Source organism: Cibotium barometz, chromosome 62 (genome assembly GCF_041138505.1).
Source record: "Cibotium barometz isolate CiBa-2024 chromosome 62, ASM4113850v1, whole genome shotgun sequence".
NCBI lineage: Eukaryota > Viridiplantae > Streptophyta > Polypodiopsida > Cyatheales > Cibotiaceae > Cibotium > Cibotium barometz.
In genome coordinates this window covers 27,280,481-27,418,639 of record NC_141107.1, presented here as the reverse complement: position 1 = coordinate 27,418,639, position 138,159 = coordinate 27,280,481, and the positions used below count along the sequence as shown (strand labels likewise).

Below are 138,159 nucleotides of genomic sequence, written 5' to 3'. Positions count from 1 at the left end.
TCTCTCTCTGATGTGTTGCCCTTTCTCAAAGTAAGCTTAAATTTCCATTTCTCTCTCATTTAAAAAAATTTAGGCTTACTTTGAGAAAGGGCAACACATGAGAGAGAGAGAGAGAGAGAGAGAGAGAGAGACACCTTTCTCTCTCGCCTATGTTGCCCTTTCTCAAAGTAAGCTCAAAAACAAAGGAGAGAGAAAGGGCAACAGAGGCGAGAGAGAGAGAGAGAGAGAGAGGGGGGAGAGAGAGAGAGAGAGAGAGAGAGAGAGAGAGGTGAGCTTAGAAAAAAACCAAACCAAAAAAAAAACCATACCTCCCCCATCCCAAGTGGAGAGCTCTCCACTTGGGATTGGAAAGGTGGGGGTTTGTTTTTAAATTGTTTTGTTTTTCAATTTGCCTCTCTCTCTCTCTCTCTCTCTCTCTCTCTCTCTCTCTCTCTCTCTCTCTCTCTCTCTCTCAAAGTAAGCTGAAGAGTACAAAAATAAAAAATCATCCCACCTCCCCTATCCTAGGTGGCGAGCTCACACATGGGACGAGGGAGGCGGGGGGGTTTCTTCCTTGTTTTTTTCCCCAACTCATCTCTCTCTCTCTCTCTCTCTCTCTCTCTCTCTCTCTCTCTCTCTCTCTCTCTCTCTCTCTCAGTAAGGCGAGAGAGAGAGGAGCTTTTTTTTAAAATACAAAAAGTAAAAATTAAAATTAAAATATTTTTCTTTTGAAAAAAAACAGAGCTCTCTTTGAAAGTAACCTAAAAAATGGAAAAATTAAAGGAAGAGAGAAATGGCGATAAGAGAAAGGGAGGGGGGTGAGTTTTAAAAAAACCAAAAACAAAAAAGGGTGCTATCTTGAGAAGATGAGGTGTAGGGGCCGATCTCTTCCACTTCTCTCACCACTAGTAGCTGGTACACTTTTTGTGACTAGGTTACATGCTTAGAATAGGGTGTGAGAGATATTCTTCTCCCTATAATAGCCTTGCTTGCTCCATTTATGAGGACCTTATGGTGGCTACACTTTTTGTGACTAGGTTACATGCTTAGAATAGGGTGTGAGAGGTATTCTTCTCCCTATAATATCCTTGCTTGCTCCATCCTATGAGGACCTTATGGCTACGGCCTCTTTATGAGGACCTTATGGCTACTCTTGTGTCTAGGTTACATGCTTAGAATAGGGTGTGAGAGGTATTCTTCTCCCTATAATAACCTTGCACACTCCATCTATGAGGACTTTATAGCTACGGCCTCTTTATGTTCTTTGCAATAGACCTTCAAGAATGCCCTGTCGTCCTCAATGCCTTATGCTAACACATAGAGCTGCCTTAAAATGACCATGTTAAGTAGATCATGTACTTCACCTGTGTCAACAATGAGAAGAAAGCAAGGGAGAGGGAGAGCTTAATCTCCTTACAAGAAAACACACACACACACACACACACGAGTGGACAAGCACATAAGAGAGATGGATGGTTGAATTTTCTTCTATTCTCTTCTTTTCTCTACAGCCATGAAACTAAAGAGAGAAGAGTACACACTATAAGGGAAAGTACTCTCCTACAAATGGTATGTCCATAGTGTGAACCCAACTACACGAGCTGGTGCTATAACTATGTCATAAATCTAATACACCAAAGTGATTGTCACACAACCTGTAAACTAGTAGCAATATATCGCCCATAATCTCACCAACCATGCCAGTGTCGTGAGTGCAAAAGCTATCACCCAAGCACGTCATCAATGTCTACAATAGTAGTTGAGCTTAATATCTCAACACTCTCCTCTCTTAAGCTCAACTCCACATATTGCACTCCAAGTAAGCTCCTAAACTTGGAGAGCTTCTCTGTACCTAGTGCCCTCATGAAACACCTGATCCTCTGTGTTAACATATACCAAATCCACATCACCTTCTAAAACCTTCTGATACCAAAAGCTATCACCCAAGCAGGTCATCAATGTCTACAATAGTAGTTGAGCTTAATATCTCAACACTCTCCTCTCTTGAGCTCAACTCCACATATTGCACTCCAAGTAAGCTCCTAAACTTGGAGAGCTTCTCTGTACCTAGTGCCCTCATGAAACACCTGATCCTTTGTGTTAACATATACCAAATCCACATCACCTTCTAAAACCTTCTCTCTCACATAAAATAATAATGCACCTTAATCTAGTTTGATCTAGCATGATAGACTGGGCTAGTTGTATGCTATTGATGTCATAATAAATGAAAACGGCCCTATCCATAGGCTCACCCATATCACTAAGTAGTTTCTAAGGCCAAGCTACCATAGTAGCAACACTCCTATACTTTGCCTCTGTTAGTTTTTGCTTGCTATTCTAACTCATAGCAGCACTCCCAAAAGAAAACATAAAAGCTGGCTAATAGATCTCCTCCTGTCTTTGAGACACTATCAACCCAATCATGTATACCCATGTAGTTGTATCTCTGCCAACCTCATAGAAAAGTCCCATAATTATCAATGGACTTTATGTATTTGAGAATTCGTCTAGCCACATCCTAGTGTGGCTTCCTGGGGGCCTGCATAAATTGACTCACAAGTCCAATAGCATAGGTTAAATCTGGCCTAGTAATGGTCATGTAGATTAAGCTACCCACTATGTGCCTATACATAGTGGGGTTCTCTCTCTCCATGTTCAAACCATACTTTCTCTATAACAACAAAATGCCATCACGCGAACTCACCACCTCTATACCAAGGAAATACCATAGCTCGCCCAAATCATTCATCTCAAACTTCTTCAAAAGCATTATGGCATCGTGAATGTCAGCATCACTATCACTAGTGATAATCAACTCATCCATATAAATAACTAACAGCATCCCTCTATCTGTATTTTTCATATAAAGTAAAAATTTTGCATTGGATATCTGAAATTCAATGGTAGCAAGATACTCTCCTATCTTGTTTGACCATGCTCTGGGTGCTTGCTTCAAGCCATACAAGGCTTCATGTAACCTGCACACAAAATTTGAATGTTCTTATGGGTTTACTTCATGAAGGAGAAAAGTGAGGTGTTTGCTTACTTTTAAAGATGAGTCTTGGTTGAGAAGGAAAAAGTATACATATCAAATGTCTAAGCTTGGATCGTGGGGGATAATATTTCTCCAATGAGTTCAATGATTCTTGAGAAAACAAGCAACCAAGATGCGATTCACATGAAGGTACACTCAGCAAAACAAAATGGTGTTATAGAAAGGAAAAACATACACATTGCAGAAGTTGCTCGTGCCTTGATGTTTGAAAAGAATATATCATACTATTTTTAGGCTAATGCAATAACAACTAATGTTTACATTATGAACATGACACTAGCTATTCATGGCATAACACGTGAAGAGAAGTTTACTCGCATAAAACTAGATTTTCTAAGTGTTTGGATGTATTGAATATGTGCATGTTCCTACTGTGATGAAGTGAGAACTAAGTTAGAAAGTTGGATTTAAAGACAAAGAAAACGCATCTTCATTGGTTATACATTCGAGCGAAAAGGCTATAGAGATGCAATAACCCTATCACTTGTGAGATGCGAGTAAGAAAAGATGTTGTCTTTGATGAGATGAGTAGCTGGTATAAACCAATGAAGGTAACTAAAGATGCAATGATGTCCCACGTATAAACCATTAATCCCATGTGTTTAGTGGACCTAGAGAGTCCTTTAGTAGTGGATCTAGTGTTAGTCCATGGTCAAGTCCATGGTCAAGCAGGTTAAGGATAGATGCAAGGAATGTAGATGCATCATCTCGTGGTACTATAGGTGCTAGTACACATATAAATGGAAGGAAAAGGTAGATCAACCTTTTGTGCCTGCTCTGTCAGTAGGTCTGTAACGCCTCCGCTACGGCTACGTCTTCCTTAAGCCGCCATAGCCTAGGCGTGGAGAAGAAGAGAGGGTGGAAGTCGGTTCACCTCCCAACCATATAATGACGAGTTAGGGTTTCTCGTTGGGTTTTATACCAAAACCCTGGCCTGTGTCCACACCTCCTAGCCCGGCCGCCCATCTTACTTAAGAGCCATGCTAACTTAGATGTGTACACACATCGACCAAACCCTAACGCCCATTAACCCCTGAACCCCGCTAGCACTAATAATACTCTCGAGACTCCGAAAGCTATTAACTTATGCTAGGGTTCGACTTCCGTAGGACCATAGTCCTGACATTACTCCCCCCTTCGAAAAGAGTTTTCGTCCTCGAAAACAAAAGTGGGGAAACGTTTCCTCATCACACTAATGTTTTCCCAAGTGGAGCCTTCCTCTGGACGGTCCTTCCACTTGATAAGAGCTTGTTTCCGAACTTGGTGGCGAGTACGTAACATGTGATAATCCAATACTCTTTCTGGTTCATGAGGCAGTATTGGGGGTTCCACATATTCTACCAAGAAAGAATCATCCACCGGCCTTTCATGACCCATAAGGCGTTTCCTCAAACGGCTTACGTGAAAGATGGGATGAACCTTGGAATGTGCTGGTAACTCAAGTTTATAGGCTACTGGGCCCACCTTCTTGAGTATCTTAAACGGTCCACAAAATCGGGGCGACAATTTTGGTACGGGACCCGTTTTAAACTGGTGGAGTTTTCTGGTACCTTCAGAAACACCCAATCACCTTCTTGAAAGTGAAGTGGCCTACGTTTCTGGTCCGCAAACTTCTTGTAACGATCTTGCGCTTGACAAACATTTAATCATGCAAGGCGCAACATATCCATATGGTCTTGGATAAAATCCTTAACCTGACTGATTTTCTCATTCGCCAGTCCCACCGACACTGGTGAACGTGGCTGAAAACCATACATCAACATGAAAGGGCTAAAGCCTGTCGAGACATGCTTTGCACTATTGTAAGCAAACTCAAGAATAGGCAAATAAGACTCCCAATCAAATTGTTTTTTGCTGACATATGCCCGAAGCATATCTTCCAGCACTTGATTAACCCGTTCAGTCTGACCATCTGTCTGCGGATGATCAGCTGTACTAAGGTTTAACATAGTACTCAACTTACTGAATACTGCTCGCCAAAAATGGCTGTTAAACTTGCGATCGCGATCACTGACAATATTGGATGGTAAGCCATAAAGTCGGTAAACATTCTCCACGAAAAGGCGTCCCAATTCTGGGAGTTGTAACTGTTTTCTTAGTAGGCACAAACCGACAAAGCTTGGTTAATCGATCCATGATTACCCAAATGGCATCATGTCCACGATTCGTTGTGGGCAAGCCCGTTATAAAATCCATAGAGATACTTTCCCACTTTCCGTCAGGAATCTCTAATGGATGCAGTAACCCGCCAGCTTTAAGACGTTCTGCTTTGTTCACTTGACACTTCTGACACTGCAGAACATAGTGAGTAACATCCTTGTGAAGTCCAGGCCAATAGAAATGCTTTCTTACGAGAGCATACGTTTTGCGAATGCCCGCATGACCTGCACTTGGACTATCATGACACTCAAAAAGAATTTGGCGCCTAGTGTCTAAGTCCAATGGAACACAAACTCTCCCCTTGAAGAGTAAGTATCCATCATCGATGGAAAAGTTTTTCCATCGTTGTAGTTCATCTTGTGATAAAGAAGAACCATGTGTGGAAGAACTGGAAACACTACCGTTTGAGTGAGAGGGACCCCTCATTTGAACATGATTCCACACCTTTGAGTATGTTGAATCCTGCTTGCATTTGCCTCGTAAAGATTCTAACAATTCGCTTTTCAACTCTGTGAATAGCAGCGAATTAATACAATATTGTAACATCCTTTGCGATAGCGTAGCTTGCAATCATACTCCTGAAGGATCTCAGCCCATCTGGCCTTTCGACCCTGCAAATCTGTTTGGTTCATAAACCACTTTATGCTTTCGTGATCAAAAACAAGCTCGAATTGCGCACCATATAAGTAATGTCGCCATTTTCGTAAGGCATATATGATGGCAAAGAGCTCACGCTCGTAAGCTGAGTAGTTTTGTTGAGCACAATTGAGCTTCTTGCTCTCATAGGCAACAGGATGACCATCTTGAATGAGAACCGCACCCACTGCCTTAGCACTGGCATCCGTTTAAATCACAAATGGTTTTTGAGGATCCACAATTGCCAAGATGGGAGCTGTAGCCAAAGCAACTTTAAGCTTATCAAAGCTACGTTGTTGCTCCTCACGCTATTGAAAGGTAATTGCCGCACCTTTCAATTGATCAGTCATGGGAGCGGCAATCTTTGCATAACCGTTCACATATTTGCGATAAAATCCTGCCATTCCCAAGAAGATTTGAAGTTCTTCCTTACTTCGAGGTGTTGGCCATCGCATAATAGCATCAACCTTACTAGCATCCATAGCAATTCCGTCTGCAGAAATTACATGACCTAGGTATTGTATGCTATCCTTGAGAAATTCACACTTACTTTCTTTCGCGTAAAGTGCATTCTCGCGTAGTAACTGAAAAACTTTTCGTAAGTGTTCCAAATGCTCTTCTAAAGTCGAACTATAGACCAAAATGTCATCAAGAAAGACAATGACAAATTTGCCTAAGTACGGCCTTAGTACGCTATCCATAAGCGTCATAAACGTTGCCGGGGCATTAGTAAGCCAAAACGGCATAACCAAAAACTCAGTGTGTCCAAATCGAGTCCGGAACGCAGTCTTGGTTATATCATCAGCGTTAATACGCACTTGATGATATCCTGAACGTAAATCAATTTTAGAAAAATACTTCGCACCTTTGAGTTGATCAAACAACTCATCTATCTTAGGTAGCGGGTATTTGTTCTTAAGGGTTACCGCATTCAAGGAGCGATAATCCACACACATGCGCATGGATCCATCCTTTTTCTTCACCAAAAGAATGGGCGATGCCCATGGTGAAGCACTATGGCGAATGAAGCCCTTACTAAGGTAGTCAGCAAGCTGACGTTCCACCTCAGCTGCTTCAGTCGCACTAAGCCTGTACGACGGCTTACTAATTGGTTTGGTGCCCGGAACGACATCAATGCGATGAGGCAAAGCTCGTTCGGGTGGCAAACCCTCTGGTAATTCATTAGGAAAAATATCTTTAAATTCTTGTAACAGTTGTTGCAAAGACAAAGCATTAACTGGTTGCTTAAGATTATTTAAAGAGATTTTAGAAGAAGGTAAAGAGAAAGAAGGCATCGCTGAGGAAGATTCATTTGAAGAAGAAACATCATGCACATCAAACCCACTAGTTTGCGACACACAATAACAAAAATAGACTTCTTCTATTTGATTACTATGCTCCAAAAAAGAGAGTTCGGCATTACATATGAGTGGTGTTGGGGGTACATCACGTTCCCCAATAAGTAAAACATGCTTACCATTGGCCTCAAACGTAAACGTATTATGTTCATAACTCCTTTTGAGTGATGACCCTAACCCATACAACCACTCCCGTCCTAAGATGACATCCGCATGAGACATATTCATCACTTGGAAGTCAAGAACCATAGTGTGTTCTTGCACAAACACAGGCACTTGCCGTACTAGAGTATCCCACACATCGTGATCATCCCCCTGAATGGTGGACACCACATAACGATGAGAACTCTTTGTCTCCGGCAACTTTAATTTCTTAACTAATGCATAGTTCAAGAAATTGTGCGTGGCACCATCATCAATGAGAATACGTACTCGATGACCATAAATGGAGCCATGCATACGGACCAAATCATGTGGTCCAACTGTCTCTTGCCACATAGATGCAGTGAGATTACACTCATGCATCTCGGCAGTGTGCGAAACCTCTACCGCAGAATACTTAGGATTAGCATCCAAGGGAAGTGTTTGCACCATGTGTACAGCCTTCTCCTTGACCTTCTCCTTATCCTTATTCTTGCGAGGCAACTGTGGACAATTTTTCTTCTCATGATCACTACCTAAGCAATGATAACATAGTTTCTCCTTCTTGGCCCGTTCAAAGTCTTGTGGAGACAACGGACCACTTGACCCTTTAGACTTCTTTGTGTTTTCAGTAGAATTGCTGGCAAGTTTACGCTTATTAGCATTAAATTGCGAGCCATTGAATTTGGCCGGTCTATCCATGCCCTTCTTATCCATGGTGTCATCAAAGATAAGGGCACTTTGGATAGCCGCTTCCAAAGTTTTAGGATATTGGGTTTTAACCTTTTCCTGATATTCTTTATCAAGGCCTCTAACAAACCCACGAACCTTTTGAAAGTCGTCCAAACCATCTAGCTTGAGAATGACTTCACGGTATTTGGACACATACTGATTAAGTGTAAGACCTTCCATCTTGCACTTGTCCCAGGCTGTCCAACTCCGATTTTTCTCGTTTTGCGGTAAGAACTCCTTTTTAAATGCTGCCGCAAACTCCTCCCAAGTCTTAGGGCGAGTTTCAATAGGTAGACTCATCCACCACTTGTAGGCTTTACCTTCAAGTGTGAGACTCGTCTCAGTGACCATAACAGCAGCGGGAGTGCGGCGTAAGCGATGCAAGTCCGTCCACTTGTGTAAAAATGTATGGACCGCATCCTTGTTACGATCGCGCTCCTCTCCCTTAAACACACGCGGCTTCACGTTTTTCAACATAGCCCCTTCCTGCGTTGCAGATGGTGCAATAGATTCTACTATAGGATTTGGAACAAGAGGAGGCATAACTATCGGAATAGGCCCTCCACTTGCCGCCGATCCACTTGCAAAACGTGCCATAAATTCAGTAAAAAGCGTGCTCATGTTTGTGAGATTGGTATTGACATTTGTTATAGTGCGCTCAAGTGCAACTACCCTTGAAGTGAGACGCCCAAACTCTACCGTGTCTACCAAACCATAATAATCTATTGGACTCGCACCCCCTTCGGCATCGGTCATGTTGTCATCCCGATCAGGCGCAACGGCCTGTCGCGAATCACCCACACCACCACCCAAAGGGTGTGCCTCACTAACGTCATGCATATCATTCTCAAAATCGAAGTGAACATGAGACGGTTCCGCTGAGGCCATGGTATGCACGTGCTTACAAATAGAGAACGGATTACCTTCAAAAGCGAACTCCAATTGAAGCGTCGTAGAAGAATTCCTCTTGCATGCACGAAAATCGAGAAGAAATCACCACTTGAGTCGTCAATCAACACATGCATGCAAAAAAGTGTGTTGCATGTAGCATGTCGTTGAAGATCCGTCCACCAAAAACTTCCAAACTTGGAGCATAGAAAACTCCTCTCACAAATTGAAAGAAGGAAAGTTGAAGGTGAAAAGGTCACTTTCCTTGTAGTTTGTGTCACTTTCCTTGTAGTTTGTGTCCTCCCTTGAAAGAATAAGTAGAGCTCTTTTGAAGAGAAGAACAACACAAGTGAAAAGGTGAAGTGGCTAGCACACTTGCCTTGGAGCTTGAGGTGGTGGGTTCAAAACCCCACTCCTTGGATGGTGAAGCCTCCCCCTTGTGCCACTCAAGTAAGGGAGAATTCTCGCGCGCTCGCCAACGGCGCGCCAACGATCGCTCACCGATCGCCTTCGAGGACTGCCGGTCTACCTTGGTCGCCGCACGGACGACGGGTAGGCGGCGGAGACGCTCGCTGTGGGCTGTTCACGCAGGCGCGCGTAGGCTGCGGCTGCGCTCGTGTAGGTCGCCGTATGGGCGGCGGCTGCGTTCATTTCTTTTGCTGCGGCGTTGAGCTCTTTCTCGTGCAGGTCACGTCAGTCGCCGCCGCTGGCTCTGATACCAGTGTAACGCCTCCGCTACGGCTACGTCTTCCTCAAGCCGCCATAGCCTAGGCATGGAGAAGAAGAGAGGGTGGAAGTCGGTTCACCTCCCAACCATATAATGACGAGTTAGGGTTTCTCGTTGGGTTTTATACCAAAACCCTGGCCTGTGTCCACACCTCCTAGCCCGGCCGCCCATCTTACTTAAGAGCCGTGCTAACTTAGATGTGTACACACATCGACCAAACCCTAACGCCCATTAACCCTTGAACCCCACTAGCACTAATAATACTCTCGAGACTCCGAAAGCTATTAACTTATGCTAGGGTTCGACTTCCGTAGGACCATAGTCCTGACAAGGTCACTCTTATGCGAATGGTAATCTAGTGGCTTTGAGGTGAGCCTTGATGAGGAGCTTAGCATTCTGTGAGTGATTACTCCTTGTATACGGAGAACCAAGGTTGTTTTGAGTACACCCAGCAGGTGTACATAGGTCTACTTGGGCTAGATATCTCATACAAGTTGAGATATATGATGGATATATAACCCATCACTATACTCACATGATTAAAGCAATACAAGAGATAGAGCTCACTTGTTTTAAGTAGGCACTTGGAAATTAGAAATGGAAAAATGCAGTGGACGAGGAGATGGTAGCACTGGATACAAATATGACATGGAAATCAGTGCCTTTCTCTAAGGATAAGAAGAAAGATGGATATGCGTTGATGTACAAGGTCAAGCATAACTCAAATGGATCTATGAATATGTATAAGGCAAGATTAGTTGGCAAGGGTTATGCACATGCATGTGGCATTACCTACAATGAGACATTCCAAGGGTTATGCACATACATATGGCATTAACTATGAGGAGACATTCCACCCGATTGCAAGAATGGCAATCGTGAAAACTGTCATTGCTATGGCTGCACAACGAAGGGTTGGTCTTTACATCAGATGGATATAAAGAATGCATTCTTGTATGGTGATTTGCAAGAAGAAGTTTACATGATCCAGCTAGTGATTCATCAATGAATGTAATATACAACCTGCAATTGTTGCAATCTTGGTCGGTCCCCATCATACATCAGAATGTACAACATCCACCCCAATGGCCTTGCACTGATGTACTTTTCATGTAAGAAAGCATGTTTGGCCTGCTTACCAAGCTCTCATTCTTCACATAATTTGTGCATACCATCAACCTTAAACTTCTTCAAACCTACAAAAATATTTTGGGCATGTATAGACTTCAGTCTCGTGCCATACATTCACATGACTAATGCACTTGTGCCATATGTCAATATTTGCAATGACACATCCCATGTGCAAACATGGCTACCTTCACCTCCGGCATGTTAACATCTAAAGTAAACATCTTACCAATTTTTTTACCCTTTGTAAATAAGTAGCACTAAATTTTGAAGTCTTTCACAAAGCACCCATGAGGATTGAATCTCCCGTACAGACCATGCTCAACCATTTATCCAATAGAGGTTTTTTGTAATATTATGAACATGAAGTACATCTTCTTAGGTACTTCATTCTGTCATCCTACATAGAGACACTTTACCAACTATCGCAGTGGGGTCCACAGTATCATCACTCTTTCCAAATAGTCCGGTTTTTTCATTTTCTGCATATCCCTAAACCACTCCACCATGACTATGGCCATGTGATTAAAGGCACTAGAATCTATATACCTGATATCTCTCGATCCTGACACATCTTCTGTCGTGGAAGTGACACTAACATCTACTCGCTTATGTCATCACCCTGTTAACTTGATGATGCATAGTTGCCTTGCTATAACTTTCCACTTTTGATATCATTTTGCTTTTTATAGCAGTCATTTGCAATGTGCCTTAGTTTGCCAGAGTAATAGCACTCCATGTTATTTGCATTTTGATTTCTTTGCTGCCAACCACCTCAGCCTCTCTAGCACCACCTACCTCTAGAGTGGTCTCTTCCACCTATTTGTACATTAGATTCATGTTGTTTATTTCTATTTCCAAAATGACTTACATCTCAACCTCTAGATGATGATCTACCTCTATCTCTATCTGTATCTAAGTAGAAGGCCTACTTATGTGATTTTTTTAAAAAAAAAAGAACCTCCCCCAATATTTATCTCCTCTCGCGGATAAGGAGAGCAATCGGTTCCAAAAAATTAGAAAAATTCTCTTGAACTCTAATGGAAGTCTGAAACTCGTTGTATTCCTTGCTAAGACCATCCAAGGTCACCAACATCATATCATCATCATCTACTGGTGATCCAATAGAAGCAAGGGCATTTGTAAGCCGTTTAACCTTCATCGAGTAATCATTTATACTTAGCTTTCCTTTGGTCACATTATGCAGCTCCTACTTTAACTATATTTTTTGAGCTTGAGCGTTTGTACTGTATATCTTCACCAAGGTGTCCCAAGCCTTCTTAGGCATTTTTGCATCATGTATATGATAATCACAGAATCTGTCACACTAACAACTAGTACAACACCTTTTTGGCTCTTTCATGCCATGTTTTATATGCTTGGGGGTGGGGATTTCTTCAGTAATGTCTGGCTCCTTTTCATAACCTATAATGAACTCCCAATATCCTTTTCCCATAAGGAAATCAGACATCCTAAATATCCATGCTTGGAAGTTATTCTTGTCCAACTTCTCGTTCACAATCTAGGATAGACATGATTACTTGTAGAGCAACTTACCAAGTAGTGCTTGCAAATACTTCTGCACTTATAGAAAACTTTGTAATCTTTAACACAACGGTATTGTGCACCTGTTATATTACACATTAACATAAACATACATCCACCACCAACCTGCAGATCTCAAATTCCCCACACAAACTGTCCAACAAACAAATTTCTGCTGCAATTTTGCTCTGACCAGAAATTAGGCATACACAATCAAAATGGACATTTTCACAGAGTGCTCAAAAAACTTGGAAAGCTAAAACAAGGCTCGAAATGCCCAAAATGCATAAGATTTCAATTAACATAGTAGGATGCCTTAATGTCTTCCTTGTCTGCTTGTAGCTGTCACAACTACCCAAAGGCGCTGTTAGAAAATCAAAGAGGGAAAGAGATGGAACCAGCCTTACCCATGTATTGCTTCTCTTGCTTACCTTGTGAGCTCTTCACACACACCAACACTCTGAAACCATGAGAAGAATAGGGTGGAGACGGAGATCTTGAGCTCCTTACAAAACAAGGAAACACACACACACACATAAGACTAGATAAGTACACAAGAGAGATGGATGGTTCAATTCTTTTATATTCTTTTCTCTTCTTTACAACTATAAAAAACTAAAGAGATAAGAGTACATAAATACTCTCCTCTCAATAACTACAGTACACCAAAGTAGCTTCATGTAAACCAATGTGTTGACAGCATATCACCCACCATCTCACTAACCATGACAGTGGCATAAGTGCGGAAGCTATCACTCAGGCAGATCATCAATGTACACATCACTAGTTGAGCTCGATATCTCAATAAACATACATTTTGCTCTACTTTCTTTTTTGGTATCATTGGATCTGAAATATTATTGAAAAGCATACCCACATATACCCACACCTAATTTCTGCTTGTTCTTCACACACGAGCCCAAGTCTATGTCATCTAGAGACATCTTTTTGTGTTTATGTGCCACAAGGAGTCCCAATGCTTTAGTCATTATGTCCTTTGTCAAGGTTACCTCTACTATTTGTCATCTCCACTACTCATGTGCCATCGTCTAGGTCAAGAGAGTAGTTAGTGAAATAAGAGCTTGCATTGGAGTGATGATTAGTCCTTGGGGCAGGTATCCTAGAGAGAACCCCAACTCCCCCTCCTCTATCTCCTTCTTCTTTCTCAAGGGAAATTGCAAAAAAAAGCTATATAAAAAACAAATAAATTGCTAAACATGCTTCTTCCTTTGCAATGGTGAGGATGCCATCACCATGCGCTTGCACCATACAATAGAAGGCATATTAAAAATTTTGCTATGTTTAGTCTATTCTTTGGGGTTATTCATTTGATGTTAATGCTTTCCAACCATTGCTTTTGCTATGCTTTAAGAGAGATGTCGCTAAGATCAAACCCACCTCTCAAGGGGGGACACACATGAGAGTGTTGTGCCCACACAAATGGTCTATCATAACCAAGAGAAAATGGTGGGACACACATGAGAGTGTTATACCCACATAAATGGTCTATCATAACCAAGAGAAAATGGTGAGAAAGACTCTCTTATCGTTAGGGATTTGCTGTACAACGTGAATGAAGCTTCACTTCAACTATGTAGCTAACCTTTATTGGAACTCCCACTGTTGTCACCATGGTTTATTGATGCTCTTAAAGGTATAACCCACTCATAGCTTGTAGCTATGTTGTTGGAGATGAGAACCTAGAAGAAACATTACCACACTCTAGAGCAAAGGAGAAGAAGAAGAGAAGAGTCTCTAGACAAGAGCTCTCTATCTCACACAAGGGAAAGTCGATTTCTCTCAATTAGTTGAGATGTCAATCTTAAATTTAGAGCCTAATAATTTATCTTCGTCCTAATCATTGATTCTTGTTGGATGGATACAAGAGAGGTGCTACCCGTGGGGGATGGTCTACTACTCTCAATTTTACAAGCATTACATCTAGCTATTTAAAGTGTTGATTTTTGGTTGTATTGTCTTCTCAACATGCAAGGGGTCCCATAAAACAAGTTCCATAATCTGGACTTCTCAATGGCATAACCATTTTCATGGTATATCATCTTATGTTGACGAAGATGATGACTTGTATTGCATATCTTAACACACATTAGTGGCAAGTGTGGAGGAACTAAGTTCCATCAGTTTTCTTTCATCCATGGATATCAAAAAAGAAAATCTAGTATTACCTTGTTAATGCCTACTCTTTACAAATCTCTTGTGATACAATAAAAGCACCATGATCATGCTTTCTTATCTTCTCATATGAGAACAATAGTTCACACCATTATGACAATGTAAACACATTACCCTCTAAAAACATTGTGGACACCAAGGACCCACCCAGGGGGGCCTTGGTGCTCGGACCCACCCAATGATGGGGGGACCTTGGTGCTCCCTATCATCAAGCATACTACACACATATACATTGCATGATGTATCACTCCTATAAATAAATAAGAGTACATATACGTCTTTATATCTTCCCTTGAGCATGCTTAAGATCATGGGAAGTTACCCAACCTGTGTATTACGCATCACACCTAAAATGTCTAAGTCCATGGTTTCTATTGGAAAATTTGTAGCTTTTATTGTGTCTGTATATGGACCTTCCAAGCCAAGATCTATAATCTGCTAACAAAGCAATTTTGAAAATTGGGATTACCACTTCTAGGAAGTTTTCTAAAAGTATATACATGCTTACATCCTTGATGATCCTTACACAAGGCATTTGATGCAATGATCATGCTCCCTCTCATAACAATATCATCTTGCTACATAGAGAAACTTGTCCAATTTTATGATATCATAGAAGTTCTACTAGGAATATATTTTTATGTTCCTACAACATTACATTTTTATGATGAGACAAGTGAGCATAGAGCTCGCAATTAGTTCCTTTAGCACTTAATAAGTATTTCTTGAGAAAGCTATTTAGTGCTTTTTAATGGCATCCTACTCAATCTATTGCAAGTTAAGCTTATTGATTCCTCTTGAGACTAAGCTATGCTGCTTGCTTAACTACACTCCCCTGCTTCATTCAGCCAACTAAGAGGGAAGGCATAATCAACCCTCTCTCTCTCTCTCTCTCTCTCTCTCTCTCTCTCTCAGAGCATTTTTACAACCATCTCTTTGTTCCATTTTTTGCTTTTACTACAACCATAACCATTGCAGTTCTGGTTCTGGTAACCATAATGATCAGAGTATGGGTGACCATGACCACGATGATAACGATCACAGTTTGGATACATAATAAAGATGATGCAATGTGATGACTCTTTCAGTGAAAACAGACAGCGCTTGGAAAAGATTGGCACTATGCAAAGAGCAAACATCCACAGCAGATTGTGCTTAGGCTTTCCACATGAAATCTTAAAGTCTAGTGTAAGTACTTTTAGTGCTTCATGGAACCGATTTCTACCTCGCCGTGCACATAGGAATGCCCATACAAAGCTTTGACAGCCAAACAAGATTCTTAGATCGAATCATGAGTAGTATCACCCTCGTATACTTCAAACAAAAAACATTAGCACACGGATGGGACACTACATGATGGCAAAGAAACATAAAATGTGACTGCTGAGAAACTTGACATTGACCCAAAGATGAGATTATTATTGGTCACCAAGAATCAAGGACCTTGGACTAGTATAAAGGACACAGCAAGCTCTATGGATATTCAGATACTTTTCTCCTCCCCCATCACGCTGTCATACTACATAGAACAAGCTGACATCTTGTAATGCAGCACTAGCCAGTCACACATTTTCAAGCACTAAATTCACAAAACAGGTTCTGCACAAACCTAAACAAGCTTAAAACTAAGTAGCTCAACACAATTCTGCTGCTAGCTACCTTTCCCCATGGCACACCCTCCATTTATATTGTCCCGATCATGTAATGGGCGAGCAATTGCACAAAATGAACTACTTATGAAGCTGGCTTTTGTTGAGTTCTTTTAACACCTTAAAATGCAAGATGTCAGCACCAAGAACCACTATTGATTTCAAAAAGACTAAGGACCATTATAGCTTCAATGTTGCATGGGATGTAATCAGATATCAGCACTTGTATACAACACCTTACAACACAGTGCATCAAGTTACATGGACTTGCAAGCACGGGGATGAATGAGAATGAGAGAGAGAGAGAGAGAGAGAGAGAGAGGTCTATTTTCTTACGAAAGCAACCATAATGCCACAAGCTATACTCAAACTTTAATGGCTAAACAGCAGCTTGCAAAAAAGAGCTCCGTCCTCTTCCCTTAGGACCTACTCAGTATACAGATTTCCCACTTCCACAAAGAATACTATTGCAATCTCATGCACATAATAATGTGAAGAGCTTCAACCGCCCAAAATGAATCAATTACAGTGCAGTGCAGTGAGATACTCATCAAAATGCACAGCATAAGCACCGTTCAGCAAAGTGCACTCTGACCAGAATCAGCTTCAAGCAGCATCCAAGTTTCTTGAAGGAGCAGCTGGTTTGGCAACATATATTTGTTTCAGCTTTGAAGATGAGGCGGATCCCCTTTCCCCTACTGAAACCCTATCTACAGTTACTGTACGAGAAGCTCCTTTCCTTTGGTTGCTCCCCGCCCAGTCAGAACCCAAACTACCTCTAGCTGGAGCCTGTTGAGAAGCCCTTTTATCCATGAAGGGCGGAGAGCTTGGATGATGACCTGAAGCTCGTTGTTGGTGGTCAGGATTCCTAGTTTGGAGATGGGGAGCTTCAAGTCGACTTCCCCTTGCATCCTGTGTTCCTAAAAAGGGCTCATTTCTACTGCTAGCAGTTGCCAAGTTGGAGTTCCCGGGACTGCTCTGAGATATACGGCGACCCTGCTGTGACTTACTGGCAGAAACTTCTGCAGAAGCCGAGCTACTAGTGTGCCCTCTGGTTGATGATGCTTCCACATCATTGAGAAGGGGATTGCTCGATAAAACAGAATATCCAAGGCCCAATTCATCTGGAAACTGAACAGCAGGAGCAGCAGCAACATCACCAGACAAAAAGGAGCTGCTTGTTTCAGGCAGCTGATGAGTGCCATTATTCATATGCATTGGCTGAGATAAAAGCCCTAGATCACCAGGAACAGCACTTGAATTCCTGGGTTGCAGGTTGAGACCTGGAACTGGTCCTGAAAGCGTATAATTTGGAAAAGGAGGCGCAGGAGCTCTCGACCATTGTGCCTGCACAAACCCAATCATATTTAGAAACTCTCTCTCTCTCTCTCTCTCTCTCTCTCTCTCTCACACACACACACACACCTGTGCATCCCCTCCCACCTCTCTCTCTCCCCGCTGTCCACTCTCTATGTCTCTCCCGCCGCCTTTGCATCTCTCTCCCCGTCGTCTGCGCATCCGCCTGAGGATAAGCTGAACATCTCCATCAGAGAAAACAAGAAGACGGCGGACTCCGCCATCAACAACATCAACCGACTTTCCAAAGTCGAGAAGGAGATCGAAGCTTTACAAAAAGAGAAGGAAGCTTGGAAAAGGGAGAAGGAGACTTGGGAGGAGGGGGAGAAAGAGAAGGAAGGAGGGAAGAAGGAGAAAGAAGCATGGAAAGAGGAGAAACAGGGATGGAAGAAGGAACGGGACACTATGAAGGAGGAAATCGACATCCTCAAAGCGGAGGTGATCTCTCTAAGGGACCGACCACCACAGGAGGAGGGGGAGATTGTGGAAGTTGACAAAGAGACCATCAAAGAGGAACTCACCAAGGCAGTCACCAAGAGCCTAGAAGGTAAGATCGAGGCAACAAGGGAGGGTTGGGTAGAACTGGTAAAGAGGAACATCAAAAAGGAAGTGAAAGAGGATGCCCAAAAAGAGGGGCTCCAAATCGTCAACACCACCATTGAGGAGAAGCGGATGCGACATGCTCGTAGACTCAATGTGAGAGTCACGGGGATTCCCGAGGTAGCTGATTCTACCCCCGAGGGGGATGGGCGGACACTATGCACAAAACTTGGTTACTCACATGAGCGCCCCCCCCCCCCCCCCCCCCCCCCCCCTCTCCTCCTCAAAGCTTGGAGCGCGGAGAAAGACATGACAAAGAAAAGAGCTCTCATCATACAGTTTCGGGATGTGGGGACACGCACCATCTTCATGAGGAAGAGGGTCATACTACGAGGCTTAGAGGGAGCTCCTATTTTCTTGGATGATGATCTCACGAGGATGCAGCTAGAGCATAGGAGAGCTTGCATGCCACGACTCTTACACGCGAGGAGAGAAGGCAAGAAGGCCTTCTATCGAGATGGTCGGGTCATCATTGATGGCCGGCCCATGGATTAGCAGTTTGGGGCCTATGGGACACAGACCAAGCCACTGACAAAGCTACACATGGCAGTATGGAACTATAATGGTTCACTATGGGTGCAGCCTGGACGATTGGAGCATGTTATGGTGGGGAGAGACATCATACTTCTAACAGAGACACATCAGAGCCCAGAGAGAGGGCTACCTCGAGTAGAGGGATTCCAGTGGGAGTCAGCATATAGGAGGACCACACGCCAGGGTACCTCGAGAGGGTCGGGGGGAGTAACAGTTCTATTCAGACAGGAGCTACAGGAGAGACTGAGAGTGGTAGCACAGGATCAAAGAGGCTAAATAGATGTGGATCAGCTTACAGCTCTCACAGGACAGGGTTATATATGAAACCGATCCCGTCAAGTGGGAAAGACTCCGTTGGACACCCACACGCTTAATAGCACAACTTTAAAACCACAAATTTGAAATGGACAACTTAAAACAACTTGAAATTAAATGAAATGAAATGGAAAAATGGACACCAGCACTGGGGCCGGAACGGGCCGACCCCCCCCTCAATATATGATATATTTATTGAGAGTATTTAATAAATACAATGCTCCATGGGTTCCAAGAACCAGATAATGTCCATGTACATATGAAAACAGTACCAAACAAGTAGGCTCGAATTTCGATGTAGAAGCTCGAAGCAGAACGACCACTAGTGTGGTCCAATCTCTACGGTCCTGTGCTTTCACTGGACTCCGCGGAGAGCGCCTCACTGGTGTTCCGAGACCACACACAAACAGGCGCTCTCGTACTAACGCCTGGCTCTCCCGATCTCAGCACCTTTGGACCGAGGTTCGCCAATACAGCTTGGACAACCCGGCACCGAACGGGTGTGGCCGTAGAGGGATGAATCCCTTATAAGATTTAAACATTAAATGCTTTACTCAAATCTGAAAATCACTTACTTGTAGATGGTTGATAGGAGACCAAAACTTGTGGTGTTTGCATAGAATATGAAGCCACCCTTGTTGAGGAAAGAGTTGCCTCGTGTAGAACTAACAAGACAAGCACCACCACGAAGGGTACAGCCGCCTGCTGTGAGAGAAGAAGCATCCACTTGCAAGGGCGGAGAGGCCTGGCTGCAGCGTGGAGGAAGGAAGATGGCGTGGAGGTGCAGCCAATTGTATCCTTCTGTTGATAGTAGCTACTGTGCAGAGGAGGAAAAGGAGAGGTTGCACAACTTGCTTGTTATGGTCGCCTGCATAGGAAAAGGCAGCCGCCTCTGGCCTGTACAGCAACTCAACCTATTGGAGGTGACAGCTGATAGAAGATGGGTTATCTGCAGATATCTTCAACGTGGAGGTGAGGACAGCGCAGCCTGCTGTCTGTCAACCAGCCGCCTGTAGAAACTCATGCGCAGCCAGCAGTTACATAGACAGTAGAACAGCAAGAACAGTAGCCAGTCGCCTGTAGAGAAGCATGGGGAGCTGCTTTGGCTGCAGCCTGTAGTGCAGAGAATAGGGCAGCCAGCAGCAGAGGGTATTCAGCCACCTGTAGAGAGGTAGGCGCAGCCAGCAGCAAAAAGGCTCTGCAGCAGTCGTTGTGCAGGGAAAGGCAGCCGCCTATTGGAGGAGCAGCTGGCTGGAGGATATGGGTGGTGGAGCAGCTGATTCGATAGCAAACGTAGGTGATCACCAGGTGATGAATCAGCGCCAGAAAGATGCGATGGATCCTCACGCTTGAAGGAGGAAGTCTTTTTAATAAAATTATAGTGGAGTTAACTTTAGTGATACCCACGCATGCATGTGGGGGATTTGTGGGGGTAGGTGACCATGCCCACCCCCACACTCACTTAAAAGTGGGGCTCCCCACCTTGGCCCCAAAGTGGGTGCCCAAAGGGGGTGCCCACTTTTAAATAAGTGTGAACACCTAACCTTATAAAATAAAGGGTTAGAATAAAATATTAAAACAACATGTGTAACATACTTACCACCTGTTCACATGCACTAAAACTCGTCAGAATACAGAGCAGACTTCACGACTCACTGGCAGGCGTCCCCGCTCAGTAAGTAACACGTCAAGCAGGCAAATACACAAATACATGTCATGCGAAAACAGTTTCAAGCATACAAATCATGTGTGCATGTGCAAATAGTAACATGGACATATCTCCCGTTCATGGAACAAGTACAAAATATCTGTCGGCACAAAACTGGCACGACATAAAAACATAAAAAACCTGGTCTTCCTACCCATAGGTAAGACACAATTCCAGGCACGAGTCTCCCTATGGTGTGACAGTCCCATAGGCAAAACACGGCACGAATACTGGCTCTTCCATGGCGTGACAGTCCCATGGATCGAACACAGTCCAGGTCACGGGTGGCACTGATCTGGCTCCCCTCCATACGACACCATCCTGCTAACACACGGGTGGCACCAGTCTGGCTCCCGTCCATGTCAGCAAAATACTGGCCTCTTCACACGAGACACTGGCCTGGCCTCAAGTGAACGAGACACAAAAACTAGGAATGGACCAAATGGTCGGCCAATTGGTGACATCCCCCCGGGCTTCTAAAGAGTTGACCTCAACTGAAAAGCCTCAAGATATGCCTGCAACAATTGCGGATAATCTGCAAAATAATCCTCATTTACCCATTTGGCATCAATAGGCAAATAATTCTTAAACTTGACAAGGTATCTCCTGGAAAGCTTTCCTGCAGGTAGCTTTCTCTCCTTGTGAAAAACAATCTGTTCTGGCTGGAGGATCTCCTCAAGCTCTTCAATTTCTGGCGGATCTTCTGTGACAAGCTCATCAGGATCTGGCCCCACATATTTCCGAAATAGACTCACATGAAAAGCATTGTGAATCTTCCAATGACTAGGTAGAGCAAGCCTGTAGGACACTTCATTGATTTTGTGAATCACCTTGAAGGATCCATAATAGCGAGGAGAAAGCTTAGGATATGATCCGTCCCTTCTATGCTTGTCAGCAGCCATTTTATGCTTATCTTGAGATCTTGCAATGGCTGTCCGCACCAGACCAAAGGCAACATCCAAGTCACGAACATATTCATCAGCTGCAAAAATCTCATCCTTGGTACGAAGGATGGGTGGCAAGACCACTCTGCCATAAATAATCTCAAACGGAGCCTTTCCTGTGGAAGCATGGATTGTATTGTTGTAGGCAAACTCAACAAGTGGAAGATACTTCTCCCATGCACTCTTTTGATCTGCCACATAACACTTCAACAAATCCAATACGGCCGAATTTGCAGCTTCACTTTGGCCATCCGTTTGGGGATGATAAGCTGATGAAAACTCAAGCTTAGTACCCATATTATCAAATAAAGCCCTCCAAAATAGGCTTGTAGTCCTGGGATCTCTATCCCCAACAATGGATTTAGGCATACCATGATGCTTGAAAATATTACTAAGAAAAAGCTTTACCATATGATCAGCTTTAATGGTTTTCTTGACGGGCAAGAAGTGAGCTTGCTTGCTAAACCTGTCCACAATAGTCCAAATAGCATCATTCCCATGCTGGGATCTGGGCAAATCCATAATAAAATCCATCGTGATACTTTGCCAAGGTTGCGAGGGAATAGGCAATGGCTGAAGCAAACCTGGAGGCTTTTGCCTATCAAATTTCACCTTTTGGCAAGTAATACATGCACGCACATAAGCCTCAATGTCTTTACGCATGCTTGGCCAAAAGAAATACCTCTGAATCATGCGAGTAGTAGGCATAATACCTCTATGACCAGCATAAGGTGGAGCGTGACATTCGTCCATAACCTTTGGACGCAAATCCTTCACCACACATAGGCAATTATCCTTCATAAGATAACCCTCGTTGATAACATAAGAGGCATGTGAATGACCAGCCATCAAATCAGTCCATATATGGCAAAAATCAGCATCCAAATGATACAAATCTCTCATAGCAGATAGATCTCCATGAGAGGCCACTGAGATTGCAGCAACATAAGGCCTCCTAGATAGTGCATCGGCCACCACATTTTTCTTTCCTGGAGTATGCACAATCTGAAAATGAAACATGGAAAGAAAGTTTGCCATTCACATCTGCTTCTCTGAAAGCTTGGTTTGAGATAGAAAGTATCTCAAGCTTTGATGATCTGTCTTGACTACAAATTCAACCCCAAGAAGGTAGTGTTTCCAAATCTTTAAGGCGTGAATTACAGCCAAGAGCTCTTTCTCATAGATATCCATATGAAGCTCAGCATCATGCAAACGACGGCTCTCGTATGCAACTGCATGCCCTTCTTGATTTAGGACAGCTTCTATGCAATCACCACAAGCATCACATTCAACCACGAATGACTTGTGCAAGTCAGGAACAATCAATACTGGACCACATATGATCGCATGCTTGAGCTGCAAGAAAGCATCCTGTTCCTTTGAAGTCCATTTGAAAGCAGTTTTCTTCTTCGTGAGATCATGTAGAGGAGTGGCAATCATAGCAAAATGCCTTATGAAACGCCTGTAGTATGAACATAATCCCAGAAAACTACGTACTTGATGTACGTTTTGCAATTCGGGCCAATTCCGAATAGTCTCGATCTTTGCAGGATCCATTGCAACTCTATCCTTGGATACAATATGTCCCAGATAATGAATCTCTGAAAGGAAAAACTCACTTTTCTTGGCATTGACGAAAAGTTTATGCTTCCGCAACTCTTCGAACACTGTGACCAAATGAGTTCTGTGTTCCTGCTCATTCTTGGAGAAAACCAAGATATCATCAAAGAAGACTCCTGTAAACTTGCGATGGGATCGGAATATCCTATCCATCATACGATTAAAAGTAGCAGGAGCATTGGTGAGACCAAAAGGCATTACCAAGAATTCATATAATCCGAAGGCTGTCCTGAAAGCAGTCTTATGGACATCGTGTGGCACCACGCGTATCTGGTGATAACCACTCTTCAAATCAAGTCTGCTAAAGCAAGCTGAGCCATCAAGCTTATCCAAGATATCATCAATACGTGGAATTGGGAATCTGTTCTTGATGGTAAGCTTGTTCAAAGCTCTATAGTCCACACACATACGGAATGATCCGTTCTTCTTTTGAACAAGAAGCACAGGAGAGCAGTAAGGTGAGGAACTGGGCTGAACCAAACCTTTCTCTAAAAGCTCGTTTACCTGCTTCATAATTTTTTCTTCTTGTGCAGCACTCACTCGGTATGCGGGTTTGTTAGGTGGAGAACTACCTGGCACAAGATCTATACGGTGATCTTCGGGCCTTTGGGGAGGTAATTCACCTGGCAATGAGTCAGCAAAACAATCGTTGAATGCATTAAGAAAATTCAGCCTATCATTAGACATAGCATCCATATTTTGATGATTTGGCACAAGACTATCACGCACAAAAACCAAGTACGCTGAAAGACTCTTTTTCATTGCTTTATTAATTTGGATGTGTGATACAACTGGGATGGAATCCCCTTCTTTGCCAGCATCAATAAAATGCATGCGGCCTTTATGCATAAAAGAAATCATATTGGACTTGTAGTCTTTGCGGGGCTCAAGCCTATGATGCCACGGCTTGCCCAACAATACATCACATCCATTCAGTGGAGCAACTAAGAAATGCTCATTATCAAGGTAGCCCTGGATATGGATACGCAACTTCCCAATCAAAGGGGTAACCTGCACCTCTTTGCCAATAAATGCAGCTTCAGCTTCAATCTGAGGTCCCATATTTTCAACCTCGATACCCAATGCAGCTGCCATTTGCATAGAGATGAAATTGTCAGTTGCACAATCATCAAACATGAAGAGTGCGGGCTGATCCTTGATTTGCCCCCAAGCCTTGCAAACCATACGCTCTTTTGCATCATGACCTGTATTTCCTTGCACATCAGGAACTGCATGAACATTTGCTTTGTTGTGCTTGTCCTCGTGCTTTGGTTTGCGATCTGGGCATTGTCGGAACATGTGGTCTTTGCTACCACAAGAAAAGCATTTTCCATCCTTAGCATATTGCTCTCTTTGCTCCGGGGTTAATCCAAATTTGTTCTTCCTTGGGCCCTGTTCTTTTGATGAGTTATTTTCAGCTTTACCACCCTTGTAAGGCTCCCGGAAGTTCTTTTTAGGTGGCTGTCCACCCTTTTGCTGATTTGGGACAGCCTTGTCCTTCCCCTTGGAACCTCCTTGATCCTGCTTAATCTTGAGCACCAATTGCTCTGTAGCAAGGGCAGAAGCTGTGAGTTGTTGCAACGTATGTTTTGGGTGCAATTCAATACCCGATCTATATGCAGGTTGCAATCCAGAACGAAACTTCCTCTTTCTTTCATCCTCTGTGATTAGCATGAAGGGAGTCACTTCCAGCAACACTTTCCAGAATTTGTTAACATACTGTTGCACACTCTCGTTATCTTTTTATTCCAGCATGTCCCACTTTTGAGTGAGAGTTTGCTCTGCATTGGGTGGCAAGAACTGAGCATAAAATCTATCTTTGAATTCCTTCCAAGTAGAGATGGGATCCTTGGTGATCTTTTCAGTGATCCACCAATGGGCAGCAGTCCCTTTTAGAAACATGCTAGCATGGCGCACCTTTGATTTTTCTGTAAAATCCTCATCGCTAAAAGCAATGTCGAACTGTGCCACAAACGCTAACACCTTAGAGGCATCATGTTCACCATGAAAGACATCAAATTTGACAGATTTATCACATGCTTTGAATTCCTTGAGCTTCCTGGCATGAGGCTCATGGTCCTCTCTTTTTCGTTTCCCCTTATCCAACGGGGTAGCCCTATCTCCATGGGCTCCATGGGCCGTCATAGAAGCTTCATGGGGCACGGTGGCATGTGCTCCACGAACTCGAAACTCAGATGCATATGACTTACCTGCATATGGCATGGTCTCTCCATGAGACAACTCAGAAGGCAAAATTTTTTTGGAAGTAGACCTGTCACCATGAGATACATATCTTGCATGCATGTGACTTTCGTGCCCTCCATGAGCACTGGCATACATATATCTATCAGGCTTTGTGCCTTGTGGAGAGGATGCATGTCGAGAGGTGACACTCACCTCTTCCTTTTGCATAAAAGATTTCAGCCTTTGGGATGCGGGATCTCCATGCTTCAAACGAGGTGGATTTCTGAATTTTAGCTCTCCGTCATCCCCCTCTTTGATATCACCTTTGCGAAGGAGATAGGCAAGTGCCAACTCCCTTGGTTTCTTGCCCACTTCACGAGCCATTGATTCAAAAGTTACATCAACCATAGCATCAGCCTTCCTGGCTTCAATAGCACTTTGCAGATGTGGATCTTCATGCAAAAACTTTAATTCTTGCTCTTGAGCCTGCAAAAGTTTTCTCATATGTTCCATTTCAGCCCTCATAGCATCAGGCTCTTGTTCAAGCATAACTGTCTTTCCTGGAGACAGTTGACCCTTGGATTCACTATCAAGAACCCTTTCAAGGGGCTTGTGCCTACCACGCAGGGCATCAGACCTACGAGAAGCACTAGATGGACCCCTCGAATTTGGCACTTCCAAAGGGTTGCCTTGGCTGTCCATTGTGTTTTAAGTTTGCTAAAAGCGGGATGTCCAGTACACAAGTTCGTTTCCCCACTAGGAAGAGGGAAACTACCGTGCTCTGATACCAATGAAACCGATCCCGTCAAGTGGGAAAGACTCCGTTGGACACCCACACGCTTAATAGCACAACTTTAAAACCACAAATTTGAAATGGACAACTTAAAACAACTTGAAATTAAATGAAATGAAATGGAACAATGGACACCAACACTAAGGCCGGAACGGGCCGACCCCCCCCTCAATATATGATATATTTATTGGGAGTATTTAATAAATACAATGCTCCAAGAACCAGATAATGTCCATGTACATATGAAAACAGTACCAAACAAGTAGGCTCGAATTTCGATGTAGAAGCTCGAAGCAGAACGACCACTAGTGTGGACCAATCTCTACGGTCCTGTGCTTTCACTGGACTCCGCGGAGAGCGCCTCACTGGTGTTCCGAGACCACACACAAACAGGCGCTCTCGTACTAACGCCTGGCTCTCCCGATCTCAGCACCTTTGGACCGAGGTTCGCCAATACAGCTTGGACAACCCGGCACCGAACGGGTGTGGCCGTAGAGGGATGAATCCCTTATAAGATTTAAACATTAAATGCTTTACTCAAATCTGAAAATCACTTACTTGTAGATGGTTGATAGGAGACCAAAACTTGTGGTGTTTGCATAGAATATGAAGCCACCCTTGTTGAGGAAAGAGTTGCCTCGTGTAGAACTAACAAGACAAGCACCACCACGAAGGGTACAGCCGCTTGCTGTGAGAGAAGAAGCATCCACTTGCAAGGGCGGAGAGGCCTGGCTGCAGCGTGGAGGAAGGAAGATGGCGTGGAGGTGCAGCCAATTGTATCCTTCTGTTGATAGTAGCTACTGTGCAGAGGAGGAAAAGGAGAGGTTGCACAACTTGCTTGTTATGGTCGCCTGCATAGGAAAAGGCAGCCGCCTCTGGCCTGTACAGCAGCTCAACCTATTGGAGGTGACAGCTGATAGAAGATGGGTTATCTGCAGATATCTTCAACGTGGAGGTGAGGACAGCGCAGCCTGCTGTCTGTCAACCAGCCGCCTGTAGAAACTCATGCGCAGCCAGCAGTTACATAGACAGTAGAACAGCAAGAACAGTAGCCAGTCGCCTGTAGAGAAGCATGGGGAGCTGCTTTGGCTGCAGCCTGTAGTGCAGAGAATAGGGCAGCCAGCAGAAGAGGGTATTCAGCCACCTGTAGAGAGGTAGGCGCAGCCAGCAGCAAAAAGGCTCTGCAGCAGTCGTTGTGCAGGGAAAGGCAGCCGCCTATTGGAGGAGCAGCTGGCTGGAGGATATGGGTGGTGGAGCAGCTGATTCGATAGCAAACGTAGGTGATCACCAGGTGATGAATCAGCGCCAGAAAGATGCGATGGATCCTCACGCTTGAAGGAGGAAGTCTTTTTAATAAAATTATAGTGGAGTTAACTTTAGTGATACCCACGCATGCATGTGGGGGATTTGTGGGGGTAGGTGACCATGCCCACCCCCACACTCACTTAAAAGTGGGGCTCCCCACCTTGGCCCCAAAGTGGGTGCCCAAAGGGGGTGCCCACTTTTAAATAAGTGTGAACACCTAACCTTATAAAATAAAGGGTTAGAATAAAATATTAAAACAACATGTGTAACATACTTACCACCTGTTCACATGCACTAAAACTCGTCAGAATACAGAGCAGACTTCACGACTCACTGGCAGGCGTCCCCGCTCAGTAAGTAACACGTCAAGCAGGCAAATACACAAATACATGTCATGCGAAAACAGTTTCAAGCATACAAATCATGTGTGCATGTGCAAATAGTAACATGGACATATCTCCCGTTCATGGAACAAGTACAAAATATCTGTCGGCACAAAACTGGCACGACATAAAAACATAAAAAACCTGGTCTTCCTACCCATAGGTAAGACACAATTCCAGGCACGAGTCTCCCTATGGTGTGACAGTCCCATAGGCAAAACACGGCACGAATACTGGCTCTTCCATGGCGTGACAGTCCCATGGATCGAACACAGTCCAGGTCACGGGTGGCACTGATCTGGCTCCCCTCCATACGACACCATCCTGCTAACACACGGGTGGCACCAGTCTGGCTCCCGTCCATGTCAGCAAAATACTGGCCTCTTCACACGAGACACTGGCCTGGCCTCAAGTGAACGAGACGCAAAAACTAGGAATGGACCAAATGGTCGGCCAATTGGTGACAATATACATAGCCCTTTGTTACTTTCCTCCATCAGGATCCTCCTATGTCATTACAGAGGACATGCCACAGGAGGAGGAGATAGGAACCTCGCCATACACTTGTCTCTCAGAGGAGATTATGCATTATTCTACACTAGGGGAGGTATTTCTTACCGGTGACTTCAACGCCCACACAGAGCAGATAGTGTGAGGTGTATGACTATGATGACATGGAGATCCTCCACCCTGTGGATCTAGAGGAGATAGGGGCTAGTCGGGCATTAGAGGACACTAGACCAGAGGACAGAGGACATTATGGGGACCACTTACTAGAGTTGGGAGCCAGGCATCGTCTCGTTATTTATAACGGGATGCTACAGTGGCCGAGATCAAGAGGGCTGACATGCTTCCCACATGGGGGTCATACACGGACCGAAGACACGGTGGTAGACTACATTCTGGGGTCTTTGGAGGCATCACAGCTTGTCACCTCATTCTCCACCCCACCTCGTCCTATTGGGACAGATCATACATACTTGGCATTTTCACTAGCCGAATCACCAGTATCACCAGCCCCCCACATACCGACCGGCGACGCCACACACTACCATCTACTTCACACATGACATGGCAGACATATACACTGGCAGAGTAGAGGATGGGCTCCTACTCATAGATCCCCTGGCACCTATGGATACCATTACAGCCCTGCTGGCATCACTCCTACACACGGCTGCATTACAGAGCTTCCCACATCGTGTCCACTCAGAAGAGCCTGCGAGATCTGGGACTATGTCCCAGAACAGATGGTATGATGACGAGTCCAGAGCCCATACTCACGGCTCCACATACAGAGAGCCTTGGGAGCCATTACAGAGCAGGAGTCGAGGAGAGAGATGAGGAGACTTACTCGCCACAAAAGCAGGCCTTCGCACAGATATAGGAGCTAGAGATCTTCCATTTCTTCATGAGTAGAGATAGCCCTATCTCATGGCGGCACATCAGAGAGCCCCGGACAACGACACCCATTGCAGACCCACAGACATGGCACACATATGCAGAGGGCCTATACAACACCCCACAGCAGCCACCTATACCTCAGCCACAAGAGCCGCGACCTACCACAGCTAGCTTCTTTACCCACTCGATGGTAAAGGAAGCTATCCGCCGCCTACAGCATGGACAGGCCGCCGACCATATGGGCCTACAGGGTGAGTATCTCATATATGCAGTAGATTCTTTGGCTCCTTTTCTTGCACACCTGTTTAACAGGGCACTAGCAGAGGGTTTGCCTGCGAAGTGGACGATGCACACCATTGTGCCGATCCACAAAACAGGGGATATGCTCGATCCAAGCAACTACAGGACGGCTATGGTTGGCCACGTGTTGGCCAAACTCTATGGTGCAATGTTGGAGTAAGAGCTTAGCTTATATACTGAGCGAGCAGGTTTACGCTCATCAGGGCAGGCAAGCTTTTGGAGAGCTTTCTATACCACTGACCATGTATTCACTTTGAGATGTATGATTGATCAGGCCAGAGTGAGAAAGAGAAAGCTCTATTGTTGCTTTGTGGATTTCCGCAAGGCATTTGACACAGTACCACGAGAGAGGCTCTTTCAGCGCCTGCAGTCTCTTGGCATACCAGCAGATATGGCATGGGGCATCTACGCATTATACGAGCAAGTTTTTGGGCGAGTCAGATGCCTAGAAGGTATGTCCGAGACTATTGCTAGCACCATTCGTGTGAAGCAAGGATGCCCACTTTCCCCAACGCTATTTAAGTTATACATTGATGAGGTGGCTGACTTCATTACACGGGGAGGTGGAGATGGAGTTGATCTAGTAGGTACCTCAGTACATATTATGCTTTATGCTGATGATATTGTATAAGTGTCTGAGTCTCCAGGAGGTCTACAACAGCATCAACATGCACTCGATTTTTGCACACAGAGGGGTCTTACTGTGAACCTTGGGAAAACCAAGGTTATGGTCTTTCATACATCGAGACAGGGCAGGAGTCAGCTGACATTCACTCTCGCAGGATGCCAGGTGGAGGTGGTGACTAAAACTCGCAGCGGGTGCCCGGGGGACTAGGGCCTTTGACACACTTGTTGATACCATCAATGCATATTAAAACATTTAAACATGGCCACAGCCTTAACACATATCCATCATCACTTTGCATAAAACATAAAAGCTAGACAAAACATCCACAAATGCTGAAAATGGTGCTTGCACGTGTGACATCACATAAAGGTCGGAATGGGCCGACCCCCCCCCTTCCCCCTTGGAGTATTTTATTACCCAAGGAGAATAATATCATGTACAAGCTTTGAGGGCCTTACTCTCCCCACGGGAGATGCCGGATTATCCATATACAAATGCCATAACACAGCCCAACACAAGGCAACCAAGCCGGAACATAGGCTATAGAAATGCCAAGCCAACAATATAATCCATATACCTCCGTGTGGGTACTGATTCAACCACGGGTCTTCATGCAATATAGAGGGTACAGCAAGTACAACTCTCCATTCAGCCGGTACAACAGGTACAATGGCTGGTACAGCCGGTACGGTGGCTGGAACAGCAAGTAAACAAGTACAAAAACTAGTACAGCCGGTACAATGGGTGGTACAACAAGTATAGAAGCTGGTACAGCCAATACAAGGGCTGGTACAGTAAATACAGCCGGTACAATGGGTGGTATAGCAAGTAAAGAAGCTGGTACAGCCAGTACAATGGGTGGTACAACAAGTACAAAAGTTGGTACAGCCGGTACAATGGGTGGTACAACAGGTACAACAAGTACAAATGCTAGTACAACAAGTACAATGGCTAGAAATCATAATAAATGGTTAAATACCCTTGCCTTCAGTATTTCTTCGCGATGGAAGCCTCCAAAATAGTCCCCAACAGCCGGTATTCTTCATGGGCAGCCTTCAAGTGAGAGAGAAAGAGAGTAGCCATCATTAGGGCAACCTGTAATGGTGGTAGAGGAGCAAGAGAGCCTCCATTAATGAAGAGAGAGGGCTCCAATTTATAGATTTGGGCCTCCCATGAGCTAAAATGGCAAGAGAAGGCTACAATGACAAGTGGAGAGCCACACAACAGCTGAAGTGACAAGTGTGAGGCCACTTGTCTCACTTTGATCCATTTTCTAACAAGTGTCAGGCCACTTGTCTCACTTTGATCCACTTTCTTGCCACATGTCCCAATCTAAGAGATGGGTTCTCCCATAATCTTTAGCTCTAAAAATATCCCAACTAGTAGACATTCTATCTTAGGCACTTTGCCAACTCTTGGTATCTGCTCAATTCCAAATGTAATGACGCGAACAGAATTTCCATCGGAGTCAAGCCAAAAATAGCAACTCTCCTAAACTTTTGGAGTGTGGTCCTTTGTATTCTAGGATAATCCCCCATTCCCAAAGCTTGTACTTTCCAAATATTTAAACATCCTGAAGTCCACCAGACCCCTTTCAGACTGGGAAATGTCCAGGCTGGTGACAGTGACATCATATGTGTACCTAGGGGTTACCTTCTCTGCAGCAGCCACGCGCTTCACCATGGGTTCAGCAGCCAGAGCTAGATTGGCACGAGGATATGCAGCATTGGCTATGCTAGAGAGACAGTGCCACCAAGCGCATTTTCAGGAGCCCTGGACGAAGGGCTGGCTATTTGACACATTAGTCACACCGGCATTGATGTATGGAGCAGCGGTATGGGCGCCAGGCCTTGCTACCCATTGGTGGACATAGATAGAGAGACCACAGGCCCTCATGATGGCACGCATGATACGCAGCAAACCGTCAGTACCTCATGACATTATCCGAGCAGAGTTTGCTGCGCCTCCTATGATGGTAGAGGCCATATTCCAAACTATATGCCACAGGACAGATTGTCATACAGAGCTTTTGAGGCATCTAGACAGCTGGCTAAGGCAGGAGACAGAGGATCATGGTATGCACAGGTCACACATTGGTTCTCACAGCATGGCCTAGACATGGATCATCTACCACCATTCCAGTATGACAGGGATGCACCACATATCCGTCTCTCATAGTGAGAGGAACAGAGTATTGAGACAGGACCTATGGCAGCTCTATACACGAGAAACATGGATATCGCCTGCACAGCCTCTTCCACCGAAGATGCTATACTACAGAGATCACTTCATGAGTATCACTGATGATGGATTTATAGAGAGGCCTAGATACATGGAGGGCTTTTCACCACACGGCTCCCGAGTGGCTATTGGTGAGCTTAGAGTTTCATCACATCGATTGGAGATCGAGACTGGAAGAGTAGCACGGATTCCCCTAGAGGAGAGGGTATGCAGATTGTGCAGAGAGAAGGTGGAGAGTGAGGAGCATTATGTATGCAGATGCAGAGCATATACAGCCATCAGAGAGAGATATCCCATTTTATTCAGAGAGCCACATTCCCTACGCCAGATCTTTGAGGCAGCAGACCAGCGCATACTAGGGAGATTCATTCTAGACATATAGTGTCACAGAGAGACATCATTACAGGCTCAGACAGCTCCAGTGGGGGGACGACAGACACAGATTACTATATTTTTTCAAAGATCCATCCCACTCCCAATCCCTACACAGCAGGAAATTACTCTCCAGAGAGCAAAGACACTCAGAGCCCGCAGGAGACAGAGGACACCTGGCTTTCGGACACCACACCTATATCAGAGAGAGATGACAGAGATCAGAGCTCAGTTTCACAGAGAGGGTGCAGAGCAACTAGCTCGCTTCAGAGCACACCCAGGCATGTTCTTCAGAGAGCTGTGGACACCCCCTTCATTGATGTATACCATTTTATATCCCCAGTATGGTACAAGATGGAGCTAGCTAGGTTGCATATCATGATTGTATACTCCATGCATATAGCTTTGCATTCTCCTAGTAGTAGAGCTCCATCCCCTCCCCCACTCATTGTACTTATTGCACACCCAGATTCAGCTTTTTAGTTCAGTACTTTTTCATTTTGTTGGGATGACAGAGGATACCCCACACAGGTACACTAATTTGTCTCATAGGCCGAGTTCGGTCTTTTGGAAAACGTTAATAAAATCTTTCTTTCTTCTTTCTCTCTCTCTCTCTCACACACACACACGTGATGACAAAACACCTCAATGGACGACATGTCTTTTGCAAAAAAAAGGATCTACCTTTTAGGATGACACACGTGAATGTGAAAGCTTTTTACCTACTACCCACCATAGCTTGGTCTTTGCTACCCTAATACCACAAGTACACCTTAGTTCCTCACCTTTCTTCTCCCCCATATTACTTATTCAAAAGAAAGATGACCATCAAGAATCCATTCCCAGTTCCGAGAATTAATGATATCATGGATAAGTTAGACCGGTCTTCATGCTAAAGCCATATGGACTTCAAAAGCAATTCTTGTGATCCATTTGAGTCGATGCATTACTAGATGGAGTGTGGATAGCAAAGTTTTTCTAGGCCATTCTCTGGAGCGTCCCTCCAACAAGCTACAGGAGGATACTCAACAGTCTACTGTGTTTATTCATGGACAGTTGGACAAATGGAAAGTGCTACATCAGGCCAGAGTTAGCCCAAGTTTCTTAGCACAAAGATTTCTTTGCACATCTTAGTGCTCACGTTCACAATCATACGGCGGACGTGCTGACGGCTATCCCACAATCCATTTGTCATCTCCTTCCACGAAATCGGTGGAAACCTCTATTGGTGACGCATGGACATGGTCACCCTTCGAAAGGAGGGCATGTTAAACCATTCCAATTAACATGGCCTCGCATGTCCTACTTTTGTAAGGTGTTGCACCATCTTTTTGTAACGGAAGCTAAGATGGTGTTTTTGTTTCAAATATTGTTCATCCCCAAATGGACTCCCTGCATGCTTGTATTTGGCCCATTTATGAGGGCCCTCCACTGCATATTTTATCAGCTATTTTTGCACCATTTGTAGGTGCCTTTTTTAGCATTTTATGGATTTTCGTCTAGGTCCGCTTGTAGGACCTGGCCGACCAGCTCATGAGGACCTATATATATTATAAATAGGTGCCTCATTCCCACATCATTTCATCTCTGATTTCAGCCGCGACCTGTACATACTAGCACTCACGGGCCTCTCTCGTGCTGTACCTTCATTCATATTCAGGTTCTTGATCATTTGCAATCTACTGTCTACACATATATGCTGTTTTATTCTCTGTTTTCAGATTTACAGCAGTAGCACAGATTTCTCACATGGTATCACAACCTGGAACTGCTCTAGGACCTGCATTTTCTTTCAAGAACCTATTGTTTACAGATTTCAGCACATAAAGACCTGCGTTTTCAGATCTAGGAGCTGCATTTTCATATGGGAGCTGCGTTCTCAGTGGTGCTGCATTTTCTTCAATCAAGCTGTGTTTTTCTTCACATAGCTGTGTTTTCAGCATCTGTGGTGCCATTAAACCTTGGAGATCCATTTCTTTTCTCCTCTTCTGGTTTTTTCCCACGCTCCCACCTTGCATTCCTTCTTCTTCATCCTCGTACTAACCGTGCTCAGTTTTAGAGGAGGTCTCGATGCTTCAAGCCCTATTTGAAAAGGAGGATTCTGCGTTTAGAGGATATGGCTTCAAGAGATCAATACTCTTAACTTCTCTAGACTTCTTTTCTCTTCCTAGCGAATCCTATCCCCTACTTCTCAAGCTACCACTTCATCGGTACCCTCTCCCTCCACCCCTTTGGTGGTTCCCCCAACCACTTCTTCTCTTGTTTCTCTCTTGCCACAGAACCTCTCCCCATCTTTCTCTCATCGGTCGATGGCGGACATTGAGGATATCCGCCATCGACCGATGAGAGACATCTTTGGATAGTGATGTGTATGATGCTTACCTTTGTTGCTGGAGTTGTCATGTGCATCAGCAATGCCATGGACCTTCTCAAGACTAAATCCAGAAGGGGCAAGCAGATAAAGAACATGAACCAGTAGAAGATGGACATGGAGCAGGACTTGGAGCAAACCTTGATCCAGATAAGTGCAGTCGGCTGGCTGCAGAAGTGAGTCGGCTGGCTGTAGGAGGTGTCGGCTGAACCAGGGGACAAGGGCAGCAGGCTGCACAAGAAGACCAGTCGGCTGCGTTAAAAGGAAAAGCATTAAATGCTTTTAGAACTGGCCGACCAGTAGTTGGCCAGCTCCCACATTGTCCAAGAACCCTATAAAAGGCACCAAGTGCTCAATGTCTTATTCATTCAACCCACTAGGGGTATGAGTCATTAGGAGTCCTAGTCTAGGGCAGTTTTGGTGTGTTATCACCTTTTCAAGGAGACAGCCAAGGGCTGCAAAGATATGTACCTTTTTGTACCATAGTGTATACTGAAATTCCAGCACTTCTCACTCTCTCTCTCTACTCTCTCTCTACCTGCGTTTTTGCATCAGATGGTGCGTTTTTGCATCAGAAGGTTTTCAAGATTGTTTAGGGCTGAAAGAAGACTACCCAGAGCTTCCGCGTGTTACATTGGTATCAGAGCATCAGGCTCAGCCAAGCTAAACGCTGAATCAGTCCCAGATGATGGTGTACAGGTCCAAGGTACAGGAAAGTACACGGATTCGAAGCCCGAGGCAGGAACACAGATCGGGAAGAACTCCCAGGAGGTTTGTTGGTGGTGTTCCACAGTGCCAGATGGGGATGGCAGTTCCGTGAGCCAGATAGGTTCTCAGGTAACGGTCCCAAGGGAGGTTGATCCTCCAAGGGTGATGTGAGAGTGCCAGACTCAGTTCCAGGAATGAAGACCAAGACCATAGGTCATTTTGGCCTTTTGAAGACGTTAATATATCATTTCATTTCATTTCTCATGGTCCATCCCACACTCCTCCCCAAATCAGTGATTCCATGAAGCGCTTCCAGCCACCGATTATCATACTTGGTCTTTTTATACCCAATTGCTTCTTGAAGGTGCTGGTGTTTGGACATCGGTTATGACACTTGCTTTGGTGGATCCAGCTTTATGGGGAGTTTTGGATGCTCGTGCACGCCTCATCATCTTTCATTGCATGACTCCTACCATACAAGCACAGTTTATTTCTACGAGGAGTAATGCCCAACAGATGTGGCTTGAGATTCAGAGGAGGTTTGGTACTATTTGTTCCGTGAAAATTGCCAAGCTGGAGGCGGATCTTGAGAAGATTTCCATCAATGAACCTGACAATATCATTGATAAGATTGGGGACTTTACTCACATCAAGCAGCAACTTGAAGAATATGGGAGCGCAATCAACAACCCGATCCACAAGCTACTTGGTAAATTGCGTCCCTCTTTTGATTCCTTCAAAGATCATATCTACTTTCGCCAACCTCTTCCATCTTTTGAAGACGTTGTGAGTTATCTACATGACAAGTGTTTGATGAGAGGCAAAGGAAAGTTGGAATCGCCCAAGATAAGGGCAAGAACCAAGGAGGACGAGGAGGCAATAACAACAACAAAGCTGCCCAAGGCAAGGGCAAGAAGGATGCTACAGAGGCCAAAGGTGACAAAACCTTCGAGTGTTCTTTTTGTGGCAGATCAGGCCATACGGAGGAACGGTGCTTTGCTCGACGTGAAACTTCTCAGGCAACAAAAGCCAAATATAGAGCCAAAGATAACTCTCAAGATTTTGATAAGAACAAAGGCAATGAAAAGGTGAAGGACAAGGGAAATGCCAAAGTGGCACACATGGCAGTTACAAATTCTCCCACTGCCTCTCCACACGATATTTTCCTCGTGATCACACATATAACTTCGTCCATAGAGGTTAGTGACACACCAACAGAGGTTGAGTGGGTCAGTGACAATGGTGCTTCCACCCATATGACCAAACATTCTCATATTTTGGAGGATTACTAGCCACTCTCTTCTTCGGTTCGCACTGGAGATAACTCTTCCTTGCCAGTTCTTGGTATTGGTAATGTTTCTCTTGGTTCCTCTGCTACTCTCCATGAAGTTTTACATGTGCCTCAGCTTTCAAAGAACTTGTTTTCAGTTCACATGGCTGCTCGAAAGGGACTTGGAGTTTATTTTAATGATGAGGTGGTTGAGGTCATTGACAGAAAGACACTCTCGGTTGTGGCCAATGGAGTTCATAAAGGAGGCCTCTACTAAATCACCAATTTATCATCAGATTCCCTCATTCGACTCTCATATCCATCAGTTATTCTCTCCCTCTCATGCCTTAGTCTTCGTTGATGAGACTTCTTTGTGCCATTCACACTTTGGTCGTGTACCCATTTCTGCTTCTTGCATGATGAGCAAACATCACAAAGATGCTTTTCTAGAGGAGGCTACACGAAAGCTCGAGCTTATACATGCAGACTTGGTTGGACCTATGGGGGTTGAGTCCCTTCGAGGGGCTAAGTATTTCATACTTTTGGTGGATGATTATACTCGGAAAGTGTCGGCATGTTTTTTGGCTCGGAAGTCTCATGCTTTTGCCAGTTTTAGGACTTGGATAGCCACGTTTGAGAATCAGTCTCACTCTACAGTTTCATTCTTGCGGATTGACAATGGTGGTGAGTTTATACCCTTTGATGAGTATCTTGCATCGAAAGGTATTCAAAGGCAGACAACGGTTCCTTATACTCCTCAGCAGAATGGAGTGGTTGAGAGGAAATCCAGACCGTGAAGGAGATGGTGAGATCTTTATTGCATCATTCTAGTCTTCCTCCCGCGTTTTGGGGAGAAGCTATGGCTACTTCTATTTATCTCATCAACCGCTCACTCACAAAGGCAGTTGATGGGTTGACACTAGAGGAGGTATTTTCTGGACATAAGCTCACATTTTCGTGTCTTTGGTTGTGTTGCTATTGTACATGTCCCAGATAAGAAGCGGACTACACTTGCCCCTAAGTCCAAGAGGATGATTTTCACAGGCTATAGCTCGAGATCCAAAGGATACCGATTTTGGGATCTAGATGTGGAGGATATTATCATATCTCGAGATGCTCTGTTCAAAGAAACATTATTTGGACTTGATTCTTCTTCCATGTCTTCTTCTGAGCAGATTTTGGACCTATTTCCAGCCAATATTGGAGAGTTTTCTCATCTACCACAGCAAGCTTCTTCACCCGCAGTGACTCCCGTGTCTTTAGCACCAATTCAGCCCAATGTACCCTTTGTTTCAGCCCCTGTATCTGCTGTGTGCAGATCCAAAGGATACCGATTTTGGGATCCAGATGTGGAGGATATTATCATATCTCGAGATGCTCTGTTCAAGGAAACATTATTTGGACTTGATTCTTCTTTCATATCTTCTTCTGAGCAGATTTTGGACCTATTTCCAGCCAATATTGGAGAGTTTTCTCATCTACCACAGCAAGCTTCTTCACCCGCAGTGAGTCCGGTGTCTTTAGCACCAATTCAGCCCAATGTACCCTCTGTTTCAGCCCCTGCATCTGTTGTGTCCAGCCCCTTACATAGAGCTGGATTGCCTCATGCATCTTCTCCACCAGTATCTGCAGCCTCTCCATTATCTTCTCCACATTCGGTTGCTTCTTCTCCATCCATTGTTGTCCTAGATGCATCCATTTCTGCAACAATACCTTCTTCCTTCTTCTTTTAGATTTGAGAGGAGGTCTGGTCCATCCCAGTGGGTCCAGAAATTATCACAAGACTCTAGCCTTTCTGATAGCCAGTTGCTTTCTCAGGCATCTGCTTCGTCTTCCGATCCTTGGAGATCTTCTTGGCTTTGCTTCTTCCGGTCATACCATGAATTATGCTCTTATGAGTACCCTGCAGGACATTGATGAGCCCGAGTCTCCGAAGGAGGCCCTTGCTTTGCGGCAGTGGCGACAAGCTATGGAAGCCGAGATGTCTTCTATCGAGCAAAACAAAACTTGGGAGTTAGTTCCACACCCATTACATCAGAAGGTCATCGGTGTCAAATGGATTTTCAAATTCAAGTTTCATTCTAATGGTACTTTGGATAAGTACAAAGCTCGCCTTGTTGCTCGTGGTTATGCTCAAAAAGCTGGCGACGACTTTGATGAGACGTTTGCGCCTACCGCCAAGTATACCACCATTCAGATTGTTTTAGCCTTGGCTGCTCATTTTGGATGGATGTTAAATTTGCTTTTCTAAGCGGAAATTTAGAGGAGGAGGTATATGTTGAGCAACCTCCAGGATTTGAGATTCAAGGACACACAGATCATGTTTATTTATTTCAAAAGGCTCTACATGGTCTCAAACAGGCACCCCGTGCTTGGTATCAGAAGATTTGATGCCTTCTTGATTTCACTTGGCTTTGAGAGAGCTTATCCAGATTCAAACCTTTGTGTCTTTCTCTCTGATGGTGATATTTGTCACTGTGATATATGTGGATGATCTCATCCTTACAAGATTTGCTTCTCAATTGGTCACTCATGTTCAGTCTTAGCTGTCACAACAGTTTGAGATGACTGATCTTGGATTACTTCATTACTTTCTTGATCTTGAAGTACGGCAACGCAATAATTGCATTTTTATTTCTCAGGAGAAGTATGTGCACAAATTGCTCTCTCTTTATGGTTTGACAGATTATACTCCGCTCTCTTATCCCACGGATCCTAGTTCCAAGCTTTCAAAGCACGATGATTCTCCTTTCAAAGTGTTGGCAGTTGGTTGGTTCATTAATCAACCTCAACAACACTCATCCGGATATCTCTTATGCCTTCAGTATTCTCAATCAGTTCTCCTCTGCGGCTCGACAGTCTCGCTGGCAAGCTGCTTTGTGAGTTCTTCGGTATCTTCATGGCACATCCAATTATGGTATCACTTATTCCACTCATTTTGATTTTGGTGGGATTCAAGGATGCTGATTAGACTGGTTGTGTTGATTCTCAGCGATCTACTTCTAGATATTGTTTTCTACTTGGATCTGGAAGGTTTCTTTGAAGTCTTAGAAACAAAGGACTATTGCTACATCATCTACTACCTTCTCTCCACGACTGAAGCTTTGTGGATTCATCAGATTCTTGAACATTTATGTTGTAGCCTGTGCACAGGATTCTGTTGTCACAATTTTCTCGGACTCCTAGAATGCTATTGCTTTGGCACAAAACTCGGTGATTCGTGGTCGATCCACACATATCGAGTGCATTATCATTTTGTTCAAGATTGGATCGAACTTGGTCTTCTTTGCTTGGTGTATTGTTTTACAAAGGAGAACCTTGCCGACCTCTTTACCAAACCGCTCCCTCGTGCTTCTTTGGAGGTCTTACTTCAATGTGACGACGTTGGTCCACCCATCTGGCGCTGAAGAGGAGGTTTTGGAAATATTGTTCATCCCCAAATGGACTCTCTGCATGCTTGTATCTGGCCCAATTATAGGGCCGTGCACTACATGTTTTATCTGCTATATTTGCATCATTTTTAGGTGCCTTTTTTTAGCAATTTTCAGCATTTTATGGATTTTTTTCCAAGTCGGCTTGTAGGACCTGGCAGACCAGCTCATGAGGACCTATATAAATAGGTGCCTCATTCCCACATCATTTCATCTCTAATTTCAACCCCAACTTGTACATACCAGCACTCATGGGCCTCCCTCGTGCTGTGCCTTCATTCGTATTCAGGTTCTTGATCATTTGCAGTCTACTATCTACACATATATTCTAGTTTATTCTCTATTTGCAGATTTACAGCAGTAGCACAGATTTTTCAGCTTCATCAACCAATACAAGGAGCTTGTTCATTACTGGTAAGACTTTGAGGTACTGATTTTCGTTTTCTCTTCAAGATATTTTTTCGATTGGGCATCCATAGGCACTCTAGAACTCATTGCAAATCTACGCACTCTTGCATCAGTGCAATTAACTATCCAAAGCATTTTTTAAGCTCACTCAAATGTACTATGTTGTTTCTGATATACCTTGGCGATCGCATCTTACATGCAGTCAAATCTCGATGCACAAGCCAAATTTTTTCCCCGTACTTTCTCACAAGCCTATTAGTGGAAAAAAAAAGTTCCCATTCAAGGGAGACTTTCTTGTTTCTTGCACATATATCTGCTTGGGGAAATCTCTTACTATGAGGACGGCACAAAGAGGATCAGATGTCTTTGGGTGTATATATATATATATATATATATATATATATATATATATATATATATATATATATATATCTAGATGAATCCAAGTATTTCTTTGGGTATATGCCTACTGAGGAGGTCTAATTACTCTTTGTGGAGATCTATGTTGAAAATTTTGTTCATAGCCACACGCTTATTGGAGATTGTCACTAGGGAAGAACCTCGTCCTCCATCCCGTCCTCCTCCGGCAACAACTCCCCCACAAGCTCATACAGTTTCTGTCACATGCACTCTGCATTGTAGTGCATGGTGACAAGATGGCTCATCATCATCAGTGCAACATTGTACATTATTAGTACCTTTTAGGATGATATTTGTCGTACGCCGTGACCCCATTGTAATCCTCAGTCTAGGATTCATGCATGTAGAGTCAGTAGAAGCCTTAGGGTTTGCATTAGAAAGCACTCTGCATAATACATAACATTCATCCACTGCATGTAGTCCATGGCAGAAGCCTTCAGATACCATCTAGCATTCATTAGAATTTACCCAATATTATTCCCATAATTTACAACATTTTTGGGCATTTTTACATCATTTATTTATTTTATCCAAGACAGATGTAGTTGGCCAGCTCTGTAGCCAACCGACCAGCATCATCTATCCATATAAATAGCTGAGTATATAATCCATTCATTCATTCATATCATAATCAACATTGAAGACCTCCACGCCTGGCGCCTTCAGCACAAGGAGCATAAGCAATTGCAGAACTCAGCACATCAGCCTTCAGCATTTTCCTCATCAGCATATAGGAGCATCAACGCTTGAGCAATTCAGCCTTCCTTCAGTAAAACGCAGCATCTACAGCATTCAGCCTTCAATACCCCTTGCGTTTTCAGCATTCATACAGTTTTCAGCACCCTCATATGCATCGTTTTGCTACAGCCACTTGGTGAAGGTAAAACTCAGCATTCATACATAGCCTAGAACAATCCCAATCAGCCCCTTCTCTCAGCCTCAGATTTGCAGCCTTCCTACATCCATTGGGAAGAGTGCATAGGCTCGAGATTGGTCATCATTGGTGCTTCTACAACCGTGTACAGTTCAACCCAACTCTTGGTCCTCAGAGATCTTGCGTTTGGCTTATCGTCAGTCCACCATCAGTCTCTTCAAAGAAATAAAGCAAATACTATTCCGGTAACGGGATAGGAGGCCCTTCAGTGGGTAATTCCGGACCCCATACGGTGTACACTCTCTCTCTCTCTCTCTCTCTCTCTCTCTCTCTCTCTCTCTCTCTCTCTCTCTCTCTCTCTCTCTCTCTCTCTCTAATTTCTTAAAGTTCGAAGTCTTAAAGTGGATTGCTAAACTCGCAAAACTTAGGATACAGAAGACGGTGTGAGTATTTGTGTGACAGGATCCTCAAATTACGAATACTTCCACTGCATTTTACAGTTTCTCAGGTGGTGGCTAGAGTCTCAGAGGTTACTACTCCTATTGAAGAACGTCATTTCTATGAAGCGATCTATCATACCTCACATCCGATCTTACAACTCTACTAGGGCGGCATGGAAGGTCCTTGAAGCCATGTTCCACACCCACAATGAAGCTAGTCCTGTACCCAACGCGGGAGCTAGACAACCTTAATATGCAAGAAGGAGATTCTATGGCAAAGCATCTAAGCAAGGTAAAGGGCTTGAAAAAATAGCTGTTGAACATCAATGAGATAGTAGGAGACAGAAAGCTTGTCACCACTACTCTCACCTCCTTACCTCCTTCCGATCAAAGCTTTCACACTTCTTCAAATCTTTCCATGAGAGATAGAGACAACCCTATTACTCCTTCAGAAAGAGCATACAAGGAAGCATAGATCACGAGGAGATGCTAGTAGAGAAGACAAAGCCTACTTCTCCAGGGTCAAAGGCAAAGTGGATTGTCTTAGGGTGACGCCAAGAAGAAAGAAAAATGGCATTGTGCTACCACAAGCTTGGGCCACTACATCAATGAGTGCCGTAAACGACTTGCCAAGCTGAAGATTGAAGATGAATCAACAAACTCTGCTACCTCTACCTTCGACGAGACGAAGCAACAAGACGTTGCAACAAACCTAGTCCAGGACGACTAGGCTTTCTAGCCACATTATCACTATGGGGGGGAATATTAAATATTAATAGTGATGAATGTGGGAATAATAACTCTACCTCTTGCATGGCAGAAATAGAAGTAGCGGCCAAACATGCATCCTACGCTCTCTTCTCAAGTGAGTCCAAGTGATATAGACCTTGGTACAAAGTCTCTCTCTCTCTCTCTCTCTCTCTCTCTCTCTCTCTCTCTCTGCATCCGTCATCGTCAAAGTCAACCACATAACCTCTCTTGGCAAATTCTCCTTTATCCCTCGGACATAAAGTACATCTGAAATGTATAGGTCCGACCATATGCAGCTGTGAGTATGATCTCACCAATGTCTTTGACAGGATAAGAAGAATTATTTGCACATGTGACTTTCATGCCTTTTGGGGCAACCCTCAATGAATTAAACAAATCCTTCTTGGAGGTAATATGGCTGGAGGCTCCACTATCAAAATACCATATAACATGTTTCTCATTAACATTGAGAGACAAGTGCTCTTGGGATGCATCATAACTACAAACCAAAAAAGCCCAATCCTCCAAAGCGTAGTCCTAGCCACCACCATGAAAGGCAAGCTGAAGAAATCAAACCGGTTTCGAGTTGCGAAGACCTTGGAGGATGCCCCTTTGGCTTTTGGGAAGTTTTCTAAACGTCACACATTCAAGGTGGCACCTTTGGATAGGGTGAATAAAATCTAGGCCACCCATGGTTGTATGATCATGCATGCTACCACAACAAGACTTGGAAGTGGAGATCAAGAATGAAGGTGTTCAGGCAAAAATATCAGTCAAAGTCAGTAAGTAGAAGGCAAAGTCAATTGCAGTTCAAGGTCAGTAGAAGTCCAGGGAGGAAGGATGCACAGTGTCCACCTTGTCATCAAGTTTAGCAGAAGGGAATGTCACGTGCACGCCCGTGCCATGGCTAATCTTTGGCATGAACTAGCTTAATCCCTAATTACTGCAGTAGTAAAGATGAGCATTTAGATCATCGTCCGTATCAGTAGCATCAGAACCATCATCTTCATCAGGGTCAGAAGCATCTTCATTCATCATCAGATCAGCATGATGATCGTCATCATCATTAGCAACATCACATCAACATTAACATCAGCATTTACACCATGAAGGGCTCTAGGGACCTGTCGCGGTAGCCATCTAACATCAATCGACAACAACCAAGATCTAGGCAACAAGCGGCTAGTCACATGGGACAGCAATAGTTAATGCGCAACATTAAACGGCATTAGGCGCATCATTTTTTGGCATTTTTATGTCTATTTATTGTCCGGCAGTAGGACGACGGCCGCTCCTGCTTGCCGACCAGCAAACTCCACATATATACAAGCATAAGTCATATTCCAGCAAATCACAAGTCATTAGCTCATCATTCATCTAACCAGTAGTTAGTAGAAGATATATAGAAGGGGCCTAGGTCACCCCTATGGGGCTGACCATAGCCCTACATCATGTACAAGCATCAAGGTACCTTTTTGTACCATAGTAAAAACCTGACACCTAATCTCTCTCTTCTTCTCGCTCCTTTGTCTTTTTCATGTGTTAATTAGCATCAATGTTCTTAATCATGCTTAGGGCTGTGGATCAATACACCAAGGCTTTCACGCATGCAACATCAAGTGCATGCTTTTATAGGCTAAAAAGCCTTATCTTTGACACATCACATGGAAGGAGGCAATGACTCTTGGCTAGGCTAATGACATCACTGCTTATCACTCACACACAAAACACCTATAAGAGGTGGTTCACACATATACTCACTCACTTACTCATATAAGTGAGTGTTCACACACAAACATAAACAAGGGTACACGTAGATATTGGCCAGCTGCTTGGTCCGTCCGAGCTCCTCGCTATTTGGAGCTCCAGTCCTCTTGGTCAAGAGTTTTTCATCATCGCCTTTCACACGTGTGGCAGTCAATTGACTAGCCGCCTTGCCGACCTATTGTCCATGCCTTTTAGAAAGTTGCCGACCTGAATGTTCTTGTTTTTCTGCTGTCCTTCAAGGATTGGCAATGAGATTAGCATGTGCATGTGACATTTTCATGGTCAAAATTTCTTTTTTGGGACAGTCATTCTCCGAGGATGGAATCTCAATGGATCTAGAGAAGATTGAGGTATTGTTTTGTGGCCCATACCAAAAAACGTACACGAGCTCCATGCATTTCTCATCATTTATCAGCATTTTGCGGAGCATTATGCCCAAGATACCCATCCTCTGACAAATACCACAGAGGAGTATTGGTTATTTTATTGGACTCCAATTAAGCATGCATGTTTTAAGAAGCTCAAAGTTATTATTTCATCTGCTCCTGTTCTCGATTTTTGCCGAATTTGGAGCCCTTCACAGTTTTGTGTGACGCTAGTGGAGGCGGCCTTCGGGCTATGTTGCAGCATCATGGGCACCCACTTGCCTAGGAGAGCCGAAAGCTTCGTGGTGCTAAGTTGCGGTATTCCACATATGACCAAGAGCTGCTTGCAGTGGTGCCCTTCACAAGCGGCTCACCAGTCTCTCAGATGTTTATTGACACAATCACGACAAGACTTGTCTCCCCACCAGTTACGGTGGTGGAATCTCTCTCTCAATTTACCTTTCAAACGGATTTCAAGGAACCTTGCAACATATGAGTGCATAGCATTGCTTCAAAATACACCATTCGAGATGGGTGGTGGTACTACAAGGATCGACTGTGTGTCGTCAAGGGAAGTGATTTCCGCCAGGTGCTTCTACACGAGGCATATGATTTTCCTGTTTCAAGACACTGTGGTGGCAAGGACCCGACATTGGAGAAGTTATCTCGTCTTTTCTTTTGGCCTCGCATGAAGCAATATGTTCATCAGTATGTATGGTTCTGTCAAGTCTATCAAAAGTCAAAGCCACACCCCAAGAAAGCTACATGTGAGCTTCACCCATTGCCAGTTCTAGAGTTGCCATGGCAAAACATTTCTATAGACTTTGTGGTCAGATTACCGAAGAGTCGGAGGTTCCAAAATGATTGTATTCTTTCAATTGTTGATCGGTTCAGTAAGCATGCCCACTTTATTCCTTGCAAGTCAAATGTAGATGCTTAGAGGTGGCCAAGCTTGCATCCGAGAGGTATTCCGCTTACATGGACTTCCGAAGGGGATGATACAAAACAAGCATCGAGCCAGAAGACTCCCTTTGAGGTTATATGGTCGTCTAGTTATTAACCCGATGACCCAAGCTCACATCAATGATACAAAACAAGCATCGAGCCAGAAGACTCCCTTTGAGGTTATATGGTCGTCTAGTTATTAACCCGATGACCCAAGCTCCCAAAACTTCCACAAGAAACTATGTTGCAAACCAGGTGGTTCAAGTTTTGAACCAGCTCAAGTTCGAGAAGAAATTCGCAAGGCGCAGACAAAGCAAGTCCACAAGGATCCAGATAGTACCTTAAAAGAAGGAGATAGGGATCGTGAAGCAAAGGCTTAGACAGTTTGGGGAAGTTGCTTCCAAACTACCTCCGAAAAAGAAAGGTCGATTCAAGATTATCAAGAAGTAATGAAGTTTTCAAGCTAGAGTTACTGAGCCATTGGAGAATGCATTCGTTGTTTCATTTGAGCAACCTTGTAGAGTATCATGGGCCAGAGCTGCACGCTCCGCCAAATGAGGATGAACCCAAGTTGGTGGAGGACGTAGGATTACATGAGGTCTTAGTACCGAAGCAAGTTGTTTTGCACCAATCAAGGTTGCATCCAAACGACGTTTGGATTTAATCCGAACGTTTGGAATGTTCACTAACGTTTGGAAATGTTAGTGAACGTGACACTTGTGATTTTGTAGGTTTAAAAAATGGAAGCACGTCAATGTCGTTTTCTTTTTCTGCTTTTCCCTACGTGCGTGCGACAACCTCTGTGCGGCGCTCAAGGCTTCTCCTGCTGGTTTGTGTTGCGCTCATGTCTATTGCACACACTCAAGTCTCTCTCTCTCTCTCTCTCTCTCTCTCTCTCTCTCTCTCTCTCTCTCTCTCTCCCCCCCCCCGCAACTCTCTCTCTCTCTCTCTCTCTCTCTCTCTCTCTCTCTCTCTCTCTCACAAACTCTCTCTGCCGCACCTCCCCTACACAAGCTGAATCATTTGGGCAAAGCACACCATCATTCAAGGCACACCCAACACCCTAGGTGTCGGTCGCTCCAACACACGCATGTGGAAGTGCAAATATTGTGGAGGAATATTTACTAGTACATCCACTCGTGTTATTTATCATGTTGGCCAAGGTACGAGAGATGGCATTGGACCATGTGCAAATGCACCACAAGAGGTGGTTGATGAGATTCGGCGGGAAAACCCACGGATCTTCCTCGGATCACAGCTTGGTAGGGATAGTAGAGTCATCATTGAGGATGAGTGGCTAGATACACCTCCGCATATGGGCCCATCAGTTGTTGGGGGGCCAACATGTTCATATGTGGGTGGACAAATGCCACAGCCAAGCTCAGTGGAAGGGCCATCCACAGGTTCACGTGTAGATCCTAGCCGAAAGAAGGCTAGAGTAGATGATGGACAGTCTCATGTGGAGGATATTGCATGTGGTAGTGCAGGACGCCACCATCACGCCACTCTACGTGGTACATTGAACCAATCCTCATGGGTGAAGGAGAGGCAGCGAAAGGCAGAGAGAGAGAGAGCGCACTCTCATTGAGTGCAATATCTCTTTCAATGTCCTTCGCACGGATCAGTGGAAGAGAATGATTAAAGCCGTCTCCGATGTAGGTCCATGTGAGAACTGGTATGGATTAGACTACCAGAAGATGCGGACAACCATGCTAGAGGATGAGAAACATCGCATAGAGAATGCACTAGAACCAAAAAGAGATTCTTGGAAGAACCATGGTTGTAGTATCATTTCAAATGAATGGAGTGATGTGTAGAGAAGACATATCATCATCCTTGTTTCTAGTTGCATGGGCACATATTTCTTGCGTGCCATGGATGCAGGCAAGGCAGGCGAGAGGATCACTGCAGCATTCATCTTCCAACACATCAAGCAAGCTATTACCAATATTGGCCCAGAGAATGTGGTGCAGGTAATTATGGACAATGCGTCCAACTACAAGAGCATGGGAGAGATGATTGAGGCAGAGTTCCCATCCATTGTATGAACTCCATGTGCTGCACACTGCTTAGACCTCATGATGGAGGGCATAGGGAAGCTTCAATGGGTGAAGCCGGTTGTGGATGAGACCATACACATCACTACCTTCTTCAGGAATAAACACTAGGCATCATCTATCTTTCGATCCCACTCACACTTGGACATGGTGCGGTCATCCAAGACCCGATTTGCCTATATGTATCTTGTGCTTAGCAGGCTACCTGAGGTACAGGATGCACTTCGAACCTCAATGGTAGATGCGTGATTCGACCAGCGAGCCCACTCGATACATCCAACGCAAAGTGTTGGATGAGTCCGTTTGGTTTGATATTGAGCGCTTAGCGAAGCTCCTCAAACCCATGTATGTCTTCATCCAATTCAGCGACATGGAGGGCTCTACATTGGGGCTCCTATCATCATTTTCATCGAATGAGAGAGAAGGTGTCATTAGTCACCTCGCCGACTATCACTCTTACCAGGTATATCCAAGGACCAATATCTATAATGTAATATGGTTTATGGTGCGTGCTGTAATTTTGGTTATATCATATGCTTACTATTGGATATGTATTTTAGAATGTAAGACGTGGCGAGGTAATGGCCATTGTCACTCACGATGGACTTTCATGCGTCATTCCATTCATGGGATTGTAGCATTACTCCATCCGATGTTCAACAAGGTCGAGCTACAAACAGACACGCAACTCAATTTGCTCAAGGATGCTTACGTGTCTCAAGTGCTTAGCTATGATGACATGGTGACCTTCGATGAGGAGTTGGTCGTCTACTGCAATCGGATGGGAGTTTCCTTTGGCAAGTTGAGTGCCTCAGTAGTTTAAGGGTAGGCGAAACCACTTACGTGGTGGGATATCCATGGATACCAAGCCAAAACTATCCAAAAAGTGGCCTTTAGATCGCTATCTCAGTTTGTAACTTTGATGTTCTTTGTTTGTACAATGCAACCAATGTGTAATCTTGTCTTTTGACATTTGCGAGTGCTATGTGGCATGTGCAGAGTTGCTCTGCTCATGCATGCGAACGAAATTGGGGTGCATACTCTCTTGTACACACCAAGATCCGTAATCGCTTGAGTACTCAACAGTTAGAGAGGTTGGTGTTTTTTCGATCCAACCTTCGTCTTTTGCGCACACTCAAGACTAGCCACCGGTGTGAAGGAGGTAAATTACTTGCCAACTCGAAATGTTTATTATTAAACTTCATTATGTGTAACCTCATGAGCATTGACTCTTGAGTCCTAATGAATGCTCATGAGCATTGAGTATTGACTCTTGGTATGTGTTATGTGCTGAAACCGGCCTCTGATAGAAAACCAGAGTGCGGTAAGAGCTAAAACCCGTCCACTTGTAGTCTAGATGAAAAACCAAACACAGATTGGAGCTAGAGTGCCCAAATCTGAATACACAACGACACCTGTTGGCCCCAAAGCTTGGCGCCCCTTGCGGTATTTCTTTATTCCATTAAAATAATATGTATGGCTGAGTACAATACAAAAACCAGCCAAGAGTTTACACCTGTAGTCCAATCTGACTGCCCACAAATCCTTCTCAGCACAGAGGATCTATGCACACAGATCTGTGTCCTCAAGCAACACACTGTGTCTCCCTCTGATCAGCCAAGATCACAAAGCAGGCCAGCCATGGGCATACATCTGGCATAACTCATAAGCATGATACATCTTCTCAGCTCAACATACATGTGCTGTTCAATCCCTGTCTTAATCCCTTGTCAATCTGCTATACTCCTCCTCTCACAAGGAGCCAGATAACACATACCTGTAGCAGACATCAAGCAATAGAAAGAGAGATGGATGAACAGAGTCAAGGCTTACCAAGTTCAGCTCGTGAAACAACTCTGGAGGAAGCAACAGCACCAATCTGTGCCTGCAGGCACTTGAACCCACAATCCTGCTTCACACGTGTGCTTGCACTTGCCTGTATCTTCCTCCTGATGCTCACTCCTATGCTGTCCTTGAAAGTACAGATCTGAAAATCAGCACTGTACTAGATTGTACCGCCTCGGGATGCGTGCCAAGCGTTGTACTTGCAAAAACAGCCTGCTGTCCACTTCTGTACCAGCCTGAATCAGCATGCACAGGTCTGTCCAGCACCTGTAAACACTTCTGCAGCAGCTGTACCTTCTGTACCTGACTGCCCGTACACTGTACGGCAGTCGTACAGGGGTGTACTTGCTGAAAAACCAACTGTGCAGCCTGCACAGGCCTTCTGCGCAGCCCAACAGTAGCTGTCCTGTGCGCCGCCAGCAGCAGAGGAGAAAGAGAGAGAGAGAGAGAGAGAGTCCAGCACTGGCCGTACAGTGCTGTACGGCTGGTTTGCCTCAGAAAAACAGCAGCACACTTCTCTTCAGCAGTCGCCTCCCCTTCCTGTGCTTTTCCACGCTTGGATACATGCGCATGAAGGAAGCCTCTCCTTTTGCTACACGACTCCCCCAAAAAGAGAGGAGAGAGAGTGTAGAGAGAGAAAACCTCCTTCCCAAGTTAATCCCTAGGGCCCAACTTAATAAGTTCCCTAGGGCCACTAAGGCCTAGGGGCAACTTTTATAAACATTAAAAGTTAATGTTTTAATGTTCCCCCTTCACACCTAGGGTTGTCCACACATCTTTAAACACTGTCCGGGCACCCCCCATGTGAATCATAAAATATTCTGACCCTGCAACCACCATGCCCACACTTGTCCTGCTCCATTTTCACAGGGCCATGACATACCCCCCTCTTGAAAGATGGCAAGCGTCCTCGATTGCATTCTGGTGATGCATCAAAATATCGAAAGTGAAATATACAATATGGCAAGATCAGCGTCCCAATCTCTCTGAGCCATACACATGTATCAACATTCACTGCAAACCAATGGCATAGTAATAGTCCAAGTTGTATACCACTGTGAACCATACATATCCAGAAAAATCTCCATGTGACTAGTACACATATATCATAGAAGTCCCATAAACAGATGTACTGTCAGCCTCAGTACCTTCGGGTGAGAGAAGATCTGCACCAAGCGACCTCTAGATGTCATCTGAGCCTGTCTGTATCAAGGGAGTGGAGGTGCTACCCCCCTCTTGAGCATCAGGTAATGCTCCAGACCCATGCTCTGCTGAACCTGAATGAGCCACAATAAGAGTCGGCTCTAACTCAAAGGCATCAAGATAAAGCTGCAAAACCTGAGGTGAATCTGTTAAGTCACCTTCCTCCATCCACTTCGCATCCATCGGTGAATAGTTCTTGAACTTCACAAGATAGCGACGGGAAACTTTACCTCGTACCTTCCTTTCTTTATGTGCCAGTATCTGCTCTGGAATCAGAACCTCATCAAGTTCCTCAACTTCCGGCTGAGCCTCATCTGATACATCATCAGGCACATCCCCACGGAAAGGTCTAAGAAGACTCACGTGAAAAGCATTGTGAATCCTCCAGTGATCTGGTAACTTCAAACGATAGGTTACCTCACCAATCTTTTCCAAAACCTGAAAAGGCCCATAATATCGCATGCTCAACTTAGGGAATAAGCGCTCTTTACTCTTCATCTTCTTGAGTCTAGCCTTTTCAAAACGCAAAAGAACCCAATCACCCAATGCAAACTGTAAATCACGTCTGTGACGGTCTGCGGCTTTCTTTTGCTTCTGCTGAGTTTTCTGGAGGGCCAACTTAACTCTCCGATAAGCTTCATCCAAGCTCTCCACATACTGATCAGCCTCAAAGATCTTATCCTTTGTATGCAAAATGGGTGGTACCTTCTTCCCTCCTTCTACAATCTCAAAAGGCGCCTTGCCTGTCGAGCTATGTACAGTGTTGTTATATGCAAACTCCACCAAAGGAAGATACTTTTCCCATTGTTGCTTGTGCTCTGACACATAACACTTGAGAAGATCCAACACTGTAGAGTTAGCCTCTTCTGACTGACCATCTGTCTGTGGATGAAATGACGATGAAAACTTGAGAGTTGTACCCATGTTGTCAAACAACCCTCTCCAAAACAAACTCGTCATCCGTGGATCACGGTCACTAATGATAGACGTTGGCAAGCCATGATACTTGAAGATGTTCGCCATGAACAACTTCACCATATGATCCACTTTAATTGTCTTCCGCACGGGAATGAAATGTGCCTGCTTACTGAACCTGCATATGATAGTCCAGATGCCATCATTTCCCGTTTGTGTCCGTGGAAGGTCAAATACAAAATCCATGGCAATGCTCTCCCAAGGTCTATCCGGAATAGGTAAAGGCTGTAATAACCCTGGTGTCTTCTGACGGTCAAACTTTACCTTCTGACATACGATGCATTGCCTCACAAAGGCATCAACATCTCTTCTCAAGGTTGGCCAATAAAAGAAAGTCTCCACTGCTTTGACCGTGGCGTCAATTCCTCTATGACCTGCATACGGTGGAGCATGACTTTCAATCATAACCTTGAGTCGCAATGGCCTGGTAACACACAGTCTGCCATGCATCAATAAAAACCCATCTCTGAGAGTGTAATGCTCATGCCGCTGACCCTCAGACATCTGATCATACAACCTTTCAAAATCCTCATCATGGGCATACTGCTCTTTCATTTCATCAAGCTCATGATGATAAGCAAGAGAAACTGCAGAGACCTGTGGCTTGCGTGACAAAGCATCTGCCACTACATTCTTTTTGCCTTCCACATGCACAATCTGGAAGTGAAACATTGACAAAAAGTTTGCCCAACGCATATGCTTCTCTGAAAGCTTAGTCTGCGTGAGGAAGTAACGCAAGGTCTGATGATCTGTCTGTACAGTGAAATCAGCCCCAAGCAAGTAGTGTTTCCATGTAGAAAGAGCGTGAATTACAGCCAACATCTCTTTCTCATACACCTGTAAATGCTTCTCAGCATCTTGCAAAACTCTACTCTCATAGGCTATCACATGTCCCTCTTGCATGAGAACTGCACCAATGCTACTTCCACATGCATCACACTGGACAACAAAAGCCTTTCGGAGGTCCGGTAACACCAATACTGGGTCCGAAGTAAGCTTTTCTTTGAGCTTTTTGAATGCTGTAATTTCCCGATCAGCCCATCTAAACGGAGTTGCTTTCTTCGTCAAAGCATGAAGAGGCGAAGCAATTTCAGCAAAGTGCCGTATGTAACGCCTGTAATAGGAACACAATCCTAGAAAGCTGCGTACATCATGCACGGTCCTCAAAGCTGGCCAATTAAGTATTGCTTCCACCTTTGCTGGATCCATACGGACTCCATGACCAGACACAATATGCCCCAAGAAATGTATCTCCTGCAAAAAGAACTCACTCTTCTTGCCATTAACCACCAACCTATGGTTTCTGAGTTCTGCAAACACAATGGCCAAATGCCTTCTATGCTCTTCCTCAGTTCGTGAATGCACAATCATATCATCAAAGAATGTGCCCACAAACTCTCTATGAGGCCTGAAAATCCTGTCCATCATTCTATTAAATGTGGCAGGCGCATTCGTCAAACCAAAGGGCATAACCAAGAACTCATACAACCCAAATGTGGTTCGGAATGCTGTCTTATGCACATCCTCGGGTCTAATGCGTATCTGATGATACCCGCTTTTCAAGTCAATACGACTAAAAACTGTGGAGCCCTGTAAGCGGTCCAATATGTCATCGATCCTCGGTATGGGGAATCGATTCTTGATGGTATTCTTATTCAGCGCCCTGTAATCAATACACATGCGCCAAGAACCATCCTTCTTCTGCACTAAGAGCACAGGTGAGCAAAAGGGTGATGAGCTAGGCTGAATCAACCCCTTATTTAGAAGCTCCTGCACCTGACTCATAATCTCTTCCTGTTGGGCTGCACTAACACGATACGGCGGTCTATTCGGTGGAGTACTACCAGGAATCAGATCTATGGCATGATCTTCTGGCCTCTCAGGAGGTAATTCTCCTGGCAATGACTCGGAAAAACAATCTTGAAACCCACTTAAGAAATCAGCCCTGTCCTTATCTAACATTGACAAATTAGACTTAGACTCATCATCCTGTGCATCCTTTACATAAATCAAGTACGCGGAAAGATGCTTTTTCATTACTGATGAAATCGCCGAAGCGGATACAATAGGAACAGATTCCCCTTTGAGTTTTACATCCAATACATGCTCTTTTCCTCTATGAGTCAGAGTAATTTTCCTATTGTAAGTATCCACCACCGCATGTACCCTGTGACACCATGGCATCCCCAACAAAACATCACAGCCATCCAAAGGCATGATGAAGAACTCCTCGCTGTCCACATAACCCTGCAAATGAAGCCGAAGCTTCCCAATGATAGGAGTAACGGGTTCTGCATACCCTGGACAAGCCATATTTGCCTCATGTAACGGCCCCATCTCCTCTGCGCGAATCCCCAATCGGCCAGCCAAATCTGGTGAAATGAAGTTGGCTCTAGCACCTGTGTCAAAGAAGATCAAAGCATTCTGATCTCTCACTTTGCCCCATGCCCTGCACAACTCTGTAGCTTCACCACTTAGCTGCTCCCCCACAAGATCAGGAACTAAGCCTGCAGAAGGCTTTGGTTTCTTTGGCTTGGGCTCTCCTTTATTGTCAGGGTCCTTCTTGGACGTTCTTTTGGGACAATTGAATGACATATGCCCCTCTTCAGTACAGTAAAAACACTTTTGAGCATCTCTCAAAGCCTGTCTTTCCTCAGAAGTCCTTTTGGGCATTGGCAACTTCTTATACTTTGTCTCTGTAGACCCTTTAGCATCACGAGAAGCATGCCCAAATTTTTCAGCTTTCTTGCTCAATTTCTTACTGCCCTTAAACCCAGATGAACCACCTGTGAGTAACGCATTAGCTGTCATAGCATTTTCAATCATCTGTGACATGTTCGTTACTCTTGTCTTTATACAATAATCTCGTACCTCCTTGGGCAGCCCACAACAATACTTCTCTACCTGCTCAGATAATGGCACGGCACGATAAGAAGTCACTGGGAGTAGAGCTTCCCAAAACTTCTTGTTATAATCCTCCAAACTATCACACTTTGAAGCATCCAGCTTGTGCCATGCGGTCATAACATCCACCTCAAATGTAGATGTGAGCCATACAGAAGAGAAAACCTGTTTGAATTGAACCCATGTGGTGGGTGCTATGCCCTGCAAAAGAAGAGTAGACCACCACTGCAAAGCATTGCCCTTGAGAAAAGTGGCAGCTTTCCTCACCTTCGAGGACTCTGTGTAATTCCCACCAGAAAAAGCAGCATCAAACTGCTGTAAAAAGGTAAGTGCCTTCAATTTATCCTTGGCTCCACTGAAAGTGTCAAACTTCACTGCAGCTCCCCCTTCCTTGTAATCCTTCGCCTTGCCCATAGGCGTTAGATTATCATATGGAAGTGGTTTCGTAAGATTGCTGCCCCCAATATTCATACCCATCATTGGGTCAACATTTCCCATTCCAACACCAGGCATACCATACATCCCAGCCATGTTTCCATACATTCCATGCTGCATACCTGGCTGCATGCCACCAAACATATTGCCTTGCATCCCAGGTTGCATGCTTCCAAACACATTTCCTTGCATACCGGACTGCATACCACCATACATATTCCCTTGCATGCCAGGCTGAAAATTGGCTCCAAAAGGCCCATACATACCCATGCCTCCCTGAGGATAACCCCCAGTCATGGATTGGAACACTGAGCCACCACCAAAGTACCCTGGATGCATGTTCTGCTGAGGAATAGGTGGCTGTCCATAGAAGGAACTCTGTGGGTTAGCACCAAAAGCATGCTGCATGTTCGGAAACTGGGCAGGAGATGGATCCTGTGGAGTGGTACCACTATGACCATGAGAAAGATTCTTCGATCGAACCTTCTTCTTCTTTTTCTGGGGCTCTGTGCGGGGCTCTGTGCGAGATCTCATAAATTCAGCAAATCTCTCACTCTGTGTGAGCTGCATAAAAGTATCCATAACACCAGCCAAGCGATCTTTGAACCGAGCATCATCATCCTCTTTACCATGCACATCTTCTGGCTGTGTTACATCCTCATAAGGCTCAACATCTGCAGCCTGTTCTCCTGCAAAAATATCCTCAGATACATCTCTTTCAGGAGAAGACTCTTGCTCTTCTTCTTCGTGATAGAAGTACTCTTCCTCTGTATCAGACATGATTGCTGAATTTTCAGCGATGGCTTTCTCCAAAACAACCACGAGCTCACCCCCTTCAGAAAGTTGATGATTGGTCCCGGCAACGGAACCTTGAAACCGGCCTCTGATAGAAAACCAGAGTGCGGTAAGAGCTAAAACCCGTCCACTTGTAGTCTAGATGAAAAACCAAACACAGATTGGAGCTAGAGTGCCCAAATCTGAATACACAACGACACCTGTTGGCCCCAAAGCTTGGCGCCCCTTGCGGTATTTCTTTATTCCATTAAAATAATATGTATGGCTGAGTACAATACAAAAACCAGCCAAGAGTTTACACCTGTAGTCCAATCTGACTGCCCACAAATCCTTCTCAGCACAGAGGATCTATGCACACAGATCTGTGTCCTCAAGCAACACACTGTGCCTCCCTCTGATCAGCCAAGATCACAAAGCAGGCCAGCCATGGGCATACATCTGGCATAACTCATAAGCATGATACATCTTCTCAGCTCAACATACATGTGCTGTTCAATCCCTGTCTTAATCCCTTGTCAATCTGCTATACTCCTCCTCTCACAAGGAGCCAGATAACACATACCTGTAGCAGACATCAAGCAATAGAAAGAGAGATGGATGAACAGAGTCAAGGCTTACCAAGTTCAGCTCGTGAAACAACTCTGGAGGAAGCAACAGCACCAATCTGTGCCTGCAGGCACTTGAACCCACAATCCTGCTTCACACGTGTGCTTGCACTTGCCTGTATCTTCCTCCTGATGCTCACTCCTATGCTGTCCTTGAAAGTACAGATCTGAAAATCAGCACTGTACTAGATTGTACCGCCTCGGGATGCGTGCCAGGCGTTGTACTTGCAAAAACAGCCTGCTGTCCACTTCTGTACCAGCCTGAATCAGCATGCACAGGTCTGTCCAGCACCTGTAAACACTTCTGCAGCAGCTGTACCTTCTGTACCTGACTGCCCGTACACTGTACGGCAGTCGTACAGGGGTGTACTTGCTGAAAAACCAACTGTGCAGCCTGCACAGGCCTTCTGCGCAGCCCAACAGTAGCTGTCCTGTGCGCCGCCAGCAGCAGAGGAGAAAGAGAGAGAGAGAGAGAGAGAGTCCAGCACTGGCCGTACAGTGCTGTACGGCTGGTTTGCCTCAGAAAAACAGCAGCACACTTCTCTTCAGCAGTCGCCTCCCCTTCCTGTGCTTTTCCACGCTTGGATACATGCGCATGAAGGAAGCCTCTCCTTTTGCTACACGACTCCCCCAAAAAGAGAGGAGAGAGAGTGTAGAGAGAGAAAACCTCCTTCCCAAGTTAATCCCTAGGGCCCAACTTAATAAGTTCCCTAGGGCCACTAAGGCCTAGGGGCAACTTTTATAAACATTAAAAGTTAATGTTTTAATGTTCCCCCTTCACACCTAGGGTTGTCCACACATCTTTAAACACTGTCCGGGCACCCCCCATGTGAATCATAAAATATTCTGACCCTGCAACCACCATGCCCACACTTGTCCTGCTCCATTTTCACAGGGCCATGACATGTGCCATGTCACATGAGGCAGGTGTATCCCTTTATCTTCGATAGGCTCCTCGCTCATGCTAGTGATGCGGAGGCTGAGCTTCAAGAGAACCGGTTGCGAGACGAGCAAGAGGAGATATACCAAGAGCTCCACAAAGAGCTTGAGAGCATAGATCGTAGGGTTACACGTGCTCGATCACGAGCTATGAGTATTGTAGATGCTGATGCTCATGGAGCTTCTACTAGCAGTCATGGTGGTCAGGGCCGTCGTGGTGGGCGAGGCCGTGCTCAGATAGCTCAACAGCGTAAGTCTCTTGCACATTATGATGTTGTACCACTCTGTATGGAGCCCGTATGCAATCCAGTGCAGCAAACTGCTGTACCACTCTGTATGCAGTCCAATGCAGTATAGAGGTAGTGACCAGCTGTCTCCCCTCCTCTCGGGTACAGCCCTGTATGAAACAGAGAAAGATAGTACGATGGGGCCTGCCAGTTCAGTCCCAAGAGAAGGAAAGGAGTGATGCTTGTGGTTCAGTCTGTTAGAAGTCATCTCCTGTCTATACCTATACACCAAGGCCTCTGTTGTGGGTGTGCCCGCCCTTAGTAGTTGTTTTCTCATTTTTCCCCACTCTCCGTATTTTTCTCCATTTTTCCCTATTTTTTCTATGGCTTGGGTGGTTGCCCTCAACTGATCTATGAGCTGGCCGACTGTACCTCCAGGTCCCCGACCTCACATCTGTACTGGCCGACAAAGGACAACTGGCCAACTGGGTGTATTTTCTGGTCGTGGAGGTACAAGGCTTGTCGGCTACTCCTGATACAAGCCGACTGCTTCTTTGGGGCCATACAAAATGGCCCCATAGCCCCTTGCCATTTTCATCTTGTATTTCCAGGATGTTGTGTATATAGAGCAGAGTTACACGCCTCTCTCTCTCTCTCTCTCCTTCTCTTGTGCTGTTTATTTTCTGCACTGTTCTTGCTCTAGAGTTCTCAGATTTGGTTATCATCTCCGCTGCATATTCTGACATGGTATCACAGCCCTAGGCTCTTGATAGATCTTGGGAGTTGTGTGAGCAAGTGGGGGACTGTTGCGTTGCTGATTGGTGGACTGTTCGGGAAGAGGAGAAGCAAGAGGACAGCGGGCTGATTTGCTGGACAGCCACTTGCAGGTGTAAGTTTTTTTTCCCACCCACCCACACTTTTCAGTTACATCCCCGCAATGGCAGATTTATTACAGATGGCTGAGAAGCATGTTAAGATCCCAACACTCCCCACGTTCCCAGTGGACCGTCAGTTGGACGGAAACAACTACAGCATATGGAAGGTTATGATGGAATCTGTTCTGGAGTCATATGACCTTGCTGATTTCATCGTTGTTGGGGTTCCACGGCCGGAAGCAGAGGAAGGAGAGTTACCGTCAACCAGAAAGGACCGCAAGGCATACGCACAGTTGTGGGATCGTTTCAACGCCAGGGTCCGTTCATTTATCTTCCTCAATTGCACACCACAGGTAATCAATCATGTAAAGCATATGTCGCCGGCCAGAGGCATATGGCAGCACTTGGCTTCTCTTTATAACAGGGTATCGCCCATGAAGAGGATTTCCTTGGAAGTACAGATGCGGGTTATGAACCCTACAAAGTCGTCGACGATGCGGGAACATATTAACAAGCTACAAGCCCTTCAAGCTGGGAAGGAGATATCGTCAAAACATATGGCTATCACTTTGCTGCCCCACTTGCCTTCTTAGTATTCCGCTTTCTACTCTTCTTTGATTACCAGTGGCAAGCTCAGCACCATTACATGGGAGGAGCTTGTGCCCATGGTCTTGGATCAGGTTGAACGATTCACGAACCCTCCTCAGGGTGGAGAATCGGAGGCCTTAACTGGCCAACGGTCGAAAGGCCGTAACAAGAGCAAAGGAAGGCTTCACCGGAGAAGTCTTCTGAGAAGAAGTCCGACGCTGACCGCGAGAAACTAAAGGTAGAGAGGGCCTGTAATGATTGTGGCCAGAAAGGCCACTATTGGAGGCAATGTCCCAAGCGGAACACCGAGAAGGGTGAAGACTCCTCAGCAGCAATCATGAAGACTCCAGCTTTTGTGCACTTGGAGGTGATGGACACCGATGTTTCATTTTCTTCAGGCAAGGAGGAGGTTGGAGGACTCGCCGCTACGGATACTCATGAGTGGATTCTAGACAGTGGTGCTTCCAGGCACATGACTCCTCCTTGTTCAGATTTACAGGATCTTTGCAGGTATTCTGGTCACATTCTTACTGGGGATACATCCACTATCCCAGTTCACAGTGAGAGCAGGTTGGAGATAGTTCCCGATGGCAGAGGAGGGAAGCATTCCTCCCAGGTATTGTATGTTCCCGCACTTGGTTTTCATCTGTTGTCAGTGCATCAGGTTTGCAATACTGACGTACGAGTGGAGTTTGATGAGCATTTTGTTGCTCTCCGAGACAAGGCAACAGGCCAGGTAGTTTGGGAAGGCAGAATGGAGTTTACAAACTTTCAGCACTCTCTCTCCCAAGTCCTCAGTTTTGTGATGAGTGGCAGTCTGGTAATGGCCACTTAAGTGTAGATATGCTGCAAGTGCAAGCTTTCCGGGACCAAATGGAGGATAGCTTGCCAGTTGATGGCATCAGTTGGCAGGAGCTTTCCAGTACATATGTTGGTAGTTCTTGTGTTTGTCAATCAGAGGAAACTTTACAGGTAACTTATGCTCTGATGTCTCGTAGTAATCGGGACAAAGAAACTCCTATAGATGTGGAAGTTCTTTCCACGGGGACCTATTGGAAAGCCAGGCAGGTGGCAGTTGATTACTTGCAGAAGGAGGTGGATATTGCACATTCTCCAGGCTTTGTGGTTCCAGATTCAAAGGGGGTGGTTTACAAGTTTCCTAAGGCCTTGAGTGACCTTCAGTAGGTTTCCAAGACTTGGCATCCCACCGTAACAGGTGTTGATCCTTGTGAGCAGTATGATGCCTCTTTGACTCGGAAGCAGAATGGTTCATTGATTTGGTTGATGGATACCAGATTGGACGGGAGCTTCCTGATGAGGCTATTGAGCTCATGGTTGCAGATGACTCTTTGGGAGGCAAGATTGCGTATCTTGTGGTTTCTACAGATTGATGGATGGAGTCTGACTCTAAGGATGGAGTGACTCAAATAGGGGAGGAGATCCAGACACGAGGAGATCTACTTCAGGTCACACTTTTACCCCCTCGCTCAGGAGCAGTTTCTTGGAGCAGTAAGAGGCAATGAACTATTGCCTCATCTTCGACAAAGGCAGAGTACCAGGCTGCTTGTGGTGCTGCTTACGAGGTGGTGTGGCTGCGGAGGTTGCTTGGCGAGATTGGGTTTCCACAGAAGGAGCCCACAGTCATCCAGTGCGATAACCGAGTTGTATAGCTATTGCTCAGAACCCGGTCTTCGATATCTTTTATTTTTGCACACACATAAAATCGAATGCATATGCAAATATACTTTGAAAATCCCCTATTCTCAAGCCATAAATCTCACCCGTGGATCTAGTCATACTAGATGACCCCGAGCACCAGTGTTCCCAATCATACAGGTCACACCTCCAAACCTACTAGTCACACTAGCACTGCCAGAAGTGCTACTGATCATATCAGCAACGCTCCCATTCCTCTAGAAATACCAGTCTATACTGATCATATCAGCAAAGCCTAAATACTAAACATCCGGAGGGTGATTCACCAATCAAACTGTCACAATTGTGACTAACTCTCTTAATCTCTCCTTAATTACTCCTTAATCCCTTATTAACTGAAAGGACACCTATGAAGGATCACACCCTTACACATGGGTCACTATCATAGGACATGTCTATTCATTAAAAGACACCCCTAAGTCCAAAGGACATAACCGTTGATTCAAGAGCCACACCCCTTCCCAGGGATGTGTCTCTTCACTTGTACCCTTTCGGCCTCTATTTAAGAAAGGCCCTTGTCTCAATGCAAACAACTCAGTTTTCCGCTTTCTAATTATCTTTAGTTCTTGTATTCAATTTTAATCATGTTTTAATAGACTAGGAAGTCCTCACAGTGGTATCAAAGCAAACAAGCTCCAAACTATAGGATGCCCACATCCAAAAAAAATCCTAACCCTAACCCTAAAAATCAAAAACCCTAAATCAGCAAATTAACTTTAGAATTAGGGATAGCAAGAGTCGTATGGAGAACAGGAGAGAATGCCCCATTTAATTTTGCCCAATTCTACCAATTTTGCTTGATTAAGCATTTTTTCCCCAATTTTCTCAAACACAAAAAAAAAAATGGTGGGAAGCAGACTCACATCAGGGTTCCATCCAAATGCTTGAAGGCTGCCCTGTACTCTATTGGAGGTCTTGATAGCACTTTCTTGGGGCTGAATCGTTTCCACGCAAGGGGCGCCACCCAATCGTTTCCTGAAAGCCACAACCTTTCACGTTTTTCTTTTATGTGACGTTTCACATAATACATTAAGGTTTAATTAGCCTTATAAGTTAGGCTAAACCCACGTGGCTTTACCCAACGACCCACGCAGCCGGCAGCCAGCACGTTAACAGCAGCCGGCAGCCAGCACGTTAACAGCAGCCGGACCTACATGAAGACGCCCACGGCAGCGACCAGCGTAACGCACAAGGAAAAAAATTAAAAAAATAAGAAGACGAACCCACAGAAACGACCAACGCTAATTCAAAAAAAAAAAAGAGAGGGAGAGCCCACAGCCGTTTTTAGCCAACGCCCGCCGCCACCCTGCACACACCGTCAGCGTACTGGCCTCTTGCCACTTCTCTTCATCATATTCAGCCTCTGACGTCGGTCTTCATCATTTGTGCAACAACATTCATTATGGCAACTTCATTCAGGTGTGATTTTTCCATTTTCTTGGGCATAAAAATATCACATAATGTGGAGTATTAGAATATCAGAAACCCGCCATTTCATTCTTTTGCAAGCTCTTCTCTCATCCGGGGCCAATATCACTTTTTACGGGTTCAAGAGCACCTCTCAGATCACATAGACACACGTTACCCTCTTCTCCGACAGCATATGGTAGAGGAAACCTATGATTTCAGTTATTTACAGGATACACCCTCTCAATCCATAGTGCCTCTCCTACCCGTGTTTCTCCACCGATCTCAGCCCCTGTTCCAGTGAGTGTGTCCCCCTTTTCTAGCCCACTCATTACCGCATTCAGTTAGCCACACCGACTTCTCACCCCCGAGAATTCGACGTGTGGGTGATTCGTGTTCGTACTTCTGCACAGGATCTGGATCATTATTGTTTTATACTCAGGCGTCATCCTTATTTGGGCGCTATCCTCCCCGAGTGTAGCATCATTTTTCATGAATATTGCACCTATTCTGAGGACGTTAATCCATCTTCATTCACGGTGCGCCCCTCTACACTGGAGTATACACCCTTGACACCAGTAGCTGCCCCTACCCCTGTATCTTCTTCTCCAGTAGCAGACTCTCGTGCGAGCCCAGTCACAGAGGATCGCCCTTACTATATTGGATGGTCTATAGCCGCTTCACCAGTACGTAGCCTCTCCTCTCGGGATTTCGAGATGCCGCACCCTCAAGCGGATGGTTCTTACTAGAGCCCAACGGCCTCATCAACAGCAAAAACCCCCAGAGCCTCATCACCCAGAAGCCTCTACATCAACATCTTCTCTCATAGCAAAACCTGCTGACATACCAGCCCCTCCGGAATGGCAGCCAACTTTGCAGCAACTTCAACAGCAGTTCCAACAACAACTCCAGGAGTCTATGGCATCCTTGGCTTCTCAGATCCAGCAGCTCCACACGGATCGCCACTCCTACACGAGTTCCGTACCAGCAACAAATGTTTCAGCAACAGTACCAGAAGACACACACGTCATTCCTTCCGAGGTAGAAGCGACGACCTTAAAACTCTTTATCGTCTTTTACAAGCCAGTAAAACAAAGAAATTGGAAATTAAACCCCCTGACTCTTATGGTGGTCAGCGCAATAAGCGCATCTTAGACCAATGGCTCTACAAACTGCGGTTATACTTTGAAGCCATGACCCTTTCTGATTCCAAAAAGGTGATTTTTGCAATATCCCTCCTCAAAGACACTGCTTTATTGTGGTGGCAACGACGACAGCACGTCGAAAAATCGGTTAAAACGTGGGAAAAATTCGAGCGGGTCCTCCGTAAGCAGTTCATACTTGCCAATGCGGATTTCCAAGCCCGTACTCGCTTACGCCATTTGGACCAAACTGGTTCCTTAGCCTCTTATATCTCCCAGTTCACCAACTTGATACTGGAGATTAACTCTTTGTTCCCAACGGATGAACTTCATGCCTTCGCCGATGTTCAAAAATATAACCCTGTCGATCTTGCCAATGCCATACGGTACGCCGAGCGCGTTGCAGACATTAATTCTCGAAATTCGGCCTCTTCCAGTCGAGCTAATGACTTTTAGAAAGCCAATGGATCTTGTATGAGCCGAGATAGTCGCAGAGAGTCATCTGGCACTTCTACCTCCCGGCCTAATCCCCAATGGAATAATTCTCAACACCCTCGCCAACCAGAATGATCGTCCTCTTTTCGGTTCCGACGTTCTCAATCCTTCCAACCACACAGTTCGGATCGTGGATGGGACCAAACGTGACCAATCTCGCAATCCTTGTCCTTCTACTGTTCCTTCTGGACGGGATCAACAAAAGACGGGATTGTGCACAATTTGTAATGGACCTCGTCGTTAGTTTGAGTGCCCCAAAAGACCAACCTATCGACAGAATTCTAATGCTGAACCCTCCACCTCCGAGAGGAGAAACCCCTAGTTGCTGACAAAAGAAAGCGTGCAGTTAATCACCATGCTATTGCACATGCTTCAGTGATTACCGCTACTGCCACAGCACAAACTGCCTCTTCACCGTTGCTCCAACGGTCAGGTTTTGGTTCTTCAAGGCTCTATTTCCAGTCACCCTATTCATTTGCTCATTGACAGTGGGTGTTCTCATAACTTTGTGGGAACCACCTTGACTCAAAGATTGAAGATTCGAACTTCTCCAAGTGCTGTTGTTTATGAAGTAGAGCTTGCCGATGGTTCCACATCCTTGTGTAACACCGTTGCAAAACACCTCTCCTTTCGAATTCAGCACTATCGTGACAAATTCGATTTCCAAGTCATGAATTTGGCACATTATGATATGATCCTTGGTCAAGAATGGTTGTATCAATATGATCCCCTGGTCAGTTTCCGGAACCATTCTATACAATTTGCTCAAAATGATATGCTTGTGGCACTCGAAGGAATCAGAGACCAACCTTCTACACCAACCCTTTCAGCTCTTCAAGTGAAACGGTGGGTCCGCAAGAGTGGTTGTTCCTCAGCACTTTTAATAGTCTATTCAGCCAACGATTCTCCCGAGGACAGAGAGACAAAGGTGATGTATCTCAGGCAACCTTTCTTTGCTCCATACTTGGATCTTTTTCCTCAAGAACTTCTTGCGGTTCTCCCACCTCGGCAACGCGACCAGTCGAGCATGCTATTGATATCCTTCCTGGCAGTGCTCCACCTACTCGTGCTCCATATCGAGTTTCTTTTACGGAATCTCAAGAGATACAGCAACAACTCAACTTTTGGAGAAAGGACATATTCGACCAGGCAAAAGCCCTTTTGGAGCTCCAGTACTTTTGGTGAAAAAGAAGGATAAGTCTATGCGCCTTTGCATCGACTATCGTGCCCTTAATAAGTTGACTATCAAGAATAAGTATCCTCTTCCGCGCATTGATGAATTGTTTGATCAATTACTCCATGCAAAGGTCTTCTCCAAAATTGATCTTAAGTCTGGATATCATCAAATTCGCATTCGCGAAGATGATGAATATAAGACAGCTTTTCGCGTAAAATATGGTCATTACGAGTACTTGGTCATGCCATTCAGGTTAACCAATGCCCCTGCAACGCTTATGAGTCTCATGAATGATCTTTTTCGTCCTTTTTTGGACAAGTTCGTCATTATCTATCTTGACGACATCCTGGTGTTCAGTCGTAATATGGAAGAACACAAGGCACATCTTTAGATCGTTTTCCAAGTGCTTCGTGACAATGCTCTTTATATTAATCCAGGCAAAAGTGAATTCTTCAAGACATCCTTGGAATACCTTGGACATGAGATGGAGCATACATAGTACACCTGATTGGGTCCCAATTACCCACTGAAGGTCCCCCCCTCCGAAGAGAGTATTTGCTTATATTACTGCAAGAGAACGAACACAAGTAAATACTGATTTTCTCTCCCAACAGAGACTGACCTGATTTCCTGATTTTCCAAATTCCCACAGGGATTTCCCCTTCTTCTGGACGCCTAAGGCTTCCTGGGCTGAGTACACCACTCCTGCAAGATTGGCAGCCTGTAGAAGCTGGCAATGACTTGTGTTTTCGCCAACACGGTTTGCTGAATATTGCTGCTGTCCTCGTCATGCCTTGCATTTTGCTTCATTGGCTTGAAACTTGTGCAGATGCCTGTGAGGGTTGCAGACAGGAATGATGCGCAGTAAGGTGCCTTCTTACCTGGTCAGCTCTTCTAAAGGCTGACAGGCTTTTTGAACAAATAATTCTTTTTATTGCCCCTTTTTCCGTTTAGCATGGGTGCCCTTTTGTGACGAGCCCTTGTCTCCTCAAATTTGGGTATTGGGCACCTATGGGCTGCCCTCTAGCCTTGCCCATGATCCCATAATTGCATAAATTGCCATCTGGTTGACCTTGCTAGTGACCTTGGATGGAAAAGGCTTTCGCATGAGTAGACGTATGTGTAACTTATTCATACGTATGTGTGAGAGAACACTTGCTTAGGTGTGAAAACCCCGTTATATCTGGATTATGATAAGTGTGACATGTGTCATGTGTGTTTGTGAGTGTGGTTTGTCTGGATCAAAAGATTAAGGTTGTAAACCTACAAAAAGGCATTGTACTTGGTGATTAACATATCAATCAAATCATGAGCATTGGGTCGTGCAAATACTTTCTCTTACACCTTTGGTCTCTCTTCTCTCCCCCAGGGCTCTCCATTTTCAACATTTGGTATCAGAGCCACTTTGAACTGGGCGCCTCTGCCTCGCGCCACCACTTGAGCCGTTGCCGCCCGTTTGCGCTGTCTATTCGGCGGAGCTTGTGATAGCATGTCGGCAGGGCTGAGCTGAGTTGGCTAGGCGGACTGGGGGAGCAGGGACCTTGGCTGAGCTGCTCGTTGCTGGGTGGCGCTAGGCGCCCGTGGCCCCTACTCGCCTTATGTCCATTTTGGTGGGTCTACAGCATCTTTTCGTCCCTGCGCCATCGTCCGCCTGCTCGCAGTTTTTGTTTGTTAGCCCACGTGTGCAGTCCATGCCGCCTTCTTTGTAGCCATTGTGGCCTGTGCCTGCATGTGCAGTTTCTTCACCTGCGTGTTGACTTGCCTCTTCGCATGTGCTGCACCGATGCCTGCTTACCTCCCCAACTGGCTCCACCTATCTTGCTGTGTGTGCCAATGAATCTCTGCTCACACCCTTGCCTACTCTTCATCGAGCATCTCTTCTTCACTTCTCTCAGCTCCTCTCACTATGTAGTCTCCACCTCACGTATGCCATGGTCTTGACAGAATTTATTGAGCTTCTCATGTGTTATCATGGTAGCATTTCATTTTTGACTGTGCACTACTCATTGGACCCGCGTTTGCTTCATTATTATGGCGCTTTCGACAGCTACCATATCCCCGCTAGTTGAAAAGTTATCAGGTCCAATCACCTACAAACTTGTTGCCAAAGGCAGCAAGTGCCATCTTGGTTACTACGAATCGTTCTTATAAAAAGGGTATCGTGAAAGACCTGGGTTCGATTCGCCCACTGGCCTAAAGAGATGAGAGGTGTAGTCAATCACCCGCAAACTTGTTGCCAAAGGCAGTAAGTGCCATCTCAATTACTACGAATCGTTCTTATAAAAAGGGTATCGTGAAAAGTTCTCAGGCAGACAAAGATGTAGTTGCTGATGATGCGGGAGGGGCTATTGGAGGTCATCTCTGAGAAAGAAAAATGCCTTGAAACTTTAAGCCATGAGTTGAAGCTGTGGCAACAACACAACCAAAGGGCCATTATAGTCATAGGACTGGAACTTGTTGACTCACTAGTGCATCATATCGATTTCAAGTCTACGACCAAGCAGATTTAGGCCAAACTAGAAGGTATTTGAAGAAAAGTGACTATGCTCATCAAGAGCATGCGAGGAATAACATGTTTTGGAGATCTTTTGTGTAGCAACTACAAAGTTTGAAGATCTAGTGGCATGGCTCCTTGAAAAGGATAGAAGAATCGAAGAAGATCTTCAATCCAACAATAGTATTGACCACGACAAAGTCTTTGTGGGAGAACATAATTGGAAGAATAACAAGAAGATTCAGTGCAGATACTGCAAAAGGATGGGGCACAAGGAGTCCAACTGCATCAAGAAGTTGGAAAAAGAGTAAGAAAAGCGTCATCTAATCTCGCAGCTGATGATGAGGAGCTGCTAGTTGAAGGTGAAGAAATAACCGCTGCAAAAGTCCAAGTCTCCCTCAATGAGGATGATTGGGTATTCTAGCTATTTGTGTGTGTGAGAGTCAATAAGGGTTCTTTGCCTTGGGTAGTCCTCTTAAAATCTGATTGTACTTACGTCTGTGTGTGCACCTGAAGTTATAAAAAGCTGTGTATCCTTATCCCAGTTAGGAGCGAGTGTCACCATTTCGGTCCTTGAACAACTAGGTATCCTTAAATAAATGCAAAGATAGATTCTCATTGGATCTTTCTATGTATTTGGACACTAGTTTGTGTGAGGACTTCCCAGTCTATTAAGACATGTTTAAAATTGAATACAAGAACTAAAGATAATTAGAGAGCGAAAAACTGAGTTGTTTGCATTGAGACAAGAGCCTTTCTTAAATAGAGGCCGAAAGGGTACAAGTGAAGAGACACATCCCTGGGAAGGGGTGTGGCTCTTGAATCAACGGTTAAGTCCTTTGGACTTAGGGGTGTGTCTTTTAATGAATAGACATGTTCTTTGATAGTGACCCATGTGTAAGGGTGTGACCCTTCATAGGTGTCCTTTTAGTTAATAAGAGATTAAGGAGTAATTAAGGAGAGATTAAGAGAGTTAGTCACAATCGTGACATTCCCTCCCACTTAAAATAAGACTCTAGCTAAGAAGAGATGGTTGTCTTTGAAAGAATTCCCGAAGAAGTTCTGGATATTCCTGTAAGTCTTCATTACTTTGCCAAGTAGAGTCGGAATCATCAAGATCTCTCCATTTAACCAAAAATTCTGTAGTGAGTTTATGTCGTATTTCTTTCTGTCAGACATCAAGAATTGTCTCTGGAATTAAGAGTATGTGTTCATCTTCGATTTCTGGAACATAATCCAAAATATCTAAAACTGAAAAATCACGGTCTACAAACTTCTTGAGCCAAGAAATATGGAAAGTTGGATGAATTCTACCCCACGAAGGTTGTAACTCCAACTTATAACTGAGAGATGAGTTCTTCTTAATAATACAAAAGGGTCCATAATATCTTGGGCAAAGCTTTGGAAAGACTGATTTCACTGTCTTGTATCGATGAGAGGCAATATATAATAATACCAAGTCTCCTTCTTGAAATTCAATGTGACGATGACGCTTATTAGCTGTGCGTTGATATTGCTCTTGGATGCTGACTATCTTATCCTTAATTTGTAATAGAATATCTTGCATTTCGTGAATAAGTTAGTCTGCTGAAGCCACTTTATGCTGAAGAACAAAGTTGGTAGGAATAAGAGGAGTATGGCCATAAGCTGCTTGAAAAGGTGTCATTCCAATAGCTGAATGATAAGAATTATTATAAGCAAATTTCACCAAAGGTAAATATTCTTTCCATGAAGCTAATCGAGACTGAACATAATGACGCAGCATTTCTTCTAGAATCTGATTAACTCGTTCCGTTTGTCCATCTGTCTGTGGATGATAAGCAGAGCTAAAGAGTAAATTTGTACCAAGAGACTTGAATATGGAAGTCCAAAAATGTCCTGTAAACTTTGGATCTCGATCAGAAACTATAGATTTTGGCAATCCATGAAGTTTGAAGATATACTATATAAACAGTACTACAATATCTGAAGCCTGGGCTGCTTTCTTGCACGGAATGAAATGTGCCATTTTAGAAAATCTGTCAACCACCACAAGAATCTGTGTATTGCCTTTAGAAGAACGTATCAATGAAGTAATAAAATCCAAACTAATACTTTCCTAGCGTTCATTTGAAATTGGAAGTGATTGAAGAAGACCAACTGGAACTTGTCTGCTAGCTTTTATACGTTGGCACGAGAGACATGCTGTAACAAACTTAATAACATCTTGCTTCATTTGAGGCCAATAGTATGTAGCTGTGAAAGATATGTCTTGTTGATGCCTGGGTGTGCAGCATAAGTAACCTCGTGATGTTCTTTCACCAATACTCTTCGAGCACAAGTATCATGAGGTACACAAATATGGTCCTGACAATATAATAAACCATCCACTATTGTATATGCTCCATAAATCTTCAAGTCGGAAGGAGTTGCATTCTGAGAATTGAGAATTCGAAATGCATTTCCAAAATCACGATCTTTTGAATAACGGTCCTTGAAACTTTGAGGTATATCCATTTCAACTGTAGAAATAGCCAAGACCGAAGCTGGCGGCATACGACTGAGGGCATCCGCAACCACATTGGTAAGACCAGGAACATACTCAATTGTCATATGAAAATTGGCTAGGAATTCGACCCAACGCGCTTACCTAGCATTCATAACTAGCTGCGTGAAGATATATTTTAAAGAATGATGATTTGTTTTCACCACTGAATCCGCACCAAGGAGAGGAGATAATGTTTCCATGCACGATAGGCATGAACAATAGCCAAAAATTCCTTGTCATATACTGGGTATCTTCCTTGAATTGCAGAGTACTTATGACTATCAAACGCAATAGCACGTCCTTGTTGCATTAAGACGGCACCAGTGGCAATATCAGAAGCATCTGTGTAAACATCTAAGGGGAGAGTAGGGTCAAGAATAGCCACGACAGGAGTTGTTGTCAAAGTTGTCTTTAAATTTCCAAAAGCTTGTGTTGCGGCTTTAGTCCATTTGAATGGACGAGCGGACTTTAGAACTTTGTGACAGGAGCAGCTATTTCGGAAAATCGATGAACCTTTGTGTGATAGAAGTTGGCAAGTCCCAAAAAAGAACGAACATCATGGATGTTTGTGGGAGTTGGCCAATTGACAATAACCTGTATTTTCTTTGGATCCACCGAAATACCGTCTGCTGAAACACTCTCCTATTTGGTCTTTCCATAATCAGCAATTAATGCACACCTAACCACAATTAAGAAGCTTCCGCTACGCCGCATGTAACAAGATACATTGTATCTAGTCATGCATAGTTGGCATGGTTGGCCACACCAGCCAACCCTACCAACCGACTAGGTTGGCCAACTATGCCAACTGGGCCAACTGTACATGACTAGATAATGTATCTAAAACCTGTCCACGTTAGATGAACCTGGGCGCCTTGTTGTGGAGCACGTGTCTGGCTGTCCCAAAACTGCCCCAATCTGCTCAAATCTTGCCCTTGAGGCGCTTGCAAGTATGAAGCATGTCCACGTGGCAGGGCAGTGGATTTAATTATTAAACTGGAAGATACTGCAGACACCGTGCACACACTCTATGACTTCTGCTGTCTGTATCAGCTACTTGCTGAGCCTCGTCCTTTTCTCTCTACGTTTACAACTTCCACTTTTCTTTTATTTGGGTGTTGTTGAGTTTTATTAGATGCCATTGTGCATGTTTAGCTACACAAACTAATGAAGGAGCCCCTTTAATCTAACTATCTTACTATAAATAGCAAGATTTTTTAGATGGTGATAACTATTTTGATGACTTGTTCAAACTTTCTAGAGAAAGTAATATGCTGAAAATTACTACCTGGAAAGGAGCAGGCAAATTTGGATCAAAAAGACTTATTGGAGCTGCAACTGGCATCATGGAGCATCCTGCAACTGAAATTGCTTGGACAGAATTTGGAGCACCACTGCTGTGCTGAGTATCCATCATCATCCCAGGTAGCCCAGCATTCATATCCCCGCCATTTTGATTCAATGTTCCTGACGATGAAGTGAAGGGTGTATGTGTCCAATCAGGCTGCTTTCCAGATGGATGATATGCAGTTCCCATAAAGCTCACTCCAAGTTGCCCAAATTGTCCAACTGGTGTAAAAGGATTGGTGTAGACCAGCATGTGAGGGTGCCCTTGAATGCTAGGCAGTCCTGCTGGACCCATAAAAGGTGGTGGAGCACCATAGAATGAATCTGATGTACTTGAGTGCCTGTGCTGCCATCCTGGAACACCACCTGCTCCTAGAGCTGCAAGACCAGGCTCAAATGGAGCCAACAGGGCATCTTCACGGGGACCAAAAGCAAAGATTGGTCCTCCCAAGATAGTTCCCATCTCCAGACAAGGGAAGGGTGAAGCCCTGCTTGGTAAAGACTGTAGCATGAGTCCTGAAGTGGCCGGAACACTGGGTAAAGAGGCTTGCAGTAAAGGTGCAGGAGTCTCGACTGAGAGATCAGCAGGAAGAGCTACAGCCATGGAATCATCAAGCCCCAAGGAAATACTTGGGGCCTGGATGATTACAGGTCTTGTTACTTCAACTCCTGCACACCATGAAAGCAAGACAATGCCAAGCTTTAGAAATGAAAATCAGGTATATATTGACACCTAAGGTCCTATCCTCCCGTGCTCAAAAACATGCATAGCTACAAAGATACTAAACTAGACCACTGCATCACAATGCAGGTACTGCTCACCAGAGGAATTAGCAAAGGAAGAAAAACTGCCAACTGGGGCTCCACCACCTAGAGCAGTGCCTGCATCAGAATGATTCCCTACTGTTTCATCATTACTTATGGCAGCTACTGCAACAGCAGACGCAGCAGCCTCTGCTTCTGCCTCAGGATCAACAAGTTGTCCATGTAAATCATGCTCCCCTGTTGTACTAATCTTATTGGATGTGAACACTCCATTATTGTCTGGTCCCAAAAAATTCCTCGTATGACTTAAGTGATGGGTTGGAATGTTAGCCATGTCTGCTCCGAAGCCCAATGGTGAACCTATTGCTCCAATAAAAGATGGTGATGGAGGATGACTGCCAGAGGAGATGACTGTTGGAGAGGTAACGGCACCTGCATGCAAAAGACGTGTCAAAAATGAGGTTAGTTTTGGCAAGACACTTCTTGGAAGCAAATCAAAATATGCTAATGAGACCAACATCGCCTCCAGACCCACCAAACTGAATCTTCTCTCCAGCCAAAAGTGAGCTTATGGGGCCTGGCACTGAAACAGAAGCTTTAACTGGTGCAGGCGCCTTCTCAAGTGCCAAGGCAGAGGTAAGTGAGATTCCCGGTTCCAAAACCGTGGAGATGGGTGCCATCTGTGATGCCATACCTTCAAATCGGAAGGGATTCATGGCCTCTTCTATTTGAATCTGTGTTAGGCTGACAACCTGCTTAGAACAAACACTTGTGTCAGTCACTTTTGAACTACATTACAGCCACCTTGTAGAAAACTGGATTTCAAAGTGGAAAGCTGGGTGTCAAAAACAAACATCATAATTAAATGTGTTCTCACTTCTTGAGGAGACCGTTGCACACCCCAAGCAGCATTTATTATACTCGGTGTGCTATCAGGAGCATTGCTGCGGTATCGATGTCCATATGCATGCACTTTTCCAGAATCGATGTGGGTAGCAATGGACATTGATTGACCCTGCCCAGACCTACACATAAACAGCAGAAAAAATCCATTTAAAAGGTACAAGAACTTTTAACTCAAGTAAAATGCATGGATCAAAGAGGAAATTGCTGGCCTTACTTGGAAACCTTGGAGATTTTCTGACTATCATCACATGACTCACTTGCTGATGTGCCGATTGACGTTGAGATGACACAGAATTGTGGCACAGTAGAGCCAAATTCAGCAGTCGGACTCTGCTTACTGTGCCTACCCTCACTATTAACCATCTCAGCACTGGACATAGGCCACCTTTCAATGCCATGCTTGCTTAAACTGGCTACAGCAGCTTCCTCATGTTGCACAGCCTTTCCAGATAACTTCTGCTGCTTCCTTGCCACCTGCTCTTTTACCTTCATTTTGAGAAACATGTACCTTCAGCAATTCTAGCATTTGATGTGAAAAGGCAAATAAGTCTCACGAAAACAATTACCTTAAACTCCTTCAATTTTGCCTTGTCACGCAGTTCGCGTTGTTCTCTAAGCATCTGGCGCTTTGATCTGACCTCGATAAAGTCATCTTTATCATTCTGTATTTCAATCCCTGGCTGCTCAAAAACAAAAACTACTCCAGTCTGCAGAGGTGCATCCCCCACGTCATCAGATTTGTACTTCTTTAAAATGCCTTTAGTTTGAGAGGTGCTTGTGAGCCCATTCCTCACTGTCTCTGTTTGACCACCACTAGCTTGGTTACTTTTGGATCCAGCCTGCATAGGATGTGAGCCAGGAACTGCCTCAACATTTTGAGTGTTGGCTCCACCAAAACTCCTTGAGTACAGATAGCTCCTCGACTCCCTTTGTGCATCCTCATTTGACCTTCTGTCTGTGCTTTCAAGCCTACTGGACACATTGAGATCTGTGGCATAAGAGGACAGATGCTTTCCTTCACTCATACCAACCTCAGGGCCCCCCTCAAAGGCACCCAAAGGTTTACGTACTTTGTACTCAGCTCGACGGAAATTTTGTCGAAACATCCTGCTTCGGCTTACTTCTTTGGTTCCAGTTTCCGGCCATGTCTCCGCTACAGAATATGGACCCTTGAAGCCATGGTTCTTCCCAGCACGTAACCTCCCTCGGCCCCTCCCCAAAATGCCATAGCTCCAAGGACCATTGTTCCTCCTCCTGCCACCTGATATCCTACCAGCTGAAGTGCCCTGGTCAGCCTCAGTATTTACATCAGCTCCTGCAAGAGAAGAGCCTATCTCAACAACGGGCAAAGGAGTCTGAATAACAGCCGGCACAACGACAGGATTATGGTCATTTTGTTCTCCAGAGCTCAAACCACTTCCCAAAGTCATATCAGTCTCAATAGGTTTGTCCGCCGAAGCATTGAAACCTGCAGACAGACCAATGTAGCTTTGTGGTGCCATCTCATTTACTCCCTTGAAAATTTGATCAACCTTTGGCAACCCATGTGAGCCATCCACTGGAGTGAGAGATTCAGCTTGGTGGTGCTGAGGTAAGAAAGGCTGCCCTATTGCATGGTGTATTTGGACAGCTGGTTGCATAGGAGGTAAAGGCTGGCTGAATGGAACAGAATGACATATCTGCCCAAACTGGAAGACAGGAGGCTGTTGATGATGCAAATGAGCAAGCTGAGGCATCTGCGGGTGCACATGAAGCGGCATCTGTATGGAGCCTATTTGAATTGCATTAGGCAGGAGAGGCGTGCCAGGAAGTAGACCCATCTGGAGGTGATATGGTAGCTCCTGCTGAGTTTGAAGGCCGTGCATAGATGGTAACACAGTATTCGAGGTGGTTGACTGTGGAAGTGGTACCGCCATGAAGGAGAAAGGCTGTTGAAACTGCTGCAGTAAAGATTGACCATGGCTTAGGCCTTCTGATTGCCCCACCTGCACAGAATCAAATGCATTTGGCAATGAATGCTGCTGAGTGAGAGGCTGGACAACATAATCTTCTACTGCATCCTGTGCAGCTGAATCCTTCACTTCTGTTTCTGCTTGCTGTTCACATTCTGGCGTGTATACATCGCTCTCCCATTGTGAGTCAACAGGATTGTCAGGATCATCTATGACACCATCTCCAACCTCCTCCATTTGCTGGCTTTCCCAATTAGCCTCTTCCACTTCTGTTGCATTTACATGCTCTTGGCCATCCCCCTCATCTTCATGGACCTTTGCACTCTCCCACTCTTGATCCTCCAACTCATCAATAGCTACCTCATTCTGCAAATGAAGACAATCATGCACATGTACTTCTTTTCCCATATCCTCTGCCCTTGCTTGCACAAGCCAATCTTCATCATCACCTATAGGATCTTCTGTCCTGGTCTCTTGCATGTCAACTGCCGCCTGAGTCTTATCCTCTTCCAGCCTTTCTTCACAATTTGTCAGTTCAGAAACCGCATCAATCTCATTTGGATGCAACTCTTGTTCATGGCATGTTTGAGAGCCATCAGTTGACCCATCTTCAGCTGTATCATCCAAAACTTGCAACTTGCCATTAAGCAGCACAGAAACCTCAGTAGAGGCAGCAGACTCCAGGTTCTCCGACACCCGTGCATCACTTGGCAGCCTGGCCGCAGTATCCACTTTCTCAGCTACAGCTATGTCAGCTTCAAAAGCTGCCACTTGACTACTAGAATTAGTACTTTCTTTATGTGAACCTTCAGAATTATCATTGCAGTCAGCAGAAGGTACAGCCTGTGTATCCTCAGGATAGACAGTCTGCCTATGTGAGGTTGCCCGTCCAAAAATGGGAGGTGGCACCCGGGGTTGTTTAGGTAAAGACTGCCTAAGACGACCAAATGACGGATAATCAGTCTCTCCACCATTCAAGTAAAATGGAAGTGGGGGTGAAGTCAACCGCTGTCCTTCCTGTGACCTGCGCCGGTTATCCCTACTCCACCAACCATCAGCATCTCTTTCATTCCCATTGTCCATGTAACCAGCATTGATATCTGAAGAGAAATGCCTTCCAGAAAAACCTTCATTTTGACCAGATATCCAGTGCTGCTCCTTTCTTGTTGACCATTCTGCTTGTACCCTTTCTTGTGTGTATGTTGATGACGAGCTCCCCAGTGCTCCTGATGGTGAACTCCTTCGAGCCCCAAGGTTTGAACCCCTGAAGGAGATTCCTCTGTATTCCAGTTCATGCTCCAGCTGAGGAAGGTCATCTCGGGGATGAGGCTGTGTTGGTACTAAAGAAAGTCCTGGCCCATCATCCGAAGTCTCTCTTCTCCTCAACTGAACAACTCTATTCCTTTCCACTGAGGCCATCTCCCCTCCTCTCGTATCCGGTGACCATCGTAAAGCACTCCCTGACAGCCTTGGCCGGGAATTTGGAGTTTCCACAGGCTCTCTCCTTGCAGGTGATTGTAAAGGCAATGCTACCCTAAAGGATGCACGCTCATCACTTTGTTCAGCCTTACCAAAGCTCGGACTAAGTCTATCTTCATCTTCCACATCCACTTCTTCAGTCGTCCTTGCTCTCTCGAAGGACCCCATGCTAACCTCTCTCACTGAATAACCTCTTTGCTGCTGTGTAGACTCCCGCTTTGCTATGCGCTCTTCAAGCTCTACAAGCTTCCTTCTCGCAGCCTCTTTCCTTCTTTCCTCTTCCAATATTACCATGCGCTTCTCCTCCTCCCTAGCCCTACGCAATTCCTCAGCTTTCCTGGCAGCCTCTTCCACCTCTCTCTGTGCTTGGGCAGCAGCCTCTCGCGCCTCTTCCTCTATCTTGAGGCGCAACAGCTCCTCTTCTCTGGCAAGCCTTTCCCGCTCTTCCTCTTCCTTCCTTGCAAGCTCAATAGCCCTTTCTCGTTCTTCAACCATTCTCTGGCGTTCCTGCTCCTGCATCTTTTGGACCCTCTCCAACTCCGCTTCAAATAACTCCCTTGCAGGATCACGGTAATTTTGCAGTTCATCCTTCTTTCTCCTTGGAATCTTGGCTTCCAGACCAGATATGCCCACAAAGGCTTCTAAACCGAAAACTGAACTTGCTTTTGAGCCCATTGGATCTTCCAAGAAAGGATCCTGTCCATAGACATTTGCTCTTTTCTCCCTTCCATACTCTAGTCCAGATAAATCACTTCTCACACCATTATGACTGCGGCCAGTACTAGTAGCATCAGATCTGCCAAACTGATGACCACCAGCACTCTTTCGAGGCCTATCCCCTTGCCAATCATCCAGCCCGTGCTTGCTAAAAAAGGTGCCCTTCCTGAAACTACCATCTCGAGAATGCACTTCTCTCATAGACATATCCCGGCGAAGGCTATCACCTCTAAGTGTGGGATCAGCATCTCTAAATGTGCTGGCATTCATCTCTCTCTCAAGCCCATTGTTCCTGTTGCTGAATGACCTACTGGAATTCCCAGACCTTGTGTCCCTGTTATGGTTAGATTCCTTTGCAGTGGAGCTCCATTCTTGCTTTGGAAAATCATTCCTACCAACCCCCTTACCCCAATGGCCAATATCATCCCGCGAACCCACTTCAAATTGATCACTGTGAAACCCTTTAACAATGCCATTGCTAAAGCCTCCATCTTTACTGAATCGTCCTTCAAAACCATAACTACCATTCTTTTCATAAAGTGGATCCCTAGGATTTCTGCCAAATCCAGACAAAGACCCATTTCTTGACGTAGGACGACCCGAATCTGCAGCGCCACTATGATCCAGAGCCCAACTATCTGAAAATTGGTATCCATTTCGTGGTCGACCTGAATCCAACGGGTCAGACTGAGCCGTTCCCTGCGGGCGAACACTTTGTAGGGTTTCTCTCTCATCATCAGCCCAGTTGGAAGTGTGAGTCAACCTTATCAAGGGGGATGGTCCAAAAAAATGACTACCCACTTTCTCAGTAACACCCTGAGTTCCGTAAGAGCGCCCTTCAACACTAGAAGGCTGCTTGGACCTCACTTGTAGCCGCACAGGTTGTGCTAGTTGAAGCTGTGGACCAGAATGATGCTCCAAGTGCAAAACATCTTCTGTACTATTCTGCTGCTGTGAGAGTTGCTGCAGCTTCATGTGCTGATCTTTGAGCTCATGCTGCTTATCCCGTTGCTTCTGTTGCATATCCCTCTGCCGCTGCGGAGCAGGTACAGAAGTGGGGCGGGCAGCTGCCTGGAGAGTAGGGAAGTCTTCTCCTCTAACTATAACTGCTTTCTCAGATGGTGGATATTGCACTGGCACCGGGTTGATTGCACTGGCATTTCGTGAACCAGGGGGGGTGTACACAGCTGGTCTTCCAGTGGATGCTTGGTACGATGGCAACCTTCGCTCCATATTTGCAATGTCTGCCAACGAAGGGGTGATCCTTCCCTGCAAAACAGGGGGACCCCAGCTTGATTCTGGAGTCATTGATGCAGATCTTACAGCAGCTGAATCAACGGGAGCACCAGGCTGTGCCACAAGACTATCCCCAGGAAGAGCCGATACCTGCTGTTTAGTCCAACCAGACGATCCAGAGGCGCCTACAAGTGCAATGGTGGGATCGTTTCCTGCGTGCTCCCTTCGCAAGGAGGGCAGGTTCACAGGGCGAGGGACTGCTAGCTTGGAGGCTCTAGAGGAAGCAGAAGCAACGGACGACACAGAAGGCTGAGATCTACCAGATGAGCGTGAAAGCAAGACCATACCGCCATGGCTGTTCGGCAAGCGAGGTCGACTCAATCCAGAAGAAGACGATGCAGATGCAGAAGAGACACCGTGGCCAGTTGATAGAGAGGGAGGCTGGCCGTACGATTTGTTCAGATTTACAGAAACAAACCTGGATGAGCTACCGGACCTCGCCATGGCCAGTTGGGGTTTTGAAGCGGCGATGGCGACCTGCTTGCCGGGTCTGATTAGGGTTTAGAACTGCTTGATGATGCTGTGATTGCTGCTATAATTTTCCGTGTTCTCTACGCTTGGCTAGGGTTTATGGCGATGAAGAGCTGCTGCGTCCGATGATGATGGCAATGATCGCCAGTGAAGAGGACGACCTTCCCACAGCTGATGTGCGACAGGAGAGTGAAGATGAAGGGCGGCCACGCCCAAAGTTTTGTTTCTGAGGAGATGAAGAAGAAGCCCCTTGGAGGGTTCCCCTGAAACGCACACTGAACGGAGGCACTCCCCTTTAATTTTTGAAAGGGTTTGAAAAAATAAATTTAAATCAAAAATGTTCAATGTAGATGAAAATGTTTCGTTTAACCGAACCACCCATACCTTGCTGACGTGGATCGAGATTGAGATGCTGCGTCCCCCCAAGAGGAAACAGGGCTTGTGGGGGGTCCATAATCCATTAACAAAGCAAATGAAAAGGGTTTCCACCAAGCTCAAATGGAGGGGTGTGGAGGGGTACTGGTTTTCCAAAACCCCTACCCCCCCCACTATCACCTTCGATTAGAAAAAAAAAACGAGGCTCGTATCACGAAAAGAGGAAGATTAGCAAATCCCATTTCTTGGTTTTTCGTGCACGCCAATGGAATTTCATTCGCATCTTGACATTTTTTTCACAGTTCTTACGCATCTTGCAAATGCGGGTCATGTGGAATAATAGCAATCCCATATAATCATGTCATCCCCCATCACCCTAGTGGGACAGGCTCCTTAAAGACCACAACTCAAGCCCTCTTCAAGAACCCCTATGTGCCACTATTAATAGTCCTAGTCTCTGCTAACATTAGTCTCCTATGTGCCACTATTATCCTAGTCCCTGCTAACATTAGTCCCCTATGTGCCACTATATGGGTGCCAAATTTTTTTGGGCCATTGAGTTAAAAAAATGGATTCGTCTGGAAGGTGATTTGTCTAGAAGCAATCTTGTTGGAATCGGCATAATGATTTATGTGAACACTCTCAACCATGAAGATTTTTGTAGGCACCCTATATTCATGTATGGCCATGCACTATTATGTGCACACTATTTGTATACACACACTCTTCATGTGAGAACACCCTCTTGTATCAAAAGTCCTAAATTGGGCGAAAAAAGCTTTGTAATTGGCTTTTGCCAAATTTATCTTAATAAAAACTATAAATACCCACTGAGGGGACCATTCATGGGGCCAATTGAGCCAATGCTTCTCTCTCTCTCCCTCTCCCTATGTGTTGGAGCTTTCATGGTATTCTTGGTATGTATGTTTCCATGCTTTATGTGGTTTTATATGTCTCATCTTGCTTCCGTTTGCAACAATTTTGGACACTACGAATGCGGGCTATAATAGTTGGTCGCGTTGCATTTTCAAGCTGGGCAATAGCCCCATGCATACGAGAGAGAGAGAGAGAGAGAGAGAGAGAGAGAGAGAGGGGGGGGGAGAGAGAGAGAGAGAGAGAGGGCAACCTGATATGCAGGCTATCTGATCAAGTGTACCATATGATGGTGGAAGATAAGCGCTCGATCACTTAGAAGGCTAATAGGGTTTGGAACATCATAAACAATAGGGCCTGGTGGAAGAAAGTAATATTACAAGGCTGGTGGTCTAAGATTCCATATGAAGGGAAAGTGTTCCTATGGCACATGCTAGTTGGAGGCCTACCCTTGGGGGACCACTCGTGAAAGTGGCGGATTGCTTCTGGTAATTGTATATTTTGTACTACATGTTTAGAAACACGCCCACATCTTTTTATTTCATGATGTTTGGTGGCAATTTCTCGTCTATGGATGACAAATACACCCATAAAGGTTAAATACTGGATTTTTGGCAAGATTCTAAATGGGCCGAATAACCCAGAACATTTAGTTTTCTTTCAATTTTTCAGGTGGAAAGGTTTGTGGCATATCTGGTTAACTAGGAATGCCTTCATATTTAATGCAAAAGTTAGTATTACAGCTCACATAGGTCGTATAAAAAGGCTACTATTGTGGCAAGTCTCTTCCTTGCGGTCAGCTCATTTGGTGGAGAATGACACGACTATATATTGGATGAGGGTACTCCGAGCTACGCTTGTGGTTCTGAGTAATTAGTGAGGGAAAGCTAGTACAGCGGCCATGTGGCCATTTGTAAAGTAAAATTTGGTAATATATCTTCTATCTAGAGAGAGAGAGATAGAGAGAGAGAGAGAGAGAGAGAGAGAGAGAGAGAGAGAGAGAGATATGAAGGAATGCATTGTAATCCCCACAGACCCCTTGGGATCGAGAGAGAAATGCTGAGAGAGACAGTCGTGACAACTAAAAATGATGCAAGAGTGAGGAAATTAATTTTTTAAATGTGCAGGGTTTCAACTTTAGTATGTAAGTCTTAAACTTTAATGTTTTCATGAAGGTTTAAACTTTAGTGTGTAAGGCTTAAACCTTAATGTATTCATTAATTAGTGCCTACAAGCGCACACTAATTAATGAATATGTCTATGGACTAAATATGTCCCTGTTAACATTAGTCTCCCTTATCACCTTTATTGATTGCCTTTACCAACCTTGGCACACCAATGCCACATAGGAGAGAAGCTTTGTGACACTTTGGGTAGTGTATAACGTACTCGCAGCCATGGCAAAGATCTAATGACTCATATTGCATGTTGCGAAGATATTGGTGTGTTTTGTGGGAAATGTGTAATTATGTTCGCAAGCATAAGCCCCTCAAATTCACATGCATATGCCCCCCATCATGGCACATGTGGTAGCAGCTTGCCAACATGAGACGGTACTGCATAGGTTTAGTGGACTCATAACAACACGATGAACCACACTGCAACAAGAAACTAATTGTGCTAACCTAGCTATAAAAGGATCAGGGTCTGTCCAACTCCCAGTAAAACACGAAACACTAGAATCAAAAGCTTGGACTCTACTTAAGACTTTCTCCATTTGATTCACGTTCTTGAATCATGGCTTTCGATGGCCCAAACCCTATCCATCTCCCAACAAAAATGAGAAATACTGGAGTTAAAGGTCTATCCAACTCCCAGCAAAATGAGAAATACTATCTCTACATGGTTAATCTACACAAAGTATAAAACAATATTGCCCCTTAAGAGCTAGGTTTAAGGCATGCAATGGCCCTATCAAGGTTTTTGCACTTTCTAAGAGGCGAGTCCTCTAGTTCATTGCCCTTTAAATAAGGCCATATCTAGAATTAAGTCTAGCTCAATAAATTATCAAATCTCTCTTTAAATGCTCCTTGAGGCAATGTTTTGTACATGGCAAAGTGGCTCACATGTAGCATTCTTTATATGTAATATCTTACAAAGGTCAAGCTTATAAGCTACATTGTTTTATTTCTTTGATCATCTAGAAAAATCATAAAACTACTCAATGCTCAATGAACCTCACATCCTACCGATGCTCTAAAATAAACCCTCCAGAATTATGCTTTTAATACACATCTAGCAATGTTCTCTCTTATTAGAGCGTATCTAGATTTATTATATGTGTGACCTCAAAAGCTTAATACATCAATAAATGAAAAGTCAATTAAGTAATTTCATTCATTGTATCCCTCTCACTTCTATTCAATATCAATGTGTGATAGTTCAAATTGTTTCACTTAGTCTTCTTTGTTTTAATCATTCTCATTGAGAATCCACTCTTGAAATGAAAAATAAGTGGGCTATCACAATCACTCACATAAGGTTTCCATCTTGCCTAAATTAATTCTCACGTCAACTTTATTCAAAGCTTTTATCAATAAAAGGAGGTCTTAAGTCCCCCAAATTGTTAAATCTTGATCCTTTTTCATCCTTCAAACTAGCTATGAACAAATGTTGAGTTGTCCTAAACAATATGTGCTTAGTGTCATAAAAATTAGTTGAGTTATCATAAATAATATGGTGTGTTGTCATCAACGATATGTTTTAGTGTCAAAGTTATACTCTTGAATATACTCTCGTTTATAAGGTTATTTGGTATGAAAAACTCATTCTAATAGAGTTGTGTCATATAGATTTCTATTCCATTGAGACCCTAACCAACTTTCATACATCGAGACGCTAACCAACTTTTATACAATTAAAGCATCCCAACACCAAATGCATGAAAACTAACGTAAAGTTTCATATGCACTGAGTAATATCTCAAGTAACATCACTACAGAGGTCTCTGTATTGCTCGTGTTATTGTCTAATCTACTATGAGTTACACTTAATAATTGTAGTTGCACCCTCTTCTTTCAGAAGATGACTCAAACACTTAAAAAAATGTAGTTGCACCCTCTTTCAGAAGATGACTCAGCTACTCACATCCATCCATCCATGCATGCATACAAAGCATGTATATGTATGCATCACTACTACATGTTAGCCATTGAAGCAATGTTCAACGATGCATTTAAAACTTAATACCGTGTCCACTTCTTGGCTTCTGAAGTGACCATTGCATAAATTGTTGGCAAGAGGGATGCTTTGAGTGACACAAATCACCTATATTACAAGTAGTGTCGTTTGAGAATATGCATTTTGTCATTTTGAATCTTTTAACCTTATTGTTTCATTCTCCTCTTCATCAGACTATGCAATAAAGGTAATTCCTATTGTATTTTATTTCCTTAACTAACTTTCTTTGCATTCCTTTTGAGTGACTGGTTCATTTTCATTGTTCTATCTTCTATATTATTCTACTTTTTTTCTCTTTAAAATTTGTATTTGTGTTTATTGTTTTGTAAGGATCTCTAAAACAACTTTGTCTATTTGGTAATTTGATCTATACTTTTTCTTCCCAAATGTTATGGTTATTATTGTTTTTGAGAGGTTGAGTATCAAACTCATAACTCCAATAGGGTGGAGAGAAGTGAGCTACCACTTTAGCAAGAGCCCATCTGCAAATTTATATTACTGTCTAAACTTCTTTTTTTTTAAATGAAATGTATGGGTAAATATTAAAGATTTGATATTATTATTCTTTGTTTTGGACTCATTTTTGCTAAAATGTGTGAGTGAATATTTGAAGAGTATTTTTTTGTTGTTACGCTTCATCTAAATTTATATATTTTATAATTCATCCATTTTATGTGTTTTTTTTCTCCTTCTCGTAGAAAAAAAACAAGAAGGAAAAAAAGAAGAATAACTACATGCTTTTTAACATTTTTTTATTCATCTCTTTCACGTGCTTTTTATTCTCCTTCTTGTAGAAAAAAGAATGGGGGGGAAACATAATAGCTACATGTTTTACATGTACTTTTTCTATTAATAGTGCTTACATAAAAGAAAAGATCATATAGTTTTTCTCCTTTAAATCTTCGCAAGGTAAGCTCACTGAGCCCCTATATGCTTCCATTATTTGGGATTTATTTGTGAGATGTGAAAGGAAGAAGCAAGATGAGAGGGAAGAAGAAAATGCATGCCTTCTTCTTCTTCTTTTTGATCATCATCGTATACTTATGGAACGCAAGTTGAAGGGGAAGCATGCCTTCTTCTTCTTCGTCACATGTGTGTATGAAGAAGAAGACCTTCTTCTTGCATTTTCATTTACATCTTCTTTTGCTCTTATTCTTCCTCAGATGCATGTGAAGAAGAAGAACAAGTGAAGTAAAAAGCATGCCTCCTTCTTATTCCTCTTCACATGCGAAGAAGAAGGAGAGAAAGAAGTAGGAACTATCATCATTTTTGTCTTCTTCTTATTTGCATTCATGAATAAGAGGAAGAAGAAGCAATGCTCCTCTTATTCTTCACATGAATGTGTAGAAGAAGATGACAACGACAATGATAAATAAGAAACTATGCCTTCTCTTTTTCTTTTTTTGGGAATATGTCTTCTTGCTACTTTTCTTCTTCTTTTTTGGTATGTCTTCTTGCTACTTCTTATGCCCTTGCCTCTCCTTTTTCTTCATGTGCACACATGAAGAAGAAGAACAAAAAGAGGAAGAGGAAGAGGAATTTATTTTTATTACTCTTCTTCAATACACACACATAGCACGAAGGTTTAGCATGTTAGCTTACGAACTTACAATGTTAAAAAGTTAGTTCATCATCTCATACTTTTTTTCCGTTTGTCACAAATCGTGACAATGACACTAAAGAGGAATGTAGATCCAGCTCATGGAGTTAACTTTTATTGCATAGAGCTTCAAAAATATCCTTAAGTTACACCAATGAAGTGAGAGACGAGCATCATTAAATGGAGCTTACGTGGTTTGATCTCCTTCTTCTCTTGCCAAGTGAGTAAAGGGTCCACAATCACTTAATTAGGCGCCCCTTAATTCCAATCTTGTCTAACTATAAACAAGTGTCTGTAGTACTCTTTCTCCTCTCCAAACTCCTAAAATACAATGAAATTTGTTTCCAAATGGTGGCACTTTTGAATCTACTTATTAGATTATGTGGTTAAAATGTTAGAGGCCTTTGCTAGGCTTCTTGATGGGTTGGAGAGAGGTCTTTGAAAACTACAAATTACCTATGTATCTTAGGGAGTTTGGTGAGGAGAAAGAATATTGTGGGGGATTTGTTAAAGGTTGCACAAGATCAAGGAGAGTGGGTAATTGAAGTGATGGACGGAGGGAGTGCGTGAGCCTTATAATGTGTACACATGTGAAGGTCTAAATGATCTTAGGAATTTGGCATGGTGTGTGTTTAAAGGTTGATTTTATTTATTTGAGGGAGTGCGTGAGCCTTATAATGTGTACACATGTGAAGGTCTAAATGACCTTAGGAATTTGGCACGGTGTGTGTTCGAAGCTTGATTTGGTTGTGACAATTGGGAAAATCAAGGGGAGATGGAATGATTTATGCGTATTTGATGGAGAAAATTTGAGAAAAGCACAGTGCACTTGTAGCACCAAACCAAATATCGAGGAATTCTTAGGCGATGCTAATAGTCCCAACAAGTCACCTTTATAAATGGCCAACTAGCTCCTTTCTCTCCATCGACAAGGGTGGTAGTGTCTATTATGCTTTTTTATAATCGGTGCACTAGTATATGAGACTATTAAGGTCTAATGAGGTAGACAACCTTAATATTGGCTATTGCACTTTGTATTTAATAAAAAATCACTCTTAAATCTAATGTTCAGTGCAAAAGCCCTAAAAAACTAGGGGATGTTCACATTTTGAAGGTACACACATGAGAAAAATCAAAGAGTTTTCCACCACGTCCACTCAATATTCATTGACATGAATTCATCATTAGTAAAAATATCATCAATTGTGATACCATTTTATGTAGCTCATTTTTTACAACATGTGGCAGCTGTATCCACACTTTGATGGGTCTCTCGAGCATTGATGTGTTCTTTGAAAATCTTTGTAGGCTCTAATTATGGCTATATCAACACTAATTTATTTGATCAAGGGAGAGTACACAGCTCCTATGTTTCAATTGTATGTGGGTCTCTTGCCCCAACCACGAGTCAAAATTGTTTGTAATCATGTGCATTGGTGTGTGTGTGAAGAGATATTGGGGCTCTTAGACTCTCTAAAAGTAAGTAGGTTATAAGGGCATGGCTCCTACCTATGTGTTGTGTATGTCTTGCTCCCACCAAAAATGTAAGATTATCTTGTTATCACATGAGGGTGGACAACGTTTTATGAGAGGTTGGAACTAGAGTAAACTTGCCTAGTCTATTCAAGCCACAATGTGACTCAAAGTATAGGGGCACACACAAGTGCCATAAAGAATCCATCACTGAGGGATAGTGTTGATGGACGGTGTGTATTTGAGGGGAGTGCATGAGCCTTGTAATTTGTGTACATGTGAAGGTCTTTGAACCTCAAAAATTTGGGATAGTGTGTCTAAAGGTTGATTTAGTTATGACAACCGAAAAAATTAAAGAAGCATGTAGGTAAAGAGATAGAGGGAACCTTGGAAATTTGGGATAGTTTGTTAAAGGTTGATTTAGTTTTGACAACCAAAAAAGTTAACGACACATGTAGGTAAAGGGATACATGGAATCTAGGTGATTGATATATTTCAAGAGAGACTCATGTGATTAAGAGAATTGAGGGAAAATGGAGCAAGTAAAGGAGATTTGATAGAGATATTCATGGAGATGATTTTGGACCTAGATTATTCTCACTTGAGAGCTATAAAAAGATGTAATCACTTGCTCACTATAGGGTGAATTATGTGATAAGATTAGACTTATGCTTGTTCTTGTGCCCACTCAAGTGTTAGATCGCTGTAACACCGCTACTACGGGCGCTACCACAGGAGGGGACGGCCTCTGGCTCACCACCCAGCCATAGAGGAAGAATGAGGATTGCCCCTCATCCCCCAGGCTATATATTGTGTGGCCTGCTGTCCACACTAGCCTGGCCGCCCATGACTCCGCATGGGCATCCTCTCCCACTGAACCCCGGATGGCCACGTCCTTGGCCATCCGGTCTGCCCCGCCCCGTCGGTCACAGGCGTTCAGGCCACACAATATATAGCCTGGGGGATGAGGGGCAATCCTCATTCTTCCTCTATGGCTGGGTGGTGAGCTAGAGGCCGTCCCCTCCTATGGTAGCGCCCGTAGCAGTGTTACAGCGATCTAACACTGGTATCAGAGCGCCAGCACAGGAGGGGATGGCCTCTGGCTCACCACCCAGCCATAGAGGAAGAATGAGGATTGCCCCTCATCCCCCAGGCTATATATTGTGTGGCCTGACGTGACATTATTCCCCCCTTAAGAAGAGTTTTCGTCCTCGAAAACAAACTGGGGAAACCTCTTGGAAATTGCACTACGGCATTCCCAGGTAGCTACCTCCTCATCCCTATCTGTCCATTTAACAAGTACCTCCTGGTACACTTTATGTCGGGTTTGTCCGTCACGATACTCTAGAATCTTTTCAGGTTCATGTGGTATCTTTGGTGGCTCTATCAAGTCCACCAAAATCTCTGGAGAAACTGCGTTCTCTAACCCGTGAACTGATTTCTTCAGTTTACTGACATGGAAGACAGGATGGACTTGTGAACTCTCCGGTAACTCAAGTTTATATGCTACGTCCCCAATCTTCTTAAGGATTTTAAAAGGACCACAATATCTCCGAGAAAGTTTATCACACTTTCCCGTTTTCATGGTTTTTGATTGCGCAGGAACCTTAAGGAATACAAAGTCACCTTCTGCAAAGGTCACCTTTCTACGTCCTTTATCCGCATAAGTTTTAGCGTGATCCTGAGCGCTACGAATGCTCTCACGTGCGGCTCTGAGCATATCATTCATATCTTCAAGGAAATCCTTGACAGATTGAATCTTCTCCTTTTTTAGGCCTACAGCCATCGGAGATCTCGGTTGGAATCCATACATTAACATGAATGGTGTAAATCCAGTCGTCGCTGAGTGTTTGGAGCTGTTATAGGCAAACTCCAATAAGGGCAAGTACTCTTCCCAATTAGATTGCTTCTTACTAACATAAGAACGCAACATATCCTCTAGAATTTGGTTGACTCTTTCAGTTTGACCATCAGACTCCGGATGATCCGCCGTACTCATACTCAGAGTAGTATCCAACTTTTTGAAGACTTCCCTCCAAAAATGACTGTTGAACTTTCTATCTCTATCTGACACTATATCTGCGGGCAGGCCATATAGCTTGTAGAGATGTTCAATAAAGAGTTTTGCCAACTTTGACGTTTTAACAGTTTTCTTCGTGGCGATAAACTTTGCCATTTTAGTTAACCTGTCCACTACCACCCACACCGAGTCATTTCCTCGACTCGTCTTGGGTAATCCGGTAATAAAATCCATGGAAATGCTTTCCCATTTCCCTTGAGGAATCTCCAGCGGATGGAGTAGTCCTCCAACCTTAAGACATTTATGTTTATTGACCTGGCACTTATTGCATTTCAGCACATAAGTCTGGACGTCCTTAAACAAACTAGGCCAATAAAACTGTCTTTTTACTAGTGCATAGGTCTTTTGAATCCCGGGATGACCCGCACTTAGACTATCATGACTTTCTTTAAGAATTTGGGCTCGAAAGTCACCAATAGTTGGCACACATACTCTACCCTTGTAGAGTAAGTACCCGTTGTCAATGGAGTAATTAGCATATTTCTCCCCCCGACGAAGTTTATCAGTCCCCTTTGAAGCCGTGGCAGTCAAAGGTGATGAAGGGCCTACGTCAGAGCTCTCCTGCTCTAAACTATACCCAGAAGACACAGCTAGTCTCTTCGGACTAACTCTCGCTTCCCTTCCCGTTGCACCTTCGACCAGTCTCTCCGGACTAGCAATATGTGCCAACGAGGGAGGTGGTCGTGTCTATGAAGAAGTGCGTACGCGTACAGCACGCCAGACCTCTGTAAAAGATGGATCGTGCTCACATAAACCACGTAGTGACTCCAAGAAATCCTTCTTGAAGACTGTGAAACTAAGTTCATTAATCTGTGGCATGCGGGTAAGTGCATCTGCCACCACGTTATACTTACCTTTCTGGTAACGTATCTGAAGGTCAAACTCCTGTAGAATCTCCGCCCACCGAGCTTTTCTACCCTTTAGTTCATTTTGACTTGAAAGCCATTTCAGACTTTCATGGTCCATCCGGACCTCAAAAGTAGCACCATATAAATAGTGTCTCCACTTTTTCAGTGCATGAACTATTGCTAGTAACTCTCGCTCGTAAGCCGAGTAGTTACGCTACGCACGATCTAACTTTTTACTCTCAAATGCAATTGGGCATCCCCTTTGCATAAGTACGGCCCCAATGGCCTCATTCCTAGCGTCTGTTTCCAAAACAAACGGCTCATTTGGATCAACAATAGTCAAAACAGGTGCAGCTGCTGCTACGGTCACCTTGAGCTTATCAAAGCTTTTTTGTTGGGCGTCCCCCCAACTAATGTTTTTAGTTTTTGACCGTAACTGGTCAGTCAACGGGACTACGATCTTCGCGTAGTCCTTCACATACTGTCGGTAGAACCCCGACATGCCAAGAAAAATCTGCAGTTCCTTGAGATTCTTCGGCGCTGGCCATTTAAGAATAGCCTCTACTTTTTCTGGCTCCATCCGCGTACCATCGGCGGATATAATATGGCCAAGATAGTGAATTTCTGTTTCCGAAAATTCACATTTGCTCTTCTTTGCAAATAGTTTGTGCTCTCGCAACAACTCAAACACTAGACGCAAATGCTCTATGTGTTCTTTCTGTGTCTTACTGTACACAAGAATATCATCTAGGAAAACTACTACAAATTTTCCGAGATATGGACGTAAAATGCTATCCATCAGCGTCATAAACGTCGCTGGAGCATTGGTTAGCCCAAATGGCATAACCAAAAACTCAAAATGCCCGAAACGGGTCCTAAATGCTGTCTTCGCAACATCTTCTTGTTTAATTCTATCCTGATGATATCCTGATCTCAGGTCTATTTTTGTAAAGTATCTCGATCCATAGAGTTGATCAAACAACACATCCATGCGTGGCATTGGATACTTGTTCTTAATCGTTATCTGATTAAGAGCCCTATAATCTATGCACATTTGCATAGATCCGTCTTTCTTCTTTACCAGAAGAATAGGTGATGCCGACGACGGACTTGAACTAGGCCGAAGTCGAATAAAGCCTTTGTTCAAATATTCCGTTAATTGTTTTTCCACCTCTTGTGCCTTGGAGTGGCTTAATCTATAAGCAGGTTTGCTTATAGGTTTTGATCCTGGCATAACTTCGATGCCATGGTCTACTTCTCTAGATGGTGGTAAACCATCTAGTAAATCATCAAGAAAAACATCCTGAAATTCCTCTAATAAATTCATTAAAGTATCTACATACTTTTTCTTTAATGTCTCATTCACCTTGGATTTTTTCTTGTTTGAATCACATGCATACCAAACAAGGTTTTCAAACAGTGGGTCTCGTCCAAGGCTATCTTGTTTTCCTTGTTTGTCTACGAAAACGTCATTTATCGTTTCATCTACGGAAACAAAATTCAAAAGAGAGTATCAAGCATATACCTCTGCTATCTGGTCTCTGTGGACTGCTGTTACACAGCTCCATGGAGGAAATAAGTGGTGTGGCGGGGACAGTACGGTCGCCCTGTAGGGTAATGACTCTACCTCCATGCTCAAAACATAGCGTATTATGTAAGTAATTCCGAGCTAGACTAGGGCCCAAGCCATACAGCCACTCCCTGCCTAGATATACGTCTGCTCTGGCTAAGTGCATGACCTGAAAGTCAAGCGGAGCCTCGTAGTCCTGCATAGATAATGGGACCCCTACTACGGTATTCCATACCGTTTTGTCATATCCTTTGGCTAGGCCAACAGTATACTCATGATCACTCCGGGTCTCAGTCAACCCCAACTTCTTGACTAACGAGTAGTTCAAGAAGTTGTGGCTAGCTCTAATAAAAACTGTGACTCTACGGCCACCTATGGTGCCATACATGCGCACCATGTCATGCGGACCTACAGTAGGCTGCCACATCGCTGGTGTCACTGAACAAGCATGATGCTCATCACAATAACACACTGTCACCTCTCTGAACTCTGCGGAACTGAGAGGGAGTCTGCACTGTATGCAACTGCCTCGAGGATTTACCATCTTTTTTGGGCTCGTTGCCACTCGTGCTGGGTTAGGCTTTGGACACAGCCTTCGTGTTCCCTACATCATTGCAATTAAAGCAGCGATTTTCCTTTCGCGCTTTAATATACTGCTCTTTCTTTTGGATTTCGCTGTCTCTTTTCTTCCTGGATGGTCACGGTTTTTTAGACCAATGACCACCCTGTCCTTCCTGGTCCATCCTATCCCCTTGTTTATCACTGCGGAACCCTTTTCTTTTAAGGCCTGACCTCCTCTTTTCACTACCCTCGGCCCTGCTAGAACCACCACGCGCACTACGGCGCTTGATGTCATCGAATATCTGCGCATACTTAATTGCCTTTGGTAAGTCTTTAGGCTGTAAGGGCTCTACGTACTCAAGGTAATCATCTTTGAGGCCTCTCTTAAAGCCTCGCAATGTCTGGAATGCATCGATTCCCTTTAGCTTGAGTACTATCTCCCTATAGTCTGAGATGTACTGAGTTAGGGATTTGTTTTCCATCGAGCACTTGTCCCATAACTCCCAGCTTCTCTCTGCCTCATTAACAGGCAAAAATTCTTTTTGAAATATCGTTTCAAACTCCGTCCAAGTGGTAGGACGAGTTGTCAAACTCATCCACCACTTGTACGCTTTGCCGGTTAATGAGTGGCTAGCCTCTACGGGCTATATACGGTTAGGCTGCTGTCGCAGCGCGTGCAAATCTGACCACTTCGCTAGAAACATATTGACCGAGTCTTTGTTTCTCTCCTTCTCCTCGCCACCAAAACTAGGCGGCTTTAAGTCTTTTAATAACAACGAAGCTGTCGCTATACGGACGGTCCCGCAGGCGCATCGGCCTGTACTCCTACAACCACTGGCGAGGCTACGCTCACCCATGCCGTAGGAGCTCGGCTACCACGAGGAGTCGGAGTACTAGCCGAGGCGGCTGTCAGTGCATCTAACCGTGTGGAGATGCTCTGTAACATCGTGACTAAATCAGCCTGGACTTTATCCATATTGTTTAGTTTGGCATTAAGATATTTGAACAGTCCACTAGAGAGCTCCGTCTCTGTCAGGACATCGGCAGTGTCCAATAGGTCATAATCATCGTCGTCGTACTCCAAGAGGTCCTCCTCGGTCTCCTCGGCGACGTCGGTGTTCATGTCCTCTGGCTCATCGGCCAGAAAGGAGTCATCTGCTAATGCGGCCGCTGGGGCTCGCGGGGTCCTAAGGCGGGGTCAATAGACGAGGAGGGCGCTGGTGGATCACGCGTGATCGACGAGCGCACTCCGGACCGGACAACGGTCGGGCGTGTACGGCCTGACAATTCGATCGGGGTCAAACCCGCGAAGACCGAGGACAAGAGACCTGAAAAACCTAGAGAAGTAGAAGGCGATGGGGATACACTACGCCTAGCAGACATCTTTAATTCTTGCAACAAACAATGCGAGAACTCCGAAATTTAAAAAAAAAACGCTAATAAAATGAGCAATGGTGGAGAGAGAATAGTCACCCCCCTTTACGATCGCATGTCGATTTGTGTTGCGCTACGAACCTCCAGACAGCGTCGCTTCTCCAAGATGCTCCGATCTGAGAGAAAAATGCCTGCAACTCATAAGAAAAATAAATTTGCTGCCTGAAACAGTCGGTTATCCCTTGCCAGGATTATCCCTCCCCAGCCGAGCCGAGAGAGAGGATCCGTTTGAATTTAGTTTCATTTTTAATTTTATTAAAAATGAATAATTAAAATATATAAAAAAATAAATGATTTTTTTCCTTCTTCTTCTTCTTTGGTGGCCGCTTTGCTGCGCTGGCCTGGCTGGCCACGCTGGCTGTGCTGGCTGCCGCCTGGCTGGCCTGGCTACGCTGGTTGGCCGCCTAAGGACTGGCCACCTAGTTGGCCGCCCTTTACACAACAACGCACGCAACGACTAGCTGGTCTTCGCCCCCCACACAGAATCAATATGGCGTTTCAGCAATGGGTCCTGGGGCTGGTCTTCGCCCCCCCATGTAGAATCAATATGGTGTTTCAACAACGGGTCCTGGGGCTGGTCTTCGCCCCCCCTCAAACGGCGCACACAATGCTACGGGTGGTCTTCGCCCCCCTCAAACGATGCACACGCATTGCTTTTAGCAGGTTGTGGGGCTGGCCGCCGCAGGCTCTTCGCCCTACCCCCCCCACACAGTAGAGAGACAGAGCTTACATTAAACGAAAATTCGCTTCGCAGACAAGCTTCCTCTCTCTACCAAATGAAAATTTGCTTCGCAGACAAGCTTCAACGAAAAAAAAACGAGATGCTTACCTGCAATTCGCTTTGTTGTGTGTGACGGGGGGGGGGGGGGGGGAGAGAGAGAGAGAGAGAGAGAGAGAGAGAGAGAGAGAGAGAGAGAGAGAGAGAGAGAGAGAGAGAGAGAGAGAGTTCTTCCCTTCAAAAACGTCTTCCTTTCAATTCTGGCCGCCTCCCTCCACACACTCCATTGTGGAGATAAGGATGAGATTTTGAATGGTTGAAAACCATTGAGTGGGCTCCAGTCCCCCGATCACGCGCATAGACCTTGACGACCCAATCGAACCGATGATATAACACTGGTATCAGAGCGCTACCACAGGAGGGGACGGCCTCTGGCTCACCACCCAGCCATAGAGGAAGAATGAGGATTGCCCCTCATCCCCCAGGCTATATATTGTGTGGCCCGACGTGACATCAAGGGTGATCATAGTGTCGTTATGTTTGTTTAAACATTTGCTATGAATCACCATAGCTCTTGTAATTTTTTAGTTAATCCCTCTCCACTCCCTTAGCAAGAGAAGGAGTAGAATGTAGAGAGGCTGAGTAATTACTGCCTAAAAGATACTCATCCTTTACTCCGTTGTTGCTATCACAACATGAGGCATAGAGCCTTAACAACCTCCTCGAGTAAGTCTATGAATCCCTCTATCCTTTCAGATTTCTTTTAAGATGGTGAAGAATGAGGAGGCATGCCTTCTTCTTCATCATATGTTTGTGAAGAATAAGGGAAAAAAGAAGAAGGGGAAGCATGAGGCTTGTATTCTTCTTCTTCCTCTTTTTTATTTGATCAACCCTTGTACATTGGTAAGATTATAGATATATACCTCCAATCCTCCATTATAACACCCTTGATAACTTTTAAGTTAATCGTATCTCTTCAACATCTACCACTTTGAGAATTGGCCCTTGATTACTTATTACTATCCAAAGAGTTATAGGGTTATGATACATGAAAATACCTTCTCAATATATTGGAGGGTGGGAAATAGAAGAAAATAGACAAGGAGGATTTTGTAGTGATGGTTAAAGGTGAAATTTTTTATTATGAATAGGAGCCTTCTCCTCACTACAAGAGCATAAAAGGCCTAAAAGAATAAAAATTCTTCCAAGGATTTCCTTTGGAATTAGTAGCACTTTCTTTGACCAACCCTTGCCCACTAATGCACTATATTTACCTTAGCTCCTCCATCATAACATCCTTAGTATTGGGAATATTGAAAATTATTGACATGCACAAATGTATTTTTTACATCTCTCACTTGATGATTGGGGAACAATTGACCTCCATTGAGCCTTAGTTGACCTACGGCTTGTTATGATACACAAAAGCATCTTCTCAATGTACTAGAGGACGTGACATGGAAGAAAATATATAAGATTGAATTTTGAAGTGATGGTTAAAAATGACATTAAGACCCTTCTTCCCACTACAAGAGAATAGATAGAAGGCCTATAAGAAGAAAGGATATCATAAAGATCCAGCAACTTGTTTAAAGATGTGCTTTCATGTTATCATATACTGAATTCATATTCTCCTTATATAAGAGGGCAGGAAATACAAGAAAATAAACACTCATTACAAGGTTCTTAAGTGGATGGATCAACCGTGTTAACACCCTTTTGGGGTTAGCACATTTTGTACATACATAGTTTATTATTATTATTATATAGAGGTAAAGAATCTTAGCCCCATGAGTGGTACCTTTTGAGGTGTTAACACCCTTTTGGGGTTAACACATTTTGTACATATATAGTTTTTCTATTGTTATGATATAGAGGTAAACAATCTGAGCCTTTGTGTTTGTTTTTTTTAAAGAGTTGATTAGCCAAGTGGGAACTTGATGTGGCATGGGATAAAAGTGACTTTTCACTATTGTATAGACACACTCCTATGCATAATTTAAAAAAACTTGGTTACCTCCAAGTCAACCTATGACATGAGTAGTAAGACTCATGGTATAATATCTCCACAAGGAACAACACTGGCTAGCATTGGCCTCGTCTAAAAAGGGTAGCTAGTAGAGGCAATATTCAAACAATCCAGTTTTGAAAGCATATAAGCTACAAAAAATAGTTCAGCACTCTGATCTTGCAATTCAAAAAGTATGCATGCCAAAGCAACAGACAAGACCTTCTATAATCATAGCAAGAGGATGTGTGAAACTGCACTAGTAGCAGCTTATCATAATATGTGCATCATAGTATGTGAATCATACTGAATATCTCAGAATGTGTGAAGCAACATATCAAAACCTTCTACATGCAATCAAGAGAATCCTCTACACACAGCAACCTACAAATGCCCAAACCCCATCCAATATGCAGGGTACCCTCACATCAACAAAAGAAATAAGACTCATCCAATATGCAGGGTACCCTCACATCAACAAAAGAAATAAGACTCATGGTAAAAATACTTCTGCAGGATTTTGCTACGCAATATCTAGGTCCATGTCTTGTGGACATGTATTACCCATTAATCATTAGAAGTGAAAGTCCAGAGGACATCTATCCCAAAGAGATGAAAGCAAATAAAGTCCCTAATATAGAGATCCTATGTTAACAGTACCTACAGCATACTAGTATTCAGACCCTATTTGCCCAAGTAGTAAGCCAGGGTTTACCATACATCATGAAGCCAAGCATATTATTTAGTACATAAGCCACAGGTTCAGATGTGGAACCATTCTGATGAGATTAGATAATGGCATGTATTGTGTACAAGTAATGCATTCCACCAACAATTATCTCTTATGTGCTATGTAATCATTAGTGAAAAGCAAAGGGTTTTAGAATAGAGCTCCATTATCCAAATTAAAGACATTGTGCAACCATATTAGGTAAAAACAAAAATTCAAATATACATTGCACCTGTGAAGAAGGCCCATCGATCATAGTAAGCAATAGAGCCATGATCACAAAACATACCCAAAGGGCTAAGTGAGGGACCTGAGTAAGCAAATACACAAGCAAACTAGTGAGTGTGTGCCACTCACCCCAAATTTGTCTTTATTTATAGCAAATCCTCAGTCGAGGCATCTTCATGCATCAGCAGCCCATGTGGCCTCTCATCATTGAAGGCATATAGTGGAGCCTTAAATAGAGCAGGCCAAAAGTAGAAACGGTGCCATCATCTTCTCTGTCTAGTGTTACCCGTCTCCTCATTGTAGAGCCAGAGTGTAGAGCCAGAGTTAGGTATAATATGATAACAATAAAGTTACTCAAATTGTGTTAACCAATAAGTTATATTTTGGGACTCCTCCAAGTTAAAGTATATAGCCTAGTGCCCACATTAAAGTAAATAGGTTATCCCAAGCAATAAATAAAAAAGAGTTGACATTATGAGAGGTATGATGTGTGTATATTGTGTGTGTGTGTGTGTGTGTGTGTGTGTGTGTTCTATAGCAATAAAAAAGCCAAATTCATTTATGGTCTCCAAATGAAAATCCAAGAGAAGTTAAAAAGAAATCTCAGCTCACCAGAAAATAAATGAAACATAAATTCTAGCCTTTAGTCATTAAGTGACCCAATATTGGGTTAACGAACATGTTTAACACTGCCCACAAGTTCCCTAAATTCTCAGAAAAATAGGTTAGAAAATTCAAGGGTCCAATAAAAACCCTTAGTTTAGAAAAATTAGGTAGCAAATTTGTATAAGTTAAGAAAGATGTGCGCGTGTGTGTCTGTGTGTTTGGTGAGAGAGAGAGAGAGAGAGAGAGAGAGAGAGGATTAGATTGTGCATTGTTACAAATGTCATGAGAATATATTTTAAGTCCTCTTTAAGAATATTATTTTTCCCTCTTGAGTAATTTGGGGACGCCTAGGTTACTCTTGCGTCATGCCGGCTAGGTTAATATCGTGGGTGACACCACTATAAATATTAATACGTGCGGTATATGACGTATGCTTGGGGCCGTCTATGATTATTTCAGTTAGGTTTGTATGGCATGGGTGATTCCTGGGGTACTTACGCCTGGTAGTCATGAGTTGGTGATGGTTTGTGCCTGTTTAATATTTGTGGGATTAATTTAATTATTACTTGGGCTTATATTTTCAGGTGATGAAGATTACGAGGATTGATGAATAATGTCGAGGAGAATGTTTCTTATGCGCATCATATTTATTTTTTTACAAGCTAACCTTAGTAGTTGATTTTTCCATTTTGATACATTGGAAAAAATACATTTATAATGTTGAATTTATTAAAGCCTAAAGGCTTTACCCTAGCCCCAATTTTTGGGACACTCTATTTTTGTTGTGGAAGAGTGTCGTGCTCTCTAAAAGCACACTTTGTATATTTTTGGGGGCTATGGCCTATTTTTGGTGGAAAGCTAATAAAAATACTCTTGTGTGGGGAAGGCGTACGCACAAGGGGGGGAAAGATTGCACCTAGCATGTTTGTCTTGGAGCTAAGTATTATGTTTGCTATGCTTTTGTTCAATTTATTTGATTTTGTTGAAACCTGCAAAGCATGTGTTTTCATGGTTGAGTTTATGTGTTGAATTTCTCAAGTGTTCCACAAGCTATCCTAGAGAACGATTCCGTTTTCAGTGGTATCAGAGCTTGGGCTAGGAGATTTGTGGAAAGGTGGGAAAGGTCTTCATCAACACAACTCTCAAGAAAGTTGCAGGCTTTTAACCGGTGGGCAAAAGAAGGGTTTGTGGTCTTTAACCAAAAATTCAAATTCTCAAAACTAGCTCTACTTCTCAAACCCACTTACCTCTTTCCAAAACCATTCTTCTTCATCAAAAAGTAGTTTTGCTCAAAGCTTCATGAATTTCAAATCCAACCATATAGATGGATTCCCCATAGCCAAAAACCTCATGTGATTTGCTCAGTTTTTGCAAAGGTTCAAGGTAGAAGCAATCTATAATGGACGGACTGCATGTTGTGTGAGTTTTAAGCTATGAAAAATAAATAAAATCAAGCAAATTGAGGCGCCGATTTGCAGCCTCACGGGTGAAAAAACGTGAAGAAGCTACTAATTACTTAATCTCCATTAAGCCAAATCCTCAACTTAATCCAATTCTACTTTTCCCAAGCCCAATGCATGTCACATCAACTTTTGGAGCTTTCACACTACCTATTTTCCTATTTCAAGAGAAATTCCAAAGAATTTCAATTTTCAGATTTTTTGGGTGCAGAAAATTGATTTTTCAGGGCTCAAAGAGGCTTAAAAAGGCCAAATAAATGCTAAAAAATTCTAAAATAATTTTTGAAAAAATTCTAAAAATTCTCAAAAATTATTATAGAGGTTTGGCCAAGTTTTTAGAATTGTTTGAGCAGTGTTCAAGGTGCAAAAAATTATTTCTTCAGCATTTTGACTAGCCCAAGTCTCCTAAATCACTCGAAATTGCTCGGGACTTGTGCGAAACGAAGGGAATTCGACCCAACCAAAGATAAGTACAGTCTTTTGCTTTATTTACATACATCAAATAATATCAATTTTACTTATTTACATTGTTTGCATGAGCACTATGGTAAATTTTTTCATTTTACCTTCAATTCAAGAGCAACTCCAATCTCTACAACAATAAATTGTAGAAGAGAGAGAGATGCGAATTGAATTGGAGCGACAGCTCACGAGTCGAAGGCATAAGCGTGACTCTTTGCCATTATGACAAAGAGGACATCATCCAAAGAGCTGTCAATGCTACACTTCAAGCACAAAATTCACGGAAAGATTCTAAAATCAGTCATAAATCTTTTTCATTTCAGAATTATGATGGCAAGAAAGATGCTCGAGTCCTTTTGGCATGGCTTAGTCAATTGGATGACTACTTTTCGGGGGATAAATTTTCTGAGAAGGACAAGATCAAATATGCAGCTAATCACATGGTGGATAGCATGGTGGATAGCGCAGCTTTATGGTGGAGCGTCATCAAGCAAGGACGTGACAAACCAAATTCATGGAAAAGGTTTCAAAGGCTAATGAAAAAGCATTTCTTACCTTCACAATTTAAATCTAAAACTAGGCATCAATGGGATACATTGCATCAACTTGAAAAAGAAAGCATGTCTCAGTATGTGGAGAAGCTTTGGAATACATTACTACAGGTACAGGTTGTGGAGAAAGTCAATGAGAAGGACCAAAAGAGGAAATTCATTTCGGGCCTTAAGTCTACAATTAGGGCCGATGTGAATATGTTTAGACCTCATTCACTTTTTACAGCTATATCTTTGGCAACAAATTCCGAACGCAAAAATGGTTTTCCTAGAGAGGCCAAGTCATTTGAGAGTAACCACTCTAAACCTTTTTCTAAACCTTTTCATGCTTTAAGAAATTTTCATAAGCCAGGGTTTGACAAAGGCAACGAGATGGTCAAAGTCGAATCAAATTCAAAAAAAGTCAACGTTGGCAAGCCCAAAGGTCCTCCAATCAAATGTTTTTGATGTCATAAAGAAGGACATATAGCACCAAATTGCCCAGAACGTGCAAAGAATCCGACACCTACAGATACCCTATCCCTAGGGTAGATGACTTACTTGATAAGCTTAGAGGTTCAAAGGTCTTTAGCAAGATTGACTTAAAGTCTGGTTATCATCAAGTACGATTTTTAGCATGACTGAGTCAGACATATTCAAGACTGCATTTAGAACCCAGACTGGACATTATGAGTTTTTGGTTATGCCATTTAGTTTGACCAATGCTCCAGCTATATTCAGTCGTATGATGAATCGCATTTTCTTAAAGTTCCAAAGCTTTGTTGTGGTGTTCTTTGATGATATTCTTGTTTTCAGCGAGAATCGTCAAGAGCATGAGCAACACTTGGAGCAAGTGTTTAACCTTTTGAGAGAAAATGAATTGTATGTCAATCTTGAAAAGAGTTCTTTCTTTCAAAAAGAGATTGAATACTTAGGCCATATAGTGTCAGCTGAAGGAATCTATGTGGATCCTAAGAAGATTAAGTGTATAGCCTCTTGGCCTACACCTCGAGACATTCATGACCTTAGATCTTTTCTAGGTCTATGTAGTTACTATAGGAAGTTTGTCAAGAATTTCGCTTATATTGCACATCCTTTGACGGAACTTCTCAAGAAAACTACATTTTTCCATTGGACCAAAAGTCAAGATAAATCTTTTCTAGTACTCAAGGCATTAACTCATGCACCAGTTCTTACACTACCTGACTTTCAAAGACCATTCTTTGTGGTAGTAACTGATGCTAGTGTTGGCAAAGGTTTTGGTGTTGTGCTTATGCAAGACAACCATCCTATTGCCTATGAAAGTCGAAAGCTAAAACCTGTTGAAACAAATTATAGTACATATGAAAAGGAATTAGCAGCAGTTGTGCATGCCTTGAAGATTTGGAAGCATTACCTAATGGGTTCAGAATTTCTTATCAAGACTGATCAACAAAGCATTAGGCATTTGCTTTCGCAACCCCTTATTTTTCAGATAGGCATATCAAATGGGCATCTTTCATACAAAGTTTCCAACCCATGATTCAATACCAACTTGGAAAGGAAAATGTTGTTGCCGATGCTTTAAGTAGAAGATCTCATATCAACAACATTTTCGCTATTGAAAGTGAACCATTTGTACTTATGAAAGAAACTTATGAAGTAGATCCAGATTTTTCTGAGATATGGATCAAATTGCGTGAAAACAATTGGACACCTCAAGGAAATTATTCTCATAATGATGGCTATCTTGTCTTTGAGAAAAGATTATGTGTTACTCAACCCTATAAACAACTTGTCTTGGAAGAGATGCACCAACCACCATTCATGGGACATAGAGGAGTTTCCGCAACACTTCAAGTAGTTTCTCGAGAATTCTTTTGGCCTCATTTAAAAAATGATGTAGTAAAATTTGTAGCTAAGTGTAACATTTGTCAAGCAATTAAAAGCTACAAAGGCAAAGCTTTGGGATTGCTTATGCCTTTACCCATTCCAGACCGACCATGGGAACAAGTGTCTATGGACTTCATTACAGGCTTTCCTACTACTTCCAGTCATCATGACATGATTTGCACAATAGTGGACAGGTTTAGTAAGCAAGCCTATTTTATTCCATGTAAAAAGACACTAACTTCTCAGCAAGCTGCGATCATATTTGTCAAGCAAATCTTTGTTCATCATGGTCTACCCAAAGTGATAGTTTCTGATAGAGATTCCAAATTTTGTAGTCACTTTTGGATTACTCTTTTCTCAAACTTAGGCACTAAGTTAGATTTTTCTACGGCTTTTCATCCTGAATCAAATGGACAGACCAAAGTCACGAATAGCACTATCTTGGATATGCTTAGAGCCTATGTTTCCCAGCAACCTAGTTCATGGGATAAGTATATACATCTACTCCAATTTGCTTATAATAATACTCCTCATTCTGCTCTACTGGTCGAGCACCATTTGAGATTATCTATGGTAGAGCTTTGCCTATTCCGGCTACTAGACTCTCCCATAAGATTGAAGCTACTGACCAATATACTCGAGACTTTGATCGCATTTTATCTGAACTGCGTGATTGTATTGCAAGAGCTCAAGAGAAGTATACATTTCAAGCAAATAGGAAGCATAAAGATTTTTCATTCCAAGAAGGTGATTATGTACTTTTGAGAATTGAGAAGAGATGATTGAAGAGTGTGGAAAAATTCCCTGCAGTTAAACTTACACCTAGATAGTATGGACTATTTAAAATTATTGAAAAGATTAACGATGTGGCCTATAGAGTAGAGTTGCCATCTAATTGGAATATCCACAACTCTTTCCATATTCATCTCTTGAAACCCTTTCGAGGAACACTTCCTTCTCACCCAATTTATGAGGAACCACTTATTGTTGAAGGAGAGGAAGAAGTCTTAGTTCCTGATGCTATTGATCAAGAGACAACAACAACAAGAACTGGAAACCAATACATCAAATATCTTTTGACATTCAAAAACCATCCTCAAGAAGATGCAAAATGGATGCCCGAGAAATTTTTTCGAGCTTATCCTGAGATCCTTCGTTCTTTTCAAACCCAGCAAACCTGCAATTGAGGGCAATTGCAAACTCAAGCAAGAGGGATGTCATGAGAATATATTTTAAGTCCTCTTTAAGAATATTATTTTCCCCTCTTGAGTAATTTGGGGACGCCTAGGTTACTCTTACGTCATGCCGGCTAGGTTAATATCGTGGGTGACACTACTATAAATATTAATACGTGCGGTATATGATGTATGCTTGGGGCCGTCTATGATTATTTCAGTTAGGTTTGTATGGCAGGGTGATTCCTGGGGTACTTACGCCTAGTAGTCATGAGTTGGTGATGGTTTGTGCCTGTTTAATATTTGTGGGATTAATTTAATTATTACTTAGGCTTATATTTTCAGGTGATGAAGATTACGAGGATTGATGAATAATGTCAAGGAGAATGTTTCTTATGCGCATCATATTTATTTTTTTACAAGCTAACCTTAGTAGTTGATTTTTCCATTTTGATACATTGGGAAAAATACATTTATAATGTTGAATTTATTAAAGCCTAAAGGCTTTACCCTAGCCCCAATTTTTGGGACACTCTATTTTTGTTGTGGAAGAGTGTCGTGCTCTCTAAAAGCACACTTTGTATATTTTTGGGGGCTATGGCCTATTTTTGGTGGAAAGCTAATAAAAATACTCTTGTGTGGGGAAGGCCACGCACAAGGGGGGGGAAGATTGCACCCAGCATGTTTGTCTTGGAGCTAAGTATTATGTTTGCTATACTTTTGTTCAATTTATTTGATTTTGTTGAAATGTGCAGAGTATGTGTTTTCATGGTTGAATTTATGTGTTGAATTTCTCAAGTGTTTCACAAGCTATCCTAGAGAACGATTCCGTTTTCAACAAAACATTAGAACGAGTGGCAAAACTTTGGAGTAAGCGAAGGAGAGGAGCGACCAAATAGAAGTCGTGCTTTAGAGCTTGGCTTGGCAATGTTAAAAGTAAGTTCCTACTAATAGACTCATTCTCGTTCTAGCCTAAGTGAAGGTGGGAAAAAATGTCTTTGGTGTCGCTGATGGGGAATGGCTTGTTTCCTTCCCTCTTTTGAATTACTAGCTTATCTCATTAGATGTGTAAAATTTTCCCATGGCTCTTATGCGTTGGGTGGTGCCTCTACCTTGTGGGTTTCCTTGGTACCAACAACAAGATGTATTCTAGTTCCATGACACTAGAAATGAACACAAAATAGTTGTAGCCTTAGTCTTATAATCAAACATTCCATGCTTGTATGGTTTTGATCACAAACTTCACACTAAACCATATCTCTCCAAGGAAATAGATGAGACTGTCTGGCTTGCAATCGATTGGGGTTGCCCTTAGGCCCAATGCTAGCCTTGTAATTTGGGTACATTTTATGTTAACTTATCTATAATCATGTCCTTGACTAGAGCCCTTTATGATGGTCAGGCTCCCTTAGATGTAGAGGCTTTGGATGATGTGTCTCCTATCTCTTAGTTCGGGTGGATAAATTCTACAACCCTATGTCGTAGATTGTCTACTAGGTCAAAGGTATAGTTCCTAGACCTATGTAGATGGCTTTCTAGATTGATCATGAATCGGTCCATGAGCGGCAAGTCATCTAGTCTTTTTAGGGGGTTGCATCTCATATTGAGATATTTGGATTCCCCTTCATCTTGAGTTTATAGATTTAAGTGATGGGACTCCATCTCGCTCTGCTTACTAAGAATCTACCAACTATGAAAGTATGCCTTGGGAACTCATATGTGGCCTTTTCAAATTGGATTTAGTGACCTAAACTACCAAAAAGGAAAAGTCCGAATGAGCAGGTCTTACTGGGATCATCAATCCTTTCCATAGCTTCTAGAGTTATTACAACTTTTCCAAATATTGAATGAGATCTTTCATTTCCATCAAATCTGGTCATCAGCTTTGAGATATGAATTGATTTAGTCCAAATATGGGTTTGAGGTATGCTAGGTTCAAACACATTTGGTGATATAGGCTCTTGTGGTTTTAACTTACACAAATTTGGTGATATAGGCTCGCACAAGTTTGGTGATATAGGCTCGCACAAGTTTGGTGAGCTTGGCTCATGTCACATCTGGTTTGGCTTACATCATGTCTAGATAGGCTCATGTCACATTTTGCAGGGCCTCAATTCATGTCCAATAGTGACATTGTGTGGCTCACACAGGTGGTGGGTGGTGAGCTAGGCTTGCATGTTTTTGGATTCCACGTGGCAAGTTAGGCCCCATACATTTGACAAAGTTTGTGAGTACTTTATTAGTGCTCATAGTTGGGAAGGATAATAATTTTCCTTGGGAATGGTGCTAGTACATATTTTCTAACATGACAATATTTTCATGATATGGATCAGCAAGTCCTTACAAGCTTTCAAGGTGATGTTAAGTGCCTAGTACAATAATAGGTGCACAACTACCACCATGCTCTCATCGGGTTTCGGGAGGCTCATGTCACATCTATTTAGACCTAATACCATTACCACCACTAGGCTCTCATTTGGTTTTAGGAGGCTCAAATCACATCTATTTTAGGCTTTCATCATGTATGTTCAGGCTCATATCATATCTTGTTTTCATGGGACTATGGGCTCACATGGCTAACTTTGCACAATTTTGGGCCTAATTTTACTTTGTATCCCTTGGTCTTTTGGGCTTGTTGGGGGTGTTAAGTGCCCAATACAATATTAAGTGCAAGTACCACAAGGTGGTTATTAAGTTTCAAGCCAGGCTTATGCTACATCTGTTTAAACTCACGTCACATATGTTTAGGCTCATGTCATGTCTGTTTAGGCTCACGTCACATCCTTATGGGCTCACGTCACGTTTAGTTTACATGGGATTGTGGCTCACATTTGGTTTTCATGGAATTGTGCGCTCACGTGGCTAACCTTGTACACTTTTGAGCTTGGTTTTTCTTGTTTTCGTTGGTCTCTTGAACTTGTTTGGGGGTATTTAATGTTTCTATTCCTTATAAAGGGGTTTGTGTAGGTAATGAAATACAATGGTTGTTTTTTTATTGATTTTTATATTTTCTACCAAATGCACATAATGCATGAACAAGAAAATAAACAAAACTTTTCACGTTTTGATCGACAAGATTGGAGGTTCTTGCCAAGGTTTTTGAGTGGGTCTCACCCCTAATCACGAAGGCTAAGCAATCCCTTGACTGACTCAACGTTTTCAAGTCTAATCATGAAGGCTAAGCAATCCCTTTACTCAGTGCAATGAAATCCAAGCCTTTTGGGACTAAAAATCATGTAAATAGCCAAGAAACAATAGGGTTCTCCTTCCAAAATTAAACAGCCAATAAAAATTAGGGTTTCCTCCTAAAACTTGAAAACTAAATATCATAAAACCTAATGCAAACAAGATTGAAACCAAGATTTAAAACGACAAAACAAGCCCATTCGAGGCTCCAAAATCATATGCCTTTTAGAATGTGACCTCTTAATTGACACAAGGTAATATTAGGTGATCCTTATAGCTTAGAATGGATTGGATTTGGATCTAATCCCTTAGGTTACTCCTTAGGGGGTGGCACCATATAAAAAGCTTACGTAGCCTAGTTGAAACACGTGTCATAAAGTGCTTTGCCTTAGAACCACAAAATGCAGCTTCCCATCGGTTCTAGTTGTGCTAGCCCATCATTTGGATCCTCACTTTATTGTTACATTAGAGAGCTTCATAGCCATGGGTGTGGAGGAAGAGCTTGAATCACCTTGCAGGAGGTGAGAAGAAGATACCTACATTCTGGATCTTACTCACAAGAGTGAAAGAAGAGGGAAAGCTCATGCAAGAGAGACCTACAACCACTCCTATCTAATCAAGCAAGCATTAATCCATTAGAACACAAGTAAGAGAGTAGGGAGAAGAGGGAATAGATCTCAAAAGTAGGGAGAATAGGGAAGAGAGTTCACAAGTATTCTATTGGCAAAAAGGGGAATGATTGTGTATCTCTGAAAATTACCTAATATACAAATGGATGGTGTTTACTATTAGTCTGCCATAAATTAAAATATTCTATGGCCACTATGTCTAGCCTTAAGCAAATATATCATAAAGTCATAGATTTCCCCATTTGGCATTAAGTAGAGAGTAAGGTTGCTACATTTATTCTAGAGTAATCTAATAAAAGATAGGTTTCCGATACAAAAGGGTAAGATGGCAAAGTGCATGTGAGTCTTACCCTTTTTCCGTACACCATAGCTTAGTCCTACCTACATTCTTCACATATGATGGTGCATACACACATGTACATGTATATCTTTTGGTACACAAATCCTATGTTGTTTACCTTAGGGTATGGGGAGATGTTGAGCTTATTGCGTATATTTCTGAGAACTCACCTATGCTTGCCATGTGGTATTGTGCATATTGGATGGCTCATATAGAGAGCATGGATTGAGGGAGATCGCATTACCCTCTAGCCCAAGTTGTGGAGTCCATCCTTGTGTTTCTTCTTAGATTAGTAAGTTGAGTGAGTTCATCTCCTCCTTGCTATCTTAGGAGTGGAGTTAAGGGTATTTGCTTGAGCTTAGGCGACTTGTGAGTGACAGGTGAGTGTGGTGTGGAGGTGAGTGTTATGGTGTTGCTTGCTTTTCCTTTTAGATTAGGTTTCCTTTCCTCTTGTTACCCTCTTTCTCTCTCCTCTCGTTTCCATGAAATTATATTCATTATTCATTTGCTCAAGGGTTTGGGTGACAGACAAGCTCTTGGGTGGCTCCCTTGGGCATTTTATTGACCCGCAAATGCCAAAACTAGAGCACCCCTTGGAGCTTGAAGGTCCCTCTTGTTTGGTTATTTCACATGCCTATTATAAGTTAAATACACTAGTAGCTAATAAATAGGACACCTTCTATAAAAGTAAACACAATGGACCTTCTTTATAAATAGAGTCTCCATATTATATCATTCATTTTTTTCATTAAAACCCATGGGATGCTCCCGATTATTGCTGTTCCATTGATCTAAATTAAAAAACAAAAAGAAAAAACAAGAACTTAATCAACATAAATAGCCAATGGATTCAATTGGGCGGTGCCTTTTGACTCTTCAAGATAAACTGTCTAATTCCCATGTGACACCTTTATCATTGCTTACATCTTTGGATTCATTTTCAACTTTATCCTCTTACCTTTACCATTTTGAAACTGACACAAAGAAAACCATATAAATGCGCATATTTAGGAGAACCCTTGCCTCCCTTAAATCTTCAAATGTGAAAGGAAAACTTGCCTTCCCTCAAACATAAACTATAGACCCATTATTTCTAACACCTCCTCTTAGGGATCTTCTAAAATCCACTGTTTCTAAGACCCTACCCCTCAAGGTCCAAACACGATCAGCCAAGATGGTCTAGTTTGGGGTCACAATTGCCATCAAAACCCTTGGTGGTGGATCATGTTACTCATTTAACCACATGTAGTGGCTATAGGAAAAATTACACCAAGGTAAAGGTAACGCTTCACATCACTTATACTCTATCAAGTTGAGTCCCGAGAGTAGAATCGTGCTCTCATCATATGTGAGTAAGTGGTTTATATTTTTAGGCATGTCTTGGCCATTTACAAAAGTTACAACATAACATTTTGCAAAGGAATATGGCAATGAGGAATTATATGCCGATGATGCCCATATATGATGAGAGGAATATATATCAATGATGCCCATACTATGAGAGAAAATATATCCCAATGTGATGCCCATTTATATGTTGATGTCAAGCCTATTGTTGATGATGAGATGCATGTTGGAGAAGTTACTGAGATGATGAAACATTGATGAGTGAATAAGAACTCGTTGAGGTCGAGGATTTGACTTGGGAGTCAGTTGAGAATATTCAACGCAAGTTTCCTTTTTTTTTTTTCCTGAAAAAATGATCCTTCTATTAGTTAAAGAGAAAACGCCATAAGGCTACAAAGCTCACCTCACAAGGAGGGATAAAAAACACACAGTGAACACCTGAGCTCCACCCCCGTGGTGGCTGGCCGCTCTCTGGGGGGGGCTACCTAGTAGTACATGTGGGAGGTGAGAAAAACCAAACTGGAGGCCTATAGTGCCAAGTGACATCCTCGCCCCTCGCGATGAGGAAAGGGCCAGGCTGCCAAGTGCGAAGGAAAGCCTTGCGGCGACCTCTCATGCGATCCGAGTCGCCCTGACCCCCAGTGTCCTCTCAAGGTGTGAATGATGTCCACCCAGAGGGCCTGTATGACCTCCGCCGGTGGAGTCGCATGGCGGTCAATGGCCTCCCTGCATCGGGCTCTTCATATGTGCCAAGCCATCATGCTGCTCATCATCTCCCATCTGTGCCTGTCCCCCTCCTGAGGGACTGCCAAAGAGAAGTCTGGCGTCGGAACCACCGCCATCGCCCTGTCAGAGACCTGGATGGTCGCACTGCCAGGGACGTCCTCATATCCAAGGGCCAGGCCGCTGTCCGTGGCCCAAGCCACCGCACCCCACATCACCAGCATCTCACCTGGCGAGCCTGCAAAAACCATCCTGAGAGCGCGCTGCCAGACCTACTGTGCCTGTGGGCAATCCCATAAGCAGTGCCACTGCGACTCCTGTGCATGGCCGCATTGGGGCAAGACGCTGGGTGTCTGCCAAAAGCTAGCCAAGCCCCCACAGCCAGTCCTCTATGCGCTGTGAGCCAGAGAGAAAGCGTCACCTTCCTCTGGGGCCGGAAGCTCGCCCAAAGGCGCTGCCAGAAGTCCCTAAGAAAGGCAGGGGAGAGCCTTGCCGCCAATGCTCAGCCGCCCCCGCCCCGGGGTGCTCGCTATCCTGTGCCTCTGAATCCGCCGCCCCAGCCTCGCTGTGTACTGAAAAAAGGGGATGCCTGGGCTGGTAGGGGCCGAGTAGGGATCTCGCCAAAACCACTCACCTGGATCCCACTGATGAAGGCGAATAAGAGGCTTGCTGTCCCAAGCCCATAATCTCCAAGAACAGTCCTCCCCTATCAAGGTCGGTGAGGGGTCTACATGCCACTGTCTCTGATGAAAGCCGACCACCCGCACCCTCTGAAAAATACAACCTTGGAGCTCATCCAAATCTAGTCGTGTCCTCTGAAGCTGGCCACCCTCTCCCACCTCGAAAGTGAGTGGGGCGGCTCTCTCCGTTGTGCCGCAGACCGCTAGAAGGATCTCATGCCGAGTGAAGATGCCCATCCACTGTGGAGGTGGAGGGTCCTGTACTGGGGTTCGCCACTCTCGGGGGATGGCCGCCTCAATGTCCTGTCTCATCAACTCTCTGCCCCTCATCCCACTGAGTCTCCTCTCCTGAGCCTCTAGAGGCAGCTACTAAAAACAAATCCAGTCGTCTAAGGACTGGGCTGGGCCGGAGTTCAACGGGCCCCACGACACGTGAGACCGCGATCCAACCATATGGCCACCGCGAAGTCGGATCAAGGGGTTCCAGATCAATGGCTGCCTCAGGCGCTCCTCGGTGCCCGGGGGAGTCTGGAAGAGTGACGGCCTCAGATGCGCCCAGGCCCTCAGAAGGCTAGCTGCAAAATGCTCCTCGAAGCCAAGGCCCACTCCTCTGGATCGCTGCTCTGTAAAGATCCACCTGATGCTGGGGGTCCAGGGGCCGCTAAGAGAAGGAGTGCGGCTGAGCATCCTGGAAACAAGAAACTCCTTCCACGGCTCAGCACCTGGTAGGAGGCCACGAACCACCAACTTGCCAAGCAAAGCTCGGCTTTGGCAAATAGGATCAACAATGCCCAGGCTGCCTCTCTCCCTCGGCTGAGTGATCATAGCCCATGCCACCTTGGCCCTGGCAGGCCGCCCGTCTCGCCACCGGACCAAAGAAAGTTCCTGATGAGCCTCTGCACCTAGCCAATGCACGCCCGAGAGAAGGCCCAGCAAGAAGTGATGTACCACATGGTAGCAAGTAGAACCTGGTTGGCCAGAACTACTCGGCCAGCCAGAGATAAACGAGCGGTACTCCAATACAGAAGCTTCTTCCGAATGCTCAGAAGAAGGGGGGCTATCTGCTGCTCCGGAGATATGTCAATGCCCACATAGCATCCCAAGTAGCGCACTGTAGTGCCGGGGGGCAGCCACTGAAAACCATCAACTGGCCTCCAGGTCGGAGGGGGCATAGAACTGACCCACAACCCACACGACTTGTGCCAGTTGATCAAAGCGCCCGAAGCTCTGCAAAACCTGTCCATGGCTGAGACGAAGCGGCGGAGGTTCTCCTCTCCTCCCTGAAGATAGACAGCAGTGTCATCCGCAAACTCTGAGTCTAGGAACTCTGTTACCATATTATAGTAGTGATGTGTGTGAACACACTTAGGACCGCCGGGGCACTTTTTCCCTCACTAGGAGGTTTTTTCCCCTTGCATTGTATATACGCCTATTATCTTCTAGGGCTTGTTATCTTTCATTTTTGGCACTCATAATACACTACTGTGTTGTGCTCAAGCTTCCTCATCTTCTTGAAGTTGTGTGTGCATTCCTGCAACCCTAATTCCAACAATTGGTATCAGAGCAGGCTTCCTCCTCCCGGGCAGCATCACCGGCACCTGCCGCTTCATCTCCTCCGATTGCGACGAGGTTTCACGAGCGTCTGCAGGTTAGTATATGCCGTGGGAAAAGCCCGTAGGGCTTGTTTGTTTCAGAATTTTGATCTGAAGTCATTTCGCCCTCCGTTTTTGCATTCCAAGTACTGCGCAGGCAAAATCGTCCTACTGTGCAGATTTTCTGTCAAGATTAAAATCTGCAGGACAGGTGCCCATTCGTCTGTTTTGGGCTGTGCTACATAGCACAGGTCGATTTTATACAGGTTTACCTCTTACAGACAGCATTTACATCTAGTAGTACAGTCATTGGCCATGGCTGACAACAACGATGTATTCCGCATGTTGGCTGCTGAGGATAAGTTGGATGGCACCAACTATCCATTGTGGGCATATATGATGCGACATGTATTGGTAGCAAAGGGGTTATGGAACATTGTGCAGGGTATTGATGCACGTCCTATTGTGGCTGGGAATGCTGCAAACACATCAGAAACAGGTACTGTTGATGATGGTGCAGGCACAAGTGCTGTAGCAGCTGTTCGAGAACCACCACTTTCAGCAGAGCAGATTCGTTGGGATGGTAGAGATGCGCAGGCTCATGCCTTGATTGCGCTGTCTGTCAAACGTACCATTATCCCACATATTCGCTCCTGCAGGACTTCTAAGGATGCTTGGGATGTACTTGCCACATTGTATCAGGCAAGAAATGAGGCTCGTGTTGCTTACCTCCGAAAACAGTTGGAGAGTGAGCATATGAACGAAGGTGATTCTATGGATAGCTTTTTGACAAAGATCAAGGATTTCAAAGAGCAGCTCATTTCTGCAGATGAAATCCTGTCAGACAGTTCACTTGTGCAGACTGTTTTGAATGGTCTACCAGATTCTTATCAGGGTTTTGCTTCCACTCTTCGCTTGATGATGAAAGGCAATCCCAATGCCTTATCATTTGAGGAGTTAGTTTCTGTTTTGCTGCAAGAAGACCAGTCAAGGCAAAACAGGAATATTATGCGTGTCGCAGATCAAGCTTTCGTTGCTAGTCAGAGAAGCGGAAAAGGTAAAGCTGGCTTTTCTTCTAGTAAGCAGAAATCTGCAAATGCTGCGCAACCAAAGAAGGAAGACAAAGATGAGAAGAAGGGTGACAAACAGAAGACATTTTGCAAGTACTGTAAGGGAAATGATCATGTCATCAAAGCGTGTCCTAAGCTGGCTGCGAAAGAGGCTAAGAAGAAAGAGGCTGGTATGGCTGTTGCAGATGCCTCTCCTTCTAACAATGAATCTGCTAATGTTGTTCAAGATACAGAATGGGCATTCAATGCGCAGTGCAGTTATGACCCATCTTTGCATGACACATGTATGTCTGCAGTAGATTCAGATGTATGGTACTTTGACAGTGGTGCCACTAAGCATATCACCTCGCAGCGCAGTTTATTCACTTTCCTTGAGTCTGCTCCCACAGGGAATACTGTCACTTGTGCCAATAACTCCTCTTATCCCGTTAAAGGAGTTGGACAGATTGTGCTGAATGTTGCAAATTGCAACACCTTTACACTTTTTGATGCATTGTATGTGCCAGGGATCAAAAAGAATCTGCTGTCAGTCTCCGCATTTGCCAAAACAGGTTTGGTTGTAAAATTTATGGATGACAGATGTACTGTTCATGATCTCTCTTGTGGTGACATCATTGTAGCATCTGGTTCACTATGTCGAGGGCTGTATAAGCTCAATATGGATGGCAAATGTGTAGAGGATTCAGCATGTGCTATTATGGATACGCAGGCTATTTCAAATGCAAAACTGTGGCATGCACGTTTTGGTCATCTGAATTTTGCAAGTTTGCTGCGCCTGCAGAAATCTGAAATGGTGTCTTCTTTGCCTAAGCTTGAGGCACCTGTCAAGCATGTTTGTGAGGGCTGCATATTGGGTAAAATGTAGCGTGCCTCCTTTCCCAAAGATGGATCAGTGAGAGCTGAACGCAGATTGCAGCTTGTTCACAATGATGTTTGTGGTCCCATGCAAACTCCATCATTTGGAAACTACCTTTACTTCGTGACTTTCATTGATGATTTTACCAGGCATGCATGGGTATATCCTTTGAAGGCAAAGTCCGAAGTGTTTTTGTGCTTCAAACAGTTTTTGGTTATGGCTGAAAATGTGTCAGAAAGTAAGATGGGCACCCTCCGTTCAGATCGAGGGGGGGAGTATATGTCTTCAGAATTTAATGCATTTCTGGCTGAGCGTGGGATAAAACACCAATGTACAGTGCCGTATACACCACAGCAAAATGGTGTGGCTGAGAGAAAAAACAGGTCTCTCATGGAAATGGCAAGATGTATGGTTAAGAGTCAAAGTCTACCACATGGTTTTTGGCTTGAGGCTGTCATGTGTGCCACTTATGTACTAAACAGGTGTCCCACCAAAGCATTACAGGTTGTCACTCCATATGAGGCTTGGCATAGCCGCAAGCCATCTGTTGGCCATTTACGTGTTTTTGGTTGCCTGGCATATGCATTAGTGCCTGTGCAACATCGCAGAAAATTGGATGACAAAGCTGTCAAATGTATTTTTGTTGGATATAGTGCTGAGAGCAAAGGCTATCGTTTGTATCATCCACAGACAAAGCGCATTTTGGTTAGCCGTGATGTTGTATTTGTGGAAGATGCAGTTCAGCCCTTGGTTTCATGTACTAAGGAGACAGATATCAGCTCACGTGATGTCTATGATACATTGTTGCCTCTTTTCAGTGGTGCACAGTCAAGTGCAATACCTCATGAGGCAGTTTTTCAGCCTATGCAGGTTTTAAATGATGGCACAGATCAGCCTATATCTGATGCAGATGTGCATGATGCACTTGAGGATGAGAGACAAGAGATTGAGGGCTCTAGGAACATGCCTAGATGGCTGGTGCAGACTTTGCGTGATAGCAAGTTGGATGCCCCTTTGTCTAGTCGCACTCGTTCTGGCTCTCATGGTGCCTCTTACGCGTCAGATTGTTATGCATTGGCTGTTTCTAGTATGTGCGATGAAAGTGAGCCTGTTTCATTTGATGAGGCACAAAGTTCAGAAAATTGGATGGCTGCTATGCAAGCAGAATACGATGCTATTATGAAGAATAGTACATGGTCTTTATGTGACTTGCCCCCTGGCAAGAAGGCCATTGGCACTAAGTGGGTATACAAATTGAAGCGTAAGCCTGATGGCACAGTGGATCGCCATAAGGCTAGGCTTGTTGCAAAAGGTTATGCTCAAGAGAAGGGCATTGATTTTGATGAGACTTTTGCTCCCACATGTCGTATGACCACTGTTCGTAGCATCTGTGCATTAGCAGCTCATAATGGTTGGAATGTACATCAGCTGGACATAAAGACTGCGTTCTTAAATGGAGATTTGCATGAGGAGGTGTATGTATCGCAGCCTCGTGGTTTTGTTCAAAGAGGGCAGGAAAACAAAGTGTGCAGGTTAAAAAAGGCTTTATATGGTTTAAAGCAAGCTCCACGAGCTTGGTATGAAAAAATACATGCATATTTGACTGCACATGGGTTTCAGAATAGTCCAACAGAAAGCACTTTGTATGTTAAACGTGTGGATGGTGTACATCTAATCATTGCTCTCTATGTCGATGACATGCTGCTCACAGGACCAAATGAGAGTCATATTGCTGATTTTAAGGCTGATTTGAATGCCTCTTTTGAGATGTCAGATTTGGGGCATTTGCATCATTATTTGGGGATACAATTTAAGCAGTGTGATGGAGGTATTGCTTTGTGTCAGACAAAGTATATTGAAACATTGTTGCGGAGATTTGGCCTTGAAGACTGCAAGCCTATTGCTACTCCAATGGAGACAGGTTTGAAGTTGAGTCTTCATGATGCTGGAGATCACTTTGATGTCACACTCTATCAGACAGCTATTGGTTGCCTCATTTATGTATGCATTACGAGGCCAGACATTCAGTTTGCAGTCTCACAGGTGAGCAGATTTATGCATAGCCCAGGCATTAAGCATTGGCAGGCAGTGAAGCGTATCTTTCGCTATTTGAGTGGTACTCGGCATCTTGGGTTGTTTTATCCCAAGGGGGGATCATTGCCGCCAGATTTACATGTTTTTTCAGATTCTGACTGGGCTGGTTGTTATGACACACGCGTGTCCACGAGTGGTTTTTGCTTCATGCTTGGAAGCTCATGCATATCATGGTTGAGCAAGAAGCAGCCTACTGTGGCCACTTCTAGTTGTGAAGCTGAGTACAGGGCAGCTTTCACAGCTACGGTTGAGTGTGTGTGGCTCAGACGCCTTATGGCTGATTTGGGTGTTGGGCAGCCATCTGCCACCACCATCTTCACTGACAGTCAGAGCGCATTGGCAGTTGCGCGGAACCCAGTGTTCCATGCTCGTACGAAGCACATTGAGGTGCACTACCATTATGTCAGGGAGAGACTCTCTGCAGGAGAGATCAGTTTGGCTTATGTGCCAACACAGGATAACCTTGCAGACCTTTTCACAAAGGCTCTGCCTCGTGAGAAGTTCGAAGCTTTTCGCAAAGCTTTGGGCTTACTCCCTTTTGTGGATTCGTCCACATAGCTAGACACTTCCCTATACATGAGTGCTAGCTCTTGTTCACCGCATCACTCCAGGGGGGATTTGTTACCATATTATAGTAGTGATGTGTGTGAACACACTTAGGACCGCCGGGGCACTTTTTCCCTCACTAGGAGGTTTTTTCCCCTTGCATTGTATATACGCCTATTATCTTCTAGGGCTTGTTATCTTTCATTTTTGGCACTCATAATACACTACTGTGTTGTGCTCAAGCTTCCTCATCTTCTTGAAGTTGTGTGTGCATTCCTGCAACCCTAATTCCAACAAACTCCTCCGCCGAGGTGCGGATGGGGAGCTGGGAAGGCCCCGCAAACCTGTATCCTGTGCCATCAAAAAAGTGCTCATGGCCTCCGCCACAAAAAGAAAAAGAAAGGGCGCCAAGGGGCACCCCTGCCGCACCGAGCGCAAGAGCTGGAACCTCTCTCTGTGCACGCCCTGTATCAGCACCTGGCTATGAGCCGATGTGTAGAGTGCAGAGACCCCACGGATCCACTGAGGGGGGAAGCCCATCCTCTCCATAGTGCCTTCCAAGAAGGCCCAGTCCACTCGATCATATGCCTTCTCGAAGTCGAGAAGGAGACTGCCAGATCCTCCTGCCGAAATCTAGCCAAAGCCGTAGCCTCCCAGAAAGAGATGTTATCCAGGATGCTCCTATCCTGGATGAAGCCTGTCTGCATGGAGTGGATGATGTCCGGAAGGTGAGGCTGAAGCCGCCTGCTGATCACCTTAGCTAGGACCTTGTAGGCCGTGCCTAGCAAGGTGATCGGTCTCCACTGTCTAATCTCCAGTCTGTCTCCTCCCTCTTTGGGGATCAAGTGAATCAACCCCTCTGCCATGCTGTCCGGCATGACTCCCGACTCCATAATCTCCTGGAATGCCAATCTGAAACCCCTATGTAATAGACCCCAGTACCTCTGAAAGAAAGCCACTGAGAGACCGTCCTCTCTTGGGCATTTGCCCCGAGGAAGTGCCTGAAGAGCCTCCTCCAATTCCGTATCCGAGAAGGGGGAGAGAAGGGAGTGCTGCAAATGGGCCGGCACAACCGGTCTCATGAAGCTCCAGACTGCCTCCCGAGCCTCTCTCACCCTGTCATCTGCTGGCTCAGCAGAGAGCAGATCCCTGTAAAAATCTATGGCTATCACCCGAACCCTGGGGGGATCCACCACAACCTGGCCATCAGCCTGCCGAAGACGCCTGAGACCCTCTCGTTCTGAAGCGAGGCCCTGTCGCCTCAAAGAAATCTCGAGTCACTCTGTCTCCAGCCCGTGTCCAAAAAGAAGCCCGAGCATGGAATCGAAACTCCACCCTCCTCTCCTCGAGCGATGGATCTGATCTCTGTGCGAGCTGACTCCATCTGCTTTGAGATCCAAGGGCTCGTAGGATCCCTCTCCTGGAGTCTCTGAAGGGACGCTAGACTCCTCCCGCAGGCTCCTCTCCTGCTCTTTGAAGGCCTCCAGACGGTCCAGGGCAGCCTGTCTGAGCATCCGACTGATCTCCTGCAAGCCCCTGGCAAGATCGCTGGCTGTCGATCCTCTCCTGAACTGCAGCTCCTGCCAGACCTGCTCAACTCTGGTCGCAATCTCGGGCTCCTCTATGAGACAATCTGGAATCCGGATGCTCTGGCCTCGCTCTCCTCTCGTAGGGTCCTCGATCTGGAGAAGCACTGGAAAGTCGTCTAAAAACGAGGAGCCTGCAAGTATGCCCACAGTGCCACCTCTATCACAAGCCCACTCATCAATGTAAAACGTGTCGATGCGAGAAAGGTTAACTCCTATGGCCCGTCTATCCGAGCGCGAGAAAGATAAACTCCCCTGCAACCTGCCAAACTCTAGGAGAGTCCACGGATCCTGGCCTCTCACCTGCAGCACTAGTTCCTCCCAGGCAGCGAGCTCCGGCCCATGAATGGTCTCCTGGCTGCCCCCAATCCTGTCCTCTGCATCCTCCAGCATGTTGCAATCCCCCCTAGGCACCAGTGGTCTGTGCCCCCCATCCTGTCCTCTGCATCCTCCAGCATGTTGCAATCCCCCCTAGGCACCAGCAGTGGTCTGCCAAGGGGAGGGACTGCCTAATGGTGCTCCAGAACTCGGCTCTCCCGGTCGCCCCATTAGGGGTGTAGAAGTTGAGGAAGCCAATGCGGTCTTCCCCAACCCGAAGGATGATCCACTGCGCTCGACCCTGGACCAGAGTGCCAGAATCCACAACCTCGGATAGAAGCTGCTCGTCGCTGACTAAGATGCATACTCCACCCTGGTTCCCCTGGGAGCCATATGCCGGTGACCAAAAAGTGTGACTCCTGCCTGGCAAGATCTTCCCGCAGGTGCAGGTACGCCCGGCAGAAAGGTGGTGCTCCCGGATGAAAAGGATATCTATGGGTCCTCCAACGAGAGCCCTCTGGATCTCCTGGCGAAGTCTGCCCCGACCAATGTAGCAGCGATGTCCACCGAGACCCTGGATGTTCTATGAGAGGATCCTCTCATGGATGAGCTATGGCAAGAGAAGCAGCCGCCACCCACTGGCTCACCCCTCTCAGCCGGCCCGGATGATCTGCCCTCCACTCTGTGAGTCTTGGGTGCCGGCTTGGAGGGAGAATAGTCACTGTCTCCGGGTGCGGAGTCTCTCCAAAAAGAGGGTGACCTGTCTCTGTGTCCAGCCCCACTCCGCCTTCGCCCTGTCCAAGGCATAGGCGTGAGACCAATCCTCTGCATATATGTATCTAAAGGTAGGCTGCACCCTCGGGGCGGCATGGAGGAGAATCAGTAGCACCGCCTCAACTGAGGTGTGGACCGAATCTGCCCGCCAATCTCCTATGCCAAACAAGCTCATGCGGGCTGAGTGTAATCGGGTCTGCAATAGGTCCGTGTGAGCCCCAAGTCACTAAAGTGGTGAGAAAACTCCAGTATCTGATCACGCAAAACTTCCTCTACAGAGTTGCAATCCCATGCTATGTCTGGGGCAACACTGAGAGGAAAGGAGAAGGCCACCATGCTGCTCACCACTGAAGGAGAATGAGAGGGATGGCACACCACGCAAACTCGCAAGGGCGCGACCAGTGTCTCGAATGGGCCAGCATCCAGCTGGAGACACCTGAAAAAACCGTAATCCACTGGGAGCCCCATCACTCGCGGGGCCCCCCCAGGGGAGAGAACTCTGTGTGGCGGGAAGCTAGGATCGCCATCTCCACCGGCCCGGAGTGGCGGTGCAACAGCCGCGCTGGACTGAACTCTGGCCTACCCAGCTGCGCTGCCCCGGGGCAGTGGGTGGTCTGGCGAAGTATCCTGGAGAGGCCGAGGGAGGGATGGGGGCTCGCGGAGAGGAGGGGGGAGAGCGAGGAGAGGATGGAGAGGCATCTGCCAGAGGATAGGTGTCAGGGGGGGCCGCCGGGGGAGGCGGGAGGAGGGGGGATAGGGGGGGGAGAGGGGGGGTGGAAGGAGTGCTCTCCGGGTGAGGGGAAGAGGAGCCGGGGGTCGCAGAGTGCGGCCCAAGATCCTCAGGAATCTGCTCCATGGAGGGGGCGGCGGGGCCCCCCGCGGGGGGAGGCGGGAGCGGGGTCTCCACGTGGGAGGCTTCACCGGCGACCTCAACGGGCACTGAGTCTGAATCCTCGTCCATCAGGGTGGGACCTGCTGGTCGCCTATCCCTGACTGGAGCATAAGTGCGGGTAGGTGCCTGGACGCCAGCCGGAGTCGCCTGTCCACCAGCCTGTGCTGCCTGTTCTGGCGTCTGGCGTCTGGCGACGATCCCTGCGGGCCGGGCGTTTCCGTCGGCGAACCTCCTGCCATCCGCCAGCCTCCTGGGTCTGCGCGGCATCCTCCGTCGGGGCCTGCTCATTAGAAGATGGCACCTGCTGAGGCAAGCCAGGGATGTCCGGTCTCTGAGGTGGATGGCCACCCCTCGGGTCTCCTGCAGGGGGTCCAGAGGCGGCATAGCATGAAGGATGAACCCCCTTGCGGGGACAGGCGCGTGCGAGATGGCCCATCTCTCGACCACCTGCCCGAACGCCTTGCCAATGGATGACAAGAGGGGCAAGTACCCCCTACGGAGTCCAGGAAAGCAGATAGTGATGGGGAAGCCTATCGCGCCTGCTATAGCGGGTCAGAAGCGGGGTCGAAACCGGGAGTCCATCGCGCCAGGAACGCCCGGGAAGAGCGGAGGGCAATGGGGCTCCGGCGAGCCAGCACCATCTGAGCTGCCTGGGGGGACTCGAAATCCACCTGGTAGTAGCCACGTCCCAAAAAATGTACGCTGACGATCTTGGCAGGCACGCCAACAAGGCTGCCTTGCAGAAGGTCACGAAGCTCTCTCCGCATCGGACGGCTACCCACTATCTTGCAGACCAAGGAGGAGGCCTCAAGAGCGGATACTGTGGAAATAAACAACTGATGATCTTCAGCTGTGAACTCCAGACGGAGACCGGAATCGGTAGGGGTAGTCGGAGCGGCTTCCATGGAGTCCTCCAGAGGGAAAAGGCCAGAAACCGGGGTCACCAACGGGAGGGACACAGCCTTGCGAGGAAAAGGAGAGGCGGAAGGTTACAGGATAGCGGGGGCGGGGCCGGGGCCGGGGGGGAGGGGGGGCTGAGGTGGGGGAGCTAGCGGTGGGGGGAGGGGCGAGACGGAAGGGAGGAGAGGGAGAAGGCGGGGGGGAAGAGCCGCGCAGCAGAGGAGAAGGCAGAGGAGAAGGAGGCGTGGGGGGTAGAGAGGCGGGGGAAGAGATGGCGGGGGAAGGAAGCGAGGAAGAAGGCGGGGGAGGGAACGTGGAAGGAGGTGGAGGAGGAGAAGGCGGGGGGGGGAAGAAGGCGGGGGAGGATGCGAGGAAGGAGGCGGGGGAGGATGTGAGGAGGAAGGCAGGGGAGCGATGGCGGGGGAGGATGCGAGGCAGAAGGCAGGGGATAGATGGCGAGGAAGGGTGCAAGGAAGGAGGCGGGGGAGAGGACGGAGGAGAAGGCGGGGGGGAGAGGGGGGCGCGACGGCGAGAAGCAGCGGGAGGGGGGGAGGCGGAGCTCGTAGGCAAAGATCACAGTCATTAAAATTGAATTTATGCCAAGATAGCTCTATCAACGCAAGTTTCCTTCTTTTCATGCAAAAGAGCAATGTTTTGAGAGAGGGGAAGTATGTTATATGAACATTATATGTGCATATAGTAGGAGACTAACCCACCCTAGGCACGTGAGCATGGGAACATGCTCTAGTGGGGCAAGGGTTAGACTAACCTTGGGTTGAGGTTACGGTCAAGCAACCAAGGGTCACACATGGAAATGGAAGGCCGAGAGTCACTTTGGAAATGGAAGGCCAAGAGTCACTTTGGAAATGGAAGGTCAAGAGTCACTTCAGTGCTCTTCTATATAATAGGGGCATGGGTCACTCTTAAGGGATGTTCTCTTGTGTAGAGCATAGTATCTACTCTGTTGCCATTTCATGCTAGAGCTGTGTGTTGCTGGATTGAAGGCATACCTCTTGGTGGTATGGGACACCAAGGTTAGGTATGTGGTTCTTCATTATGTTGATGTGTGCACCCTTGGGCTTGGGGGTGGTCGGGTGGATGAGTATATGCCTGGATTATGCGTGTTTATGCATAGTTATTAGCTAAAGAGATCTATGGGATTTTAACAATGCTCCTACAAGTATATGGCTTTAGGAGGAGATGGTGGATATGATTTTTGGAAATATTGCTTCTAAAGCTCCTTGGCACAAACTCCTTGGCACAAAACCTTCATCCTTGGTTGGCTTCCCAAGATTCCTTTACTTTGGGAACCACCTTTCGTTTGCCCCATTTTCTTTGCTCTTGGTTACTTCCCCTAAGATTCTTTTACTTTGGGAACCACCTCCGTTTTTTCTCATTTGAATTGCTCTTGGTATCAAAATCTACTTTGGTTTTGATGGGGCTTAGTGTACTATCTTCCCCTTGTACTCTTGAAGTTCATTGTTTGGATATGCTCCCTAGTCTATGGTAGTTTTGGTTGGCTTGGTGTGGTACCTTAGCACAGATTCTTCTTTTTGGCACCCAACATTGAAAGAACTTGGCATGGTTTCTTCTTTTTTGGCACCCAACATTGAAAAAATTTGGCACCATCTTTTGGTCTTTGGGCCTCTAGCATAGCTTTTAGCACCCATGTTTTCATGATCCTTGGCTTTTAAGGATGTTTTCTTCATGGTGAATGGCATTTCCACCTCTTAGATGGACCTCTTTTTAAGCCCATGTCATTATAGCTGACTCACTTCTCTGGTGGGTGACTTGATCTTCAGCTTGATTTATGGGGTAATGGGAACTCCCAAATGATTACGTGAGACCCTTTGTTGTGGGATTGCCAAGGTGGATTGTATCATTGTTGACCTTGAAAAATGTGAATCTTCATGCTTAATGCACAAAGTTGATCCAATTTCAAATACATACACTATGGATGGATCTTAATGGACCAAATCCACTCTTTACCCCTACGTGGCTACTGTATTGAGGCTATTTTATTGATGGACCAAACCACTCTTTACTCTTATGAGGCTATTGTATTGAGGCTATTTTATTATCATTTGATTCTCATCTAATTCCACCAAGATCATGTGTAATCTTGTCCCCTTGATTAACCTTTCCTTTTAGAAATTTATTTCATTAGTTTTCTTGTCAAGAGTTGGTCCCTTTGTTAGATCTAGTGATGGATGATATTTGTGTTGCTTTAGTCATGGTGCTAGCTCATGCATGCAAGTTATGTGCTCTTAACACTTTAGTTTTTTATGTCACTCTCCAAGATCTCTCCTTAGTTCACTCATTTGGTTGAGGAATCATCAAAGTCCTAGAGTTCCACTAGCTTTGACCTACCCGTGTCTGGATCAACCTTTTTTGTCTTTCCCTACTTTTTGCAATTGTATTGTTGAGCTCTGCTTGGTTGTTTGATGTAGCATCAAAGTCCTAGAGTTCCACTAGCTTTCACATCCAAGTGTGTGGATCAACATTTATTGCCCTTTCTCTATATTTTATATTTGTACTTGGGTATTTCCATAGTCATGGTTTTCCATTGACGTTCTGAGCCATGGCCTTCTCGATATTGCTAGGGAATTTATGCCTTTGATAAAACTACCAATGGGATTGTGTAGTCCTTATATCTGTAATCCAAATTAATACATCCTACATATCATTCCAAGTGGTTGATTAGCCAATTTGTGACAAAATCTAACTTTCTATATGGTGGTCAATTTTGGTAGAAATACTCTATGATGGCATTTACACCTAAGCCTTCATCTAGAATAACAGCAACCCTTGGAAAAAAAAAATATACTCCATGGGCAAGATCACATTTGAAGAATTACTTTCTCACGATGTTGGTTTATCATACATAGCATTCACTTCTAGGTCCCCATAGCCAGACATCACACCAACTTCTTTATTCACTATGGTTTGTAGTTGTGTTACTTCTTTCATCCTTTGCACTTCCCAATGAATCCTTTGATTTAAGACTAGCAATGTAATATTTCTTTAATACATGGTCCCTTGGCCTTTCATCCTCCAGGCATTGTGTGAGGATAATACGAACCTTTGTAATGTAGTCCCTTAGCTTGTCCTTCCTTTGCTTCTATTATCATCTGACGGTTGGAGAGTTGGTTGATCCCAAAAAAAACACCCTAAAATTGTTGATTGGAGAGCAGACTGGTCCCAAAATTGTCAGTTTTCCCAAAATCCATCCCAAAAATAATTTGGGTTGGAACTTTGAGAAAGGATGGATGTAGATCATCCCACTTTTTTGTGGGGGCTGGCAAATCCTTATATAAATGATGAGTTGTATCTGCTAGACAGATTGGAAATTCCCTTTTGGATAATATCCCTCCATGGTGTCAAAGTGAGGACACCATTGAATCCATCCATGACCACCTTGTATGTAGTCTCTTAAAATATTGTAGATGCTTTAGTGCATTACCTTAACCTCTTTACTTTTACATGTGCTTCGCAATGGTTAGTGGCCCTTGGCACATGTCCAACCATTGAGATCTTGATATACTAGTTTCCTCCTTAAAAATGCATTTAATCTAGTGCTTGAGTGGCCTTAGCCACAAATTGCATGCATTCCATGACAATGGTGCTAAAATTTTGTTAACCTGTTGGGTGCACAAATGTATTTCATAGGGTCTACGATTACTAGCTATGTGAGTAACTACTTTGTTGAGCTAGGATGGGTAAGGCCTAAGGGGATCCATCAAATCTACCTATTCCTCCCTCTCCTAACCCATCATGTAGGAGAGCAAGCACCAGACTCAAAGGGGAGTGCTAACACCAGATTCTACTTACCTTAGTGTGAGGACAAGTGGTGCGAGTGCAAGTGTGAGAATTGCGACTCTGCCCAAGTTTGTGGGGAGTAAGGCAAGTCCACTCTCCCCCCTTATAGGAAATGCTCCCTTGAATCTAGTCCTTTTTAAGATCCATAAGGAATATATCCTTGGGAAAACCTTCTCTCCTAATGCACTCTTACTAGCTTCTCTCTCAAGCTCTCTCTCATCTATACCCTTTTGAGTCGCCTTCTTCTTCTCTCTTGAGGATCACCTCCTGTCATCTCAAGCTTCCTTCACTTCCCCACCCCTAGCTTCACTTCATCCCAATGTGAGTTTTAGACCTTAAAGGTGTTCACCTAATCAACAAAGTACATGGGAGCCTCCCACACTCCCACAAGCCTCTATCTTCAGCTTGCTACCTACCACTTTGCTCGAGCAAGAAACCGTACACATGAGCGACATTGAACACCCTAGAAGCTCACAAGTACCATGAACACATGAGAGTATAATAAAGCACACATAAGAATAAAAACAAGAGTATCAACTAGAGGGAAGAGAGAGCAAAAGAGCTCTGAAGTTCAAATTAGCATGTAAAAGTGTATTGAGTTGGGAGATTTTGACTTATATACCAACTTAAGTTATGGGCATTCACACTTGTCCACCATATAAAACTTTCTTATTCTCTTGTCTAATCTTTAGATCCTTATTCCCTTGGCTCTTAACTTAATAGATTAAGCCCATGCACATCCTTGGGGCATACCCTAGTGCTCTTAAAATGGATTCCCATGGGATTTGATCTTTGAGCATTTAAAAATTGTCCTTAGTTAATGTAGACCATTAAACCATATCTAATCAATACATTTGACTTCAATAATGGTGCCCATGTGGACCCATCTCCCAGGCACCCATCCATGAGTTAGAGGTTGCTCATGTGTTGAACCTCCTCAATAAATCTTCCTAATTTACACGCTTTCCCTCCTAATCCTTGTATCCATGAAATTCCAACATTCGCTCCCCTTGTTAATCATTTACTTTATCGATGATGATTGTCGACTCTTATTGGCTCTATCAAAGAGCTAACCAGTTTAATAATGCTTCAACAAAATTATCACACACAAAAAGTAATTGAGGTAGTCCAATTCAACATATTTTAAATAACAAACTTACTCAATAATTACAACAAGTACTCAATCTCACAATTATAAAAAGAAACTCATTACATGCAAATTGGCGTATTTCCTATGACTATATTCCATGGTAAGGAGGTCATTGATTTTGCTTTCCAAATCTTAAAGCACATGATTAGCTGATCGAGAGGGATTTTCAAAGACTATTATATATTATCCTCCCCATTAAAATATGAATTAAGGGTGGTGTGTTATGGGACAACATATTATCCTCCTCATTAGAATATGAATTAGGGGTGGTGTTACGGGATAACATATTTATTAATGAAAAAGAAAGAGGGTTAGAAGAAGGCTATAAACTAGTATAAGTACTAAAATAATCAAAGAAACAGAAAACTAAAGAACTTAAAGAGAAATTTGTGTCACGGAACCTCATGTACTTATTGAAGAAATGAAGAAATTAATCAAACTCACTTATACATCAAGGATTAAACCATAGACTTGAATCAAAAAGATTAAAGCATAGCATAGAACAAGAAAATAGAGTAAACATCACCATCAACACAATATTGGGTGTGAGACCCATCATACCTCTTTCATGGGTCATAATACTAGTATGGTCAACACCATCACAAGATTGTCTACGTTGCATCTTTGTTTACAAGGGAGGCTTCTTCACATTGGAATGTAAAAAGACTTTAGAGAGAGTTGACTTGGTGTGCATGTGTAGTTGGCATGGTTGAGAGTAGAAAGTGGAGTTAAAGTTGGGAATATCCCCATTGTAGTGGATAAGTTGGCAGTTCTTGTGAAGTATGGTGTTGTGCATATGGGAGGCACTCTAGAGGTGTGGGGGTGTCTCCTCATGTATCAATATTGCTTGTTTGGAGGCACTCTTGAGTTGTTTGAGTCTCTCTTCATGGAGAGAGAGAGAGAGAGAGAGAGAGAGAGAGAGAGAGAGAGAGAGAGAGAGAGAGAGAGAGAGAGAGAGAGAGAGTTATTACTATGTTTGGAGAGTATGTTTGGAGAGAGAGATGGAGGGAGGCAGTCTTGAGTTGTGTGTCTCTCTTCATGTATTCATTGCTTTTGTCTGTCTTTTTCATGAATCAATTGCTTGTGTCTACTCTCTCTCTCTCTCTCTCTCTCTCTCTCTCTCTCTCTCTCTCTCTCTCTCTCTCTCTCTCTCTCTCTCTCTCTCTCTCTCTCTCTCTCTCTCTCTCTTTGCATGCCTCAACTAGAGCACGTTCACGCGCAAAGCTCCAAGCGCCTGCAATTGAGCACCGTAAACACCCTTCCAACTGCCGTCTTCGAAAGCATCAACATTGTTATGATGCCACTTGCGATGGTTATGGCTAATATGCCATATGGCTTGGCGGCTTTGGTCGTGCTATTATGTCCCAAGCTTCTCAATGGAGGATTGCCCTTAGGTACTCAAATTTTAGATGCTATACACTTGGAGATAGAGGTCCTCTCAATTGTGTTACTATAAGTGGTAGTTCACATAAATTGAGTGTGTGTTAGGTATGTGTAAGTGTGCTAATGTGTGCGTGCGTGTGTGTGTGTGTGTGTGTACAAATATGCGTGTGTACATGTGTGGGTGTGTGCATTCGTTCTTGTGTGTGTGTGTGTGTGTGAGAGAGAGAGAGAGAGATAGAGAGAGAGAGAGAGAGAGAGAGAGAGAGTTAGTTCTCTACATCGATAACATATTATATAGGGGGCTATACTCTACAATTTATGAAGTTTAAAAAAAAACAGAAAGCAATGCCTTCATGTTCTAAATGTACCTTATTTTTTTTAATGTATGTACTATAATCTTTAAATTTATAAAGAGTGTATATTTTACTAGTTTTTAATTTATAAAGAGTGCATGTACTTTTAATCTTTAAATTTATAAAGACTGTATACTTTACTAGTTTTCAATTTATAAAGAGTGTATGTACTTATAATCTTTAAATTTATAAAGAGTGTACTAGTTTTTGATCTATTTGATAAACTTAACTTAGATAAGATGATACTTGAATCTACTAAAACATGCAAAACATACTCAGTTTTTATTACCATCCATATGTAGATGATATGGTGGTTTTCTTAGGAATGAGTCCCCCATAACAGAGACCAACCATCGTCCTTTGTAGCTCTAATTTGAACTGATATTCCACTGGTCTGATTTTATTAGTAATCCTCAAAGCTATACATAGCATAGAGTAGATATGTATATCTAATTATTCTTTGACATATCAGATGGGCTCTACTTAAACTTCCACATGCTCTTATGCAGTGAATGGTTTTAGTCTCTAAGACTTTAGAGTGAAAGGCCTTACATATCATCCACGTATCGTTTATAGAGCCTACTTCTTAGATCTAAGTTACGAAGTAAAATACTTTTAACTTTAAAACCAAGTAGTGAGGTGAATATCCACCTCGAAGGTCCATTACATTCAAAAATTCCATGGAATACATGAATGAATTTTCATCATTTTCAAGCATTGAAATATTGATTAGGATCACTAGGCATTACATCATGCATAGCTTTTTGAATGTATTTAGTATTTGTTATTTATAGGGTCTTTCTTCACATTCCCAAACCAACATTCATTCTTTGCTTGCGTATTGTGATTTTTTTTGACATGTTTCATCTATGAAGACATAAGACCATAAGAGCATGCATAGCTCTATGCATGCTCTTTTTCATAGCTCTTATATATAAGGGCTTGTAGAAGAGCATGCTTAGCTCTTAAGCATGGTATATGAAGTTATAAAGTAAATGATTCTCCTTGAATGGTATGTGGTGATGTTGTGATTCACTAGATTCTAGTGTATTGCCTTGCTGCCCTCCACCCATCTCCCTATAGCCAATGGAAGCTTTCTCTTTTAGAATATCTTTGGAGGCTAGCTCGGGTGTGGTATCTTTGGGGCACTTGAGCTCTAACATGGCTTCATCCTTGACATTCAGGATGGTGGTGGTATCCTAGAGGATTTCATGCCATAAACTAAAATTGAGGACTATATGGTGCAATGCTAATCAAAATATGTGCTCAAGTGATGTCCACATGGAAGTAAGCAACGACAACAAGTGGATGTGTTTATGGAGTGTGGTTAATGAGTCTCAGAATGTGATCAGGTGAGGGTGGTTTTGTGCAATTAATGTTGTGTTGTAAAAAAGAGAGCATTAGTGTAGAAATTGAAAGGTTATGAGAAGAGGTAAGAAACCTTGGAGTGTAGGGATACTCACCTTGGAGTGTAGGGATACTCACCTTTCTCGGCAGCTTGAGTGAGCGCCTACTTCTAGCCTTTCTTGTAGCTCCTTGGTCTTTAACAATGCTTTAGGTAGGGTAAATTTGACCTTCATGGAACTCTCTAATTTCCTCATCCCTTGCATGTAACGCTTGCTAAGCAATCACATTGAGCACGTAACTTCAAGTGTGCGTCTTCTTAGAGTCTCTACTTTTGAAGGTCTCATTATAAGGCTATTACTGTCTTGCTTGGGCTAGCTCATGATGGATTACCTTAACATGTTCCTCTTTCACCTTACTCCCTTATGTGGCCATCTCCACAATTATCTTTGCCTCTTTAGCTACCTTTAGAGCTTCAAATTTGGCTTTCTTTGTTTGCACCATCAACCTTATAAGGTCTCTCTCCCTAGTAGTCCTCTTGAGTTTTTTCTTCTACATATCATCTTTAAATTGCTTCCTTAGGTGGTCGAGATAATCTCATTGGTTCTTTAATTTCTAATCCAAAGATAGTAGTGTCATGCTTGTACTTCCCCACCACGCCCTCTACTGATTATTATGAAACCAATGTTGCTCTACGTATGAAACCAATTTTGCTTTGCTTAGAAAGTTGGCTCCAACTATGGTAGTGGTGCCATTTTGTATAAATCCTTGATGCCTTTGACATATGCATTTGATTTTTTAAAAAGATATTCTCTTAGGGACCCTTTTCTCCTTACATTCTTGTTGAAGTGTTGATGGCCTCTTGAGGTTTAATGATCTCTATGGAGAAGGGGATACTTGGTTATGTGTTACAGGCTACACCATCCTCTCCTAGTGCAATGGATAATGCTCACCTTATCATGGGAAACTTGTAGGTGTGTCCAAGCTCATATCTTGGTAGACTCCAAGATTTGCTAATGGTAGCTAGCACCACTCTCTTTCCTCCTCAAGCTATCACCATGAGGTTTCCATTCTCCATACAAGGACACCACTCCTCTCTACTCTCACACTCAAGAACCCAATCATAAGAGGAACATGCACCAAGAATGTAGCTCTCTCTCTCACATACCATAGACACAAGAGAGCAAGGAGAGAAGATGACTCAATTGGCACAAAGGGGGATTGTGTGTTGTGCATAATGAGAATAATGTTATTTATACAACTAGCCCTTATTCACACTTGGGCACTCAAAACTTAATGAAAGATAAACTGGATGCTTATAAGCTACATAGTTTTGTGGCATAGCTAGCTATTCTCATAATTAGAACATTTAGAGTGTCATTTCATGACACTTATTATATTATCTCTTATATGCAATGGAGACATGCTAAGCTAACCCAAATTGGGGTTAACCTCCCCCTTACTTGATCCAAATTCTTTCCTTGGAATCTACTGCCTTGTAGGGCTTGCTAGCCCATATATTCTTTGTAGTGCCTTTTTCTTATGTGGAGTACATAGAATGTGCAGCATAGGAAGTAGAGTGATCTCCAAAAATTTGTGTCGATCATGTTCTCAAAGGTTGTATGCATGTAAGAGGGAAGGTAGCGGAGACGATAATAATATATAATGCCACTGTTCGAGGGCCCTTTGTTGAGATCAAAACACATGTCTTCCCTATTATAGCTATGGACATAATTATCCTAAATGTCAATGAGAAGGATGATGAGTTTGAAAAACCTGATAGTAGCTACTACGATGGTGGGATGAGGAATTTCTTCCCATGCATGAACAGTCATCATAAGCATAAACTATTGCTGGTTGGTTCAATGAATTAAAGGAGCTGTGCTCGAAGTAAGGAAAATTATAAATGAACTATTGCTAGTTGGTTCAATGAATCAAAGGAGCTGTGCTCGAAGTAAGGAAAAATATAAATGAAGTGGGTGTCTCAAGCACGCCTTTTGTGGAACTCCTTGGCTATGAACCTTTGTTTGATTGGCATGTACAGGGGGTCCCTACGCAGATGCCTTGTATAAATCTACATATTCTTTGATGGCAAGGAAGGGCAATCTCTAGGGTGGCTGGATACCAAAGTTGGTGATCGCAACTTGGCCACTAACATCCATTTGTATTTCTTCATAGCTGCCTCATGACTTGACTGTATGCTCACATCGCCAACCACCACTTGTAGGCATGGGCGATCATGAATGTGATGATTTATGTTTTGAGCTAGTCTGCTAGGCTGCAGGGATGCAAATCTAGAGCCACATTAGACCTTAAGGACTGTAGTTGCTCCATGTGCACTAGCTCTCTTTGATCTGGCCTATCACCCACTAAAGAGTATGGTACATTTGATGACTAGACTCTTATGGCATAAGCTTTGGCTTGGAGTGGAGTGGTGGGGTCGAGCAGAGTTATCCTCAAAAGAGCTTGTCTCCTGAGATGAGGTTTCAAAAGTGGATATTCCCGTTTATTATGATGTTTTTATACTAAGGACTAGGAGATTAAGAATAGGGTCAGTAGTAGAATCCATAACATCGTGTTCGTGGGGCATAGGATCAGCCTTGGCCTATAGCCAGCCATCTAGTGGTTCATCGGGACAAGAGTGTTAGTGGGAAAGTCAAAGGAAGAGTCTGGGAAATCTCTCTCGGTTAATGGAGGTCTAGTTTCATCCTTATTTTTTAATAGTAAGAGGCTACATCGAATATGTGTTCGTAGCTATATTTGGTAGTGATGTGTGTGGACACACTAGGACCAGCCATGGCACCTTTTCCCTCTTTAGGAGGATTTTTCCCTTTTGCTAGTATACACCCATCTTGGGGTATACTTATCATCTTTGTACAATACACATTCATTATCTATCTATCATCTCATTGTGTGCTACCTTGAGCTTCTCCACTATGTGTGTGTTTTTTGTATGTGTGTGTGTGTGCGCGCTCGCGCGGATTTATGCAACCCTATTTCCAACATTTGGTATTAGATCATACTCTCCTCACTCTTGTGTTGCTACCTACCCTTCACCTCAAGATGCCTATCTTCTTGAATCGGATCAAGGAGCCCTTTTTGGAGAAGAAAGAGGACCATGAAGTGTGGAGTACTTTGTACTGAAGTTTTTTGATCAAATTTTGTTATGGGCGTATTTTGGGGGCTATTCACACAGTTTTTGATTTTTTTGTGGACAACTTTGGGGATCAAATTTGCATTGTTCTTCATCGAATTCTATAGTAGTATTGTCAGATCTACTATAGACAGGTGTGTAGATACTCGAGAAAGTATCAACACACACTCACCATGCCGGATCTTGTCTACGAGCTACACTTTAGTGACATTAATCTCAACATCTTACAAGTAAAATTTCTACTCTCTTTACTCTGCATTTCTTTTATACACCTTGAAGGTATCCATTGTCAGCGGGGCAACGCACCTTAGCTGCATCAAAGCAGTACTTAGAACTTTTCAGGTTACGTGATTACTTGCTTGGGTATTATAAGAAATGACAGATAGTGATGTGTTTCGGATGTTATCCCCATTAAGGATAAGCTTGACGGGACCAACTACCCGTTATGGTCTATATGATGCAGCATGTATTTGTAGCCAAAGGGTTATGGAATGTTGTGGTTTTGGTAGTGAGAAATGTCTTGGATCCTCTGATGAACATGATGTAGAAGGCACATCTGCAGACATGGACTTAGTTTCATATGGTGCATTACCACATCATAGCATACCTCCTATGTATGAACAAATAAAGTGGGATAGAAGAGATGAGCATGCACATGCATTGCTTGCTTTGTTGATCAAGTGGAGTATCATTTCTTACATTTGGTCATGTAGGACTACTAAACATGCTTGGGACATAATGAAGCATGTGTTGCTTATTTACACAAGCAATTAGAGTCTGAGCATATGGATGAGGGAGACTCCATGGATAGTTTCCTTACAAAAATCAAGGAGTTTAAGGAGTAGTTGGCTAGTGTTGATGAAGCATATCCTAACAATTCATTGGTGCCTACTACCTTAAATGCATTTCCAGACTCGTATCAAGGTTTTGCTTCTACCATTAGACTCATAATGAAAGGCAATCCAAATACCTTGAAGTTTGAGGAATTGGTTTCTGTTCTCTTGCAAGAGGAGCAATCCAGGAAAAGCAGATCTATCATGCATACAGGAGATCAGGCTTTTCATGCCAGCCCCAACAAAGAGGCAAAGGTAAATCCTTTCCTTAGGGTAGTTACAAGCCGAAATGAGAGTCATCGAGCAAGCTTGCCAGTAGACAAGGAAGGTGACAAGCCAAAGAGAAAGAGCAAATGCAACTATTATAGGAAACTTGGTCACTATATTAATGAGTGTAAAAAATGGATAGAGAAGGAGAAAAAGAAAGACTCAAGTATGGCTATAAGCTGATGCACAGCATCTAATGCAGAATACAAAGAGTTTGCAAATTTTGATCCTTCGCATAAGGATGTATGCATGGCTATTTATAGATGTACATGTCTGGTATTTTGATAGTGGTGCTAGTAAGCACATTACTTCTCATTGCAGTTTGTTCTTATCACTCAAATCTTATCCACAGGGAAAAACTATTATATGTGCAAATAACTCCTCATATCATGCAAAAGGAGTTGGTAAAATTGTTCTCTTCACTATTGCAAATGGTGGAACAATTATACTTTTAGATGTATTATATGTACTAGGGATCAAGAAGAACTTGTTATCTATCTTTGCCTATTACTAAGGCAGGTTTAGTGGTTTAGTTTGTGGATAATAGATGTATTGTTCATGATCATAGATGACGACAATATAGTTGTTGCTTTCGGTACTATGTCTCATAGCCTTTATAGGTTAAATGAATATGAAAGATAAAGGCATGCTGTATGTACAGTCAAAGGCAATGGGTGATGCTAAGCTATGGCATGCATGCTTTGGTCACTTGAACTTTTGGTAGTCTGGTATATTTACATAAACATGATATGGTGTCTGAGCTGCCACATCTTGAAGCCCCTATCAAACATGTTTGTGAGGGTTGTATTCTTGGAAAACTTTAGTGGGCATCATTTTTCAAAGATGGTTCAACTAGAGCTGTCCAAAAATTATAGCTTACATACAGTGATGTATGTGGTCCTATGAGGACACCATCTATTGGGGCTACCTCTATTTTGTCACATTTATTGATGATTATTCCATACATACTAGGTATATTCATTAAAAAAAAAATCAGAGGTTTTTATGTGCTTCAAGCACTTTGTTGCTCTATGGTTGAAAATGCTTTTACATGTAAAATTAGTACCCTATACTGATCGAGTGGAGGAGTATATGTCTAAGGCGTTTCATGCATACATGGCTGATTATGGGATAAAACACCAATGTACCATGCCTATCTATGTCAACAAAATGGTATAGTTGAATGCAAAAAAAGGTCTCTCATGGAGATGGCACATCAGGAGTTACCTCATTGGTGACTAGAAGTAGTCATGACCTCATGGTGACTAGAAGCCATCATGTGTGCAACATATGTTTTGTATAGGTATCCTATAAAGGCTTTGCATACAATTACACCTTTTGAAGCTTTGAATGGGAGAAAGCCCTCTGTGGCTCACTTACACATTTTTGGTTCTTGCTTATACACTTGTGCATGACCAAATTTGTAGCAAGCTTGACGATAAGTCCGTTAAATGTATTTTATGGCATACAGCTCGGAAAGTAAAGGTTATTATCTTTATCATCCTGCTTCCAAGCGGATTCTTATGGGTAGAGATGTATTTGTGGAAGATGCAATTCAGTCCTTGCTTTCATGTAAAAAACAACAAAATGTATGCTCACATGACATATTCGACACTTTCCTTCCATTGTTCAATGTAGAATACATTGATGTAGAGCATTTGGGTAATCAAAGGAATGCTAAAAATCAGCCCACACATGATGGGAAGCCAGGTCCTCCACACTCCACCAAGAGCTTTCCGCCATCACCTCTGACATCTCCAACCACTCTAGCCGCCGCCGCTGGTGCCTTTTGACGGCTCCAACTGTTGTCACTGCCGGTACCCTTTGACCGCTGTCACTGTCGGTGCCCTTCGAGGCCTCCGACCACCGTCACCGCTGGTGCTCTCCGACATCTTTGATGTGTATTGTTAAAACCCTAAGATCTCTCTAGATAATTGTTATGCATAAACATGCATAAATCAGGCATAACTCAACCACCCAACCACCCCCGAGCCCAAGGGATGCACACATGAATCATAAATGAAATACATCATACCTCTACCTTGATGTCCCATACCATCAAGAGGTATAACACAATCCAATAGCATGTAGCCATAGTGTGAAATGGTAGATGAGTAGATATGGATCTCTACAAGAGACCATAGCATAAGCCTCAAGCTTCCTAGCCTCCAAGCCCCCTTGAGTGTGCCCCATGCCCCTATTATATAGGAGGGCCCTCAAGTGACTCTTGACTTTCCATTCCTCATGTGTGACCCTTGGATGCCTGACCCTAACCTTAACCCTTAAGGCTAGTCCTAACCCATGCTCCACTAGAGCTTGTTCCCATGCTCCCATGCTCACAAGCCTAATGTGGGTTAGCCTCCTAGTATATGCACACATAATGTGTATATAACATAGCACACATAATGTACATATAACATACTTCCCCTCTCTCAAAACATTGCACTCTTGCAATGAAAAGAAGGAGAACTGCGTTGAACAATCTCAACCGACTCCCAAGTCGAATTCTTAATTTCCCTATCTTTCCACCTTATTTAACCTCAGGGATTAGTCAACTACAAAGTTTCCTTTCCCTGAATTCAAGTACCTTATCAGGTTCATGTGGAACATAGGATAATTCATCGACTTCAACGAGTTCTTGAGGAGTAACTGTGTCATCCTCACCTCCCAGTTTTCCTTTCAATCTATCGATATGAAAGACTGGATGAACCCTAACAATTGGAGGTAGTCTTAGTTCATACGCAACTGTGCCAATCCGATATATAACTCGAAATGGACCACAATATCTAGGAGATAAATTCGAGCATTTTTCCATTGACAAAGTCTGAAAATCTTTAGGAACATTAAAATAAACCAACACTCTTGGTTCAAAAGACCGAGATGAGCGTCCCCTATCAGCATAAAACCGTGCCCTATCATGAGCACTCCTAATAGAATCCCGAGCCTCGGTCAGAATTTCCTGCATATCTCGCAAGAAATCCCTCGATGCATCAAGCTCGATGTCCTTAAGACTGACATCAATAGGTGCCCTGGGTTAATACCCATACATAAGTATGCACGGACTAAAAAATAATAGCCGTAAATTTAGAACTGTTATAGGCAAATTCCATCATTGGAAGATATTTCCCAATATGATGATTTTCTAGAGACATGCACAAAGCATATCCTCTACAATCTGATTCATACACTCTGTTTTCCCACCATCAGACTACTGCGGGGATGATCAGAACAATTCTCATTCAAAGTAACTTTTTCGTTGTAAACCTTTCGGAATAAAGTAGGAAAGCATGGCATTATAACAGCAGAAACCAGGGATTAATCGGCGCCCTGACATACCCACATCTGCATATGGAATAATCGACGTCTCGAGTTACCCATATCAACATAGAGTCATCAACGTCTCGATGAGTCACATATGTCCATCCGTAAACCTATCAGGTTGATTGTGTAAATCACCTAAAGTACGGAACTAGAGAAAGAAATGCCAGCAAAGGAAGAATCCAAATTTCCTTATCCAAACACAACAAGATAAACTTGTTTGAACTCTAAAGAAAGAGATTTCAACAAGTGAAAATGCCGATGAGATTGCCCGCATCACAACATGTAGGTTATAGATAAAAGAAGTTTATCTAGAGAATGCCCATAATATAACTTCTAGTGAATTTAGAAAATAAGATTGTCTTTGAATGTTGAGGTCAACATGCTAAGTGATGTAAGCAAAGCAACAATCTTGAGCCCAAGTTATCCCATAAGATAATATATGTGAGGGATCACTAGCGTCCCATACCACCATGATACCACCCATACATACCTTAACAATTTGAAACTCCCTAGTATGCCGTCTAGAAAAATATGAATAAAATCCTGTATAAAAGGAATAAGATGGCCTTATCCAGACTTTCACATACTAAACCTGTCTCTATATACTTGAGACTACATCAAGGAATAACTCCTTCTGAGTACATCATTAGAAAAGAAATTGAATTATTGGCGCCTTTCTAATGATAACTACCCAAAACACCATAAAGTTAGGGTAGAAAAATAACTCACCTAGATACATAAGCAACTAGGTATCCGAGTTGGAATATATACAAGAGTATAAGAAATATACTCCAAAATTATGTGTAGGCAAATGCTACCTTCAAGCACATGTAAATATTCAAAAGATCAAAAGATCCTTATAAAACCATGGATAAAAGCATAGAAGCTCCTCCAATCCATAAAAACCATAGTTGATCATAAAAATCAATGCATACCATCTAATGGACATAAATTATGCCAAAAGAAGCATTAAAATTGGTGGCCAACTCATCAATCCGGAGTATATGAACGTGGTGTCGTTCAAGCAAAACTCCAAAGTAAGCAAGTGAAACACGTGTGTAGCACTCAATAAGAAAACCCTAGACACAAGTGATCTAGACAGAACTTGATGAGTCCATATAAAACTTGGAAAACATCCAATAAAAATCCACCAAAACAAACCGATCAACTAACCCATGATAGAGTTTGTCTTAGGCTTAGTAAATTAAGCATAAACCACACTTTAATAAGTGTCAAAATAAATTATCATG

General features: G+C 43.9%; 1 protein-coding gene across 2 annotated transcripts; it reads right to left on the bottom strand.

Annotated features, from left to right (window-relative positions):
- Window positions 1-16,521: 16,521 nt before the first annotated feature.
- Window positions 16,522-80,240, bottom strand: LOC147604312 (uncharacterized). Of its 2 annotated transcripts, none has more exons than XM_086795606.1 (7): window positions 74,621-80,240; window positions 74,269-74,540; window positions 74,026-74,173; window positions 73,684-73,900; window positions 73,206-73,580; window positions 72,325-73,052; window positions 16,522-17,541 (listed from the first exon to the last, which is right to left on the bottom strand). In XM_086795606.1, the coding sequence occupies exons 1-7, from the start codon at window positions 79,940-79,942 to the stop codon at window positions 16,801-16,803; spliced, it is 7,803 nt and encodes a 2,600-aa protein (XP_086651732.1). In that variant the 5' UTR covers window positions 79,943-80,240; the 3' UTR covers window positions 16,522-16,800. The 2 variants fall into 2 exon arrangements, with proteins under 2 accessions (XP_086651732.1, XP_086651733.1); XM_086795607.1 differs by having other exon boundaries at window positions 73,843-73,900.
- Window positions 80,241-138,159: the final 57,919 nt, after the last annotated feature.

Bases quoted from the DNA above. Each gene is read 5' to 3' on its own strand.
- LOC147604312 (XM_086795606.1), bottom strand. From the start codon at position 79,942: ATGGCGAGGTCCGGTAGCTCATCCAGGTTTGTTTCTGTAAATCTGAAC. The intron at 74,174-74,268 runs GTAAGGCCAGCA...GTTTATGTGTAG, and splicing joins AAAATCTCCAAGGTTTCCAA to GTCTGGGCAGGGTCAATCAA. The intron at 73,901-74,025 runs GTGAGAACACAT...TGTTCTAAGCAG, and splicing joins TGCAACGGTCTCCTCAAGAA to GTTGTCAGCCTAACACAGAT.